Source organism: Solanum lycopersicum, chromosome 2, assembly GCF_036512215.1.
Source record: "Solanum lycopersicum chromosome 2, SLM_r2.1".
In the NCBI taxonomy this organism is placed as follows: Eukaryota; Viridiplantae; Streptophyta; class Magnoliopsida; order Solanales; family Solanaceae; genus Solanum; species Solanum lycopersicum.
In genome coordinates, this window is record NC_090801.1 from 30056496 (window position 1) to 30200674 (window position 144179).

The 144179-nt window shown below is 34.5% G+C and overlaps 1 long non-coding RNA gene across 1 annotated transcript; it reads left to right on the forward strand.

Moving 5' to 3' along the window:
• Positions 1-458: 458 nt before the first annotated feature.
• Positions 459-48646, forward strand: LOC109119512 (uncharacterized). The gene is made up of 4 exons (XR_011215130.1): positions 459-490; positions 1229-1331; positions 38812-38878; positions 47668-48646. It is a non-coding gene; the product is annotated as an uncharacterized lncRNA (long non-coding RNA).
• The last annotated feature ends 95533 nt before the right edge of the window (positions 48647-144179 follow it).

Consider the following 144179-nt stretch of genomic DNA (forward strand, 5'->3'; position numbering starts at 1 on the left):
CATGTGAGATTTATGTGGTTGATATCTTGATCACTAGCATAATCACTCAGCCCTTGAGGATGCAGCTTCTACGGATTGAGGTTATTCCCCGCTAGAATGGGCCAGGCGGGATGGGGGAGCGGTCGAGCGTGCAAAGTGCATACTTTGTTATTTCTGTACTCCCAATTAATTTGATATTAAACATGGATACAATTGTTTATTTATTTTTTGTTATTTCCATATTTCTCTCAACTTATTCTCCAACGCATATGATAGTTGGATTTTAAAAATATTTTGTACTTCAAATGTAGACTAAATGGAATGTTATTGTCCCATTGCAAATGCATTTTCCATATTTGATATGATCCATTTTAAATCTAGTGCTGCATTGTTTTTTTTTTCCAGAAAGAGTCTCAATATTACTTACTCACATCAAAAACATCTGGTTTCTCCATGTCAAATAATGATTTTTCTGATTTAAATAGTTTGGACTTCATCAATCGCAAGCATGGTAAAATTTAACTTTATTTATCAATGTTGGTAAAATTCATAACAAAATAATTATTGAATGGGTGTTCATTCTCCCAAACTAATAATTTTTTAGGATATAACATGGTGTATCAACATTTTGCACAGTTAAGATATAGATTATCCTCTTCTAATTTATCTTTTATACATAATATGCTGAATTGATATATTGCGTTTCCTTATGGTGTTAAGATTATTTCTTTACACATTCCCCCCTTCACGGTCTCTCAAAAAGAAGAATAATGGAATGTTTTGTTGTTCGTGGTTGTGCGGGAACTCGACCACATAGATGCTTGACCATGAGATGTGGAATTTATTTCGTTGATGTAATATTTTTTAACTTCAGCAAAATTTATAATCTTTAAATAACTTGCTTTGTTAGTAGATTTGTTTCTTCATATAAGAAAAAATAGAATACTAAATATTTTGTCTTTTGTGTGCTTTAGTTTATTTTAATGGGTATCTGTTAAATCAATCTTTTTCGTTTTGAAAAATTAATGTAATCTAAAAGGTTGGGAAAACATTATTTTTGAAATATTATTTTGAAGTCTATTTATTATTTAGTGAAAGATTTTATCAAGTTAAATGGAGTCAAACTAGCCATTGTAGAAACACCTATATGAACACCACTTCAGAGAACACAAAATAGACAACTCTATCTATCTACTCTTTCCTTCAATCTAGGATTTCTTTTGTTGAAGTTTATTATTTCTTATTTCAGATAATCATTGACAAAAGTCCATGAATCATGTGGGATACACCTAATTACCTCTTTCAGAACAGTTTCCGTAACATTCCTCAAGGCAATTTCTATTCTTTATAAGGTACTATTTCTCTACCACTTGTAGCTATAAATTCTAACGGTGTTTTATTCTGTTGAATTGTTGAGCATTATAATATACATCTATGATGAATCTCTTCTTTTGGCGAAATCCTTCTCGAATAATATGTCTTCTAAATCTAGAAGGAGCTGCTGCATATCCAATTTGGTCTATCTTGAAGAGATGATGTTTGACTGAATTCTAAGAAGAGGTACTTTGGAACCTACAAATTCTCCTTATGTGGAACTCGTAACTAAACTTGTGGTTCAGTTACTTTTATGTTCGTTATCTCTTATATACATATATTTGCCTTTCTTTCATTAATTTCTATGTTAAACTTGACATCTTGAAATGTCTTATGTGCTCGTTCTGTTTAAGTGTGAGACTTACCTATTCCACAAATCTGTAGTTCATTACTACACCTGATCTACATTTGTTACAAAACATAGATATCTGACTACTAAAAATAAAATGATCCTATGCCTCAAAACACATGAACGTATTCATACACAACAGTATTTACATCTTCAACCAATCCTTTTTAATGATGTATAATCACTTTGTATATTTAAACTCGATATTATTTTTATATTTTAAATTGGTTCATTATAGTGATTACAATGTACCTTATCAAACTTCTGGTTAGAAAGATATATATATATATATATATATATATATATATATATATATATATATAATATTATTTTAAATGTATCACAGAATTACTAATTCATATATCTACGTAAGAAATGGAGTCTCTCACTTTCAAAAATGAAAAAGGAAAAGCATTATTTTTAAGCAAATGACTACAAATGTCTTTTATAAAAAAATTTTACAACTATCTTAATTTGCATCTACTTAAAATTTGTAATGAAACTATATTTTATTTTATTTTTCATAACCTAAAAATTAGTGACACTTATCAACTAGAATAATAATGTCACTAACTTCATTCAATGTAAGTATTAGTAGAATAATACACCGGGAGACATATAAACACAACTGAGATAATATCAATTTTATTCTTTATTTTATTAAATCCGTTATTGTTTGTTAATAATCTTACAATGGACATAAATTATGTATTTGTAACACTCGATGAAACTAATAAGACTAAACTAGAGCCTAACGTAAAACTAGTACCCTATATAGGTTTAGGATAATGAATAGAGTCGTAAACTAACCACTCTATAGTACTACAAGTGATGTTGGATTTAAACCTCAAGGGACGACTTTCAATAACAACCATAAGTCAAAAAACACCTACAGATTGGGCACGTACGAACCGTGGGTGGATCCATGCCTTGTAGGTGGGCTGTCATAGGTCGAGGCTGAGCCTCCCTATTTTTTCAGCATCTATGATTCAAAGCATATATGACCTGTATGTGCCATTACCCCAAACACGGTTCGTGGGTTGGGGTTTTGTGAGTCACCACTTAATTAGGTCCTTAGTTGTGAAGTTCAGGTTTAGATGGAGGGCTTATGATTAATTATCTAACTAATTAAGATCTTTTAGTACTAATTAAGAACTCTTTAAATAGTTAATAAGACCCCTAAACTAAACAAAGTAACTCATTCTCAAAAGTCCCAAATCAAAAGCTCTCTCCTTCAAAATTTCTCTCTCTAGAGACCACAATTGAAGAAGAAAAAGAACTAGGAGACGAGGCTCAAGAACTCAACCTTCCTCTTCAATTTAGTGGAGGATTCCCACAAAAGGTATGGTAGTGTTGATTTATCGATAGCTTCCTTCCATAAACCCCTTCAAAACTCTATTTTTCAAAGTTCAACTTCTCCAAAAACCTATGTTTTTTAATCTATGACATGGATTCACTTCCAAAACGATTTCAATCTGTTTATTGTCTTATATTATGATCAATTTTATGAATTACTATTGTTTCTTAAAGAATTTATCTAAGAATCCTTGAATATCTAGGTTTCTCTAAATTCAATCTTGAAGCATCAATATGTGTATTTGTTTGTCAATTGTGTTTGAATATGCATGTGATTAATTTCTTACTTGAATTAGGTTATTATACATGTTCAATAAAGTAATTTTTTTGATGTTGATGCATAATTAACTATAACTCCTGAAAGGACAAAGTATGAAAACTAGCTATATGTATGAGACTTGTGTGTGTTGAATTAGATTGCTTTTAAAGTAAAGTAATTTTATTATGATCTAATTATGATATTTTTTGGTTTATTATAAAGATACACACACATTGGTGTGAAGAGAATTTAATGTGGAAGGTTTGTCAAATAAGTTTGTTCTAAGGGTTGAAAACTAGTCTCCCTAATGGATCCAGGGGTTTAGAATGAGTTGTTGGGTTCATTGTCACGACATTCTTCCTTAATAATAATGTTAAATTAAGGACTTAGCATAAAATCAATAAAAGTGATTCTTATGCCCTAATGGATAGTGATATGAGATGGAAGTCCTCATGATAGTAGAGGCCGGGCTTCTAGGTAAAATCTATTGGGATGGAAGCCCTCATGCTAGTAAAGGTTGCATTTATAGTAACAATACCATTATTCCATAACTACGTGCCTACATAGATATTTAAGAAGTGGATCCACTTTAGCTAAGAGTTTTAGTTCTACCTTAGGCAAGTTGTATTGTCACGACCAAAGAGCACCTCCTAGTTGTAACCAGTGTCGTTGACCTCGAATGGTCTTAGACAATCTCTTGTAATTCATCATTGCATATTTGATAGAATAATAATGGAAATATAAAACTTTTTATTTGAATTTCAACTTTACTTCATAGATAAAAATGGAAACTAATTTGGTTCACATTGCCATCTAGACAGAGTAGTATGAAAATTAGGACATAGTCCTTAGATCAAATACAAGTCTTATAATACGAACACGACATAGTCTCTACATAAGGAAAGTGGAACTAGAATAATTATAAACATCTGCATCCTTGGACTTGAGGAGTCACCAAATTTGGAATACAATCCACGTTTCTTCAAGAAAGGACCAGAATCACCTCAACGACCCGAACATACACTAGTGTAGAAAGTAAGATACATCTGGTTAATACAAACCACATGTATTAAGTATGGAAACATACACAAGTAAAACATTTGAAAACATGCACAACGATAAATTTTGATTATAAGCATGCTATATTTACTTTAAAAGCCTTTGAGCACATTCCAAGAACAATATACAAGGTTATACCATAAGTGACATCATGATAAAACCTTAGTCAACATTTCATAGTTAAAGTTAATTTTATAAATTCATCACAAGACCTTACTCCAAACTCCAATCGAAGTATACTAGTACAATGTGAATGTGAAACCCCATAAGCCCAGACACACCAAGAAAACTAGCAATGAGAACACCAGAATTTTTATTTATCTCATACATCATCATAACATGTATAGTCAACAACCTACATACCAAGTGAGACCAACATTATTTATATCAACTAAATCCATCATTATGCATATCATATGAGAGCATCATCATGCAAAACATTATAACATATATACATAACTCCTGTCAAGATCTACTTGTGTAATGTATTTGTAAAGTCTCATACCCTTATCTACACTAAGTAACACCTATTATATAGTTAGTTAGTGTTCATATTCTTACATTCAATCATTAACATTAACATTCTGAAACTTTTCCATAATTGACATAGGCCATGTGAGCTACATGAAATCCGTGTTAACCCCTCACACCGAAAGGATGTGTCCTACTTTCCAAGGTAAGACAGAAACATACATATAGCATCTAAGTGGATTCACTAGCGAAGGTTCCTATGAGGGCACATAGTTGAGGAACTAGGAGGTTGTTTATATAATCTCTCTTTATTCTAATTAGCGTTGTAGTTTCCACCTCATGATACATGGGGTGAACCTTTCTTCCTTCGTGAAAGAACACCTCTTATTGTAAAGTTCATTTGGTGCTAAGATAAATTCCCCTTTTGAAGAGTCTTTTAAGTCTTGATTAAAATTCAATTCCTTGTATAGGTCTTAGGATTTTAACCCCTCATATAACATGTACATATCTCATAGGTTCAAGGATGAGAAAGTATTTAATCATAAACCCAACATCATTTGAGAACACTACTTCATAACATGACATATAATGTGTATAGAAACTACCTTCCATTCCCCATAGTAAGACACCCACATTCATCTCACAATAATCACATTCATATCATGATGTAGCATTCATAAATTCATCCTTCATACTTCAAGTAATCCACACTACCAAATATAAACCCCAATACTACATAGAATATTCATAGCCTTGAAGGTCTTACCAATGGCCTTCAAGATACCCCTTCAAGACTTCGTCCCAAATCCATGATATTCATCCATAAAATAGATTATCATTATCATACAATAGTCAATTATACAAGAACATACTTAATTACATCACCTAAAATCATTAATCAACATAATTCAAGAACTAGAATTAAAAGAAGAGGAACATTCATGGGTCTTTAGGATATAAGGTAAAAAAACCTAATATGATGCATAAACTCATCCATAAAACATTCATAATCAATCATTATGAATGAATTCAAGAACAAATAATTCAAGTTTAAAGGTGACCCACGAAATTGAGTGAAATCTAGAAAATTGGAAGAACATTGAAATAGATTATAAAGGAAACTGTTGGGGAAAGAAGTACCAAGAGTGAAGAGTCTAACATTGAAATAGATTTTAAAGGAACCTGTTGGGGAAAGGAGTACCAAGAGTAAAGAGTCCCCATACCTTGTCAATGCTTATGGATTAATGGAGAAAAGTCTTGTTCGTGAGACTTGAAGCTTTGACCTTCTTCTTCAATGGAGTCTTTGTGTAGTAAGAGAATTTAGTGAGAAGTGAGAGCCTTTGGGTTTTGAAGTTATAAAGTGGACGAATTTTTTATTACTTTTAATACATTAATATATCTAAATTTACTAATTATAACCATTTTTAATAGCTATCTAATTAATTATATAAGTACCCAACTACCTTTTATCTAGCCGTGTGGAGACAGTGAGTCCATGAGCTATCTATGAGTCCCCGTCCATGGGGCGTGGAATGATCCATGGACCGTGTTGTTCACTCGTCAATTGGGACTGAGGGGTTTATCAAAGGGTCTTCACGAGGAGACTAAGTTTCAACTCATGTGACCCTTCCAGGGGAGAGTGTGTTGGTCCACAAACCGTACTGCACGTTTGTGGTTTGTGGCTGATGGTCCATTTTAGGGTGTTTTTGGGTGAGTCTAAGTATTAAATAACTTATCCCATTTACGGGGCGTGAGTTATTGTACGACTTATGGCTTGATCCTCGTAGAGTATGCTTTTTTTTATATCTTCTAGAACCGAAGGTTTGGTCCTCCTCAAAGACCCTTAGGGTGGTGCTTGGGGATATGTACCTGGAGGTTTTGACCCTAAACACTCCTCATACGACTCTTCAAACCCTATACAAGACATAAGGTCACAATAGATCACTTTCACTAGTTTCTGTACGTCATGGTCATTTCTTGACGCTTATCCACTAACAGTTCAAAACTAAGTTAATTATGTTAGGATAGGTCTTGAAATATCATTTTAACCTTTTATTGTAAGTCATTAAACTTCATTAAGATTCCCATATTATGTCTTTCGATTTCTAAGGTGTAATAATATTCCCATTTGGGGAACATTCATCATCGAATGACACTTTAAACATCATAGTAGAATTACGACTCAAGACTAGCAGTCCAACAAACACATGATATATAATGATGATTCAATAGCAAAGGAGAAAACATCAACTCCTTTCTTAAGCACAACAATGGATCACAATGAGGTAGAAACTATATCAACCACCAAATAGACACGTATTTGGTCACTTCACATTATGCAAGGACAAATTTCCTTCTCCTTCTCATATAACTCAATATGTTCAACAAGGAGCCTATACATCATTTTATCAACTCGCACTTGAGAATTTTATTTTAAAATATCACACTAGATAAAAAATAGCAATCAACATATAAGTGTGTTCAAACATGAAGACCATATAATCCATGTAAATTCAAGACACATATGAAACATGATTTCTCACAAGAACATGCATACTTAAGGAAAATCATGAAAGTGCATATAAACTTATGACCCTATATAGACCAAGACTAGGATGGATTACTAACCTATACATTTACAAGAAAATGAATGAAAAAGGTGAGGATATTGGGATATCATATCGGCCTTCGCCTCCCAAGTAGCACTTTCCGCTAGTGGTTCTTCCAAAGAACCATTGCGGAGGCTACATACTTATTCCATATTTAGTTCTTTCCCAACATTAATCTCAATCGGGAACTCTTCATAAGAATGGGTAGAATCAACTCCTCAGCCATCTAGAGAAGGGATTGACACTGGATCGCGTATGCACTTTTTGAGCATTGATACATGGAACACTGGATGCACCCGAGCAAAGCAATTGGCAATTTTAACTCATAGGAAACACTAACAACATGTTTCAACATATCATATGGCTCCACATATCGGGGACTAAGTTTCCCAATTTCCCAAACCTTATAACCCATTTCATGAGCGATATCTTCAAATATAACAAGTGACCTACCAAGGTCCCTCCTTGTATTGTCTTCATAAGATATTTGCCAACTTCAGTCAATCTTAATCTATATCTTATGAGTCATACTTTCTCCATGACCTCCTACACTTCTTTGGAACCTATTAGAGAAAACTCACTTACTTCAAACCACCTGATTGGAGATGGATCCATAGAAATACTTGAGTGATAGCTATTATTGTAGTCAAAATTAATCAATAATACATAGTCATCCCAATTACCCTTGAAGTCATTGACACATGACCTCATCATAGAGTCTAGGGTTTGGATGGTTCTCCCCACCAAACCATTCATTTGAGGATGAAATGTTGTACTAAGTTACATCTTGGTACAAAGTCCGCTTTTCAATGCCTTCTAAAAAAGAGAAGTAAATTGAGTACCCCCATACGAAATGATAGTAAAGGGGACTTCATGCATTCTCATAATCTTTATGAGATATAATCTAGCATAATACTCCGCCTAATATGTTGTAGCCTTGACAGGAATAAAATAGGATGATTTGGTCATCCTATAAACAATAACCCAAATCGAATCATGTTGCCTTCGTTTATGGGGCAAACCTACAATGAAATTCATATTGGCATCTTTCCACTTGAAGATGGTTATTGATATATCCTAAGACAACCCTCCTGCTCTCTGATGTTCGGCCTTGACTTGTTGAAAATTAAAGATTTAGTCCATAAAATCCGCTATATCCCTCTTCAAATTATTCCACCAAGAGGTCCCCTGCAAGTGGCAATATATCTTGGTGGCTCCTGGATAAATGGAATATCGTGAACCATAGGCTTGTTTTAAAATTTGTCCTCTCAAGTTATCTACACCCATAACACACAACCTACATTCATATTTAATTATCACCCCTACCCCTTGGAAGAAAGCTTCAATGGATTTGCCAGTACATAATCTTTCATCTCCATCAAGGTAGGATCTAGGTGTTGCTTGGATTTCACATCAACAACTGAGAAGGAATCAGAGCTATATTGGATCATTAGAACACCCATAGGATAATCTATCTGAACTCCCAACCGGTCAAATCTATGCACATCGCGGACTGACTATTATTTCCCATATTCTATATGACCAACACTACCCATGGACATACGACTCAAGGCATCCACAACGACATTGGCCTTACCAGGATCGTAGAGTACACTCATATCATAGTGTCTGAAATGAAGAATGGTATTTGTGAAGTATGCTAGTGTGTGGAATATGATGAACGAATAATGTTTATATGTGAATCATGTTATTGTGTGAACCATGATGAATAAAGGTGTAAGAATGTTAGAAGTCAATGTTAAGAAAATTGTGATCATGTGAAATTTGTGCTCACATGTACTCACACACACACACTTTAAATGAATCTAAATTAAATTAATGAATGTGAATGGAGGATTTTAGGGTGGACACTTGTAATTACCCTTAAAATGACAATGATAAGTAATGTCTATCTTATCTTGAATGCCTAGATTAGACCGGGTTCACTTGGATTAATGCGCGTAGAACAAGACCTCTAAACCTCTGCAAAAGCTAAGACAACTAACTTGTTGAGTTAGTTGATCTAGGAAAGGTTGGGTCTAGCCATGTAGGGCACCCGAATATGAAGATTTATCTATATTAGTCTTTACCATACTTAAGAAGGGGAAATCTTAAGTTTGGAGGGTCTAGGGTTAAAATGGTCTTCTTCCAGGATAAGGGCAGTATCGTAGTTATCTTAAAAATTTGATTAATTTTTTTATTAATATGGTGGAGGGGCATTTTGGGGAGAACGGGCCGAAATTGGCATTTGAGTGAAATCTTGCTCCACCTGGGTTCGAACCTAGGTGGGGGAAATGATGTAATTATTTTATTATATGTAGTGAATTAATTAAATTAATTATTATTTAAATGGCTGATTTAATAAAGTGAAAAACGGAATTTTAATAAAAAAGAAGAAGATAATAATTGCAATAATATTAATATTAATATTAATAAATAATGAGGAGTTCTAGTTTGACTAAGTCTACACCTAAATAACCTAATCCCAATCCACTAAAACTCACGTTTCACTCTACTCTCATCTCACTTGAACGTTTTATTTTTCTCTAAAATAACAGAAAAACAAAATATAAAGTTCACCAAGAACTTGAACGCAAAAAAAAAACTCAAAAGAAAATTTAGTCTAAAAGCATAAAGCAAAACAATGTTCTTGACATGATTGTGCTTAATGTTTCAGTGGTGAGGCTTGGTTTCATGGTAAATTGGTAGCATTTAAACATGTTTTGAAGGATATTAAGGTATGAATTTTGTTCCCTCTTGGTCCCTTTACCAAAACATCCTTAAGGCTAAGATGAATCTACTCGAAAACTAGGGTTTTTCCCCGTTTCATGTCCCTGGCCCTAGATCCCTACGATCTTAGATTGGAATAACTTCTGCTTGATGATTTTAGAGCTGTTTGAGAATACATGTTTGAATGTTTACTCGGAACTGTGACTTGGTCTCGGCTAAGAGCATGAAATTTCGCATGATTAAATTTTTGTATTTTAAGTGTATGAATATGTTGAAAATGTGATGTACATATAAGTTCAAGGTTTCTGAAATAAATGAAAATTCTTGATTGAAAGTAATCTTGAAAATGTACCTCAAGATCTCTTTAAAAACTACTCAAAATGTCTTGATGTTTAACATGAAAGAGGGTGAGAAAATGGACTGCAAAAAGGTGATTAAATTGTCAAAAATAACCATGACAACGCACCTAAAGCTTCACTATATGTCATTCTAAAATTTATCCTAAATCTAACATATAAAAGTTGAGAAAATGGAATGCAAAGAGGTTCCAACATTCTGGATATTTGTGCTTGGGCAGCTTAATGTAAAAAAAATAATCAATCACGTTCTAAAATGATTTTTTTAAGTGCTTGAGGTCAGTGGGGATTGAACCCAAGACCTCACCAAATATATTTCATAATAAAATTAAATAATAAAATGTGGTAAGGGGGATTCGAAATGGCTTAAGTGAAAAGTCAGGGGGGAAATGAAGAAAATCACTACACCATATTAGGCCTACGGCCACCCCACTAAAGTGTAGCCTAAACTAGCAAAAAGTGGTGCCTTTGATAAAAGGCCAAACTTTTGGACTTTAGGCAACACTTTTTAGGGGGTGGCCAAAAGAAGCGTAACCTTTGACATTAGGCAACACTTATTAAATGTCACAACTTTTGGCTACACTTATGAAGCGTAGCCAAAGAAGTATAAGGCCAAACTTTGTTGTGATGCATTAGCAACACCTATTTTTTATTATACTACACTTAAAAGTGTTGACCTTGCGGTTTTATTGGTCACACTTTAAAAGTGTTGCCTTTTATAGGTCATCTAGCGCAACACTTCAAAAGTGTTGCCTTTTATATCTCATATATAGCAACACTTATAAAGTGTAATTTTATATCTCATCTAGAGCAACACTTCTAAAGTGTAATTTTATATCTCATCTTGAGCAGCAGTAATAAAGTGAAACTTTATATCTCATCTTGCGCATCACTTATAAAGTGTAATTTTATTTCTAATCTAGAGCAACACTTATAAAGTTTAACTTTATATCTCATATAGAACACTTAAAAAGTGTAACTTTATATCTCATCTAGAGCAACACTATTGAATTGAAAATATTCAATATATGATCACAGAATTAAATCAAGGCTATATATTTCAAATAAACTTCAAGAATGATGTTCAAAAACTCCGAAACTTAGAAAGTAATTGCTTAAAGATCTCTAATATCAATAAATTCCAAAATACCAAATGCATACTAACCTATATGAGAATAGTACAAAAACTCTTTATCGTTCACTACAAAAAAAGATCGAGTTTACTTCTTCCACAATTTAAATTCAATTACCGACATTTTCCTGCACATTGAAAATAAATTTATAAGTAAGTGAAATAAAGGTGAAAGTGCATAATTAGAGAGTATTCATTGTAAGCCAACCAATCCAAATCAATATATATATATACGCAAATCATATAGAACATTTATAATCACGTGAATTATGGATTACTGCATGAATTGTAAACACAAAGATATAACAGATACACATCATCTCAAATTCCATTCAGAGCATTTGTAATATTTCCCTTTCTCTTCCCACGATTGTACGAAAAGCTGGGAAAAAGCCTGCTGAGAAAAGGCCAGCAGCTGAAAAAACTCGCATAGCCGAGAAATCTCATGCAGAACATAATGCACAGGACGAAAAGAAGCTAAAAAAGAACAACACTGCAGCTGTCGGAGACAGAAAGAAGAAGAGATTGAAGAAGTTCAAACTGTTGTTTGTCTTGTTAATCCTGGTTAATTAACTAAGCATGTACATAAAGAATCTGCATGTTTAATGAAATTTTCCAATTTTGTACATAAAAAAAAGACCTCAAGAGACTAGCGCTCCCAGTTCCTGCCTAAGTAGTAACTGGGAGCTGACATTCACAATTTGATATTGAGCAAAGACATGGAGGCTTATAGGAAGAATAAAAACAAAGGGGAACAAGGCAAATATTATTTTACAAACCTGCAAATGCTGTAGACAAACAAGTTTTAGTACAAACCAAAAAGCCTTTACAAGTTTAACAAGTTAGGCATTTTTCCAACAATTTCAGAAACCTGCAAATGCAATACAGATTTTTTACATGTTTAACAAGTTGGGCATTATCACAACAATTGAATTGTTAGACATAAAAGCTTAACAAGTTTTGCAAGATTGGCAAATACACTCAAATTAAGATGAGTAACTCAATCCAAGTTATCAAGAACATCTCTTGCAACATTACCACACTCAAAGATGACAGAATGTAACTATTTTTTCTAATAAAGGTTACAATAAGAGTGCATCCAAAAGATGAGAAGTACTATAAGGTTGATGTCATGAACCTATATGAAAAAACTACATTTTAAATACTGTTAAAGCAAAAAACAGATAGCTTTAGTAGTAAATTAGCTGGAAAGTTCACAAACCCAAACTTAGACCATCAAGAATCACAAGAAACTCCCCGTGAAAGAACAAAAATTCTGGTTGGAGAATTCTCTATGCCACATTAATAAAGGATACCCTGGATAGAAGATATATCAAGGTAAGTTCCCTTCCTGTATTTAAATTTACAACTGAATTTAGGCAAATGAATGTCAAACATAATACCATTAAAAATTTATAGATGTTACAAAAGGATAACGGTGACATAAGAATCTATCTCTACATTTCCTTTACAAGAAGAGCAATTGAGTATCACCAATGATAGAAATCAAGATAACTAAAGCCACAGACATATAATCATCAAAGCTACAATGACAACAATTAACGTATAGCTCTAGATATTTCACATGGTATAAGCCCGATCGGTACTTGGATAAAAGTGGAACTGCTGTGCAAGCATGCAAGCCTTTATGACAAACTAAGGCTATATAATACAAGCAAACAACATAGCTCTCAAGAATTTCATCATAAGAACTACGAGCACACTAAGCTTGTGTTTGAAATGCTGCAAAATGAAGTTTATCGTTTCAAACAAGACCATTTATGACCCAAGCTTATATGACAGTTCAACATAGCACGGACATACAAAAACTCTAAATTATAAGCTTACAGGATTTTTATTCACTGACAGCTGCTAAGACTCCTTCCAGCAACAAATCAAAAGGTAAACAAGGCAAAAAATTGAGAGAAGCAATTTAAAGAAGACAATAAGAACCAGCAACAACAAGCACCAGCATCAACAAGATGAAACTGAAACCACAGAACAACAGAGCTTAACTAGCACAAGTGACAACAAATTCATTCACGATAATACAACAAAACTATCTCAAAATTAAAACCATATCTCGCAACAACCATTACAGTTCAAAACAGTAAACAACAGTGGAAAAAGTACAAAACTACAATCCAAAATTAGGTATATAATCTAAAAGGACACAATAAGTGACAAAAACAAAATATAGACTCAACTTTCAAAGATTCAATATAGTAAAATAACTTCAGATTATTAACAGAAAATGTGAAATACAAAATTTCTTTTGAAGAACCGAATCATGAGCTGATCGTGAAGAATGTGAATGATTTTTTGCTCTTACAGCTCGGGCATCACCTCTTTTAATTACTCTAAAAGAGAAGTGAATGATTCATTGCTCCATCTATACAAACACTTCAACAAATATAAACGAAGTGTGAATGATAATGTAGAGAATCCAGTACAACCAGGATATAATTCTTGATTTGCCTCTTCAACCAATTTATAGAATTTTTTGGCATCTTCATTAGGACCATCATACACTCCTTCAGCCTGTGCAACATCTCTAAATTGATCATTCGACAACCCATCAATATCATCATCCGAGTAATCCATATTATCTTAAACATTCAACTTGATATCCCATTCCCCGTGATTTATCAATCTAGTATAGCCTTTAACAAATCCATAGCATATAAGATGATCATACACTACATTCATTCGAGTCCAACGAATATTACAACATTTTACATATGGACACTGAATTTCCTTTGCTTGAGGATCTCTATAAGAGTAAGCAAAATTTAGAAATGATTCAACGTCATCAATATACTCTTTCCTACACCTTGGTAAATCCATCCAATCCTTGGATGTGATATGTTAATTCCTAGAAGAAGATACCAATATTTAATCTTTGAATAACAATCGTTAAATACTTCACAAATAATATGTTATAAACGAATTTAATTAGTTATTTAAATGTAAAATTGTATCATTTTAATAAAACATAGATGACATTCGCATTTCCTTAAATTAATTCTTAATCAAAATATCGATGATTTGATGCCAATTGCACAATCCCTTTTTATTTATTTTTGTTGATACATGAAATATAATTGGTAAAATTAATATTTCTGATTTAAAATTTTTCCATTTGATAGCAAAATTTTAAATTATGTAAAAATAGTAAAAAATAAACGTGTAATGCACGTTGTCAGAAACTAGTAAGCTTTAAAAGTCACGCGTAAGTTATAGAGTTATGTGTTATAAGATTATAAAAGTTTCTTACCTAGTCATGACACTTTAGCTATGCCAAATCAATCCTTGAATCCTCCACAAATGTTTTTAAATACTGATGATACTTCTAAGGAAAAATAAGAAAAATTAATAGGATAGACACAATTAAGAAAGAAAGTAAATAAATAAAATTCAAAGAAAACATACATGGTAAGCTTACTGTAAATCAATAGTAACAAGAGAAAAAAGATTCAGAATAGTCATTGGAATCACAGAAGATATGAATTACCAACAAATTGAATGTCGAAGGCCTGTTAATCATAGCGATGTCAAATCATCAAACAATCTTCTCAAAGATGGTTACGCGCCACATGTGTGTTTTTTAATCTAACAGATAAATTTATGATTATCTTATGATTAATTTGATTATATACATATATTTTATCTTATCAGTAGGTAATTAGTACATCAGAAGTATCTTTAATGAATTTGGTGAGAAACAGGGAACATAGTTGCTACCTTCAAAAAAACTATAAGAAGACCTTAACAAATCAATGTCCATGGAAATTAATCTTGAGAACTAAGTTGACACCTAAATTTTTTTGTTTCAGTTGGATTATTCTAAAATACTCTTGCTCGACACAGAAAAATTTGTTTCAGTTTGATTACCATTAAAGTAGGATGTTTGATTGCTCTTTTTGTTCTGTTTATCTCTCTCCCGTATTTAGTGTGGATTCTTACCTAGAATTTATCATCACTGTTGTTAAATGTTTGCTTGACACAGAAAAATCATTCTTTTGTAATCTGTGCATCTGCTTGATGCTTTATTAATGATATCCTTCTTACTTCACAAAAAAATATGTCTATGCAGATATGTTGTGTTATGAGGATATCTGTCATATAAAGTGGGAAGAAACACAAACTCTTATGAGCATATCTGGAATGTACAATAGGGAAGAAACATAGACCAGAACAATCTACACAATAATTCTGAAAATTATAGACACCAACAAAATGGTCTCAAACTATTGTAATTTGCTCTGAGATGAGTAGTTAAGCAATCAAAAAGTTTAAGTCTGTTATCAAAAGTAAAATCAAGTCTTCAAACCATAATGTGCATTGGCAACCTAACTAATATTATTGATATAATCATATTATAGTATTATAAACCACATAAGAAGTACGAATAATTATATAACATTAGCATATATAAGATAACACAAAGATATAACTATGAAACCAAAATTATATGGTCATCGCCTAGTACACATATAATCACTCCATACTTAAAGTATTCATCTTTTTAAAAAGACAGAGCTTTGTCAAAATCTCAAGATCTAATAATTTCAAACAAAATCAAACTTTGATACTTAAAGATCCTATAAATAAAAGAAGAAAAATCAAAGCATCTCGACTCAGCAATAACAACTCTGACCTTGTAATAAACCTAACAAGCGGAAGACCCCATAATGAGACTACAAAGTTAATCTATAGGAATCTTAATGTTCAAAAATGATCCCAATATATATATCTTTCTATCTTCAATTACTATCCTAGTCTTCGTCGCATTTTCTATAGCAAATTTTGTCACTATGCCATTGACTGTATAAAGGAAATGGATATCATATCCAACATATATCGTGACAAAGCAGAAACTTTCACATAATTTGATAAAGGAAATGGATAATATTAAATGTTGTATCTATCACTTATTTTCATTCTGTATTCTTTTACATACTTGATGAGTTACTTCATGTCCTAAAAGTGAGAGATGCTAGTTTTAACACCTTATTTCTACTATGTGTCCTATAAATTAAAGACATTCAAGAAGTTATATATTCATGTTTACATAAAAAGTCATGGAGAATAAACTGACCTCACTATATCAAAATGAGATGATTATCTCATTAGCACATGCTACACTTGTCAAGTCATATTTCATTATATTTTTTCAATCAATTCATCTGATCCATGGGAGTGGTACAAGTCGCAAGTAAGATTTGCGTGGATCAACCTTCAAACTATAAAACAGATATCCAATAAGAACTAGGTAAGTAACATAGCATGAATCATCTAATTAGAGCTTTTGAATTCACTATTCAACAAGAAAATCGTAAGGAGCAAAAGTGTAAAGAACAACCCCAAATTTCTCATAAAAAAGTGGAACAAAACAACAGGAGATAGCAGAATATGCAGTCTTAAAAGATGATTTTTAGTTCACTTTTTCGGACAACGTAGACTTAGCTAGTGAAACTCAAATTTGGAGAGTCTGATATCTAGTTCACTTTTCAGAATATACATGGGTGTGATAACATATTTGGAGAGTTCGATAAACATAGTTAAAAAGTGAGAAGATTCTCTATGATTAGGAATATAAAGAAGAGTACAATATTATTTTCTGATGTATATTCTTATATGTTAAAACTATTTTTTATTTAGTTTCATCCCGAAGATGAATAGACTCTAGTCTTACAGATATGATCACAGATTTCAAACTTTAATGCGTACAAATTACAACATATTTATTCTTCAAAAATTAAAAAATAATAAATGTATTTTAAGCTGTTCAGTAGGCTTATTCGTGTTCACTACGAACTGGAATATCCACAGTTTGTCATAGACTAAAAAGAAAGGCATCCGATCAACTGAAGTCACACAGAAAAAGTGTTGGTGTATACCACCATAGGTCTCTTCCCCCTGAAGCTCAAAAGAAAGACCACTTTATGGAGCATGACAAAACCATTGAAGTCGATAGGAAGGAGAAACATAAATTCAGTGAGGAAAAAATCACTTAACCATAGACTGTCTTTACAATTCTATTTACTACTATAATATATGGAAGAACTTGACATGTAATGAAATTTGAAAGTTACAAGCTATTTTCTCATCTGTTGCATCTAATTCATTAAATAGGATAGACTTTAGCATCATACAAAACTTTCTTTCCATTTTGTTTGCACTAACTTCTCCTAATTCTTCTAAAACTAAGATAAAGAAAGCCTCACTTTCAACAATATACAAAACTCAACAAGTTGTCCATACTACAAAAACAAATCTTCTACTTCTATTCTGTTATTGGTAGTAACAGTTAGCAGAAAAGACTCTCACAAGTTACTGCTCCCTCTCCACCCGTTCTAGACTTGAAAAATATATCTTATATCTACTATATATAAGGCATATGATTTATTTTCTATATAGTGCAACTCATATTACAAAGCAAGTTCAACAAATTCATACTACGAGGTGATCCCAAAACAACTAAGCAATATTGAGAAAAAAGGGAAGGAGAAAGTTCAGCCAAATGGTCCAAGTGAAGAGGCTCCAAGGAGGTAATTTATTATTTGCACTCAAGTATAGGGGTGTACGGTAAGACACCTCTGGTGATGTTTCGTCTATGTAGCCTAAATTAGTTTTTCATGTGTATGATTTTATGCACTAGAATGAAGTTAATATGTTTGAGTCATCATGTTGGTTGCTAACCTAGGTGACTTATGTGTTTGTTTATGTTGTATACTTTGATGAGACTAATTTAGGAAGGAGTTCCTTAGTCTATTAATGCGAAGCTGCTAGCAGGTTTCAAAGATCCGCACCAACCTACTAATATATAAATCATACATTCACCAATAAAAAGCAATGGATAACTTAGGTATGAATTTTCTCCATAAGTGTTATGATACCATAGACTATCAACCCAGGGTAGTGAGGTTTCAATTGCAAAATGAGATAGGGTATAAATGGGCAGGGCGTGGATAAATCCAACAAAGCCATATAATTTCAAATGTTAAGGACAACAAGTTGTTATATAAGGGGTTAGATATGTTCTTGCTAAGGCTGGATTTGTTTAAGAAACTCTTAATTTTAGTGCAATAGTCGACTTGGTGTTGTAAGTCCATAATCGTATGAGTAATAATTGCACTATGTGAGTTAAAATGAATTGATGTTTGCATGTCATGTTACTGTTTTTCTATAGCGTGGACATGATTTTTGTGTTGCATGAGTTGTGAGGTGCATCAAGTTAAGTACAATTAAGAAAGAAGTTCGTAAATCTCAAATATGAAGCTTTAGATAAGCTTGAGTAATATGCACTATCAAGAGTAACTGTGAAACTGAAATTCATAAAGAGTAAAGTCTCAAGTATGTTAATATATTTTTTTAAGTCACCCTCTTTATTTTAAAAGGAGGTGTAGTATCATTCGGGGATGAGTGTTCCTAAGGAGGGGGGGGGGGATGTTGTAACAACCCTGAAAATGACTATCCTAAGTAATATATAACGTATCTAGAATGCCTAGATTAGATCGGGTTCACACAGATTGATGCGCGTAGAACCAGACCTCTGAACCGCTGCAAAAGCCAAGCGAATTAACTTGGTGAGTTAGTTGAGCTAGGAAAGGTTGGGTTCAGCCATGTAGAGCACCTGAAGATAAAGATTTATTCGGATAAGTCTTTATCGGGGCTTAAAACAGGAAAATCTTATGTTTGGAGGGTATAGGGGTAAAATGGCCTTTTTACAAGCTAAGAGTAGTATCATAATTACCCTAAATATTTAATTAATATGGTAAAGGTGCATTTTTGGGAGAAAGGGCCGAAATTGGTCTTTTAGTGAAATATTGCTCAACCCGGGTTCGAACCTATGTGGGAGCAATGATTTAATTAATTTATTTTATTTTGTGAATTAATTAATTTAAGTAATATTTAAATATAAGTTTTAATAGAAGGAAAATCAGATTTTTAAATAAAGAAGATAATAATAATAATAATAATATTAATGAATAATGAGGAGTTCTAGTTTGACTAAGTCTCCACCTAAGTCTCCTAATCACAATGAACTCAAATTCATGTTTCTCTGTACTCTCATCTCACTTGAACTTTGATTTTTCTCTAAAATAACAGAACAACAAAATATAAAGTTCATCAAGAAATTAAATGGTTGATTGTGAATGTTTATGAAAGTACAATGTCTTAAATGAATTTTAAGTAACAAAAAGTTCAAAGTTTCCGCTAAAATTAACCAAGATAATGTAACGATGACGTATGTAGTCATGTCTGCAACCTCTAAGAGGTCAACAACGTCGTTCTCTTCTTGGTCTAGAATCTTATCGTGACAACACTCGTTGTGAGAAGAGATGAAGTGTCTAGACCTTCCTTACAATTCTATGGTAAGAAGAAGGGTAGTTTTGGAGTGGACACTCTTCGTGAGTTGAGGTGAAGTGTTCCGTATCAACCTCATTATTCCCAAAGAGCTTTATAAGATAGGTTAGTGGATGGACACTCTTCGTGAGTTGAGATATGGTGTCCATTAGTTATCCCTTAACCATTAGTTATGAATGTTTAAGAGTCTGTGGGGGAGAGATCTTAGCACCGAGAGGATTTGAAGAAGGAATGGTTACACATCGTGAGTTGAGATGTTGTACTCAATGTACCTCTTGAGATGAGTACTCCTCGTTAGTAGAGAATGAGTTACTTAGAAACAATCTACTTATCCCTTAACTATGCGTTCACATAGGAGTAGCTTTTGGAGAATCCTTGTAAAATCTCAAGAATGACCCTACCCTAGGCAAGTGGGGAACCCTCATCTCGTAGGGGTTAATACTGGGATTCCAGGTCTATATCTCATGGTCTATGTCGGTTAAATCTAGCCACGACTAAAGTATGTAATGAACTAAGTCTTCTAAAGGGTATATTACTTTGGGTAGGTGGTATGAGATACTATCTATCCATTTCACAAGTAGGCATTTCAAGGGACTCTTGGTGTATCTTTATATGAATGAATAAATGGGTAATTATGCAATGTAAATGAAGTTATGTGACTTAATGTCTAATTATAAGAAAGAATGTTAAGGTTATGTCTTGTGTGATGAAGTTTATGAATGATGAATGTGGTGTGCCTATCTATGGGAATATTCAAGGACAACTTTGTTGGAGTAGTAGTATGAGATGCTACTCTGACATTGCACTATGTGTAACTTGGGAGTTTCCTTGGAGAAGGGTTCTTATGTTATGTCCTTAAAATTAAGTATGTTCCTTAGTGTCTTGAAGTTCAGTGTGGGATTTTTACACATGTGAAGTAAGCTTATGGTCGTTAGTCTCGAGGATCAATTAGGTGTGTATTGAAGGAATTGTATGGGCCGTTTCTTCATGTCTTACTCTAGTGAGTCTTAGGGTAACATTGGTTAGGAAAACATCAAGGGAAATGAGTTCACTGTAAGTTGAAATGAAATGGGTTCAATCTAAAGATTCTTGAGTTTACTGTAAAGTGTAGTTCTGTGCTAAAATTAAGGAAGTTTTAACTTATGTGCTAAATGATGATCTATATGTTGTTTTACTAAAATATTCTTGAAGATTTTTCTTAAATAGCATGAAAGTCTTATTTCAACTAAAATGTCCCTTTTCATGTGCTTTTGCATGATGCTATACTTAGTACAGTGTTTGCACTAACCCCATACTTTTTGATACTCTATAAATATATGTTGGAAGCAAGTGGATGTCTAGAAGGCCAGCTTGGGAAGTTGAATTTGTCAAGACTCAGTATGTGCTCATATATTAGAGGACACTCTTTGTTTCTTTAGTTTTTCACTAAGACTTGTATAAGACTTATTATATATTTTCTTACAAATTAAAGGGAACGTACCTTAAGATATTTAAGTTGTGTATTTATGTTTGGTTGTGAAAATGAGATGTAATTGATACGCTCAAACTTAATTCTCAAATATGAAGTAAAGCAGTCGTATCAAGTAAAGAATCCAATTAAGGAGGTTAGGATCGATACAACGAGGAAAATAGTTCAGACTTAAATTTATTCTATTATTACTATTATTTAGTAATATTGCCTTAGAAAAAAAGACAAAAAGGGGGTTTTATTTATAAATTAATGAAAATAATTAACTAAATTAAAGTAAACAACTAACAGATTCAAATCTCTGAGCTTAATCGATTAATAAATGTAACTAGCCTTAAGTGTTCCCCACGTGTTCCTAACTTGATAATTCTAACAATAACAATTCTTTCCTAGTATCTTGCATGTAAAGTGATAAGTTATGTACCTCTAAATCCTTAGTCCGGCATCTAGAAAATTTCACTCCGCACCTTGGTCCGGCGATGTGTGTTGCTATACTAACCCTTACCTTTACCTCATATTAAGCATTTTATTCTATATTTGACTATGTTACTACCTCGTACCAACCGACACAAGCCTATTAGATAGTGTACACTAAATATATGATAATTTTTTCCTATTTTCAACCTCCTTTGTCCGGAAAGTAGCATTAAGGCGAGTTCTAACGTTGTCCATCTGTCAAAAAGACTTCTAAATGAAAGAATTATCAATACATTCAAGACAGTATTCTAGTATTGCTATTTTAGTTAGATGTTACCTCATTATACACCCATGGTTTCCACAACCCTAGTTATAGAGTTCAGTTACCCATGGTCATAAATCACACAATTCATATATTAAATATAAGAATTCATGCATTTACTTTTATGAGAAAGAATAAAATCATGAAATTCTGTTGATTAATCAACAAAACACAAACAATCAATTCCTGAAAAAGAGTATCAATTACTGAAAATTAATTCTTCAATACTTGAACAAGAGAACTAAAAATTATCCAAAAGTCTAACAGTCTAACCGTCTAACCCAAAAAATAAGGTTTTTGGAACAATTTATAATAAAAACAAAAACCTAATAAAAGAAGGATTCTAATTACTAAAAATCTATCCAAACACGTCTGAGTCGACGGACCTCGAGACGGAGCATAGTGGTCACGACGGGCAGTCATGGCCTCCGTCGTCCTATACTTCACAAATTCTTCTTTTGCTTTCTTCATTACGTTCAACGAACAGGTATGACGGACCATTCCAAGAACAACGGTCCGTAGAGGGTTTCCGTTCCATAATACTTTAACTTCTTTGAATTTGGGTACTAGGTTTACCCTTTGATCATTACAACGAACCATCACGATAGATCGTCGTGGCTATGACTGTCCGTTATGGACTTTTGTAATCCCACACTAGGTCAGACTTCCCCATCTTTCTTCAGCAGCTTCTCCCCTCACTACGATGCCACCTACGGACCGTCACAGAATCGACGGACCGTCATAAGCTCCGTAGGTGGTCTCTTATGTATTTCTCGCTCAAAAACATCCCTGTTCATCTTTGGACAGATTAATGAGAATAAGGAGAAAATTACATAATAATCAATACAAAAAGGCTTCTATACACACACTAAACTTAAGGAAAAAGCAGTAAAAATACCATGAAACCACGATACATCAACACCCTCATCTTAAATTTGTGGTTTGTCCTCAAGAGATGCACTATGACTCACTACAAAATCTTTGTGCAAGAGTATCCATATTTTAGCTTTCGCAATCATTTGGCTCTCAATCCAAATCATTCTTATCATGATTATGCATGCTATTACTATTAGGCTTGAATTTTGTCGAACAAGACCATGACACAGACTCACCATGCACTGACACCTATCCTATTCAATTTCTCACCAAGGTGGTAATATTTGCGGTATTGCAACTAGTGTCTTCACTTCAGAACAACATCCTCATTTTTGACACAATGATTTCAGTTTGAGTATAAGGATTACTTTTCAAAACTCACTCTCAGAACAAATCACAACTCATTACTACATATTGCCATAAGCTTGCCCTTATTTTCACTACTTTAACTTCGCCATACAATTCTAAGGATCACGATAGGACTTTTTTAGCTTGTAACAGCGGCTCAGTGTCTGGTAGGGTATATTTACGTAAACTTTAGTGACTTGTTGCCCTCCTTGATATATCGGCTAAACGTGCCACCTTTTTATCATTTCATTTTGCCCAATTTCTCAATTTTCTTTTTGTCTTGCTGTTATCCCTTTATTAGTCTTATATGTAAGTGACTTTTATTTTCATTTTTTTAATCACTTATGTTTGGATATTTCTTTCTCTTTATTATTTCAACCCCACTTTCCGGAGTATTCCTTATAACAGCCACCCTCAACTCGTGACTTTTTCATGAGTCAAGGTTCACAAAACCCAAGTTGGGTCAGAGACACAACAAGGTTGTTTTCTGTATTAGCCACCCTCAACTTATGCTTTTGACATAAACTGACGTGCACATGTCCAAGGAGGGACAAGGGCCAACACATTGTTCTCAGAGAAGATCAGTTGGGGTGAAAAAGAAAGATCTGTTTTTAGTCTCAAATCATTTGGATTAATACGGGATTAACTTCATTTGGTTTTATATATATTATCAGGATTGACTATTTTGAACAAAGGCCTATGATCCTTTCCTGATTGTTAATTTTGGCTTACATTTAGCAAGACTAACCAGGCAAGTTGTAGCTCATTCTCAATGGTGGATCCTTCGAATTTTCCTCACACTAACTTGAAATTCATTATATTCCCAGATTATTAGACACCTAGTTTGTGTCTTAGATTCAAGGTCATGCAGTAGTGTATCTCTATTTCATCTTTAGATCCACACAATTGTCAATTACTATGCCTAGTCATGCATCATTTTCATATCGGGATATCATATTTGTTTTAGCCATCATCCATCAAAGTTATAAAATGTATGCAAGATATAACATGCCGGTTCAACAATAAAAATAATCTGTCTTTTAGGGAAAAATGAACACAGGCAAGAAAACCCCAAAAGAGGATCGTGATTTGGCCTACTCAGACTTCACCCTAGCACTAACTTTCCATTTACCCCACCCCCAAAAAAAGATATGCAACTGTCCCCAATGCATAAAAAAATACAAGAGTGGTAGGTGAAGCAAACCTGAGGCGCAAAGCGCCGACGATCAGCAAGCTGGTGGGTAAAGTTCCCCGGAACTCACATTCCCTTTGTAGTCTGGACACCCTCAGTAGTGTCCTCATCAACAACAACACTATTAGTCGTGCCTCCCGCTTTCTTCACATTTCTGGAGCTAGATGCCCCGACAGATCACCCTACAACCCTAATGTTATGTTCTTCCTCATCAGCAATCGAGGCTCTCCTCGCAGCCTCCATCTCATAGTGCTCCTTCTTCTTTGCTCTAGTCTCATCCAAGTCTCGACCCCTGCGCCTGTTGTCATGATCTCAAGGGGGAGGTGGTGGAATCTCAGAAGTGGTGAATAAAGAAGCCAACACTGTGTCCTCAGTAGGCTCTGCAGGAGGGGCTTCAGACTGAGGCATTTTAGCTTCTAGGATCATATCAAGATCTGCTCGCAAACTCTCAACTGCAGCCTGAAAAGTCCACACATCCACAAGAGGGGCTGGGTGGGCTATCACCTGCAATTTAAAACCGTCTAAGCGCCGAAGAACCTCCACAATCTTCCTTTTTGTATGTTGTTCCATCTTACGCTCCAAGCATTCCTCTGCCTCAGCAATAGACATCTCCATCCAAGGCTGGATGTGATTCAGCAATGATGGCCGGGTTTGGTGCAGTGCTACTACCCGAGATAGACTCGACCTGGGTAGTGTCAGTGGGTGCTGAAGTAGCCTACATAGCCGTTTGAGCATTCGCTACAGTATCAGCCACATTCTCACCAAGTGGAGGCACCTCTGCACGTGGCAATCTACGTAGAGTGCACTCATTGACCTCAACTCATTAGCCTCCTCCTTGATGAGGCCGATATCAACATTGACCTCTGGAGTCTTGAGCTGATGAATGTGCCAGATCGTCACACTTGCGGACCTGCATAATTATAATACCATGCATGGAAAAGGGTAAGTAATGGTTACCTAGAAATCCCTCTCGTGCATGACCGCCTGAAGAAGCCAAGTGAGGTAAACCTCAAACCCGGCCATCATTGCTGCCATTAGAACTGCGCGATCCCATGTAACTATATTATCTACATCTGTGGGGGAGAGGCAGTGGCAGAGAATTAACCATAGAAACTTAGCCGTGAAGGTCAAGTTAGCCTTCTTGATGAATCCCTTCGGCTCTATTGCCAAGTCGGCAGCTTTTCCATCAATTGATAAGTTTTGGGCCATCCACCTCTTGGTGGTCTCTCTCAGCGGGGGCTCACGCAAGATTTGACCCTTTAGCAATTTTCCACTGGTATTCGAACTCGGCGGTGAGAGAGGTCCTAGTGGTATCAATGTCCTCGTCGTACAGATACCGACTGATGGCTGGCAGGGAGATTTCGACCTGTATTCCGCATACACTTACGTGCTCAAGTGGGGGATATTTTGCGGGGGTAGACATCTATTGATCTGTGATCGGAGAGTACCCTAAAAGAGGCGTAAAACTCTCAGACAAACTCCTCATTGTCAAGGCCAAAAGAATGAGCCGTCCACTCTAGCCGGTGTCTGGTGAAGAGAGTGTAGATATCTTGTATGGTGAGGAGACTTCCCATAAGGACCCACCTCTCATGTGTAAGGGTCCGTAACATAACGCCTCTATCATTTAGAAACTTGGCGTCTGAATACACTTGGTATTGCTCGTTGACGCACCACCGGTTGGGCTGGTCGGCAATCGAGGCGGTAACTTAGGTCGGTGAGCCTGGAGTGTAATCATGACTTTCAGCCTCATCAAGCGAGGAATATTGTGCAGCCGTGGAGGGTGAAGAGACATCTGCGGACCCGAAGGCTTCCTCCGACAACAAAACTCCTAAGGAACTAGACGCCCCTTCTTCTTGGGTAGCTGACCCAGAAGGTGTGCTGGTTAGTTTGCGCTTCTTATAAGACTAGGTGGCAAAGACTACGCCGGACGCCACCTTTTTGGGCGTAGCTCTTGTTGCATGTGCAGCTCATTTTGGAGTGGCAGTTTCTGGGCACTCGGGATCATGCTCATCATCTGAGCCTATAAAAAGTTAGACAGACGGGGCGACAAACTTTGAATGCCAACGTGTGTAGATTCGATCTTGTTTAAGTTCCATGAGAGATAGTACCTATAAAGAATAATTATTAGTACTAGAAGTTACAAATAAGACAAGCAAAAAAGAGACAAAATACACATAAGAGCAAATCTATAGGGACATCTCTCTAGTAGTAGTGAAACACGATGGACCAGGTGATGACCCATCGTGAGTATGACGGACCGTCATGGGGTCCGTCATGTCTTAATTTAACAATATTTATTTTGAGACCCTTAGAAGGAATGTATGTGAAAGGTATGACAGATAAGCAGGACGGACCATCGTGATAATCACATTCCCTCGTTGATGTCCATTGTGGGGCGTTTAGAAAAAGTACGGAAACCCATATGTGAGGGGTTGTTGACAACCATAACGGTTGTGCAGAACGTACCGTAGTGGGAACGTCGGTCCGTCGCATATGTCTGTTGGTGGACACTAAGAGAAAACAAATATGGGGTGTTGGGACAGACCCTATGACAGTCCGTCATTATGGTCTCGTTCTGTCATTCTGTGACAGAACTCTGAATGCCACAATCATCCTCTATGACTAAAAAGAATACTTGATATCAACCTAAGTTTCTCTAATCCAATCACCTAGCAAACATCCAATGCTAAAGCACCAATTTCTTGAGTTTTAACAAGGCAATTCGATGTAGTCTTAACCAAGGTCAGACCAAAATTGGATCAAAGAGAAAAGACCCACAAAAATGAAATAGGCCAATAGTAATTGAAAAACAAAAATGCATTGTAAATGGATAGAGATCAAAGACACATACCTGAGAAGAGGAGAAAAACAAGCAAGTGAGGCACTCAGCTATTAAGAGCAGAAACACAGCAGCTGACTCTGACCAGCAGAAAGGATATTTAGGGAAGTCATGTGGATTAGTTGTTAGAGAAGAGGATGAGAAAGGCAAGAAGTTGGAAACGGAGGAAATGGGAGAAAGAAGAAAAGAAGCGGTTTAAATGAAGGGGTGGGGAGTTTAAAAGGTTGAAAAAATTTTAAATTCCCCAACCGAGTTGGGTCTGGTTTCTAGGTAATGACGCAACGAGTCCCCGACGACGGTCCATTGCATATGCGACGGTCCGTCATGGGTTCCGTCGCGGATGCCCTAATTTTGAAAATAAATGAAAAATGTACCTGGCACGACAGATTCATGCGACGGTCCATCGCAAGTGTGACGGTCCATCGATGTATCCGTCAGTGAATGTTGCGGAGTGATTTTCTGCAAAATTTCTTGGTTATGTGCTATATGCAAATTTAAAACCCATTAGTAGAAAATGCTACCATTACTATAAAGAAAACTATAATTGTGTTAGAGGATACATATTGGGTTACCTCCTAACCAGCGTCTGATTTAATATTGCGGCACGACTGAAGACAATTGATTACTTAGACTTCATCAAGAAAACAGTACCACCCTTTTCCGACGTATCTATCAAATATCTGATCCATGAAGGGCATAGGAAAATGGTCTTTTTTGCTCCAAGCATTTAATTTACAGTAATCCATACATACTCTCCATCCATGAACCGGTCTCATTGGAACATGTTAGTTTTTTTCATTGGGGCCAACAATCATTTTCTATTTCCTAGGTACATACGGAACAAGGCATACCCAACTACTATCGACAATTGGATATATTACTCCGGCATCCAACCATTTAATGATTTTCTTATTCACGACCTCTTCTATATGTGGATTTAAGCATCTCTAGTGCTCAATACTTGGCTTATGATCGGGAATAAGTTGGATTTTATGAGAACAAATATCTGGAAGGATCCCAATAATGTCCGCAATAGTCCACTCAGTAGCTCTTTTAAACCTTTTTAGCACTTTCACCAAACTCTCTACTTGTTGTTCATTCAGGTCTGATGCAATGATTACCGACAAAGTGTCACCATTTCCTAAGAATTCATACCTGAGATGAGGTGAGAGAGCTTTTAGTTCTATGTTTTGAGCCTCCTCTATAGATGGTTTCGAGGGTGGAGACTCGCGATTCTTCATGCCTAAATTTTTTGTTTTCGGTTTAAACCGAACATCAAAAAAATCAAGAGCCACGACTAATGACCCATGATCTTCAATGCAATCGTTTTCAAAATTCATTATCACTGCCGCTAATGCTTTTACACCTAGACGTTTTTCTATTTGTATCTCGGATGACTTACAAACTTTGTAGGATATAGTTGATACCGATTGGAGCTCACCAATCTAGCTTTTGGACCTACAAATGTTGAATATCACTTCTTCATTGTTTAATCATAATTTTATCTACCCATTTTCCATATAAATTAAGGATCTACCCGTAGCAAGGTATGGCCTCCCAAGATTGATAGGCACTTCAAAATTGTCTTCACAATCAAGAATAACAAAATCTGTTGGAAATATGAACGACTCCACTTTTACTAGCACATCGTGGAGTATCCATATAGGCCTTTTTACTGTTCGATCGGCCATCAATAGCCGAATCGCAGTGGGCTTTGGATCACCCAAACCCAACTTCTTGTAAATTGGGAGGGGCATAAGATTTATGCTTGCCCTACATCACATAATGCTTCCATAAAATGTAATAACCCGATTGTACAACGATTAGTGAACGCACCTAGATCTTCTTTCTTTTGAACTAGAGATCCTGTAGCAATAGCACTACAATGCTGCAATCTATCATCATACTTAAAAGTTATAGATATTCTCTTTGTAACCTGATCTTCATAAACATGGCATAAATGGGCAATTGGTCTAGACCTTCTATCAAAAGGACATTAATAGAAAGCTTCTTAAACATTGTTATAAAATGCCGATATTTACCATCCTCGGTCTTTTTCACTAATCTTTGAGGAAAGGGGTGGTGGTGGTGTAGGTATGGTAGTTACCTTTTTAGGCACTTCAGCATCTTTTCCTGTGTTATCTTCTACTTCACCACTAACCTCTACCACTTTATCATTATCTTTTATAACCTTTTCCTTATTAGACGGCATAGGTCGGTCAATGGTTTGCATACCACCCCGAGTAGTGATTGCCATACAATGTCCATCATTTTTTAGATTTTGGATAATGTTTCTAGAAATAGTGCTCGGTTGCCGTTTGTTCACAGTCTGAGATAATTGGGCCAGTTGCTACTCAAGCTGCTTAATTGATATTGCATGTGTATTGACTTTCTTCCCAATACCCGCTTAATCAGTCCTTAACTCTTTAATGTGCTGGTCGCTAGCATCAAACCTCCACATCATTTTTTGAAACATATCCTTAAGTTGCGCCATAATACCTCCACTATCCTTAGGAGCAACTTCACGATTTTGAGGAGAAACATAGGGCCTATTCCTATCATTTCTGTTACATAGTTACCCCTATTGAAGTTGTTGTCGCGGTTGTAATTTCCATCTCAGACATAATTATCCTCACGGTTATAGTTACCATAGTACCGACATTCGTTTCCTTGAACATGGTGCAAATTCTCCTTATTTGAGACTTCGGAATTCAGTAGAAAACCCCGCGTATGCTTATTTACCACATATGAATCCTCCTCATGATAATATTCATCATTTGGTGGTGGTGGTTATCTTTTCTGCACCCCTAGTGACATGTTTTAATACCAACACAAGCTCAGTTCTCATATGAGCCATCTCTTCAAGAATCTTATCTGTAGCTGGGTTGTGCGTGAATTGCACTGGGAAGGTATTTCTTCCAGTATCTGGCTTCCTAGTACTTCATGCTTTATTATTCCGGGAGATTTTCTCTAACTTTTTGCCAATCTCGGCATAAGGACACTCCCCATAAGAACCACCTATTATAGTATCTAATACCGCTTTATTATTATCATTTTGTCCCCGATAGAAGTATTCCTTCAGTGACTCATCATCTATGCGGTGATTGGGGACACTTCTCAAAAATGAAGTGAATCTATCCCAAGAACTGCTAACTAACTCTCCTGGTAGTGCCACAAAGTTTTTCACTCTGTCTTTGTGATTTCATTTTTTGTAGACCGAGTAGTAACGTGCTAAGAAAACATACCTTAGTAGGTTTTAAGTGAAAATTAAGTTATAAATGAGCTCAGTTAACCAAATAGCAGCCTCTCCCGTCAGTGAGAGTGGAAATACTCTTAGACCAATTACATCCAAATTCAAATAAAGCGTCCATACACAACTTTCACACACTGCCCATACCTTAGCTATATGGGTATGTGGGTCCTCAGAAGGTAGCCCTGCAAACAAACCTCTAGCAGTGATCATTTACATCAGACTACTAGTTACCACAAAGGTGTGGCCTTGTGGTAGTGGGGGCAAGAGAAGTTGCACATTAGAGTCTGCAATATTATCATAACCTCTTTAGTATTTTTGAGGACGTAGAGCGGAATTTTGTCCCCTTTGCTGATTTTCACCAGGATCATCGGGTAATAACTGACCATGATAATCATCTGGAGCTGGTATGTTCTGATTTGGATCATCATCGTTAATACCAAAGATTCTATTCAAATTTCGTTGTGTACGCTCTAATTTTTGGTCGTAGGGAAACAATAGTTCTCTTCCTCTCTGTGTATTTGGCATACAATGAAGTTAGTTGTACAAGAGTACAACAAATGGAAAAGTAAAATTAAGAAAATATTGACTTAACATTAGTAATAAGTTTTAAGTTAATCTTTAAGCTACTTTCCCCGGCAGCGGCATCAAAATTTGATACACTCAAACTTACTTCTCAAATTAGAAGTAAAGCGGTCGTATCAAGAAAAGAACCCAACTAATGAGGTTGGGATCGATCTAACGAGGAAAATAGTTGAGACTTAACTTTATTCTAATATTACTATTATTTAGTCAACTATTTCCTTAGAGTACAAATGACAAAAAGGGGTTTTTTATTTCTAAATTAGTGAAAATAATTAACAAAATTAAAGTAAACAACTAACAGATTCAAATCTCCGAGCTTAATAAATTAAGAAAAGTAATTAGGGCTTAAGTATTCCCCACAGGTTACTAACTTTATAATCCTAACTATAACAATTCTTTCCTAGTATCTTCCATGTAAAGTGATAAGTTATGTATATCTAAATCCTTGGTACGACATTTAGAAAATTTCACTCTGCACATTGGTCAAGCTTTGTGTGTTGCTATACTAACCCTTACCTTTACCTCATATTAAGCATATTATTCAATATTTGACTAAGTTATTACCTCGTACCAACCGACACTAGCCTATTAAATAGTGTACACTAAATCTATGTTAATAATTCTTTTCCTATTATCTACCTGCTTTGTCCGGCAAGTAGCATTAAGACGAGTTCTAACGTTGGCCATCCCTTTAAAAGACTTCTAAATGAAAGAATTATCAATACATGCAAGACACTATTCTAGAATTGCTATTTTTGTTAGATGTTACCTCATTATTCACCCATTGTTCCCACAACCCTAGTTATGGAGTTTAGTTACCCATGGTCATAATCACACTATTCATATATTTAATATAAGAATTCATGAACTTACTTTTATGAGAAAGAATAAAATCATGAAATTTACTTGATTAATTAACAAAACACCAACAATCAATTCCTATAAAAGTGTATCAATTATTGAAATTAATTCTTTAATACTTGAAATAGAGAACTAAAAATTATCCAAAAGTTTAACAGCCTTACCGTCTAACCCCAAAAATGAGTTTTTTTGAACTAATTATAAAAAAAACCTAATAAAAGAAGGATTATAATTAATGAAAATCTATCCAAACACGTCTGAGTCAACGGACCTCGTGACGGATCATTGAGGTCACAACATGCCGTCATGGACTCCGTCGTCCCATACTCCACAAATTCTTCTGTTGCTTTCTTCATTACCCTTAACGAACAGGTATGACGGACCGGTCCAAGCACGATGGTCCGTAAAGGGCCTCTTTTCCATAATACTTTAACTTCTTGGAATTCGTGTACTAGGACTATTCTCTGATCATTACAACGAACCATCAGGATGGACCGTCATGTCTATGAAAGTCCGTCATGGACTTTCGTAATCCCGTACGAGGTCCGACTTCCCCATCTTCCTTCAGCAACTTTTCTCCTCACTACGATTCCACCTACAGACCATTGTAGACTCGACGGACCGTCATAAGCTCTGTAGGTGGTCTCTTATGCATTTCTCGCTCAAAAACATCCAGGTTCATCTTCGGACATATTTCCTTCAAATAAGGAGAAACTTACATAAAAATCAATACAAAAAGGCTTTTGGACACACACTAAACTTAAGAAAAAACCATTAAAAATACCGTGAAACCATGGTACATCAGAAATCTTAATATTGATAGAAGAGTTTCTTCTTATTATTCTTGTGAAAAGTTTAAATTCCACACTTCTTTACATATCTTATGTAATGAACGATAGATAAGAGGCTTGTACATGACCGTGAAAGGTCACGTACGCCTTGTGACGACTCAATAGTTTTCCCTTATTCTAGGGTGTACATGCGGGACGTGACATGCCCCCTGAAGATATTCTTGGTTGAATAAAACTCTTTTTAGAAAAATTTTTGAGTTGCGCTTTCAATTGTTTCAACTTGGATGGATCCATCCAATAACATTGAAGTGATATGGGTTGAGTATCTAACAACAAATTGACATCAAAATATATTTCCCGTTCAGGAGAAACTCTGAGCAAATAATTGAGAAAGAGTTCAAAAAAATTTTCACTATGGAACCGACATTAAAGGAAGAGCCTCGAGCCGAAGGCTCTTGACCCTCACAATTTGATTGAGACATCCCTTATAAATCATGTTATAAGATTTTAGACATGAAATAATTTCACCTCTAGGAATTGAGTTTCCTCACCCCTCCTTTCATTCTAACACGGACTGATTAAGAAAATGGAATTTAAATACCCTTGTTTTACAATAAGCTGTAGAAAAACAAACAAGTAACCAATTCATCCCCAATATGACATCAAATTCCAACATATCAAGTTCTACAAAATCAACTGATGTGACTTTATTGGACAATGATATAGGACGACTCTTATAGACTCTTTTAGCACATTCAAAGTCAGCCACGGGGATAGAAACCAAAAGAGGTTAATCTAAGACATCGGGAGCACATCAAACTTCATAGACACTAAAAGAGTTACAAGAGATAATGTGGCACCCTGTTCTAGCAATGCATAAACATTAATTCAATATACTTGTAACATACCAGTAACAACATCGGGAGAATCCTCTTGATCACCCCATCATTTGAGAGAATAGAAGTGGTTCTTCTTAGGATCATCGGAATTAAAAGCACTTGCTTGTGCTTAGTTACTCTTTTTTCAATGATCGTGGCCAGGGGAAAATATTTCACCACGTGGCCACTATTTCCACAACAAAAAAAATTAACCGCAGCCACTATACAATTACCCATATGCCTCTTCCCATATTTGGAACAATTGGATTTCTCACATTTTGAAACGCTACCTTTTTACCCTTTGAGGCTCAGGGTTAAGTACCCTATCCTTGTTAGCCATTGTGAAATTAGAACGAACATGGTTGAAGCATCTCTTATTAAACTTTGGTTTATCTTGGAATTCAAACTTCCCCTTAGAAGTACCTTCATCATAGGGTCTTTCCCTTTTTGCAGCCCTATTTATCTTCTTAAGACTACTCTTATCACTTGTTGAGAATGCAGTATCAAACGAGATAGGTCCATGTCATTATGAATCATTCTTGCACGACACTGTTCCACAAGATCATCAGACACCCATCACAAAATGAATCATTTCATCTCTAGGATTAGTCACAAAAGATGAGGCATATTTACACAACTTCAAGAATTTCAAAGAGTATTCTTTAACACTCATACCTCCTTGACGAAGATTGATGAAATCTTCAACTTTTGCCATTATTTTTTCCATCGGGAAGAACCTATCATGAAATGCCCTTCTTAAGACTTCCCAACTTATGAGACCTTCTCTGAAAGCCTTATTGTTTTTCTATTGAGTGTACTATGTTTGATCCATATCGTTGAGTTGATAAGAAACTAGTTGTCCTTCTCATTTGAATTAACACCCATAACATACAAGATCATATAAACCTCATCTATAAAGTCTTGAGGATCTTCATTTACCTTATACTTAAAGAACGTTGGAGGATTCATCCTAGTGAAGTGCCTCAAATGTGATCATCCTAGTGAAGTGCCTCAAATGTGAGGTACTATAATTTTGATTCACATGGGGTGCAACTTCCCAATTTACTTGTGCCCTTATAGCTTGAGCTTGAGTAGTTAAGGATTGACCTTGAGCACCCATGATTTGAGTTAAGTTTAGGAACGCCTCCCTTTTCTGTCCATCCATAATGACTGGAGGATTGACCAGAGCTTGTTTAGCTAGAAGGAACTTTCTCTTAAGAAGGATCTTGGTTGCCTTGGGGAGGAACTCCCACATTTGCAATCTCCTCTTCAACACTTCTTGCGGCTGCCCTTATAGTAGTTATAGTCTATATCAACAAGAAAAGGATTAGAATGAAAGGAGACATAGAGTTAAGACACTTAGGCACGACTTATAATTACCAAAAGAAGTAAAAAATTTCTAGGTGTCTTATAGCCTCTCATACATAAGTGTGCGCTTCAAAATATGTAACTAGACTCTACATAGACATAGTTTTTTAACAAATCATTCCTATTATAAACCAACCTCATGCTCTTATATCAAGTTAGTCATGACTTGAGAGCACCTCCTACTCGTAACAGGCGTCGTCGACCTTGAAAAAGTCTTAGATAAGCCCTTAGAATTCATCATTGCTTATTAGATAGAATAAAAGCATAAAATTTTAACTTTTCATCTGAAGTTCAAATTCACTTCATATATAAAAATAGAAACCAACTTGTCAAGCATTGACATCTAGACAAAATAGTATGAAAATTCGGATATAACCCTTACATCTATAACAAGTCTTATAATACGAATACAACATAATTTATACATAAGGAAAGTTGAATTAAAGTTAGAATAAAAAATCTCCCTCCCCGGACTTTAGGACTCTCCAAATTGGGAATAACAATCCATGTTTCTTCAAGAAAGGAATAGAATCTCCTCAATGACCCGAACCTATACTTGTGTAGAAAATAGAAGAAATATAGGTTATATAAACCACATGTACTAAGTATGGAAACATATCCAAGTAAAATATTTCAAAATAAGCATAAAGGGACATTTTGGTTATAAATATGCTATATTTACTTTAAAAGCCTTTATGCACATTCCAAAAAAAATAATACAAGTCCATACCCTAAATAACATCATGATAAAGCCATAGTCAATATTTCATATTTATAATTCATTTCGTAAATATATCACAAGACCTTACTCATAACCCCAACCAAAGTCTATTAGTGCAATATGTATGTGAAACCCCATAACCTCACACACACCAAGCAAACTAACAAGAAGATCCAAAGAATTGTAATATACCTCATACATCATTATAACAAGTATAGTAAACAACATGCTTACCAAGTAAAACAAACATCATGCATATTCAAGTTAAACCATCATCATGCATATCATATGAGACGAACATCATGCATATTATTTATAACATATATACATAAAGAACCCACCCTAGAACTCCTCTCAAGGTATAATTGTGCAATATATCGGTAATGTCCCAAAACCTTACTACACTAAGTAAAACCTCTTAAGTAGTCCTAGTTAGTGTTCATCTTCTTACATTCATTCATTCATTTTAAAATTTAGGATACTTTTCCATAACCAATATAGACCATGTGAGCAACATGGAATGCCGTGTCAACCCTTTACACCGAAAGTAGTGTGTCGTACTTGCCAAGGTAAACATAAATATATTTTTCGCATCTAAATGGATCCAATAGCTAATGTTCCTATAAGGCAACATAATTAAGAAACTAAGATATTGTTGCTATAAAGCCTCTTTATTCTAATTAGCATAGTAGTTTCCATCTCACGAGATCATTAGTTAAACCTTTGTTCATTTATAAAGGAACACCTCACATTGTCAAGTTCACTAAATGCTAAACTAAATTATCTTTTTGAAGTGTCTTTACGTTTTTCATGAATATCAATTCATATTTTAGGTCCTAGGAGTTTAACTCCTCATATAACATGTTCATATCTCACAGGTTCTACAGTGAGAGAGCTATTTAATAACAAACCCAACATACTCTAAGAACACTATTTCATAACATAGTCATAGGATGTGTATAGAAATAACCTTTATTTCCAAATAGAAAAACACCCACCATTAACTCACAACCATCATATTCATACTATGATGACAAATTCATAAATTTATCATGCATACTTCAAGTAATCCACATTACAAAAGATAAACCATAGTACTACAATAGAATATTCATTGCCTTGAAGGTCTTATCAAGGCCTTAAGTATACCGTTTAAAGATTTCATCCCAAAACCACGATATTCATACACTAGGTAGGTTATCATCATCATAAAATAGTCAATTATTCAAGAACATACTCAATTACATCACCTCTAATCATTAATCATATAATTCAAGAGTTAGGGTTAAGAGCAGGGGAATATTCATGGGTATTTAGGGGATTAGGTCAAAAACCTAACATAATACATCAATTAATTCATAATTATTCATCATAAATCATTATTAATCAATTCTACGCTAAATAAGTGGAGTTTAAATATGAACCATGAAATTGATTGAAATATAGATATGTGGAAGATCATTGAAATAGATTTTGAAAAAAACTCTTGGGGAAAGGATTCCCAAGATTTAAGAGTACCCATACATTGTAAATAATTAACGATTAATTTATTAAAGTCTTGTTCTTAATCCCTATTTGAAACTTTAACCTTCTTCTTCAATGGAGTGTGTGTAGTGAGAGAATCTGGAAAGAAGTACAAACAATAGGGTTTTGGAATTATAAGGTAAAAGACTTGTTTTATGACACTACATACCTTAATATATTTAAAATTATTAATTATATCCATTTTTAAGCGGCATTAACTAATTCATTATCTAATTGCCCAACTACCTTTCCGCTAACTGTGTGGATATAGTATGTCCATGAACCATCCACACGTCCCAATCCACACAAGGCGTGAAATAATTCACGAACCGTGATGGTCACTCGTCGATTTTTACTGAGGGGTGAAGCTAAGGGTCTTGGTGAAGAGAATAATTTTAAACTCATGAGACCCTTCCACAGAGTTTGAGTCGATCCACAGACAAAACTGCAAGTTCGTGGTTTGTGGCTGAAGGTTCATTTTTGGGAATTGCTGGATGAGGATAAGTCCTGACTCACAAATTCGATTGATGGGGCACGAGTCACTTGACTTCTCTTGTCTTGATCATCGTAGAGTATGATGTTTTTTATAGCTTTAGAACCAATGATTGGGTCCTCTTTAAGGACCCCTAGGTGGTTTTTGAGGAGTTGTACCCAAACATTGTGACTCTAAACACACATTAATATGTATACAAAGTATTTTAAAAATATTCTACCCTCATAAGACTATTCACGCCCCATACAAGACCGAAGGACATACTAAATCACATTAACTAGTTTCCAAACGTATGGTCATTTATTGACGCTTATGCAGTAACACTTCCAAACTAAATTTATTATGTTAGGTAAGGTCATAAAATATCATTTAAAATTTTTTAAGTCATTAAACTTTATTACTGTCTTATCTTAATACATAAGATTTCCAAGGTGTAACAGGTTCACCCCTTTTCGGTGTGTGGTAGACACCGAATTCCATGATTAACCTCTCATGGTCTATGCTAGTTAAATATAATACCATAATGATAGAATGAACTAGAATTAAAGTTATGAACTATAATCACTGTATGTGTATTCCTTAGTGTGGATGCGGGTATGGGACCTTGTTCATACATTGCACAAGGTTACTTTTATGGTTCTTTTGGTTTCTTTCCCGTAGTGTGGATGGGGACATACTTTTGCAATTGTTTATATGATAGATCACAAAATTTATCAAATGCATTACTTTAAACTAAATGTGCTTTTTAGAATCTTAATGTTTTTCATGCATAACTACCATACTTAGTGCATTAATTAAACTAACCCACATTTCTTCTATTTTCGTACTTAGGTAGGTTCAAACATATAAGGCGATTTATTATAGTTCAAGATTAGGTTGACTACTCTTCAAGACGTTGGTATGTCTTCATGTATCCGAGGACAAGATCTACTATTGTTGTTTTATTTCATTAGTTGTGCTAGACATCTTCATATTCTCTATTGCAAGCGTTGTGACCCTAGTATATTAAAACTCCAATTCTAGTAGATGGCCTAAGGAGACTACGTCTAGACTTTTGCTTTACTTTTATAAAGGATTTATTAAAGACTTGAAATTGTGTTTTATTCTTTATTATTCTATTCTTATGTGATGATGATAAGCTAAGTGACTTGCTTGGATCCTTCAGGATTACATGTGTCATGTAATGTCTAGCGGGTACCTTTGGTTCATGACAAACATGGTAAAAACATCAAAGGGTTTAGAATGATTCTTGGATTTGATATCATAACCTTGTTTAGTAGTTTTCTCATAGCATGAAGTGTCCCTCATATAGGAGTGAGAGACTATTAGATGTTAGGAAGCTAGACTTCTTTCATTACTCTTAAATCATTCCATAGAGTTTAATTCTATATAGTCTTCCTTCTAATACTTCTCTTGTGTCTTCCAAAAATGATACACAAACGAAAAATGAGAGAATGGCGGAAGAGGAGAATGTGATTCAGGAGTTTTCCAAGGAAGTCAAGTTCCACAATATGAATAATCTCTGTTTTACACTGTAATGGAGAACGTGACCCATGCAGACTATATGTCTACAGTTAAATTGTTGGCTCAAGTTGTGAGAACTCAAGAAAATATAGAGGTTATTGCTCCTATGAACACTAATGTGATTACCAGAACTTCTAGGTTGAGACATTTCACAAGTATTAACCCTCATATGTTCTTTTTTTCCTAAGTGGGAGAAGATATTTAAGAGTTCATAGGAGTGGTCTACAAGATATAGGATACTCCATGGAAAAATAATAGGCTATAAAGAGTAGGTCACACAGATTGGGAAGTTTTCAAGAAAGAATTCCTTGATAGGTTCTTTCCTAGGGAAAAGAGTGAAGCCAAAGTGGAGGAACTCATCAACCTTCGTCAAAAAGGTATGAGCGTTGAAGAATACTCTCTTAAGTTTAGATCTCTCACGTCTTATGTTGTAGTCTAAACAAATGGAATGTGAGAAATGCAAAGGAAACAATAAGGAGGTGAAAACACCTATAACCGAAGAGGGTAATTTTTCAAATGTTAAGTTTGATGGATAAGGTCGGCAAGGGTTCAAGCATTGTCCTTGAAGTGGTGAGGACCTACCCAACATCGAGAATGCGAATGTAAGTCTTCCTTCAAAAAGCGTCACAAACTCTTAAATAATGGGAACGTAAATTGTTGTGGAAAAAGGGAGAAATGGTGTTATCTTGTCACTTGTACTAAGCATGGAATCATATGCACAAACAATATTGAAATCATGCTAAAAAGGGACATGTCATTGAAGTATGCTAATTTACATTGAAAAGCATTATGCACATTCATGAACCAATACAAGTTAACAACACATATTCATTACGGCAAGACCATGTACATCACAAGACCAACAATACTAAGTCTAGTCAAGTCAACATCGATATCAATATAATTGTGCACATAATCAAGACAACTTTATCATCAAGTAATAATATCAACAAACTTGTATAAGAGTTCATAAACATCATATCCAAACCAAGACTATCACTCACGTACCCCCATTAAGTCCACTAGCGCAATGACTATGAAAGTCCTGATAACCTCACTCAATGAAGTAAAGCCAATAAGAAACATAAGCAATGCCCAACTTCACATACTATATCATTAAGTGTAACCATCATCATACTTTAGCAACAAAAACCAACCACATGCTCATAAGTTAAACCAAAATCACAAAATGTCATTAACATGTAAGATCATCATATACATATTATTTACATTTATAAACATATAAGAACATAAGAACATCCTTCCAAGACTTTTTCGTTAAGGCTAACTAGAGAAATGTCTAGGTAGAGTCCCAAACCCTTACCTAGACTAAGCTAAACCCCTTAAGTCACCCTAGTAAGAGTTCACGTTATAACTTCATTACTTTATTTTGCCTATGGGAACATCTAGCCTTGACAAACATAGACCACATGAACTAATGTTGAATCGGGTGTCATAGAACCTTACGCAGAATGAAGGTGGACTAATTACCAAGGTAGTACCAAAACACGAACATAACATCTATGTGAAATCACTTGCTAGTATTCATATGGGGGTAACCTAGTTAAACAACTACGAGATGTAATTGGGAACCTCTTTATCCTACAAGTATTTTAGCCTCCAACCTCATGAGTACATTAGTGATCCTACCTTCCCTATGTGGGAAGGGAAATTCCTCACTCTAGTTCACTAGGTTCTAAGCTAGAGTCCTTTTTGAAATGTCATTGAGTCTCTATTAAGCATCATAACTTATTTTAGGTCATAAGGTCTATCCGTTATATAATCACCATCATCATAGATCAATAACAATTTCATGAGTATTTTGCTTTCATTACGATTCATATATCTGAAATTAACACACTTGCACAATCATAACATAATAAGGCACATTGATATGTTATCACCATCCATATAAAATTATATCATAGACAATATCTCACAAGAAATAATTCACGAAATTCGAATTCAACATCATACCAACCCTGATAAATCTTAACATGAGGTATACTTCAGTACAACTTCATCACTAAACACAAGTAATCAACATTGAAATAAGGAATTGAGATCACAAGACTTACCCCAATCTCCTTCACAAGCAATCATCAAGGTTTTACCATCAACCATCCTATTCAACCAAAAAAATGAGTGCAGTATTATCACACAATAGTACTTAACATAATTATGATGTCAATCGAATCACTACACAATAATTCATCACTAGTTCATAGCTTACGATAAGGGACTTAGGTCAAATTCATGATCTACTTCACAACCGTGGTCAAGGAATCAAGAACTAGCTTACTTGAATTACCATACATCATATATACGCATTATTATCTAAACAAATCATAAATAAATCAATATAGAAAGTAAAATTCGTAAAAGAAGAAAACCCACTTGAAACAATTCTTTTCGAAATCAATTTGGAGGAACCCTTTGGGGAAACAGATCCCAAAGGTGAAAGGAACTCCATATCTTACTAATTTAATGCATTTTGACATAGTAAATTAGTGTTATTTCTTCCCTATAACCCTCCTTTACTTGGTCTTCTATGGGGTTTCTTTGAAAGCGAAAAAAAAGATAGAAGGAAGAGCAATTGAGTTTTCATAATCTTAAGAGTTAGGTTTAGTTTAATTAGGCTAGGTATTTAAATAGATGTTCTTATTTAAATTAATTTAACCTAAACTAGAAATTAATTAACTAACTTAACACTTAACTTATTGAATGAAATAATTCAAACAAAACAGCAAAATAGTGGCAGGACCTACAAGACATTGATCGACGGTACGTAGGTCAACCTAAACCCTTGCCCCCTCTATCATACACATCCTTCGTTGGTGTCGGAAATTAGTCCAAATGTATGTGTACCCAAAATTTCTATGTGTTGTTTGATGGAGGAATCGAAGCCTCGCCGATCCATGTGGTCGTAGGTTCACTTTGTCCAATTGACAACTTTTTGGAAAAATGCAAGGGTTCTTCTCAAGGATCCTTTAGTTGGTCTTCGGGAAGTCGTACCCATATTTTGAATATAAACCAACTCTAGTACGTGTTAGACACCTTATCACATAATTTCATTGTATTCCGACTCCTAGAACATAGGTAAATAGACTAAGGCACACTAGCACCTGTTAAAGTAGTTTCCGCATGTCATGGACGTTCCCTGACGTTTTGATTCTAACACTCCCTAATTACTTATAAACATCATACTTGACCATAAAAAAGTGTTACAACTCTTTGACTCTTAAATTAGGCTGTAGATTAGGTTTTAGTCTTTCAGATTATTACATTATCACTCCCCCCCATAAGAACATTCGTCCCCTAATGACACGAAAATCATTTAACAGGAAGGTATAGAGTCAACACTAGCAACCCAACCAACAAAAACATATCAAAGCATGAGTTACAATCAAAATTGACATAACCGTATAAACCTTTTACACCATGCAACTCAAAGCATCAATTTAAACTCATAAGAGTTCAACATTCAATTCATATTTATTCATTATGGCAAAGCCTTCTTCAATACATATCTACATGCTCAATACATTTCATGAAAGAAAAATATACTAATATACAATACCTAAATTCAAATAAAGTAAAGAAAATTTTCTTGAAAACTTTCATGTCAATAGGCATAATTAACTGCAACATACTCTCACAAAGCACATAGTTCAACGATTTACCAAAAATCAAGGCAACTGGAAATAAACTCATTATTTTAACTATAAATAGGAACAAATAAAATTACTTGTCAAATAGATGAGGGTAACGGGACTTCATGTCAGCCTCGGCCTCCCATGTTGCACCCTCAACTAGGTGGTTCTTCCATAACACCTTTATGGAAGCCAACTCTTTGTTCCTTCAATTCCTTAGTTGTATATCAAGGATTTGAACTTGAGCGTCCTCATAGTAGAGGTTGTCTTGAACACGTAGACCTTAAATATGAAGAATGGACTCGATATCACCGATACACTACTTAAGCATGGATACATGGAACACTAGATGAAGCGAAGACAATTCACTAGGTAGTCTCAACTACTATGCAACCTTACCAACCATTTGTGAGATTTCATAAGGACCCGCATAACAAGGACTCAACTTAACTTTCTTGCCAAATCTCCCCACCCCTCCATAGCTGAAACTTTTAGATATACTTAATCATTTTCTTCGGAATCTAAGTCTCTTCTCCTATGGTTGGCATAAGACTTTTGTTGGCTATCGGATGTTTTCAAGCAATTCCTTCTGATATGAACTTTCACCAAAGTCTTATAAATCAATTTGGGACCCAAAAGTGAAGTCTCACCCAGTTCAAACCATGTAATTGGAGATCTACATTTCCTACCATACAAGGCTTCAAAAGGAGCGATAGATATAGGTGGATGATAAATATTGTTGTAAAAGAACTCGACCAAAAGAAAATGTTTATCCCAATATACCTTGAAGTTGATTATCCAAGATCTAAGCAAATACTGAATGGTTTTAATACGCGCCACTTTGCCATCCATTTGGGGATGAAAAGCAGGTCTTAGCTTCAATTGGTACCCAACCCTTTTTATAGTGACCTCCAAAACCTAGATGTGAATTGTGCACCCCTATCCGATATTTTGGACAACTTAATAAAATGGCGATACAAAATCTCATATATGAATATCCTTGCATAATCCTCCACCGAATAAGTGGACTTAACGGGGACAAAATGAGCGGATTTGGTGAAACTATCCACAACCACCCATATGGAGTCATGTTGCTTTTGTGTCCGAGGTAATCCTACCACGAGATCCATATTAATGTCTTCCCATTTCTAAGTAGGAACTTGCATTTCTTTAAGTAAGCTACCCGACTTTTAGTGTTCGACTTTCACTTGTTGGCAATTTGGATATTTTGGAACCAATTCTGCTATGTCCCCTTTTAAGCCTTCCCACCAAAATACTTCTCTAAGGTCATGATACATCTTCATAGAACCCAGATGAATGGAATAACTGGACCAATGAGCTTCCTCAAGATTTTGTTTCTAAAATCATCGACATTTGCAATACACAACCTTCCTTGATACCTCAATACACCATCCCCTTATGGAGAATGACTCATTAATCTTATGAATAGCCGACTCATTCAACTCCATCAATGGTTTTCCAAGGTGTTGCTTAGAATTCACCTCACCCACAAAAGATGATTCAGAGTTAGAATGGACGATAAAACCACCATTCGGAGAAACTTCTAACCTAACACCCAAACGAGCTAACTTATGAACATCTTTGTATAGTTCTTTCCTAGCTTCAACAACATCAGACACACTACAAATGGTCATACGACTTAGAGCATCCACAACCACAATGTCCTTGTCAGGGTGGTAGAGAACACTCATGTCGTAATCTTTCAATAATTCTAACCGCCTTCGTTGTCAAAGATTAAACTCCTTTTGAGTAAAAAAATTTTGAAGACTCTGGTGGTCGTTATACATATAAATATGAGCACCATACAAAAAATGTTTCTATATTTTCAAGACAAGAACACACCCTAATCCCACTCGGGATGCATCAGAATATACAATGAAACCCTTGGTACCTTCTGTTAAGGTAAATATCAAAGTGGAGTTAAGACTCTCTTTAAAGATTTGTAAGACTATCCCACAAGTCTCTGGCCACTCGAAATTTCGTATTCTTTTGGGTCCACGTAGTCAAGGGAGACGCAATGGATGCAAAACCCTCCACAAACCTCCTATAATAACCCGCTAGACCAAACAAGCTCATAGTGTCAGTTGGAGTCAATGATCGTGGCCAATTTATGACAGCTTCGATTTTCATTGGATCAACTTCAGCTCTCTTACTAGCGATGATATGTCAAAGAAACGCCATTGACCTCAACCAAAACTCACATTTTCTATACTTAGTTCGTGTTCGTTAAAGAATTGTAACCCCACCCTCATATTGTCCATGTGTTTACCCCTATTTTTTGGATATAACAAGATATCGTAAATGAAGACAATGTCAAATGAATTTAGGTATCTTTAAAACAACCTATTCATGAGATCCATAAACTCCATTGTGGCATAAGTGAGATCAAAGGACATTAATAAGAACTTATAGTGACCAATTCTAGTTCAGAATGCCCTTTTGGTTATATCTTTACCTCTCACCCTAAGTTGGTGATACCCTTATCTCAAATCAATCTTTGAAAAAGTAGCTTACCCCTTGGAGTTGATCAAAAAAGTCATCAATCCAAAGAATAGGATACTTATTCTTAATAGATACTTTTTTGAGTTGGAAATAATTGATGCATATTCTATGGGACCCATCCTTGTTCTTCACTAACAAAACTGGAGCACCCTTGGAGAAATACTAGGTGTAACGAATCCTTTTTCTAGTAAATCCATGGGTTAAGTCATCAACTCCTTTAATGAAGTCGTATCCATATGATAATGATAAATTTAAATGGGTTTGGTATCCAGTAGCAATTCAATACAAAAATCTATTTTTCATTTGGGAGGGATTCCAGGAAGATATTTAGGAAAGACCTCTGGAAATTCTCTTACTGCGGGAACTTACTCAATGGGAGGATTTTCGGAGTCTAAATCATTGACTTTTACAATGTGATATACACATCCTCTTGAGATCATTTTAAAATATTTTAGACAAGAGATTCTATGACCTCTAGGAATAGAATTTCCCCCCTTCTACTCTAAGATAGGTTCATTGGGAAAATTGAACTTGACAATTCTTGTTCTACAATCAATGAAAGCAAAACAACTATGAAACCAATCCATACCCAAAATGACATCTAAATCGACCATATCAAGTTCTACTAATTCAACATGAGTAATTCTATTAGGCAACATTATAAGAGAATTTTTATATAACCTCTTTGCAACAACAGACTCACCTATCGGGATAGTTACCATGAAAAATTCATTTAAAATATCAGGCAAAATATCAAACATTCTAGGTATCAAGGGGGTAACAAAATATAATGTAGCACCGGGATCAAGTAAAGAATATACATCAATAGAGAAGACTTGGAAAAAACCGATCACAACATCAGAAGAACTCTTCTATTCACCCCTAGAGCGAGGTGCATAAAATCAATTCTTCCTTTGAGGATCCACATTAGAACCACTTGCTTGAGCTTTCCCTCTACCTTTGTATTTCCCCTTAAAATAATGGGAAATCCTTTACCTTGTGGACACTCTTGCCACAGCAAAAGAAAATGTCCGTTCCAACAAGCCAATCACCATAATGCTTCCTTACAAACTTTCCACAAGTTGGATTCTTACATGGTAAGCTAGTACCTCTTACTTTTTGAGACATAGGGTTATAAACCCTATCATCATGATCCTTGGGATATTTTACAGGAACTTGATTAGAAAACCTCTTCTTGAACCAAGGCTTATGTTGAATTAAAAGCCTACCCTTAGAGGAACCACCTTCATAAGACTTGGCCTTCTTCGCCTCCATACTCTTTTTGAAAAAACAACTTTCTTCCACTTTTTGAACATGAACCATGAGACTAGATATACTCATATTATCATGAAGCACAGGTGAACGAAAATCTTCACCTAGTCATCGGAAACATCCATAATAAAACGGCTCATCTCATCGCTTAGGTTTGAAACAAAGGATGGAGAATACATGGAAAATTTAGTGAAAATTAATAGTCAAGTACACTTATACCTCCTTGATGAAGGTTGATAAATTCCTCCACCTTAGCTTCCCTCATGTCTCTAGGAAAGATCCTATAAGACCCCCAAAATGAGTTAGGGTATCTAGGGCCTCGTATGTTCCTATAACCATGTAAATATATAATTTAAGTGTTTTAAAGTAAGATTATACATTTGAAGTCATTCGGAATTCAAATGTCAAGGGACGACCAAGACGTTCGATGACTAGTCCCCAAGAGGACTTAAATAATTTTATGTGCATATATGTGTGTCATTGGATTATGAAATCCTTGTATGAGTAATAATTATGTTTATAGTTTTATGTTGAGTTTTATTAAGTATAGAGGTCAAATGTGCAAGAACGTCCAAGACGTTCGAAAGTTAGCCCTTGAGATGTACATGTGTGTGTCGTGAGTGTGTCTTGCATGTTTGGATGTATTGTTTTGCGTGAAACTGATTTTGATGGTACTTCACTTCGTAAAATTTATATTTATGTCAGAAATGTCCAGGTATGACTCCACAAGGTCCCCACAAGAGACCCTGAAGAAGGAACCAAACAGTGTTGAGACACTCCCTTGGAAGAGTCAATCAACGAGCTCAAATGACGTGTTGTGCTTCAATCGATTACCGATTGATAGGAGGAGTCGCTCAACACTTATACGTGTGAGTTTAGCCTCCAAAGAAGTATTTGGTGTTTCCAATGACGAATCAAATGGATTACTAATCGATCTGACGACGCCCCATCGATTGTGCCAGTCGATGCAACCTGCAACCTTACTGCTTTCACAGTTCTTCATTAGAGGATGAATTTGAAATTCACCCCATATTATAAAATGACCCTAGTTGGTTTATGTGGTTATTTTTGGGTGTATTTATGTGATAAATAAACGTGACAAACCCATTCCCAGTTCAATTTACAAAAGCTAGACTTCCCTCCCAAACATAACTCTCTCTAGAGCCTCCTTTGAAAGTGAAGCTCAAGTACAACATGGAGCTAATGTTCAATGGTTTATTCATCAATTCTTAGAGGTTTTGTTCTACATTATGGTATGGTGATCTTCAGCTCTAGATAACCTTTCACCTAGAGAGTTCCTTTCGATGTATTCAATGCAGGTTCATAATCAAATTTCTTCTCCTTCAATCTAGCCATGAGTTCTTTCTCAAAATGTTTTCAAAGTCTTAATCATGATAAATTGATTATAATGTATTGAATCTAAAGTTCATTTCAATATAATTTAATGATAAACCCAGGTCCCGTTAAACTCTTAAATTAGCCTATGTATGGGCATTGTAATCGTGACTTTGTATTGACTGAACTGTGATTCTAGCAGTTTAAGTTACTTATATCTAATGTTTATATTGTATATTAATGGTGAATTTTTGATGATAGATCCATGTGTATCAAGTATTGATGCCTTGAATAAGACTAGCATATGTCTTTCTACAAGCTCAATGTAATTTCAATTTCTTGGACATTGTTGTAGGATTTCGTTTCGGTTATAGTATCATTTTGATACTGCCTTATATGAATATTGTTGATGAACTGTAAGTATTGATAATTAATGATAAAATCAAGAAATATTGTTAATTGATCTTTTCTTCTTTATTTGCTAGTAAATTGATGATGTAGTTTAGATTTTAGTGGCACGATCTTATAGTGGCTTATTCATGACTTCGTCTATGATTTGTAACAATCCGAAAATGCCATGAACTAAACTAGAGATTAATCCATAAAATAGTATTTAAAATTATGTTTCAAGACCAATATTAATCTAATAAACTCATTTGTAAAAGTTTAGATCCAAAACGACTAAGAAAGACCTTGACTTCCAAAAACTAGCTAATTTGAACTAGTTGACGTCCCAATGTTTGGTGAAGTTTTCCAAGTGTAAAATGAGGTCCAAAACATGCAACATTAACTTTTATAGTTAGTATATAGTACAAAGGGTCCAAATATCCGGTAATTACACCACAAGAACCACCTGAAGGGTCCTTAGGGGGACATAAACATGGGTGGGCAGGCTGCCTGGCAGACTGTGAGCAGGGAGATTTTGAGGCATGGTGTGCGACGCGGGGCTGTCACTCAATGTTGTGACTCAAGATTTAAGGGTCAGCCTCGCAACACGAGGCTAACAAACACCTCTCTTCCTCAACTCATAATTTAATAAAAGTGACGGGGTTTGGCTCCGTGACGCGCAACTACTTCTCAGAATAGTTAAAATCGTATTTTTTGTAATTTAATTTATTAAGAAGACCCATTTAAGTGTAGGTTCTTTTGGATAATTCATAAAACGACTATATATTGATATTGGGTCAGTTTTATACCACTTTTACACGTCCCAAATCAGATGAAACAAGTTTTCTCTCATCTTTCTCAAGAACGCTCATTTTCCAAACTCCATTGAAGAACTAGAAATGCTTAAGGAATAAGACGAAGACTTCAAGTTTTTTATCAAATTTTCGTGGATTCTTCATATATAAGTTATAGGTTTTTAACTCTTCGTATTCCTTTCCCCCATAGGTACTTTCAAATATCGTTTTCAAGAACTTCACTTCTAGGGTTTTTACTCTACAAAACGTATTTTCTTCCCAACCTTAGATTAATGATTTTCAACAAAAAGTAGTTTTCCATGGTATATTTCACATAAATTAGTGAGTATGTGGTTAGTTATGTTTGAATTTCGTGTGAAGCATGTCCTTATATAGATGATGATTTCATGTGATTGTTTCTACTACTTGATTATATGAAAACGTAGGGATTGGAACTAAGACTATAATGAACTTGTAAATGACCCTTTCCTCTACCCTACATTATGCGTTGATCATGTATATGATTTTAAGAGTTGTTGTTTATTATGATATTGAGTATTTCACTATGTTATGATTATGAATGTTGTAAGATGAACGTAAGTTCTTAAATAAGGTTCTTGGAAACTAAAGGTAAGTCTTCTAAATTTGTGATTACTCTACAATGTTTATGTTAGACTATAGATCATGATGCTATATTATAAAAGCATGTATGATGTGGTTGCGTGTATATGCTGGGATATGAATATGTTATTTGTAAGATCATGAAAAGAATACGAAAAATGCAAGTAATGATATGTTCTTGTATGCTTTACACAACATGACTATGTTACGTTAATCTCACAAACGAAGGGTTAGAAAAAAAGGAAATCCTCGTCTAATCCCGAAGAGCTCATGATCATGTTTATACAAGGAGTTAATATCCTATGACCTATGATAAATTATGATAAAAAAGAAATCTGAAAAGTTATTCAAGAAAGGGACTTAAGCTAAGCACCGATGAACTAGATATGAGAGGTGTCCCTTCACTTGTTGGAAGGTAGGTCCACAATGATTCTCATGAGATTGAGGCTACGATGTAATGTGGAACTATGGGTCTCCAATACATCTCCTAGATCTTGAACTATGTTTCCACCATAGGATACTAGCTAAAGGATACACCTAGAAAGCTATGTCATGTTTGGTTCTACTTTGGCCGATAGATCACCTTCTTTCGGTGTGGAGTTTTATGATACCGGATTCCATTTTGAGCTCATATGGTCTATGCTGGTTAAGGAAAATTTTCCCTCATGTAAAGGGAAAGACAAGTAAATGAACGTTGATTAGGGTTACTTGAGGAGTCTACTTAGCAGAGGTAAGGGTATGAGACTGTACCTCGACATTGCAGAAGTTGACTCTAAGGGAAGTCCTAGGAGATTGTTTTTATGTAATATAATAACATAAAAGTATATCTTTATGATACATTATATTACTCTTATGTGATTTTGGTCATTATGATGAATATGTTATTGGGTTATATTGTTAAATGAAGTGATGACTACTTATGCTACATGTTATATGAAGCAAAGCTTTACTCATGGTCTCCTATCTTATCTACTTGGTTGTGTGGGGTTATGGGGCTTCACATGACCATTGCACTTGTAGGTTGCGGATGGGATCATAGCTAAGTGTTTTGTATGCTATATTACGTGATCTATTGAATATAAAAAGCTAATGTGAGTATATTATAATATGTCGTTGCTTATGATCATGCTTAATGTGGATGGAATCCTTACTTGTATATGTTATATAGTATGTTCATTGAAGACTTTCATATGACTTAGCATGTTTTCAAAAAGATATTACAAATGATCCTTTTTTCATGTATGTCCTTATCTGTTATCATCATATAGTGATACCTAGTAAATGTGGCGTACGTTACCCCATTTCTTTATATTATTACTACTTTAGGTTATGGACATTGAAGTGAAGGAGGTTTACTTGATGAAGCTTGGAACTCTTTCTCTAAGTCATGGTAGGTCCTCATTGTTCGGGGTTGCTATCTTTTCAACATTCTAGCTTTGGCCGATTTTAGTAATTTTAAGATGCACTATTTCCTCTATGTTCTTTGGAGTCTTTTGTATTAAGGCCTGTATGGCATATGGATTATTTATTGGCTAAGTCCAAATTTGCACTCTTTAAATGGTTTTATATATGTGAGATAATTTCTTAGAATATCGTATGGTTTATGGATATTAAGAATGAAGTTTAAGTATACTTCAAGTAGAATGTAAAAGTTTTAATTTTCCAAAATTTTTTACTTATACGACTTCGAAAATGTGCAAATTCGGTGCAGTTGGAAATATCTTAGTTGGATGTTATGCACGTTTGAAAATGACCAAAAAACACAGTTTTATCAAATGATTGTGCCTTATTTCCTAGCTTATTCTTAGTTATTTAAAGTTACGAAATTTTATAATATATCCTCCTTGGGAATATTTGTCTTCGAATGATAAATCTTTCACTAAGCTAAGGGTAGTAACATAATTTATGCATTTACTATACAAGCAAGTAATAAGATTCTTAAACATAGTCTTATAAGATGCTATGTAGAGAATCTATTACGTTGATCTTCGTTGTCTCCGGATTCAAAGAGATGTGGATATCTCTTCTTCATATCCTCCTCAACTTCGCAAGTCTCTTCTTTAACATATAAACATGGAATTCTTGATGAACGTTCGCTAATTCATGGGGTAGCTCAAACTCATATGCCACATCTGCCACTCTCTTGGATTCTATAAGGTCCAATATATTGGGGAATTAGGATGATTAGATGCCTGTCATTCAGTTTGCTTACAAAAATTACTTTTGAGCATCCAAATGTCTCCATATGAATGTCCTTATGGGAGAAGATGAACATAACTTATTGGGTGGTTCCATGTTGTCAAAGTTGTGTTTACAAGACCAGATCTGATTTTCAAAGCAATTGAGAAGTTGAAAGTAATTCAAGAGAGACTAAAAACAAGACAGAGTTGCCAAAAGTCCTACATAGATTTTAGGAGAAGGTCGTTACAGATTGAGGTGAAAGAATGGTTGTATGTGAAAGTTTCACCCGTGAAGGGTGTTATGAATATTTGTAAGAAGGGGAAACTTACTCCCCGGTAATAGAGTTTGCAATGTATCTTATGTGTTGGAGCTACCCAAAGAGTTAGCAGGGGTCCCTCTGGTATTCCATATTTCTATATTGAAGGAGGATATGAAGAAGAGATATATATATATGTTCGAGTTTAGAGAGAATATAGATCAAGGTACTAAATTCTCTTCTTAGCACATTATAAAACGTTGTGAAAGCATGTTATTACTTGGTTTTGTTGGTTGAATACTGAAATGATGTTAATATCCTTGGATTAGCGAAAATATATCATTCGAGATCGAATGTTATCAAGAGGGATTTATTTTAGCATCTCCTAAAATTAAATAGCTAGGATAATATAAAGAAATAAAGAATAGTTATTTTTGGAAAGAAAAGGGAAAATATGGAAAAGTTCGCAAGTTTAAAATGTGAGTTTTGGTCATTTACAAACAGTCATAACTTCTAGCTCAAGAGTAGTGAGGGACAGTTCTTTATATGGATGGAATTCCGTGGGAAGATCTTCCCAAAGGTGCCAAGTTTTCTCATTTTCAAAGTCGTTTGAGTGAGATATCTTTTGTAAGTTAGCTTATTGGACTTTTAAAAGTCCAATCCGTATTTTAGTAAGGGTAAAGTAGTCTTTTACCCTCATATTTCCTAAGTTGTTTTAAGGGTTTATTAGGAATAAAAGTACGCCTTATTAAGTTTTTAGTGGATTCCAATACTATAAGGTACATCTAAAGATCATGAAATCATCCATATATATGAATCATGAACTTTGAATCTATAATCCAATTCAAAGGGAAGTTAGGATCAAAGAAAAGAAAGATAAGGAGTTAAATATAAAGAAATGAAGTAAGTTAAATTAAACTTTAATTAAGTTTCCAATAGTATTATTTAAAGATTTGAAGTTTTTTTTATGGCTCAAGTTTCGAGTTAAACAAAGAGTAAAGAGTTAAGTTATGTTCTAAAAAGCAATAAGGGAACTAAGAATTTCCTAAGAGTTAAGTTTAAAGTTAAGCAAAGAGTAAGAGCTGAATTTATTTCTCAACAGCTATAAGACAACTAAATACTCCCTAAAAGTTTATAAATGTTTTTACATTTAACATAAGAGGAAACTAAGACTTCCCAACATAGTATTTAACAAGAAAATGGAACAATTATCCCAAGATAGCTTTTACAGATAAAAAGGGGTGAGCAAATTATTGCAACACAGAGGAAAGAGATTATTTTAAAGCATAAGCGAATGTTTATTTTGGGAGTAGTATTGATCACAAATGTGGGGATGAGTGTTCATATAAACTTAAGTATTCATAAAAACCATTTAACCATCATGGGTAATAATGGGTTTAAGATGATAACATAGGTTTAGCCCGTAGATCCACTAGCTTGAGGATGTTCTATGCGACGGAAAATATAGGCCAGTTCTGGCAGCGTGGATGAGACACTATATCACCGCTTAGGCTCATAGTGATAGTTGTCGGTGAGAAAAACTCCCAAAGAACTTTTTTAATTTTATATATAAGTAAAGTTGAGTTTTCTATTTCATTTTCCTTGATCAACTAAGTTTCTTTGCTATTTTACAAACTTTATATGTATCACATATGTTTTAAATTGCTTTTTATACATACATTTAGTAGAGTGTTTTTTTAGTTAAGTAGAGCCAATGTAAATTCATCTCATTCCCATCATGCTTAAGTCGTTCTTTAGCATTCAAATTTGCATACTCGTACATTCAATGTACTGATGTAAGTTGTCTTTCATTGTTTCATGTTGTAGACATAGGTAACAAGGATCAGCATCCACCGCATGTTTATCAAGTTTGAGCACCCACAGTTAGTCGAGAGCCTCCTTGTTTTCTAGAGGATGATTTTTATATGCTTTTTAATCTTTAAATTTAATAATGTTGTGCGGTCTGTCCCTATATTCACCATTGTATTGTTAGAGGCTTTATATGCAGATAGTCGGTTAGTTAAGTTGAGTTACTTTTATTTCAGATATTATGTTTAGACTAAAGTGCCACTGTTAAATAAAGACCTTCATTATGTTAATTATGAGGATATTCTTTTTTTTTCAATTGAGTTAAGTCTCCTACTGATAAAAGTAATCTAGACCAAGGGTTCGCTCAAGGCCAGCAATGATCATTGGGTGTCGGCCATGTTCAGCGGGTTGGCTCCGCGCGTGACATTAAAGGAAAAAGATTTATGTTTTTCATCCCATTTATATAATCTAATGTTTCTCTTGTTATAAATGTACATGATTTACATTTTTAAAATTGTAGTTCATCACTTCATATTGAATTAGGACGCTAAATCTTACAATTATTACTAAAATTTTCCATATAATTCAATAATTGAAAAATTATGATTGTGCCTACTCAAAATAAAATAAAGATTTAAGAATATAATTACCTATCTTGGAAGAAGAATAGTATATTAAAATTAAATTATAGTCTACTTGAATGGAAAAAAATGTAACTTGTGTATCTTTTAACTTTAAAAAAAAGAAAGTGGAAGATGAATGGATAAAGCGAAACTCATGTACATTAAAATTGAATTCAAAATATATTTTATAGATTGTAAATCTAGAAAAAAAACGTAATAAGCAATTCATTTATACACTTAACAACGGAATAAAAACCAATATCGTCGCCAAAATAGTGCGCAAATATCTTGACAAAGCTTCTCAAATTCAAATTATGCACTGACAAACGACTCTAGTGAAGGTGATAATATCAAAATCAAAACACTTTGTAGCTTTCAAAAAGCTATTGTCAAGTGTTGTTACGGAAGTAAACAAACTTTATATTAGAATAGGACACATGTTGCTATTGTTGATTAATCCTAGCGGGGCATACAAAATAATTATAATTCCTCCAGCAACTTTGACACCATAAATAAGTTCCTCAATGATGCAAAGGCTTTTGCGGTCAAATGGGGTCATTTATTTGATTGCCTTTGAACAAAAATATTTCTATTTGTTTTATCTTATTTAGTATTTGTTAAGAGAAATGATCACTGATAATCTAGTTGACCATTTCTCTTAATTAATACTAAATAAGATAAAAATAAATAGATAAATCCTTTCCTAAAGGCAATCAAATAAATTCCCCCCTTTAAATAAAAAAGTCTACACATAATTGAGGAACTCTTTTATCGACTTAAAGATGTTGGAGGAATCATAAATAAATGGTGTGGCACTCGGGGAATAAGCCACAATATCAATATGTGATGCAGTTTTAGTAGAATGTTTTGGTGCTTCATTGATAAAACTTGCTAATATCCTTTTGAAAGCTACAAAAAATTTTATTCTTTCGATATCATCACCTTTTTTGAGTCTTCTATCGGTGGACAATATCAATATGTGTCATTAAAAAATTGTTTAGTGAGTGAAGATAGCTTCACACAACAGGTTTGAAAAACTTTGTGAAGAAATTTGCTGACTTTATAAGTGATGATATTTGTTTTTATTATATGGTAATGTTAAGTATTAAAATGAATTTCCTATTATGTATTTTTCTTAGAGATTCATAATCCTTTAAATATATTTTGACTCAATTTTAAAGTTAAATGAGTTATATTTTTTTGCCATATAACTTGCATTTCCTTCTAGTTTTTTTCCTATTATAAAGGTACATGAGTTATATTTTTTTCATTAACGTATCTTCTAATTTTTCTTTAATAGATTATTACGGTTTAAAGATAAGACATTTTAAGTTTTATTCTTAATAATTTAATTCTATTTGGAGTAGGCACACATTCATTATTTTTCCATTTTTGGATTATATTGACAATTTTAGTACTAATTTGTATGAATTTATGTCCTTATTTCAATGAGAAGAGATGTGCTAGAATTAAAAAATATTTTAATCATGTACATTTAGATATAGTGTAAAAATAGATTATATAGTTTGCATGGACAAAACGTAAATCATTTACCTTTAACATACATTGGGGTTGTTCAGAAATCAACTATTGTCATATAAAGCATATGCAAGTAGAAGCTCAATATACATTATTTTGTTTATTTCGAATTATACGTTATAAATGAAGTTAACAGAGTTAATTAAATTTCTACGTAGATTTTAAATATTTTGAGTTGTTAAGTATACTAATTTATATGACTATTGACATAATGTTGAAGAATTTATATGTTACTCTCTATGTATTAATTTGTGTGACATCTGCTAAATTTCTAAAGTCACTTAATTTTAATATGTTTTTAATAATCATTTTGATTTATATAACTCATGATTTTGATATAACATATATGTTATTTTTAATTCACAAATATTGAATTTCGTTATTTATTCTTCCTCAAAGTGTGGTTAAGGAGGTGGATAGAAAATTTAGAGATTTCTTTTGGATTAGTCTAAAAGAGAAAAGAAAAGTAGCATTGGTAGAATGGGATAATCTGTCAAGCAAACAAAGAGGGAAGGGGGTGGGGGGTGGGGGGCAGTCTGAATGTATAACGTGTTACAAGATATGGAACTATGTCGTAGTGGGAACTAATTTAGGTACTCATAACTTAGAAAGAATCTCTTTGGGTTAAGAGTGTAGATGGAACATATCTAAAATAATGATGAATATTTTTGTGCACATAAACAACCAAATGATAGTACCGGGTATTGAAAAGCTCTAATTATACTAAAACTAGGTACAGAAAATTGGCGTCAACAAGATAGATACACTTCTACATTTGATTGAGGATATTCGATGACTCAGAACTTAAATAAATGTTGTTTGTGTAGTTGCTGGTAATATATGTTCGTAGTTTATTGAAAAGAAAAAGAAATTTGATATATTCCTTTTTAGGCTTTGTTTGATCTTCAAAATATAGAATTTTTCGTCTCATGACAAACCCACACCCTTAATACGGTCGTGACAGACTCCAATAAACAATTTTTCTCTAACCATGTAAGCATCATTAATAACCCAGAAGACTTAAACAAAATTAAAATGATAAATTTAGTATGTCACATTCTTGGCATCATTTTGACTTGAAATACATATTTTTTAGACACTGAACCAAGAGAAATCATTAATATGTTTGTCACGGTAACCAACAAAAAAGTTTGGACAGGGAAATAGTTTGACCAAATTCATTATGTTTTTTCAGATTTTTTTTGGGTAGCCCAAGGCGCCAGATTATTGTGCCAATTTTCTCGCACTGAACCCACACCGTGGGCGGGAGTGACACTCGGTTATCATTGTTGGCCTCTAATGAACCCTTGTCCTGGCTTACTTATCTAAGTGGATGACTCTACTTAACTAAGTTATAGAATTGGAGAAATTCTCATTAAAAATAACTATAAATACTGTCTTGGCCAAAATGACACTCATGTCTCAAATATAGAATCTTTAATAAAGAGATAAAACTGAACTACTAACTATCCGTCTATGAAGCCACTAAACTGACTATGATCAATGTTTGGACAAACCCCACAACATTATATTAAACTTACTAGAAAGCAATAAAACAATTCTCCGGAATACAAGGAGACTAACCACTGACTATGGATCTCACAATATATCAACGAAGCGGTGCATGCTGATCAAGGTTACCTGCTTCTGAATCATATGACAATGCAGACCAATTGACAACAGTACTTTGAATGTACGAGTATACAAGTTTGAATACTAAGCACAACAGTAAGCCTTCCAAGTAGTATGAATGAATTTACATTGGCTCTACTCAACTGATGAAATAATAACTCAATATAAAACAGTATGGACACATGTAATATAAAGAAATCTTGTAAAACAGTGTAATGTTCGTTAAATATAAAATAATAATACACTCAACTTTACATATATATGAAAGTAATATAATTTTTGTCGAAGATGCTCTAAACGGCAACAATCACTATGAGCCTAAGTTATGGTACAAAGTATTACCTTACGTTGCAAAAGGACAACTCTATACATTGTCATCGGTATAGAATCTGAACTACTAATTGGATTAATTAGTCTATGCTAAAAGCACTATGGAATCATCTAAAAATTATGATCCTTTATTTTTCAATGTTTGCTACATGGTTTATGGAGACATAAGTTAATACTAACTTGCCTCACCATATCAGTGCTAAATAATACTCCCAGTATACATAGCTCATATGATTTAAAATCAAATTCTTCTCTAATTTGAGATAATTGCTCATAGTTAACTTCCAAAACATTCGTGGAAATCATAGTTTCCATTTCATTTTACAAAAAGTAGTCGTAGGCTCAATGGAAGCCTAGCTTCCTTCCTTTCTCAACAGTTTGAAAACATTTTGTTTAAGTCTTAGGGACTCGTTAGTTCCCTTATATCTAATTAGAAGTGAACTCAAGTTGTTACTCTTTGTTTAACTTAATATTTAACTCTTAGGGAATAATTTGTTCCCTTATAGCTATTAAAAATTTAATCCAACTATTTGCTCTTTACTCAACTCGTTGCTTTAAACATGAAACAAAGTTAAAATGTTTGTCTATTACTCTTGGATGTTCTAGCAACTTACTTTGACTTGTTTCTTATCTTTTAAACTTGACTCTTAACTATTATTGAATTAGATTATGGACTTAAGAATCATGATATCATGTTTATGGATAATTTAATGACATTTAGATGTACTTTATAGTGTTGGAATTAAGTCAGAATAAGAGATATATAAATTAGGAACTAATACGAAAAGATGGGGGAGAAATGGGATCTCTAGGTTACTCTGGTGATATGAGAGGGGCGGGGCGCTAGATCTTGACGGACATATACTGCCATAAGGTGCTTTGGCTACCGCAGTATGCCAGAACCTGATGCATAGAGTCTGCATTTGGGGCTATAGTAGGCGCTGCACACCACGGCCTTTCAGATGGGTTTTTGAACTTTTCTTCTCCAGTTTTAAATTTTGAACCTCCCAAACATACATGGATCTTCTCCCAAACATTTAGAATCACTAATATACTCAATACAAAATATTTTAGACTCGTAAAACAACTCAAAAACATAAATCAAAACCAATAAAGGTACACTACCACTCTACGAGCAAGGATTCAACAATTGCTCATTAAGAAGCTCAAGATTCATTATTCAATCAATAATGAACTTTCTACATTGATTATGTTGATGTGTGGGTGAACGAACCCAACACATAAAGATGTCATCTACCTTAAAGGGATCACCCACGATAATATTTACGCAACGATTCTTGGCATTCTGGAAGAAATATTGATCTTCTTATTCTCTCCTTTTTTCTCCAAAGACTTTAGTGTTCTCACCTTTTCTAAAACTGAATTAGGACTTTGTTGTTAGACTAATAAATCCCTAAAATGAATTACTCAATACTAGGGTGAAAAGACTACTTTACCGTAACTAAAAGAAAGATTAGACTTTCCTCAGTCCAACAACCCAACATTTGAAATGCATATCTCCCTCATATGACATAAAAAACGTGCAAACTCGGCGCCGTTTAAAATAAAATCTACCAAGGGCTTTCCAATTTTATAAAGAACTCGCCCTTAATCCACATGAATTGAGAGTTGTAGCCCTTTGAAAATGACCAAAAACTCACTTATAAAAAATTATTGTCCTTTATTTCCTAGCTTATTCTTAGTTATTTCAAGATACGAGATGTTACAATATATCCCCCTTTGGAACATTCATTCTCGAATGAGAACTATTTTACTAAAATGAGGGTAGAAACATCATTTTAGCAGTGAAAAATACAAGAAAGTAATAACATTCTTACGCATAGTCTTATAACATGATAAGTAGAGAACTTATTACCTTCATCTTCATTCTCTCCTGATTCAAAGATATGTGGATATCTCTTCTTCATATCCTCCTCAACTTGTAAAGTCTCTTCTTCAACATAGAAATATGGAATACCGAATGAACCGCCGCTTATTTAAGACGTAGATCTAATTCATAAGACACATTGACCACTCTCTTAGAGATTCTATATGATCAAATATATCTAGGAATTAGGATGAATACATACCTATCATTGAGTTCTCTTACAACAGTTACCATTTGAGCATCCAAATGGCTCCATATGAAGCTCATTATGGGAGAAGATTCAAATATCTTATTGGGTGATTGGAATTTGGCGAAGCAGGGTTGATAAGACCAGATCTAGTTCACTAAGATTTGGATAAGGTGAAAGTGATTTAATAGATATTGAAAACAACATATAGTCACCAAAAGTCCTACGCAGATTTTAGGAGAAGGTGTTAGAGTTTGAGGGGGATGATTGAGTGTATCTATAAGTTTCACCCATGAAATGTGTTTTGAGGTTTGGTACGAATGGGATGCATAGTCCTTGGTATATTATTCCTAACATATTCTTCAAAAGAGTTGGAAATATAGCTTATGATTTAGAGTTACCCCAAGAGTTAGCATCGGTTCATTTGGTATTTCATATTTCTGCATTGAAGAAGTGCCTGTGTGATACTTCATTGATTGTACCTACTAAGAATATTGAAATTAAGGATTTGTTATCCTATGAAGAGACTCTGTTCTAGATTTTAGATCTCAAGTTCCCAAGTTGAGAACTAAGGAAGTTTCATTAGTCAAGAACCTTTGGAAGAACCAAATTGTTTCCAAACCAACTTGGGAATCTGAGGAGGATATGAAAAAGAGATATCCACACCCCTTTTAGTCCGGACAGGATATTTATCAAGGTACTAAATTATTTTCTTCACACTTTATAAAACTATTTGTAATCGTGTTATTACTAGATTTTGTTGGTTGAGTGCTAATATGATGTTACTATCCTTAGCATACCAAAATAATCTCATTCGAGGATGAATGTACCCGAAATAAAGATATTGAAACATCTAGTAAATCAAAATATCTAGGATTAGACAAAGATACTAAGAATAGTTATTTTTTGAAATAATAGGAAAATATGGAAAAGTTACTAAGTATAAAAAGTGAGTTTTGGTCATTTTCAAACGGCCATAACTTCTAGCTCAAGAGGAGTTAGGGGCAGTTGTTTATATGGATGGAAATCCCTTGGGAAGATATTTCTACGGGCGCCAATTTTGCTCATTTTCATTGTCGTATGAGGGGCATATGTTTTTTTGAAGTTGGGTTGTTGGACTGAGAAAAGTCCAATCAATATTTTAGTAAGGGTAAAGTAGTCTTTTCACCCTATTATTTCCTAATTTGTTTCAACAGTTTATTAGGGGTAAAAGTATGCCTTAAGTCAGTTTTAAGTTGATTCCAATACGCTAAGGTACATCTAAATGTCATGAAATAAATATGAATCATGACCCTTGAATTCATAATTAAATTTAAAGGAAAGTTAGGATCAAAGCCAAGAAAGTTAAGGATTTAAATATAAAGCTATGAAGTAAGTTAAACAAAGTTTATTAAAGCTTCCAATAGTACTATTTAAATATTTTATATTAATTTTAAGGCTCAAGTTTTGAGTTAAAGAAAGAGTAAAGAGTTGAGTTATGTTCTAACAAGATATAAGGGTAATAAGAATTTCCTAAGAGTGAAGTTTCAAGTTAAGCAAAGAGTAAGAGTTGAGTTCGTTTCTCAAAATTTATAAGGGAACTAATTACTCCCTAAAAGTTTATAAATTTTTTACGTTTATGTTAAGAGGAAACTAAGATTTCCCAAAAGAGTTTTGAACAAGAAAACATAAAATTGATTCCAAGAGAAGTTTTGAAAGATAAAAAGGGGAGAGCAAAATTGTCTCAACCCAAAGGAAAGAAATTATTTTACAAGCATAAGATAAAGTATATTTTGGCAGTAGTATTGAGCACAAATGTGGGGATGATTGTTCATATAAACGCAAGTCTCCATGTAAACCATAGAGCCATCATGGGTAATAACGGGTCATACTTTTTAGATGAACAATTAGGTTTAGCCCGAGGATCCACTAGGTTGAGGATGTTCCATAACACAATTCTGGCAGCATGAGTGAGACACTGTATCACCACTTAGGCTCATAGTGGTGGTTGCCGGATAGAGAAACTCCCACATAACTATATTACTTTTATATATAGGTAAAGTTGAGTTTTCTGTTACAAATTCCTTGTTGAACTAAGTTGCTTTAGTGTTTTACAACTTATATATAGATCTCATGTGTTTATAATATTTTATATACATACATTGAGTAGAGTATTTCTTGACTTGCGCAGAGTCAAGGTAACATTCTATTAGAATTGGACAGATGTTTCTATTATTGCTTAATCCCAGGGTGGCATACCGAATGCTTATAATTCCTCCATCCTCTTTGACACTATAAATAAGTTCCTCAATAATTCGAAGGTTTCTGCGGTCAAAAGGAATAATTAATTTGATTACCTTTAAATAATGATTTATCTATTTTTTTTATCTTATTAGTATTAGTTACTAGAAATGTTCACTCATAAACTAGGTTATGATTTCTCTTAACTAGTACTAAATAAGATAAAAAGAAATGTATAAATTATTTTCTAAAAGAAATCAAATCAATGACCCCCTTTGACTACAAAAGCCTTCACATAATTCAGGAACTGATTTATTGAGTTAAAGATGATGGAGGAATCGTAACTGAATGGTGTGACACCCGGGGAATAAGACACAATATTAATATGTGCTCCAGTTTTAATAGAAAGATTGGGTTTTTCATTAATACTTACTCATATCTTTTTGAAAGCTACATAGTGTTAATCTTTAGATATCATCACCTTCTGCTGAGTCTTTTGTCGGTGCACAATATTAATTTGTGTTACAAAAAATTTGTTCGGTTAATGAATATAGCTTGACACAATAGATTTAAGAAACTTTGTGAAGAAATTTGCTTACTTTATTGGTGATGATATTGGTTTTAATTTTGTGTATCTGTTAAGTATATAAATGAATTTCCTATTATGTATTTTTCTTATAGATTTACAGTCCAATAAATATATTTTTACTCGATTTTAAAGGTACATTAGTGAAATTTTTCCCAATAACATGAATTATTTTTTTCCTAATTATAAAGGTACATGACTTATTTTTTTTCCATTAACGTATCTTCTAATTTTTCTTTAATAGATTATTGCGGTTTAAAGATAAGACATTTTTATAACTTTCTTTTATTTGGAGTAGGCACATTCATAATTTTTCCTTTTTTTTATTATATGGACAATTTTAGTAATATTTATAGGATTTTATGTCCTTTACTTCAATTACAAGTGATGTATTAAAATTTAAAAACTTTAAATAATGTACATTTTGATATGGTGTAAGAATGGATGATATAGTTTGGATGGGGAAGATGTAAATTATTTATCTTTAAAATACAATGGACATGTTCATAAATCAACTATTTTCATATTATGCATATGCAAGTAGATACTCAGTTTACATTATTTTATTTATTTCGATTTATATGTTACAAATGAAATTAAGAGAGTTCATTAAATTTCTACATAGCTTTTATATATTGGGTTGTTAATTATAATAATTTATAGGACTACATACATAATTTAATGAAATTATATTTTACTCTCTCTGTATTAATTTGTGTGACATACGCTAAATTTCGAAAGTCGCTTAATTTTAGTATGTTTTTTAATTTTTAATTATTTTTATTTATATAACTCATGATTTTGAAATAGCATATATGTTATTTTTAATTCACAAATATTTGGTTACAGTATTTATCCTTTCTCATTTTGTGGTTAAGGAGGTAGATATAGAATATGGAGGGGGGGGGGGTTTGAATGTAAAAAGTAGCAAGATATAAAACTATGTTGTAGTGGAGAAACTAATTTGGGTACTCATAACATAGAAGAAAGTTCTTTGGGTAAGTCGTATGATGGAACCTATCTCGTATAAGGATGAATATTTCTTTGTGCATACACAACCAAATGGTAGTAGTTGGTACTGAAAGTCCCTAAATAAATGGAAACTAGGTAAGGAGTATTAGTATTAACAATATAAATACATTTTTATATTTGATTGAGGATATTCAATAAGTTAGACCCTAAATAAATGTAGTTGCTTTTGTTGCTAGTAATATATCATAGTTTATTGACAAAAATAAGGAATTTGATATTTTCCTTTTAGGCTTTGTTTATACTTGATTATATAGAAGTTTCTCCTCATGACAAACCCACACAATTAATATGGTCGTTGCGGACGCCAATAAAAAAATTTTCTCTAACCACGTCAGAATCACTACCAAATATCAATGGACTTTTAACAAAGGTAAAATGAAAAATTTAGTATATCTTTGTCTGGGCCTCAGTTGGACTTGAAATACAAACGTTTTCCACTCCGAACAAAGTCACATCTTTAATAAGGTGGTCAACATAATGATCACACTCATTAAGTTTGTTTAGAATTTTTTTTGGGTGGTACAAGATTGTAGATACATGTGCGAATTGTCACGTGGACTTTAAATGTTGTTTTGGCCAAAATGGTACTTAAGTCTCAAATATAGAATCTGAAATAAAGAGACACAACTGAACAACTATCTATTTGTCTATGAACCCTATAAACTAACTGACATAAATGTTGGAACAAATACCAAAACATTCTATTTAACTAACTGAAAAGCAAAAAAAGGATCCTCCGGAATTCAAGGAGACTCATCATTGACTCTAGAGCTCATAATAGATCAACGAAGAGCTGCTTGTTGATCGAGATTACCTGCATCTGCAACATAAGATGATGCAGGCCAATTGACATCAGTATATTGAATTTACGGGTATGCGAGTTTGAATGCTAGTCAAAACCATAAGACTTGAAAGGAGTAAAAATTAAATTTTCTTGGCTCTGCTCAACTCATTAAATAACAACTCAATATAAAGAAATCTTGTAAAACGTTGCAAGCACTTAGTTCATTAAATATAAAACAATAACAAACTAAGGTTTGCTTATTTACGAATATAATATAATTTCTGTGAGAGATTCTTTAGCCTAAAACCATCACTACGATCCTAAGTGATGGTACAACATATTACCTCACGTTGCAAGAGGACTGATGTATACATTGTCGTTGATACAGAAGCTAAAATAATAAGTGGATCCATTAGTCTATGCTAAAAGACCTATGTAATAATCTAAAACGTATGACCTTTATCTTTCCATGATGGCTACATGGTTTATGGAAACATGAGTTAATATGAATTCATGTCACCATATCGGTGCTCACCAATACTCCCAAAATGCTAAGCTCATATGTTTTTAGATCAAATTCTTCTCTAGTTTTAAAAAATTGCTCAAAAATAGCTGCAAAGGCTTTCTTGGAAATTATAGTTTCCTTTTTCCTTTTACTAAAACTAGCCATTGTTTTTGTGGAAGCCTAGTTTCCTTTCTTTCTCAAATGTTTGAAATTTTTGTTTAAACTCTTAGGGACTACTTTGTTCCGTAATAACTATTGAGAAGTGAACTCAACTTGTTACTCTTTGCTTAACTTGCAACTTACCTCTTATCTAATACTTAGTTCTGCTATAGCTTTTGAAAATTAAATCCGACTCTTTAGTCCTTGCTCAACTAATTGCTTGAACATTGAAACAAAGTTAAATGTTTGTTTAATACTATTGAATGCTTTAGGAATTTGCTTTGACTTGTTTCTCATCTTTTAAATGAATTTTAGAGTGTTCGAATTAACTTGGAATAAAAGGTATATCACTTAGGAACTAGCATGAAAAGAGAGGGAAAATGGATCTCCAGCTGGCCCTGGAACTTTGAGAGGGGCGGGGAGCCCGAGCCTGACATACATACACTGTAATCAGGTGCTCTTGATGACGTAGTATATCACATACTGACGCACAGATTCTACCTGAACGACTCTCCTCGCCGCGGCGCCCTAAGTCCAGTGAGATGTTTTTTTTTTTGCTTTTCTTCTCCGATTTGCAAGTCTAAATATAATAAACATCCACGCATCTTCCCCCGAAAAGTTAGTTTCACTAATATACTCAATACTAATAGTTTAGACTCGTAAAAAAACCTATTAACATGAATCGAAACCACTAAAGGTACACTACAACTCTACCAACAAGAATTCAACAATTGTTCATTATGATATTAAAGATTCATTATTGAATCAATACAAAACTTTCTGAATTAAACATGTTGGTGTGTGGGCGAACAAACCCAACACAGAAAGATATAACATACCTTAAAGGGATCACCCACGATGAAATTGACGCAACGATTCTTGGCATTTCTTGAAGAATTCTTGATCTTACTCTTCTCGCCTCTTTTCTGCAAAGCCTTTAGCGTTCACAACTTTTCTAAAACTGAATTGAGACTTTGTTTTACTCCTAATAAACCTCTAAAACGAATAAGGCAATACTAGGGTGAAAAGTCTACTTTACCGTTTTTAAAATTCCGGATTGGACATTCCTCAGTCGAACAACCCAACTTCCGAAATGCATATCTCCTTCTTACAAAATAAAAAATGAGCAAACTCGGGGCCGTTGGAAAGATATTTCTAAGGGATTTCCAAATATATAAAGGACATTCCCGAAATCTTCCTTAGTTAGGAACTAGGACTGTTTTAAAAATACCAAAACATACTTTAAAAAATGATTGTTCTTAGTTTCCTAACTTATTCTTAGTTATTTAATGTTACAAGATGTTACAATACCTCCCCCTTGGGAATATTTTTCCTCGAATGTGAACTCTTTCACTAAGATAAGGATATTAATATCATTTCAACATTAAGCAACACAAGCAAGTATTAATATGCTTACACGTAGTCTTATAAAATGCTCAATAGATAATTTATTAGCTTGGGCTTCATTCTCTCTTGATTAAAAGAGACGTGGATATCTCTTCTACATATCATTCTCAATTTCCCAAGTCTCTTTTTCAATATAGAAATATGGAATACCGGATGAACCGCCACTAATTTCTCTGGTAGCTCCAACTCATAAGCCACATTGCCCATTTTCGAGATTCTATAAGGTAGAATATATCGGGAATAAGTTTACGCTTCTTACCAAATCTCATAAAACCTTTCATAGTAGAAACTTTCATATATATCCATCTTCAATCTTTTATGAATCACTTTCTCCTTCTCCATAGATTGGTGAACTAGATCTGGTCCTATCAACCCTTCTTCACGAAAGTCAGACCACCTAATAGGAGATATACATCTTCTCATGTAAAGAGCTTCAAATGGAGACATTTGGATGCTCGAATGGCATTTGTTGTTGTAAGCGAACTCGATGAGAGTTATGTGAGAATTCCAACACCTTTTTGAATTAATCACACAATCTCTCAACTTATACTCCAAAGTTTGGATAGTATGTTCAGTTTGTCCATCTTTTTGAGGATGAAAAGCAATGCTTAAGTTCACCATTGAACCCTAAATTTTCGAGAAAGATTTCTAGAATTCTGCAGTACATTGTACACCTCTATCTTAAATAATGTAGATCAGAACTCTAAGAATTTTAACCACTTCTAGAAGTTATAACATAGCATAATCCTCAGCCGAATAAATAGTCATTACTGGCAAGAAATGGGTTGAGTTTTTAAATCTCTCGACAATCATCCAAATAGAATCATGTTATTTTGTAGATCTTTGCAAGCTTGTGATGAAGTCCATATTAATTATCTATCACTTCCATTCTTGAAGTTCTATAGTCTTAGCAAAACTTCCAGTCCTATTGTGCACTATTTTCACTTGCTGACAATTTGAGCACTTGGCAAAAACTCAGCAATATATTTCTTCATGCATTCCCACAAATATACTTCTCTCAAATCGCAGTACATCTTGGTGGAACCCGAATGAATGGAATATCTGGAGCTATGAACCTCCTCCAGGATCCTCTCTTGGATTCCATCCACCCTATCTCCACAAAGTATACCTTGGTAATTTAGCACACCATCTCCCACTTGTTCAAAAGCCAATACTCTTTGGTTGTGGACACTCGCCTTCAAATCAAGTAAAATGGTATCTTGAACTTGCTTCTTTTTCACACCTGACTCTAATAATAACTCTACCCCATTGATCACAACTATACCTCCTTCTATGATATTCATATGTCTGACTCTCAACCATGTAGTGTTTGCACATCTTTAGCTTACTCCCTATTTTCTTCTTCAAAATGGGAGGTACTATCCATGGATAACCTGCTTATGTCACCGACAATCATATTAAACTTAGCTGGGTGGTAAAGAATACTCATCTATAGTCCTTGAGTTATTCAAAGCACTTCCTCTTTCTGAGATTTAGCTCCTTTTGAATGAACACATATTGGAGGCTCTTGTGATTGATGAATATATCAACATGAACACCACACAAGTAGTGACACAATATTTTTAAAGAAAAAACTATTGTATCCAATTCCAAGTCATAAGTTTGATAGTTCATCTCATGAATCTTCAGCTGTCTGGAGGCATACGCTATAACTTTGCAGTGTAATCCAACTTTTGATGCATCACAATACACCACAAAACCATGAGTACCCTCTAGTAAGATCAAAACCAGAGCGGTAGTCAATCTCTTTTTCAACCCTTGAAAGATTTTTTCATAGCCTTCAGACCATTGAAATTTGACTGTCTTTCGAGTTAGCTTTGTCAAATGAGATTAGATAGATGAAAACCCTTCAAGAAATCTCCTATAATACCCATCCAAACCAAAGAAAATCCTTATGTTAGTTGGAGATATGGGTGTAGGCAAACTCTGTACAATATTTATCTTCTGGGTATCAATTTTTATCCCATCACAAGAGATAATGTGACCCAAGAATGCCATAGACTTAAGCCAAAACTCAAACTTGGAGAGCTTGGCATATAGATCTTTATCTATCAATGTCTGAAGAATTATCCTGAGGTGACTAACATGATATTCCTCACACCATAAATAATCCAATAAGTCATCAATGAAGATGATAACAAACGTATCTAAATAAGATTGGAAGGCATTGTTCATAAGATCCATGAATATTGCAGATGCATTTGTCAAAGCAAAGGACATAACAATAAACTCATAGTTCCTATATCTAGTTGTAGAAGTTATGTTTGGAATATCAAATTCCCTAACTTTCAACTAATGGTAGGTTGATTTGAGATTGATTTTCCAGAAGCATGAAGAACCTTAATATAAACCCCCTCAAATGACTTAGGTGAAGCTAAAGAGTAAAATCGTTTCCTTGATTCTCTAAGGTATTAAAATGGTCTATTATGATGCGTATAGGAAGTTTGTCAACTTTAGCGAAATGTGGAGGCTAAACGTCCAAGAACATCCATGACGTTTGAAAGGTTTGCTTTAAAACGACCTTGTGTATCTATGCATGTTTCGTCCGGTTTTATGTGTTAGTTTTGGATGAAATTCATGTGAAAGCTCCTAAGCTCGTATACAAACATATTTTGGTTAAAAAAGTTTGGGCAAACATCCCGAATGACTAAACAAGGGTCCTTGAGGGAAGACCCATGATGCTGGCAAAAACTGCCTAAGGCAGTTCGATCTACGGATGGCAAAAATGACTGCCAGTGGCCTGGTTGACGCCTCATAGGTTGTGGCATCGATGGTTACTTAACCTAGGGATATTAATCTCCTATTTTCAAGGATCATTACAAAATGAGATGAACAACATAGATCCTCAATTGAAAGTCATAATGAATTATTCTAGTTGGCATTGAAAGGTAGCCATAGTGGACCTTTTTGGTATGGTGAATACAATAGTGTTATGAACTAGATATTGAAACGTCTTCATCTGTTCCTTTAGTGTAAATTTATATATGATAAAAAAGGATGGGACTGAGTGATTATGTTATGGGTAGTAGCTCTACTTGAGATGGAGATTAGAGTTCATTGTAGGTCTACTTGATATTGATACTGGAGTTCATAAAAGCCCTTCATATTCCTTAACCACGTGCCTACATGGGATGTGCCCTAGTTATACCTTGGCAAGTAGAACACCCTCATTGGAGTAGGTTAGAACTCCGGATTCCATGTCTAGCTATCATGGTCTATGTCGGTTATTATCTATTCTCATCATATGGATACCAACTATCATTAGAGAAGCAATTTGAAGTTTAGGTGGTGGTATGTGACACTATCTAGACATTGGACAATAAGCTTTTAAGGTATTAGTTAGAGTCCCTAGGTCTTGTCCAAGACCATTTTCTGAATGTCCTTTATGTGATGAATGATTCTTAAATAAACTAATGAATGTAATGAATTATAGTGAAGAGAGATTTTTTAAATGAATAAGTACATATCTCAAGTAGTTAAGGGTTTTCTCGTTAAGGTGTGAAAGGGACATGGAAATGGTCACTTCGTATCTTACCTAGATAAGTCTTAAGATTGACTCTAATTAGAGATATTGTAGTACTATGTGGACAGGATCTAAGCATTAGGTAGTCATAAGAAATATTTTGGTAATCTTGAGGTTGTCAATCATGGACATTATTTTCTTGTTACATAAGTATGTCTTTTGATTCCCTTAGAAAGGAGAACGTCATATTATCTATGTTTGATGTATTTCTAAGTGTGTGGATCTCGTTATATGTGGTCTGAAGGATCATTTAGGTGTGCCTAGTGAGGTTGTATGAGAGGTCTCTCTCTGTCTTACTTAAGTGAGTTTTAGTATAACTTTTAGTGAGAGAACTACATTCTAGGAAGTTTGTAAATTGAAGATAAGGCACTTCATTGTACAGAGAAGGGATTTCACTCTAGCAGTGAAATAGGTTCACTGTATGTTTTCTTAAAAATTGTATTTAAATGAAAAGAGCATGTTTCATATGAAATGTCCATTTTCATGATTTTATACATAAGGTCATACTTAATACAAATGTTTGTACAATGTCAATGACATTTTTTATCTCTAAAGGTGTAGGTGAAAGGTAAGAATGATCGTGAAGGAAAGCTTGGATTCTAGAGTTTTTCAACCTAAGAGAAGTATGTCCTCAATTGACTCGGGGGCGTACTTATATGTATTTTATTTTAATGTATTATAATATACTACGTATTTCTTATATTCATATTCTATGGACCGTGTCCCAAGTGTTCTTGAGTTTAAGCATGACATATGTTGACACTAAGAATTTCTATGGTTTTATATGAAGAGCTGTTTTAAGAAATTCACGCCAAAAGTTTTAATTCCGTACTACATTTTATATTTGTATATGCGATGAACGATACGGAAGGGCTTCAACAAGACCTCCGAGAGGGCAAGTATGCTGGTGGCACTCCAAGAATTCCATATCTTCTAGAGTGAGGTTTCGGGGTGGAACAAGCCTTCTATCAGAGCATAGGTTTATGAAAGTAGTTTTAGGAATTAAAAAGTCTCATAAGGCCACGTCTAGTAGAGTTTTGACCATCTTTGTGCGTCGCGACACATCTATCGTTGAGAGGCAATAGGATGATAGAGTTTCCCTTCTTTTCTACTCCTATGTCGTGTCGTGGAGTAAATGTTTTGAGTACTCCTTTCTTATTGTTGTCCTTATGTTTCATGGAAGATGAATACGAGGAGGAAACCGGCTGGGAGAGTTAAGGAGAATGATGTTCATGAGGAGATTCCTCCTCAAGTTGAAAAAGTTGAGCAAGTTGATCAAGGTGCTCAAGGATCCCAAGGTGATCAAATCCCTAATGTGGAAGGAGGAAATGAGTTTCTAGTGTTTCCCCTTGAGTTGAGTAATAAAGATATTAGAGAGATTTTGCTTTCTTTTGCTCAAGCCGTGACTACTCAAGCGAATTTGAGGATTGTGCCTAGGATAAATGTTGTGAAGAGCAATATGCTGTCTAGGTTGAGAGATTTTGTGAGGATGAATCCTCCTATCTTTCTTTGTATAAGGTAGGGAAGGATCCCGAAGAGTTTATTGATGAGGTGTATAAGATAGTGCATTCTATGTGTATTACTTCTATGGAAAATTCGAGGTCGCTTCATGTAAATTGGAAGATGATTCTCAACTGTGGTATACACAATGGAAAGTCAATAGGTCGGTTAACGTGGGTCCTACTGGGTGGAAATAGTTTTAAGAAGCTTTCCTTGGAAAGTACTTCCCCCGTGAGAGGGTGGAGGTTATGGTAGAGGAGTTTATCAATCTCAAGTTGGGCAATATATGTTTTGAGAAATATCTTTGAAGTTCTCTACGTTTCCATAAATTCCCCATCCCTTGTTTCTAATCCGGGGAATGAGATGAATGAATTTGTGACCAGGATCAATAATCCAGTGACAGAGGAATGTCGTACATTGATACTACATGATGATATGACCCTAGCTAGACTGATGGTGTATGCCCAATCAGCTGAAGACTCCAAACTTAAGAGGATGTCTAAAAACATGAAAAGAAGTTGTTCTCGTGACCAAGATCAAACTAGGTTCAAAAAGAGGTCTCAAACATAAGAACAACCTAGAAGTTCTAAGGTGAGATTTTAGAGAGGAGGTGGTTCTCAAAATGAAAAGCCGACATTTGTCACTTGTGGAAAAAGGTAATATGGTAAGTGTTTAGCCAGTATTAGTGCTTTATTTGGGTCTGGGAAGGATGATCATAAGTTGAGTGATTGACCTAACATTGCGACTAGAGGAAACTAAGGTATGGAAATTCCTCCAAATGTTCCAAAGGAAAATTCACATTTCTATGCACTCCAGGCAGGAGGATCAAAGCTGGATGACGATGATGTTGGTAAGTAATAGTTCATTCTTTTAGTGTTAGGAGTTCCGTCTAAGTGGCGGAGTATGGTGATGTAAAGTATTTTTTATTTATTATCCTATCTCTTTTATTCAACTAAAGCTTGAGAGTAAAAAGTCATAGAAGTATGTTGCATGTTACATTTTGTTTCGGAGTCTTGTTGAAATTGAATTTCATGATTCCTTGCATTGTGCATTTTATGAAGTTATGATTATGTTTTGAGATGTGTTTATGTTGTTTTATATTGCATAGTATCATGTTTCCATCATGAATTTCCTAAAAGTTGCATTTTTTGAAAAATGTTGAAAAATTCATTATAGCATTGCCTTCTCACTGTAAATTTTATGAGAAATTGACTAATTCAGCCTTTGGTCTAATTTTTTAAAAAAGTTTTAGAATTAATATTATGAGCATGATATTGAATAAAAAATGAGTTTTTACAATTTGGAATAAAGTATGTGAGATTTGTAGCATAATTAGTTGTAGAATTTATTCTAGTTTCTTGTTATGTTGATATGCTAATTATTATGTGAAATTGATTTTTCCTTAGATGTTTTTATTGTATAATTTGTTATATGGTGTGTTCATTAGATTTTAATTTGAAACTCTGTTCTTACAAATGTTCGGAGAGTGGCAAAGTGTCATTCGAGGATGAGTGTTGTCCAAGTGGGGAAAATTATAACACCCCTTAAATGACATAGGTGAATTTAGAACCTAACATGGTTGACATGATGGTCTAAGACCCTAAAATGGTCTATTATGGTGTATATAGGAAGTGTTTCATGTTTCCTGAAGGTTGGAGTTCAAACGTCCAAGAACGTCCATGACGTTCAAAAAGTTTTCCTTGAAATGACCTTTTGTGTCTATGCATGTTTCGTCATGTTTTAGGTGTTGATTTTTGATTAAATTCATGTGAATGGTCCTTAACTCGTATACAAACATATTTGGGTTTGAAAAGTCGGTTAAACATCCCCAAGGACCAACCTAGGGTCCTTGAGGAATGAACCATGTTAGTTGCCAAATTTGCCTAAGAAAGTCCCACATATGGATGGCAAATGAAGGCCAGTTTCTTGGATGACGCCCCGTAGGTGGTGGCGTCGATCGGTACTTAGACTAGGGATATTAATATCCCATTGTTAAGGCTCATTCGCAAATGACGATGAACAACACAGGCTATTATATGTTGATGCATGATTAATATTTCTACTTTATTATATAATTTTTTATGTTTACATTGAAAATGATATAGTCATGTATAGTATTACATAAAGATGATAAGGGTCATTTATAGGTTCTTAAAAGTATGAGATGCTATATGTGATAAAGTCAAGAATGTTGTGTCTTGTTTTTGCAGACTTCTGTCCCTTATTTGATACATATATGGATGATATATTTCGATATGAGATATGTTGACTAGATAGGCATATTGCACCCTTCTCATGCATGAATGAATGAAATGTGAGACTTTAAATAATGTTAAGAAGGTCATGTACGTGGAAAAGATTATGTTATGAGTTTAAGTGGAAGAGTCGTATTGGTATCCTTCATGTAAAGGATCATGGACATCGGGTTGATTAGATAGAATGGCAACATATAATCCTTTCGAAAGTCATAATCAGCTATGTTAGTCTCCATTTAAAGGTAGACCTAGTGGACCTCTTTGGTAGGGTGAATATGATTGGGATATAAACTACATAACGAAACCTCTTCATGTGATCCTTTAGTATAAATTACTCTATGAAAATAAAGGCTAGCACCGAGTGATTATGTTATGGAAATTATCTCTACTTGAGATGGAGACTAGAGTACAATGTATCTCTACTTGATATTGAGATTAAAGTGTATAGAAGCCCTTCATATTCCTTAACTATGTGCTTACATGGGATGTGTCCTAGTTGTACCCTTGGCTAGTAGAACACCCTCAGCGGAGTAGGTCAAAACTCCAGATTCCATGTCTAGCTATCATGGTCTATGTCGTTTATTGACTATTCTCATCATATGGGATATGTACTAGCATTACAGAAGTTGTATGAAGTTTCGGTGGTTGTATGTGACGTTATCTAGACATTGCAAAATAGGATTTGGAGGTGTTAGTTAGAGTCCTTAGGTCCTGTCCAAGACCATTACTTGAATGTCCTTTATGCGATAAATGAGTCTTATATGAACTAATTTATGCAATGACTTAATGTTAAGAGAGTATTTTAAATGAATAAGTACCTATATATAGTAGTTAAGGGTTATCTAGTTAAGGAGTGAAGGGGGCATGAGAATGGTCGTTATGTAGTGTAATGACGACCTTCCAGCGTTGTATGATGCCAACATTCTATGATATGGTGGAGCACACTACTAAGGTGTTCATGGATGATTTTTGTGTAGTAGGAGACTCATTTGATTGGTGTTTCAGTAATTTTCATGAAGTGTTCAAGAGGTGTGAGGGCTGTAAGTTGGCGCTAAATTTGATAAAATGTCATTTTATGGTGAAAAAAGCATCGTGTTGGGCAATCGCATCTCTTAAAAGGGGTTAGGGGTTGATCGAGCTAAAGTGGAAGTGATAGAGAAGCTTTATCCACCCATCTCTCTCAAGGGTGTGAGAATGATTCTTGGGCACATAAGTTTGTATGGGAGGCTTATTAAAGATTGTTAGGAAATTGCATATCTTTGTGCAAACTACTCTAGAAGGAATGTATGTTCTATTTCGATGAATCCTGTTTGACGGCATTTGGTGAGTTTAAAAAGAAGTTGGTATCTGCGCCCATTATTATTTCCCATGATTTGAGTTACCCATTTTAGATTATGTTTGATGCGATTGGGGTTGGAATAAGTGTAGTATTGGGATAGAGAAGGGATAAAATCCCTCACCCCATCTACTATGCAAGTAATGCCCGGAATGATAATTAAAAGAACTACATGGTACTTGAACCGAAAATTGTTGTTGTGGTATTTTCAATAGAGAAAACTTTCCCCCATATTTTAGGAATTAGGGTTATAGTGCATACCGACCATTCTACTTTGAGGTATAGGATGGCGAAAAAGGATGTTAATTCAAGGTTGAACAGACAGGTATAGTTGTTGAATGATTTTGACTTTGAGGTTAAAGTTAGAAAGTGGACTGAGAATCAAGGTATAGACCAGTTGTCCAGATTAGAGGGTGAAGCTATGCTTGAATTAGAAAAAAGGCTGAAAATAATGATGCATTTCCATATGAAGATATATTGTCCGCTTCTCAAGATTTGATCCCATAATTCGTAGACTTTGTAAACTATCTGTCAAGTGATATAGTTCCATCAGATATGACCTTCCACAAAATAAAAAATTTCATGCATGACGTGAAAAAGTTCCTTTTGGATGAGCCTTATTTATATAAGAGTTGTGTCGATGGGATAATTATCTATTGTGTACCTGAGATGTAGATGTTTAGTGTTTTGGAGGCATGTCACTCCTCGCCTGTTTGATAGGCACCATAGTGGTATCGGGACTGTGCAGAAAAAAGGTAAGATGCTCACAATTTCTCCAAATTATGTGATCGACAAAAAGGTAAGAACTTCCACTGAATCCTATTACGGTGATAGAGCTATTTGTAATATGGGGCATTGACTTTATGGGTCCGTTTGTGAATTCTCATGGGATGAGGTATATTCTTGTGGAGGATGACTATGTGTAAAATCGGGAGGAAGTAATTGTGCTTCCTAACAATGAAGAAAAGAGTGTCACCATATTCTTTAAAAAGAATATCTTCTCCAGATTTGGTACACTTAGGGCCATTAATACTAATTATGGATCTCATTTCTTTAACGAATCGTTCAAAAGGATATTGGAGAAATATGGTTTTCTCCATAATGTTTCTACTCCTTACGATCTATAGACTAGCAGGCAGTTGAGGTGTCAATCCTGAGATCAAACAATTTTAGGAAAAAGATTACGAATGCTAATAAAATGGATTTTTCAATAAGGCTTGATTATACTCTTTGGTCTGACTGTACTGCATACAAGAATCCCAAAGGTATGTCTCTGTACAAAATTGTATATGGGAAGGCTTGTCACTTACAAATCGGGCTAGAGTACAAGGCGATGTGGGAAATGAAGAGACTGAAGTTCGATTGGACTGAAGGAGTAGAAATATGACTTAATGGGTTGAATGATCTTGATGAGTTTCATATAAAGGCCTATGAAAGTTCATTCATCTATAAGGAGAAGATGAAGAAGTACCACGACCAAAGAATCAAAAAGCGAGAATTTTCAGTTGGTTATTTGGTGCTTCCATTCAACTCTAGGTTTCACTTGTTTTCTGGCAAACTCAAGTCCAAGTAGACTGGGCCAATCCTCATTCCAAAAGTGTTCATGCATAGAGCGGTTGAGCTAGAATACAAAGAAGGCGCAAGATTCATATTCATTAGATAAAGCATAAAGATCTATCTAGGGCATGCAGGGAGTGTTCATGAAGTGGTTGACGCATATCATCTTGATGAATTCTGAGTAATCAAGGGGGCTTCGTCGTGTTGCGTCGTAAAATCAAGTGGTTATTACGAGGATATATAAGGTGTATCCTCTAGCCTATGATAGATTTTATTTTCCTAGTAGAAATAATCATAGTTTTATTTTATTTTTCTCATTATTTAATTTTTTGCCTAAGTGCTAGTGTTGGCTAGATATTCGTATAGGGTCCGTGTATCAAATGTATCAATAAATTCTCAAAAGGAATGGTCAGACGGGTGTTACATGTGCAGGGAGCAAAAGCAAAAAAATCTGCAAAAGATGGTCTAGTGCAGAGTACTATGGACCCCATTGATGGACAGTGGTTCTATGAACGAATCGTCAATGGTGTCTATAGATCCGAGGTATGTTTTCAATTTTTCTATGTCTCGAAGTTACAAATAGTCCTAATCAATGGACCGTCGATTAACCTACGAACTGTCGACGGAGTTTCTAGGTCCAAATCTGCTAGTGATCCGACCCAACCCAACCGTTAATATAAAAAAACATAAAGTTTGAAATTAATTCCCCCTTCAAATTTATTTTAAAATTCCTTACATGAACCATTTCATTCAATTATTTCCTTCCCTTTTCTATCAAATTCAACCTCCCAAAATGCCTAAATACTCACCCATCAAAATTATTACTTCCCAAACTTTCTATCTCTTCCAAATTCTTTGTTTTTATTCTCAAGAGGACAATGATTGAGGTTCGATACCTAGGCTACTTCTTCAAAGTCCCACACAACCACAACACTACTAAGATAGGTACTTCAATTTCTGTTAATTATTGAATTCTCGTTCATATTTAAAAATAGGAATATGAAAGTAGGTCTTGACCTTGGGGATGAGCCAAGTAAATTTTGCATTATTATACTCATATGATGGCTCCCATGGGGATTATAGATAGGGGTTGTGTTGCAACTTAACAATCTAAAATGTTGTCTCTCTCAATTTTTTTGAAAGTTTCAACTCAAGGATCCATGTGTTTTCGTAATTTTGTTAATAATTGTATGAAATTGGTACCTTAGGAATGATGAACTAGTATTGGGTGTGTTAAAATGATTTTTAAAACATTATTATGTAAAAAGGAAGCACTGAAAAAACTAAAAATTGGACTTGCACTAGCCTGTATTCTATCTCAGGCAATAGTATCAGACCCCATCTACGGATTGTCGATTGATCGATGGGACGTCGATGCGATCCATCCATTGAAAAACCCTTAAAGTTCAAAGTTTAAAATGATGAAAATGGACTATGGTCCATTGATTTATCGATGATCCATTCCTCACGTATTTCGTTCCATTTAGATAACCTTATTTCACCTCTTTCCTAAAATAAATCAAAGTGTAAGACAACGGAAGTAGACTACGATTCATGTATTCATCGACATGCAATTCTTCACGTCTTTTTTTCCCTTCAAAAACGATGTTTTGAAATAATCATAAAAAATAGTTTTAAGTCTCATACTATCTATGTCATCGACGGACAATCGATCGATCGATGGTCCATCGATAATATCAATCGATCTGACATTGAAAAAATGACATGCACTTTTGATCTTAAAGTTTTTGTTCTATCCATTACCTATCGAGTGTTTTGTAAGGTTGATTTTATATGAATAATTGTTTCACAGGTACCCATAACGAGAAGGACCCAACCTATGTCCCTCTCATTGGTTGAACGATGAAGACACCGATAATGAGTAGGACCCCTGCCTATGCACCTATAGTTTCCAAAAAACAGAAAGAAGAAGCAAGGGTCACTAGGGGAACCCCTATAATAAGACTCTCGATGTAGTCACAGCATCCCTATCTGCAGTAGAGAGCACAATGACTGGTTAACCAACCATGGCTGCTTCTAGTTCTCAAGTGGGATCAACATTCTGATCCGAGTTTGCCTCTTTTTTAGCGTTCGCCCAATATTTTAGGTCAACAGAAACCACTACTTCCGGTTCCACCTCCTACTTAGCAACTAGATCGGAGGTACAAGACAACCAAGCCTCGACTGATGAGGTTACTACTTCGGAGTCTTCATTCACACACTGAGCAGATGAGTCAATATCAGTTGATGAACGAAACCGGTCGTGTGTAGATGGAAAATACTAGGTGTATAAGGATGCGAAGATGTTAAGTTTAAAGAGAGTCATAACACGACTAGTTACACTGGAGCATAAATTCCTCACGGGGAGTTTGCTCATGGTCTCCGAGGCATACAGACTATTCAATGTGTACGAATTTTAAAGGATGACTCAGGATTTGGAAACTTATAGTGAAGAGATCTTCAGGGATTTCTATGACTCCTACGTCGCTACTCTATGTGGTTCAATAGACAGTTGGGCAAGACGTGTCAAATAGGACCATCTAATTTCTACACTAGTCTGAGGCTGCCGATTTAACATATCCGAGTCTACCATCCATCGTTTCCTATAAAATCTCACCACTTGGTCACACAGGACCCTAAATACTTCATAATTTGACTATAGGTGGGAGATGGTAAAGAGTGGTGAGTTTTAGAGAAATACGGAAAAGCATGAAGTGGTGAAACAATTGGTGGCTCAATATCTAGAGACCGATGGTGAGAGGGCATACTGGGTAATAGATCCCGAGGGCTGATAAAGATGGCTATCCTCACTTTAGTAGCCAAGTGTTTCTGGATGCTGGTCTTTCACCAGTTATTCCCTAGAAATGATAGTAATGTACATACATGGGATATAGTAGTGATGGTAGCGACTTTTGTTGCTAGGCTGGAGGTACATTTAGTGGGGTCTAATTTTAGCATTTATTTGTAAGAGGGCCTTCAAGTCCTCCACGTTTTATCCCTTTCCATGTCTTTATTTTCTAGTTGTGCAGTGATACCAGAGTTCCAATTTGTCACTATGAAACACATTGTAGCCTAGGGGGAGTTTGGGTATAAGTCACATCAAGGATGAGGATAATGTAGCACAACCTCGTAGAGGGCCGTGGATTAAAGTTCCTCCATTGAGCATGAACTTGGTGGACACAATTGATCTATCCCAAGGGGCTGACCCGAATGCAACAAATAATACTGACCCCACTCCGGCTTTTTCCTTCCATATAGCAAGGAGGGACCCCACTTTGTCCCAGTTCATACCACCATCTGTAGCGTTAGTCCCTCTTTGTCAATTTCAGATGTTAGAGTCCCCGATGGCCACTCTGATCCACCACATTCATCCTTGGATGCAAAAATCCATTGGTGAGGCAGAGATTATCATAGAGAAGTGGGATGTTATGCTCGCCAAGCATCAGATTCAGTAGGTCCACAAACGCCTCATTGCCTTTGAGCTACGGGTACCATCACGCTAAGCCTTGGTTGACCTCACATTTATCGAAAATGAGTTGTCCAGCCTTCAAGCGAACATCAACACCATCTTTGAGATGAGGCGGACTGAGCCAAAGAGTTATCCCACTAAAGTAGCACAGAACATGGTTTAAGAGGCTTTTTTTCAAAAGTCCATGGTGAGCATCAACTTAATAAGCGTGTGTGTAATAATAGGCATTACTTTAGCCATACCACAAAGGCAGGTGATGAGTCTCGTGCAAAAAAGAGAGAGAGGATAGAGTTGGAGCGGGCTAGGAGGCTTTCTTTGTAGATGAGGAGATACGTCAGAGCAGAGTAGTGATGGAACACCCATTTTTGTACCCGTGATTGATGATAGGGGCACTACTGATAATGCAGAGGATGATTCCCACTATTGAGGCTAACCAAAGTGATGATCTTGTGGTTCCAAGAAACTGGACCCACCCGCATGTTGAGGGTTCTTCAGTGCTATGTGTTACAGATTTGCTTCAGATACCACTTTGTATCTATGATTTCTTATGCATTATGGACAATTGCATGTTTTTTGTTGGGAGTGAGGTAAATGGAAAAGTGTGAGGGCAATGTCTAAGTAGCCCTACTCGCAATCCTCTCTTGGAGTTTTCTTTTTCCCCAAGACACTTGTTAATTTTCCATTGAACCGTCATGTTGTAGTTTGTATAAGTATAGAAGCATGAAAAATGAATCATGATTGCTAATAAAAATGATACCTCGTCCTAAATAGTGCTTGCATGTATAGGTAAATATAAGTTTAATGTGATGACTCTAAGTGTGACATAAATAAGCACCTAATATATGACTTTAAATTAAAACCTGAACTGGGAAATCTTATAATCTGATAGTGTACCTATGTGTTAAGATAGTGTAAGGATATTCTAGTGTTCAATAGTTGGTACCTAACTAGATCTTGCCCGGTTAGTTCTTGGAAGGGAATGTCTGTCAGATGCTAGGATGTGATCATAGACCCTTGTTCGAAATGACTAGTATCTACCATAATAGATTTTAACCAAATGAAATAATTATCCCTTTTTAACCAAATACGTTGAGAATGTAATAGACCAAACTTTGTTTTGATCACAAACTCTCCTTCCCAGTGTCTAATGTTTTGGCCCAGTCCCTCATTGGACATATGAACTTTGACTTAAAGCCAAAAGCCTAAGTTAATGGTGGCTAATGGTTAAAAGTGACCTCGTCTTTTCCCTAACATTACCTCGAGTACTCTGTACCTCAATTCATGGAAAAGTCATGAGTTAAGGGTGGCTATTATAAGTGAGGATCCAAAAATACATATGAAAAGATTAGAAGTGGAAAACAAAAGCTTAATTTAATGAAATATAGTTGAAATTATCTATTGATTGAAAAAGGAAACAAAAATAAAAGAAGAGATAATAGTTTTAAAAAAATATGCAGAAGAAGTAAGTCACATCTATAAATGGAACAAGGCAAAGTAGAGAAGAGAAGGGATAGGGTGTCAAACACGGTGAAAAGAGGTAGGAAGCTTAGCGGTAGTGTTATGGAGGGAAAAAAAGTCACTAAAAATTTACTCAGATGTACCACACCTGACCCTGAGCCTACATTACAAGCGAAGAAGTTCCTACAATGATCCTACAGTGAACATAAGGAATGAATATAAGGGAAAACCTATGGCAAAGAGTAGTAACTCTATATGAACGTGTTCTTTAGCACGAGTGTTGACCAAATATCCTTGTACCCAAATTCATAATGAAGCAGTGAAAAATGAGTATTTCTTCTTATATAAGGGCACTATATGCGGTATCGGAATGTTAATACCTTATTGAGAGGAAAGACAGTAGAGGTGTCTATCACATGGTGAGTTTGTGTCATGATGTGATCTGTATGAGTTAGCTTGTCAAGACTGCGAGTTTAAGCCTACACAAAATGAAAAAAAAGAGTTGGGATTGATACTCATATGATCTCTAGATCTTAAAAGTGTATACTTTTGTAAAAATGTTATTTTGCGTCATAGTGCGTCGCTTGAGGAAAAACAATGCAGTTAAGTTAAGGTTGTTGGTGTACCGTGATTTCACGATATTTTCAATGCATTTTACTTAAGAGTTTTTTATGTCTAGAGCCTTGTTGTAGTAGTTTTAACAAGTGTTGTGTTTTTTTTGCAGGAAAGATGTACAGGTTGAAAGCACTGAAAGCAGTTGGAATTGCAGAAAATGACCGACGAAGGCCATCGACAGTCCGTTGTCTGATCCACGGTCCGTCCTCTGATCGAAGGGCCTTAGTTGGTAACCGTCGATGTGAAGCTAAAACTATGGGAGTAGAATATCGAAATATTACAAAGTGTGGAATCACCACACCCAAACAACGAATCATCGGTTGATCAACGAACCATATTGGTGAACCATCGATAGGTGCAGATAACGTTCCAGTACTTTACATCTCAAGATTCTAAGTATGGAGCTACAGAGGCGGATCGAAGGACAGTATATAGATTGACAAACCATATTGCTTGTCTATCATTTGATTCAAAAAGAATGTTATCTGGTGGAGCAAAATTATTTACAATTCTTGATCGACGGAGGGAGTCGACGAACTGTCGATTGATGTACAGTCTATTAGTGAGGTCGTCGATTGAAGTCGTGTACCTAGACATAACTTTCCAGATTTCAAATCCTTTTTGTTTAGGACTATGTTTTCTATATATAGGGTATTAAAACCTCATTTTTGGGGTTAGCTACTATTGTTATTTTTCTATTTCGTGTTTTGGAGATTGGGTTTTGCAAACTTGGGCAATTAATCAATTTATGAATTTGTTTTGAAGATTTTTGTTGCAATTCAACTAGAATTATGCGCTTCTTGTTGTTTTTGAGTAAGTTCATGATTTATTCATTCAAAACAATGAATTCTTATCTTGCTTGAATTGATGACTAAACGCACAACTAGTTTGGGAACCATGCTTAATTAATAAGGAATAACTAGAAAGTAAGTAATTCTAAACTAATGTTTTTTGCATGTATTGATAATTTTCTCTTAGAATTCTTTTTAACGAGCACATACGTTATAAATCGCCTTGTTTCTACTTGCCGGACCAAGGATGTAGGAATATAAAAAGATTTATCAACACACATTTAGTGTGATACTATCTAATAGGCTAGTGTCGATTGGTGAAAATTCATAGCTAAATTATACATCGATCATGAGTTTATAAGAGGTAAAGGTAGGTTAATAAACTATACACACATAGACGGATCGATGTACTGTGTGAAATTCTCTAGATACTGGACCAAGAATTTAGAGATACCTAACTTGCCATTTTGCATGCAAAACACTATAAAAGAATTGGTATTGCTAGGAATACGACATTTATGAACGTCTGGGGAACACATATACCCTAGTTATTCTCACAACTTGATAAAAACTCAACATATACTCTCGTTTACTTGTAAACTTAGATTGTTTGAGGAACTTGTTTCTTCCACACACACCCCCTCATTATTTACTTGTTTACGGAATGACATTGCCTAAAAGTACATAAGTATTAATAAAAATTAATTCTAAACCATTTTCCTCGTGGGATCGACCACAACTGACTAGTTGGGTTCTCTACTTGATTACGACCGCTAATACTTCTTTAGGGACGCATAATTTAATAGTATAAAAACTCGAGATATTTCTTGGAAGACATGATAATTCACAATTGGAAGTGAGAAGAGGTTGATATGGATTTTATAGTGGGATCTTCCCTTACTCAAAGGAAATATGATTCTACTTGGGTCATTGTTGTCACATCCGGAATACCCCCTAGACGTAACCGACGTCGTCATCCTCTTTCAGGATTAAAACTAGCCTCTTAACTTACATCATTACATTCATAGGTAATTATCACTAATTTAATAACTTTTCATAAAATCTTCTTGGAGGTTTACATAGACCTCTACATACACATAGTATATATATATATATATCGAGTATACATATACCCTTTGTAAAGGAAGATTACTTAATGTTCTACTTTTACTTCACATTGATATATAGAATATAAGATAATGTCACATCCATGGAGCACCCCCGAGAAGTAACAAGGAGTACTTGACCTCTCGGAGGCAATATACAAGCCTATAGTTATCATTTATCACATTTTGATAGTAAATTTAGCCAACAATTTAAAAGTTTTCATAGAACATCATATGCTAGAAACATCATTCGTATACATGCAAAATATCATATTACATTCTTAGAATCTAAGTATCTTTACCATATTTGACTCAAAAACATTAGAATACATTAGGGAAACAACCCTTAAAACATAAGACATAAGTATTAAATTTGTAAAACTTTACAGTAAACATAATCCGGATATCCTTTAACTTAAGGATTCCTTTCATTGAGCTTCGGAATCATCTATCAATCTCCTCACCCTTCAAGACATCCTTTAAGCATCCATAACTTACACTTGTGTAAAAATTAGAGAAGGATTGTATTAGTACAAGAATGCATTATGTATGGCAACCATACAAAAATATGCATTTGAAAGGGACATTTTCTTGAAATTATACTTCATGCTCTTTTGAGTAAATCTTTGTTAAGCCTTTAGATAATTGCATTCATATCATTCAGATACTTAATATTGACATATTCAAAGGTCAAACATCACATGATATCACATATATAATTTAAGTAATTTCAAAGTCACATCAGAGTAAGCACTTTTCTAGACAGTAAGTATTTTACTTTCACAGTGAAGTTCTTCCCTTTTACTCATTACCCTCCATAATAACCTTCTAGGGATACTTAGTGAAATGCATCACATTAAGGTCACAAGAAGGCATACATACAACCTACATTAGCCAACATATATTATCATACAAGCATAGCATATCAAATACCAATTTAAGTCAAGACTCGAATGACTTTACAGTAAGTTACATAAATTTGCACCTATAATGACTTAATTTAACATACATCATTATTAGACCTTGTTCATGACCACAATCATAGTCTACTAGTGTAATGTACATGTGAATCCCTATAACCCTACACATACTTAGTTAACCCTTCTTGTGACCACAAACCTTATTATTCAATTCATAAATCAACATATTAAGTAAAGACAACCTCATTCATGTCAACAATCTTCATCATATAGTCCTTAGGACTGACATAGTGCATATAAGAATAAGATCACATCACTATGAATAATATCATGAACATCTTCATGACAAATAGAAAAATACTACCTTGTCATGCATAAATACATATCATAATCTTACACGTTAGAACATCTTCCTCGAACTTCCTAAAGAGCTACTTCTGCAATGTCTAAATGGGTTCATTACTTCAACCTATCTTAAGCAATCTCCATTATGTAATCCTTGTTAGAGTCCTAGTCATTTATTTTTAAATTTTACTTTAGCGAAACTATAGCCTTAACCGACACTAATACCATGGTTTCTAAACATGAAATTTGGTATTTTTGAGCCTTACAACAGTGGAAGGTGTTCTTACCTAGCCAAGGTAGAACATTAACACATACTAGCATTTTCATTAATTTCACATTTTTAGATGCTATGTGGGAAGCATAGTTTATTGAACTTGGGGCATCATGGAAACATCACTCTAACACCCTTTTGGGTCATGAGGCTATCCACCCTCTAAGGACTATGGTGACCTATCTTCTTACAATAGGAAGGGACACCCATTATCTTCAAGTTCACTTGGTTCTAAGCTAAGTTCCCTTTATTTAATGTCATCATTACATTATTTATAAAATTAGTCTTAGGATAGTCAACCCTTCATATACTTTGTTTATAGGTCATAGATGAGAGTTCATCAACCTAAATCATGTTAGTAACCCTTTCACATGGACATAGCATATTTCATTAGGACTATGTAGTTTAGTATACACTTGAGCACACCTTTAAAGGCTCCTCTATGGACTAGATCATTGCTCATGTGTGTGTGTGTGTATATGTATGTGTGTGTGTGTATATATATATATATATATATAAATATATATATATATGTATATATATATGTGTCTGTGTGTGTGTGTGTCTGAGAGAGAGAGAGAGAGAGAGAGAGAGAGTGAGAAACATTTCACATAACACATTAAGGTCACACATGTTCATGCATTCAATATTCATGCTTATAGAAACAAAAACTAGAAATTATCCTTACAAGGCACTCGTGTACAATGCATAAGCAAGATCCCATACCCCCCACACTAGTACACCTATCAAGTTGTCCTAGTTAAGGAAACACATATCATACTTTAATAGACATCATATTAACATGCATAGTAGAAGAGACTAGTGAATATGAGGACTACCATTCATTTAGACACCATGACATATACTATTTTTAAGCATGCATAATGTGTGAGTGTGTGTGTATATTAGTTAACATGATCACATAATGTCTATCCATAATATATTGAGGCAGCCACCCTCTAAAGACCATGAGGCACAACAAATCATAGACCACACAACACCATTTAGAATAGGAGGTAAGACAATCTACACATTATATTCAAGACTCAGAGCCTTAGCTATTCACACATTCACATAAGTGTCACGACCCAAACCGGGTTGCGATTGGCACCCACATTTACCCTCCTATGTGAGAGAACCAACCAATCTAAACCTTAACATTTCAAGGTAATATCAACATAAATTAATGCGGAAGACTTAAACTCATTAATAAAATCAATAACTATTATTCTCCCCAAAATCTGGAAGTCATCATCACAAGAACATCTACGATCAAATGAATAAACTAAGAGTATTCTAAAAGCTAAAAATACATAAGAAGCTAGTCCATGCCGGAGGTTCAAGGCATCAAGACTTGAAGAAGAAGATCCAGTCCAAGCTAGAAGCATTAGCTCACCCTGAATTTCCGATGTAGTAAGACTGCCTTGAATTACTGTTAAGTTGAAGACGATGGCACGTTTGCTGCACTCCACAAATAAACAAGAAGAAAACATAAAAGTAAGGGTCAGTACAAAACACGGGTACTGAGTAGATATCATCGGCCAACTAAAAATAGGGAACAGTATATATCAAATATTATCGTAAATCAACTATAAAACTGAACATGTAGCAACAACAAGTACTATAATCATCAATAAGTACCATCAAGTTCATCCATGAGGGCTCAAGCCTCAACACCATACTCATTTGGGAATTAAGTTTATTAAGTTGAGTATATTATCATCTTTCAAGATTCATTATCTTTCTTCCTCTTGCGTTGGTACGTGACACTCCGATCCCCTACTGCTATGTGTCGGTACGTGACACTCCGATCCCCTAATTATACGTGTCGGTTCGTGACACCCGATCCCCTATATATGTCGGTACGTGACACTCCGATTCCCTATATGTGTCGGAACGTGACACTCCGATCCCCTATATGTGTCGGTACGTGACACTCCAATCCCCTATATGTGTCAGTACGTGACACTCCGATCCCCTAATTCTACGTGTCGGAATGTGACACTCCGATCCACTAATACTATGTGTCGGAACGTGACACTCCGATCCACTAATACTATGTGTCGGAACGTGACACTCCGATCCACTAATATCATTCTGTAAATCTTCAAGCCTTATCTATGCCAAGGCATCATCAATCCCATTACTTTAATTCATCAAGCCTTCTTCTATACCAAGGCATCATCATTAATAATGTATATTAAAGTTTCTTTTCAAGATTTGGGATTCAATACTTTCATCATGCTTATTTTATCACAATCACATAATCATATTCATGCAAACATACCATTAAGCATATAGTAGGGTTTACAATACTACCAATACATATCATTCACTATTAAGAGTTTACTTAGGAAAGCATGAAACCATAACCTACCTCCACCGAAGAATTTAAATCAAGCAAGTTAATCCTCAAAGCCTGGTGTTTTCCTCTTCTTCTCGATCGTTTCTCTCTCTCCCTTCTTGTTCTTTCTATTTTCTTATTCAAACCCTCTTTCTTTTACCCTAATTAGTATATAATTAAGAATAAAAGATGCCAATAATACCCCACTAATTAACTTAGGGTTACCTCTTTTAACCCCCAAGAATTTGAGTTAATAATATAAACCCACGAACTTTATAATTAAGGCAAGAATAGTCAAAAACGTCCCTTAAAACTTAACCAGATATCCGACTCCAACTGGGATTACGCAAGCTGTGACGGGCCGTTGCGCCTGCGACGGTCCGTCCTGCTGTCCGTCGCATAGTTCAGAAACTGGATTTTGGGTGAATGGCCTGTGACGGTTCGTCACACCTGTGACGGTCCGTCACACCTGTGACGGTCCGTCCTGCCTCTCCGTTACGAAGTTCAGAGAGTCAATTTTCAGTACCCAATTTCAGATTTTCTACGTGTTTTGAAATGAGACCCTGCGACGGTCCGTCGTGCCCTTGACGGTCCGTCGTGGGGTCCGTCGCTTCTGCCAGTTTTTCCAGAATTGAAGTTTGTTGCTCAAAACGACTAAACAGGTCGTTACAATAAGGGTACATGGGTAGGGGTTATGAACCTTAATAATTCATTAATGGTTAACCTATACACGATCATAACATAAACATTCGCATGCTCATAACAATAGTGACATAACGTAGATTCATAACTGAAGTAGAAGATCTGGCACAAGTTACACATAAGGTGATCATCATAACCACTCGTTCATATATTCATAAATTTGACTTTAAGGTCATGGTAAACACATATATAATGACAATAAAGTGAACACCGCCACCATAAGCGGAACATACCACACAATGCCATACAAGGCCACATCAACTACAGCAGCATAAGAAAAGTAGAGAGAATGAACCATTCATACCACTTCATTTTCCTTCGATCATCGTTGATCAATATATATTTTCCATCCTTAATACATATATAGGGTATTAGATATATGTGTATTTAATCATGAAGAAATAATGTACAAGTTTCTACAAAATCATGCCACCGTCTAACACGCTATATCACATATATGGTAGATGGTAGGGAGTTATATATCATCAAGTAACTTCCCTAGTTTTGATCATCAATCATCATGTATAAATAAAATAAATTTAGGGAAGTAACAAAAAATATAGAAACCAAGTCTTAATCATGCTTTATTCGTCTTAGGGTATAGATCACAACATATACACTTCTTTATAAATGTCTATAGGCCAGAAGGAATAAATCAATCTTTACCAATTCAATTATTATCTATTCATATTGAATCAATTGTAGTTAATTATCATAATCTTAAGAGTATAGGCATTAGCTAAGGTAAATTACCATAATTGAATCTCATAACAACCACCATGACGTCTAGATCACAAGTTACTATTGATAGCTTAGAAGATCTTAGATCGATTTATACCAAGTCTTCTTTATTTTTATGATACCATATTTATATTCAAAATTAAACCAACTTATTAGACTAAGACATTAGCTACAAGAACTACAACATAATCGAATTCCACTATTATTCATTAAAAAGGTTCGTATTACAATGATTCCCTGGAATTCTAAACTAGGCATGTTCAATTCATCATAAAATGATTCACATGGATCCTTATTCATAAATTCATCATCTTTTCATGTAAATAACCGTATATATAGGCAATTCAATGTAAGAGAATCTCAATTCAACCATTAAAAAGTCATGATTACAATGTCCATGCAAGGGCAAAATCGATTATTGGAAAGGACATGGGTTCATAATGCAATTGGATTAAAATTCACATTAAAACCAATACATTAACATAAATTCATCACGATTTATCCATTAAAAACGTTTTTAGAAATAACTAATGGATAGATTGAAGAAGAACTTTGATCATGAAATTTCTTTGAAAAACATTGAGATTAACTCTCCAAGTGAAAAGTTATGGAGAGATAAAGGATCACCATACCTTTATATTGATAAAAAAAATTTAAAACTTGACGAAGATATCATAGGAATCCAAGCTCCAAGCTGTTCTTGAACTTCACCAACAATGGAGGTTTCTAGGGAGAATTAGTTTTGGAGGGCAAGTCTATTTTTTGTGTATGGGATTGGTAATGGGTTTATCACGTTTTTTATCACTTATACACAACCAAAAATACCTAATTAAAACTATTAGGGTCAGGATAATACTTGGGGTGAATTTTCATTCACCTTTTTAATGAGGCAGTCGCATGGCATCAGTTGCAGGCCACCATTGATTGGCACCATCGACAGTCGGTAGATCCACCGATGGGCCGTCTGTGGCTTCATTAGATTGGAACTTGGCATGTTATTAGGTTGATTCTTGACCAGGATAAATATTTTTCGACGATACCCTACTAAAGGTCCGTTGGTCAACCAACTGGGCATCGTTTCGCTCGTTAATTGACACTGCGAAGGCAGTGTCTTGACAGCCCTTCTTGTTGGCCCTTTTGCGGAGATATTGAGAAGTCTTTCTTAGACGTTTCCAACATAAATAAAAACCCTAACAAGTATTAGACCTACAACATCAGTTTCACACAAAACAAGTACTCGCAACTTGTCCAAACATGCAAGGCCCCATGAAGACACACATTGGTGTCTCAAAGGCTAACTTTCGAATGTCTTGGACGTTCTTGGATGTTTGAGCTCCAAACTATACGAAACTCAAAATAATGCCGATAAAAATCATTATAAATAATTTTCCGACTTCACAAGATAATGACATACAATATATAAGCACGTATAGACACATGAGACACATAGGTGACTAGTCGTCGAACGTCTTCATCGTCACTTGACGTTTGACTTCCATAAAACATCAAACATTACAAACTTTCTTAATACCATATTATAAGTCATTTTAGAACATTTAAACTTATGATGAACATTTTAGGATCTAGAAACTCTAACACATTTTAGGTGTCTTAAAATATCCTCACTTGGGAACATTCATCCTCGAATGACACTTAGAATACTTTAATTACAACAAGGACATCAATGCATCATAAATAGGCTCATAACATTCATAAAATTATCACAAAAAATTCAATTCACCAAATTTTCAAGGAACACATCTTCAAATCATTTTATCACTCAATGCACAAAAGCAAGCAAAAATTCCGTTAACTCACTATTTAATGCATCAAACACAAAAGGCTCTTATCATGTTCATAGGAGGAACATCCTTATATTAATAATAACATGGTCAATACACATCAATTCATTAAGAGCTCATTTTTAAACTATTGTTTATGTCATACTTAAGAAGATTTCAACAATACTCAAATAACAATTAGGCACTCAAACTTCGACGCACATAGACTTGAGTTAATTGAATCAACAAAGATCTTTATTAGTTAGATCTAGCGTCATGAAGGTCATCCTTAACCATTTCATGCTTAGTGGTGTCCATGAAGGAATGTCCTTCTCATCAACACACTTACATGTATCATGATTTCACAGCTAGGCAAAGTACAAGTTCAATTTCCTTCTTAAAATGAGAAATTCTCAATTTTTAAACCAAGTCATGCTCATGTTCCCTTCCTAGTGAAGTCTAAATTGTAGGTCACACCAAGTATATCAAGACAAATAGAAAGTCATCTCACAAAATTTCAATTTCTAACATCACAATAGCCTTGACAATAAGCATCATCTGAGACAAATAACAAAAACCATAGGCACACACAAGATAACTTACCTAAACATGCTTTTCCTTTTCAAGAGTGAGTGTAATCATGCTTTCCAAATCATAAACGTCACATAGTTTTCAAGAGACTCTACACTTTTCATTTAAAAGAGACTCAACCTTCCATTATATGGCTAATAATTACACCTCACAAGTTACTATTACCATGTTTCTTATCTTATCTCATGAAGTGAGATGCACAACTAGCATATCAAGATGCAAATCAACATGAGAAAACATGGATTGTATCAAAATTTTTCTTTCATGAATTTTGTAATCTTCACAATATGTATAAGGTAATGTCAATCAATATATACCAAATTTATAATGGTCATACAATTAATTCTTTTATGAAAACTCTAGTCATGAACAAGCTTACTAAGTATTTATTAGGTTCAAGCTCAAGTAAAAATAGAAGGACAAGGTACAAAAAATCTACAACCATACTACTCCATCAAAATCCCCCACTTAGAGTAGACCTAATTTAAGAGCAACTTAACCCAACCTTAAGAGGATCTTAACTTCACAACCTTCATTTTCATCACTTAAAAATAATTACCATTTTAAAAGGATTTACAGTAAGTTAACACAGAAACACCAAGGTATTCTAAACCTTATCATTTTAGGCAATCAATCCTCCAATTATAAATTTAGGTCATACTATTTATCTACATAAGTTCTTCAATAATACAATAGACACCAAGGTTATACATAATTAGGGGAAACAATAGAGGAGACTTAGTCTTAAGGACTCTTTCTTTTCTTTCAACATTAAAGTAAGGTAACTTCTAGCTCAATCAAACCCACATCATCACCCTACAAATATAATAATACTATCCTCAATTAGGGAAAACATCAATTCCACAACATCAAGAGATTCACAACATAATAAGAAGTTAGAAATAAATCTACGACTAATCATCCAATAAGACTCACATTCTGTATTACAAATAGAAATTCTTCTTTTTACATTCTTTATCATTATCATTGCATAAATTCTATACACATTTCAACAGCTTCCAATGAATGAACAATTTAGTTGGTTTCCTAAAAACCCTACCGTAAGCTGTCAAGTATTATAGTGAACATGCTCCAAAATTCCAAAAATGCAAAATTCATGCAATTGATAAGAAAAGCATGACAATATGAGATTCCGAAATTTACCAAGACAAACATACTATCATCACACCTTGGATCAAGTTTATACAAAGAACTCCAATCAATACTAAGCAACTTATCAAAGACCGTATATATACGAAGGGAAACATTGAACACTTGTAATCACATATTATTAGGATAGCATGCTTCCATGTGTAGTCACTAAGTATTTCAAGTAAAAATCATAGCCTTAGTCTACCATCATGTAAAACCATATAGGAATACATCATTCCAAAAGAACTCATTTTAACCATTATAACTTCTAACATGCTTTAACTATATCATGACACACATTTCTCAATATGACATGCTATTTCACATAAATTTCATATATAGCCATAATAGCATCACATCATCAAAATATGTCAAAATTCACCTTTACACTTACTCATTCAACCATAAAACCAAGACAAACATTTAAACTCACTTTTTCTCCCGCAAGAATAAGTAATAATTGCATTCAAGCAATCACATCTAAAAGACCACCGGACAAGAAAACATAAGAGAGAGATCTTATAGTGTTATGTTTTATGGAACGATATGATAATGATGAATAAGGGAATCTCTATTGTACTATAGACTCTCGTACAATTTGATGTGTTGCAGTTCACAACCAATTAACCAAGACTCTACTAGACGTGGCAATGTGAGACATCTTGGACCCTAAACCACTTTTAAAAACCTCATGCCTTGATAGCACGACTGTCACATCTGTGGTGCACCCCAAGAAGTAACATGGTGTACTTGACCTCTCAGAGGTCTTATACAAAACCATAGATATCATTTGTCATAGTAAATTTAGAGTAAAATTTGAAACTTTTGATCGCACATCATATGCTAGAAACATCATTCATATATACTCAAAATGTCATATTACATATGTACAATATAAGTATCTTTGTCATCGTAGATTCCACAACATAAGAATACATTAGGGACACGACCCTTAAAACATAAGACATAAGTACACAACTTGTAATACTTTGGAATAGACATAACTAGGAGATCCTCGAACATAAGGATTCATTTCATTGAGATTGGGGATCATATAAAATCTCCTCACCATTTAAGAAATCCTTAAAGTATCCATAACCTACAGTTTGTGTAAAAAGAATATAAGGATGGGATTACTATAAGAATGAACTAAGTATGACAACCATCGAAAAACATGAATTTCAAAGGGATATTTGCTTGAAATCATACTTCATTCCCTTTTGAATAAATTTTTATAAAACCTTTAGAAAATTGTATTAATATCATTCACATACTTCATATTCATATATTCAATTCCAAACATCATATAATATAAAAGATAGAATGCAAGACATTTCAAAGTCACATTACAGTAAGCCCTTTTCTTTATAGTGAGTATTTTCCTTTCACAGTGAACTTCTTTTTTTTCACTCATTAACCTCCCAGGTAACCCTCTAGTTGTACTTGGTGCGATGCATCATCTTAAGGTCAAGAAAAAGCATACATAAAACCTACATAAGCCAACATATATCATCATATAAGCATAACATATCAAAGACACATGTAAGTCAAGAATCTATTGGCTGTACAGTTAGCCACATCAATTTGCACTTGTAATGACTTCACCTCACATACATCATTATTAGACCTTGTTCATGACCCTAATCTTTTCCTACTAGTGCAATGTACATGTGAATCCCCATAACTCCACATATACTTAGTAAAACCTTCATTACACCACAAACCTTATCATTCAATTCATACATTAACTTACTATGTGAAGACAGTCTCATTCATGTGAACTTTCATGTCCTGGGAGCACCCCCTAGAAGCAAAATTGAGTACTTGATCATCAAAAATTCACACCAACAATCCATTAATATCATCAATATAGGGCAGTAGATAAAAACAATATAATCTAAAGAAAATCCTACTACCATTGCTATAATCTTTAGATTATAGTGAACATGATATTGAAGACATCAATGGAAAGTAGAAGAATCATAGGCTAACCAACATTTATCAACATGAATCACTTATTTACAATTCATCCATAATACCCAATCAAGACAGTATATATAACCATCCATAAACAATCAAATTCCCCATTAAATCATCAAAAGACCAACGTTACAGTGAATCAAGGAACACTTGGTTAAATATGTTCAAATATTCATACGTTGATCCACACGGATTCTTCAACATCAATTCACGTAAATAACGGTAGATATGAACACTTCAACATAATACAATCAGAATTCGATCGATAACAAGTCAAGATCACAAAGCCAATGCAAGGACTAAATAAATTTAGGGAGGAAACATGAATTCATAATGCAATTAGAGTAAAATAACGTTCAAACAAATACATTAACATTAATTTACAATGATTTAATCCGTAAAAATGTTTTGAGAAGGAACCCATGGCTAGGTTGAAAAATGGAAAGATTGATCATAATTTCTTTTAAAACTTTGAGAAGAACTCTCCAAGTGAAAGGTTACTTGGAGATGAAGGATCACCATAAATATATCTACATGAAGACCTATAACAATTGATAATCATCCATGGAAATCCAAGATTCAAGTTGTTCTTGAGCTTCACCAACAATGGTTGTTTCTAGGGAGAATATTTTTGTAGGGAAGAGTTCAATTCGTGGGAAAGGATTTTGAATGGGTTATTCACGTGTTAGAAGAATTATATACACCCAATATTAGCTAAATAAACCTATTAGAGTCAGGTTATGACGTGGGGTGCATTTCCCATTCACCACTTAATAAAACAGTCCTCTAGACAATAGCTACAGGCCACCATCGACGGACCCATCGACTAGCTGTAGGTTAGTCTACTGGACGTCCATTGGCTTTCGTCGACTGGTCCTTGGAAAATTTTTATGTTTATAATTTCCCAAGGTAAGTAACAATGATTAGACCTCACTTACGGGCCGTTGGTTTAAAAACTGGCCATCGTTTGTTCGTCGACTAACAATCCCAAGGCAGTGTATCTACCAGCCTTAGATCCTTTTTGTGGGTCATTTTGCGGGCCCCTTTAGAGGTTATAACAGGATGTTTCCAACGTAAATACAACCCTTAATAAGTTTTATACCTTCCACATAAGTTTCACCCAAATCAAACACCTGAAAGTCACATCAAGTTAAAATCATAGCATTAGGCTACCATCATGTAAAACCATATAGGAATAAATCATTCCAAAAGAACTCATTTTAACCATTATAACATCAAAGATGCTTTAACTATATCATGAAATACATTTCTCAATATGACATGCTATTTCACATAAATTTCATATATAGCCATAATTGCATCACAACATCAAAATATGTCAAAATTCACCTTTACACATACTCATTCAACCATAAAACCAAGATAAGCATTTAAACTCATTTTTTCTCCCGCAAGCATGAGTAATAATTTTATTCAAGCAATCACATCTAAAATACCACATGACAAGAAAACATAAGAGAGAGATGTTATAGAGTTAAGTTTTATGGAACGATATGATAATGATGAATAAGAGAATCTCTATTGTCCTATAGACTCTTGTACAATTTGATGTGTCGCAATTCACCACCAATTAACCAAGACTCTACTAGATGTGGCTATATGAGACTTCTAGGACCCTAAAATACTTATAAAAACCTCATGCGTTGATAGCACGACTGTCACATCTATGGTGCACCTCAAGAAGTAACATGGTGTAGTTGACCTTTCAGAGGTCTTATACAAAACCATAGATATCATTTGTCATAGTAAATTTAGCGGAAAATTTAAAACTTTTCATCGTATATCATATGCTAGAAACATCATTCATATATACTCAAAATGTCATATTACATATGTAGAATATAAGTATTTTTGTCATCTTAAACTCAACAACATAAGAATACATTAGGGACACGACCCTTAAAACATAAGACATAAGTACATAACTTGTAAAACTTTAGAGTATACATAACTAGGAGATCCTCGAACATAAGGATTCCTTTCATTGAGATTGGGGATCATCTAAAATTTCCTCACCATTTAGGAAATCCTTAAAGTATCCATAATCTACACTTTGTGTAAAAAGTATATAAGGATGGGATTACAATATGAATGAACTAAGTATTACAACCAAGGAAAAACATGAATTTAAAAGGGATATTTTCTTGAAATCATACTTCATTCCCTTTTAAATAAATCTTTATAAAACCTTTAGAAAATTGTATAATATCATTCACATACTTCATATACACATATTCAAGTCCAAACATCATACAATATCAAATATAGATTTCAAGACATTTCAAAGTATCATTACAGTTAGCACTTTTCTTTATAGTGAGTATTTTCCTTTAGTAGTGAACCTCTTTCCTTTCACTCATTAACCTCCCAGGTAACCCTCTAGTGATATTTGGTGCGATGCATCACCTTAAGGTCAAAAGAAAAGATACATAAAACCTACATAAGCCAACATATATCATCATATAAGCATAACATATCAATGACACATGTAAGTCAAGAATCTATTGGCTTTACAGTAAGCCACATCAATTTGCACTTGTTATGACTTCACCTCATATACATCATTATTAGACTTTGTTCATGACCCCAATATTTTCCTACTAGTTCAATGGACATGTGAATCTCCATAACTCCACATATACTTATTAAAACCTTCATTACACCACAAACCTTATCATTCAATTCATACATTAACATACTATGTGAAGACAGTATCATTCATGTGAACCGTCATATCCTGAGAGCACCCCCTAGAAGCAACATAGAGTACTTGATCATCAATAATTCATACCCACAATCCACTAATATTATCAATATAAGTCAGTAGATAAAAAAAATATAATCTAAACAAAATCCTACTACCATTGCTATAATATTTAGATTACAGTGAACATGCTACTGAAGACATCAATGGAAAGTAGAAGAATCATAGGCTAAAAACCATTGATTAACATGAATGACTTATTTATAATTTATCTGTAATACCCAATAAAAACAGTATATATAAACAGCCTTACACAATCAAATTCCCCATTCAATCATCAAAAGACCAACGTTACAGTGAATCATGGGAAACTTGGTTAAACATATTCAAATATTCATACGATGATCCACACAATTTCTTCAACATTATTTCACGTAAATAACGGCAGATGTAAACACTTCAACATAATACAATCATAATTCGATGGATAACAAGTAAAGATTACAAAGCCAATCAAAGGACTAAATCGATTTAGGGAGGAAACATGAATTCAACATGCAATTAGAGTAAAATAACGTTCAAAAAAATACATTAACATTAATTTACAATGATTTAATCCGTAGAAACGTTTTGAGAAGGAACCCATGTATAGGTTTAAAAATGGAAAGATTGATCATAATTTCTTTTAAAACTTTGAGAAGAAATCTCCAAGTGAAAGGTTACTTGGAGATGAAGGATCACCATAAATTTTTCTACATAAAGTCCTATAACAATTGATGATTCATCCATGTAAATCTAAGATTCAAGGTGTTCTTGAGCTTCACCAACAATGGTGGTTTCTAGGGAGAATATTTTTGTAGGGAAGAGTTTAATTCGTGGGAAAGGATTTGGAATGGGTTATTCACGTGTTAGAAGAATTATATACACCCAACATTAGCTATATAAACCTATTAGAGTCAGGTTATGACGTGGGGTGAATTTCCCATTAACCACTGAATAAAACAGTCCGCTAGACAATAGTTACAGGCCACCATCGACGGACCCATTGACTGGCTATAGGTTAATCTAATGGCCGTCCTTTTGCTTTCGTCGATTGGTCCTTGGAAAATTTTTATGTTTATAATTTTCCAAGGTAAGTAACAATGATTATACGTCACTTACAGGTCGTTGGTTTACAAACTGGCCATCGTTTGTTTGTCAATTTACAATCCCAAGGCAGTGTATCTACCACCCTTAGGTCCTTTTTGTGGTTCATTTTTGCGGGCCACTTTAGAGGTTGTACCAGGATGTTTCCAACGTAAATACAACCCTTAATAAGTTCTAGACCTTCCACATACGTTTCACCTAAATCAAACGCCTGAAAGTCACATAGTTTCCTAAGTAATTTTAGGACCATATAACCTACAAAAAAACATGTTAGGCTCTAGAAACCCTAACTTATTTTGGGGTCTTACATCAACAACCTTCATCATATAGTCCTTAGGACTCACATAGTGCATATATCAATAATACCACATCATATAGATTCATACGATGCACATCTTCATGAAATATAGAAAAATACTACCATCCCATGCATAGAGACATATTCATAATCATACACGTTAGAATACTTTCCTAGAACTTTCTAAGGAGCTACTTGTGCAATGTCTAGATTGGTTCATTACTTCCACCTATCCTAAGTAAACTTCCTTAAGTAATCCTAGTTAGGGTCCTAGTCATTTACTTCCATTGTCCATTTTACTTTAGGTAAAGTATATCCTAAATTGACACTAAGACCATGGGTACTAAAAATGGAGTTTGGTGTTGTATAGCCTTACACCAATGGAAGGTGTTCTTACCTAGCCAAGGTACAATATTATCAAATGATAGAATTTTAGTTCATATTATAATTATAGATATTATGTGGCAAGCATATTTATGGAAGTTGAGGGCATCATGGAAAAATCGGTCTAACACCCTTTTGGGTCATGAAGCTATCCACCCCGTGAAGACAATGGTGACCTACCTTCCTACAATAGAATGGGACAACCCTCATCTTCATGTTCACTCGGTGCTAAGATAAGTTCCATTAATTAAAAGCCATTATTACATTACTTTATAGAATTAGTCTTAGGAGAGTCCTCCTCCCATATGCTTAGCTCAAATATCATAGATAAGTGTTTATAAACCTAAATCACGTGAGAAACCCTTTCACGTGGACATAACATATTTCATTAGAACTATCTAGTTTATGATACGCTTGAGCCCACCTTTGAAGACTCCTCTATTAACTAGATTATCATTGATGTGTATGTGTATACATATATGTAAGCAAACCTTTCACATAACATATTGAAGCCACACATGTTCATACATTCAATATTCATGCACATAGAAACCAAAACTAGAAAATGTCCAATCAAGGCACATATATTCAATGCTTAGGCAAGGTAACATACCCTTGCCCACAATTATACACCTATCAACTCAGCCTAGTTAAGGAAACACATATCATAGTTTCATAAACATCATCTTAACATGCATAGTAGTAGCCATTAGTGAATATGAGAACTAACTTTCCGTTAGACACCTTGACTTATAATACTTGTAAGCATGCATAATGTGTGAGTGTGTGTTTACATCAGTCAACATGATCACATAATGGCTAGACATTCTAAATTATTTTGGGAGTCTTACAGATAACATAGTCATAATAGTTGTCTAATCTTATAATAATCTAATAAGAATGTAAGAACATAGGAATATCCCATATATCAAAGTAAGAACGTCTCACATGGGATATATAATATTTCATACTAAATGGAAAATAAAGAAACATAGAAGTATTAAACTCAAAACAACTCAATTAGGTAGTTAGTGGAATCGCTCTCGGAAAGTGAGGACCTACCATACATGGATGATCAAGAGATCCAAGTATTCAACAAGTCATCCTCAAAAACACTTCAACGATCGGAACCTAAAATTTTGGGGAAAAGGAAGAAATGGCGTTTGTACACCACTTGTACTATGAATTAGACAATACGCACACATATCTTGAAACCATGCTAAGAAAAGGGACATTTCATAAAGTATGCACTTTTCATTAAAAACCTTTATGGACATTCAACTTGACCATACCAACCAATAGTCAAACACATATACATTACAAGAACCACAACATCAAGTCTACTCAAGTCAACATGCATATCATATAATTGAATATATAGTCAAATAAATCTTTAATCAAGTCATATTAGCAACAAGCATGAATAAGAGTACATTTCAACATCACTAAAGAAAGAAAATTACCCATGAACACCTATCATGTCAACAATTGCAATGACCATGCGAATCCCCATAATCTTATTCAATCAATTAACGCAACAAGAATCATGGGAAACATCCTCTTTCACATAACATAGCATCATACTTTAATAATATAGACCAACACATATTCATAAGTTACACCTATCAATATGGAGTATCAATAATGTGTAAATTCACCATAAACATATCATGTAGCATTATAAACATATTCATATGTAATAACATCCTCCTAAGACTCCCTTATAGGATAACTAGTGCAATGATTAGGTAGAGTTTTATACCCCTACCTAATATGAGCTAAACCCCTCAGGTCATCCTAGTTAGAGTCCATTCTGTTAATTCATTTTACCTTTTGGGAACATCTTGCCCTTTTCAACATAGAACACATGAGCTAATAAGAAATTTTGTGTCATGGAACCTTACACCGAAAGAAGGCAGACAACTTGCGAAGGTAGTACCAGTAAATGAACACAACAACTACGTGGATCAACTATCTAGTATTCCTATGGGAGCAACATAGAAAAAAACTAGGAGATATAGTTTGAACCCTTTTTATGCTTCATGCAATATAGTTTCCAATCTCAAGAGTACATTAGTGATCCTACCTTCCTTATGTGGGTAAGGAGAATCCTCACTCTAGTTCACTTGGTGCTAAGCTTCCCTTTTTGAAATGTCTTTAATATCTTTATTAATCATCATAGCTTAATTTAGGTCATTGGTTCTAACCCCTTGTATAGTCATTGTTATTATCTCATTAGGAATTGCATGAGAATATTCTTTGATGGAAACCCTCATATGTTAGATTAGCATAACATCATCATCATGTCATAATAAGGCACCTAGGTACTTCATAACCAACCTTATATCATTTCATATTAATAATGATCTCACAAAAACATAATCAAGACATTTCAATTAATCATCATACCAACACCTACTTAGGCTAATTATAAATCATGCTTCAATATAACTAAATCATTAACCACATGCCATCATAATTGAAGTAAAGGTTAGGATCATGAAGACTAACACAATATCCTTCAATAGCCATCATCATGGTCATACAGTCAACCAACCATTTACATCCCACAATAGGTGTAGTAAGATCAATATATAGTAATTAACACTAGCACTAGGTCTATTGCATCATCACTATCGTAATTAACATTAGTTCAAAGCCTAGGTTTAGGGTATTAGGGTTCATCATGGATTCATAAAGAATTTCATTCAATCTCCATAATAACTTACCCTAGTAAATCCATACCTGAATTAGAATACATAAAACAAGTCTAATGATTAAATTGTCATGAATTCATGACCAAGATCCAAGATTTTGGAAACTTGGGGATAGAGCATGATTAATATGAAATTTCATTAATTAACATCAATTAATCAACAATATATTCTCAATTAGTAATAGGAAATCACAATACATCATTAATTTGAAGTTCAGAAGAAAACCCATTAGAATTGGAAAACCCAATGGAATTGGGTAATTTAGAAATCAACTTTGAGAGGAACTCTTGGGGATAAGGAATACCAAGAGTGATTAAAAAATACCTTAATGAATATAAATTCACATAATTGAAGTGAAATCCTTGAGAAAATGACCTTGTTCCTCAAGCTTTGTTTCTTCTTCAATGGAGGATTTGGGGAGAGAGAAAGTATAGAGAATTGAGAACTTTTGGGTTTCGTTTTGGGAATTTGGGTTTTGGTGAGTGATAAATTACTTGACCCTTAGTATATATTTAATTAACCCCTAAATTACCCAAAACACCACTCACTTTGGTATTTTTTTTGAAGTCTAAATGTAAAATGTATGATTTTACCGAATTAGGGATATGGCTCCGCGTCGTTAGGCCAACACGAATTTTATTTCCCAAAAATAAATTTTGTGATGGTGAGTTCCATGTGGGATGTGCATCGCGCAACATCCCACTGATTCTTGACTTTCGCAAGCTGTTTTGGCAGCCTGCCCACCTATGTTGGGGTCCTCTTCCAAGACCCTTCTGGTGGTTCTTGGGGAGTCGTTATTGGACGTTTAGACAATTTATACTAAACTTTAGCTAACCAAAGTCTTTTTGAAAGTTTTACACTTCATTTTACACTCCGAAACCATCCCCAATAATAGCAACGTCAACTAGTTCAATTATGCTAGTTTTCGGACGTCATGGATGTCCTTTGACGTCTTGACTCTAAAACATGTCGGATGACTTCTAAACATTTTTTACCTCATTAAACAATACATAATTTTAGACACTAATGTTAGGATCTATATTAGGTCATTACTTTCAGGAGTACTACAACTGTTGATAGAATGAACAAACCAACCCAATTTTTTTTCTTTAACGCATCTAACTCGGCGAAAGACTATGAAAAGTTGTATCTAAGGGAAATAGTGATGTGGCAGGGGGTTCCTCTATCCATCATTTCAAATCGGGGTCCTCAATTTAATTTTAAATTTTAGAAATCATTCCAAATGTTTCTTGCCTATAAGGTGAAGTTTAGAACTGCTTTCCACCCTCAAATGGATGGTCAAGCAGAATGTACCATTCAACCTTAAAGGAAATGTGTAACTCCTCCAAAAAAGAAGTAGGTGAAAACTATTTCCTAACATGTGATTCATACTTTTCTAAAGTCCTAAAATTGTTGATTATAGTGTTTATAGTAAGTGTTAAATTTTGCATAAGTTTGAAGGTCATACGTCCAAGAACGTCCACGACGTTCAAAAGTTAGCCTTTGGACGTACTTGTCTGTCCTTGTATGTTGTGCTTGTTTTAAGGTATTGTTTTGTGTACAAAATCATTTGGGACGACCCTAGTACCTAGAGGAACATATGTAGGATAAAAAAGCCCGAGAAGATTCCTCAAGGACCAGCCTAAGGGTCCTCATGAAGGACCCAAACATAGGCCAAGCAAGCTGCTGAGCCATCCGGGAATTGGTGTGGCTACGTGCCGCACAAGCTACACTTAAAGGTCAAAAAATTTTCCCTGCAACGCGGAGTTATCACTAACCATTCTGTATCAAAATTTTTGAGAACAAGGAATTTAAAATTCCTCTGTAACACGCAGTGACCTCCCAGGTTCGGTCACGTCATTTTTATGTCGAACTTGAATTGGTTAAAATGTCCAATGATTGTAAGGGTACTTTCGATACTTTGGGGATAATGTATTCATGTTTATTGAACCTTTTTAAACCCCAAAACTCACCTATCAAATCTAAAACCCTAAACTCTAAACAAAAAGTCTTCATTCCTTCTCTCCAGAGCTCTATTGTTGAAGCTTTAAAGCTCCAAGGAAAAAGGCAGATTTTCCATGTTTTTTCTCCACCAATTTCGTGGACTTTTCTTCAATTTAGTTCTGGTGTTTCATCCTTGAATCCTCTTCTATTCAAGGAGACAATTTCAAATGGTTTCAAAGATTATAAATAACATGAATTCTTCTATTTTGCATTCTAGACATGGGTTCTTGCATTAAAAGGTTTTGAATCAATATTTTATGATTGAATTGAGGTTAATACATTTATTTAAGGCTAAAAATCTCTATGAACCCATTATAATTTTTATTTTCTATTTTGGCTCTAGTATGGGTGATTTGTTCATAACTTAATATTATTAAATTCTTATGTAGATTGTAATGGAATATTGATATATGTAGGAATTATATTAGAATTGTATATAGGTTGCCTTAATTAAATGAGTTTCATATGATATTTTGATATATCAATTTAATAGTTTTATGATTAGGGTTCATTATTGTTGATGGCAATTGGAAAGAGCCTTGTGAATTTAATTTATTCGAATGGATAAAGGATTGTTGATCTTGATAATGGGTTGGAGCAAGTTAAAATAATCACCACATATTATGAAGTATAGATTTGGAATTTTAATGATTAATATGGTCCACTTATGGTGAAAAGACTTATGTGCTATAATTGTGATGAACATGGCCTTGTCTACATTGCTTATGAATAGTGATGGACATGGCCTTTTTAGCATTAAATTTTAAATTGGGATATTATCATGTTATAACTTGTATGTGATCTTGAAAGGATATATATCTTGATAGGTTGACTTGGTTGATCCTACGGGATACTTTAATACTATTGTATATGTGATATGAAGATGATGTGTGTGTCTTAATAGGTAAACTATGTCCCCCTACTTGATACATATTAAGTATGTGAATATGAACATCTTGACTTAGGAAGATTATGCACCTTTCTCTTGTATGAATGCACCTTTCTCTTGTATGTCTGTGAATAAATGTTGAATGAAACTCAAGGATCGGTAGTCCAAACAAGGTGCCCTTCAAAGCATGAGTTGTACGTGAAACCTTCAAGGTAGAAAAAAGGTTTCGAATGAGCTATCCTAATAAACCTTTGAGTGGTAGCCTTAGTGGATCCATTCCTGGAGGGGGTATTATGAGTAGGTAGGACTAAGGAATGGTACCTTCTCATATACCTTTATGTGATTAAACATACTCTATAAGAAACAAGGCTAAGCACTTGGTAAGTATGCTTGTGGTAGTAGCTTCAATTGAGAATGAGACTAGAGTACAAAGCCTTCATGGGATGTGTCTAAGTTATACCCTTGGCAAGTAGAAAACCCTTCATCGGAGTAGGGTAGACTCTGGATCCCATGCATAACTAGTATGGTGTATGTATTTACAGCATATTCTCATCATCTGGTAGACATTCTAGTGTTAAAGAAGTTCTACAATGTTTAGGTAGCAGAAGGGGAAACTCTCTAGACATGGCATGAGTAGGCTTTGAAGATGCTAGTATGTTTATTCCCTAGGTCTTATCTAAGACCATTTTGTGAAGTCCTTAATGAATGAACTTTTACTAATTGACATAATGAATGAGTATGACTTTAGCTAATGTATGGTGAATGGCCTCTATCTAGGGTAGGTTTGAGGGTTACTTAGGTATGCTTGAAAAGAGTGTATGGGCTGTCACTTCATATGTTACTTAGGTGAATCTTGATGTAACCTTAGGTTGAGAGATATTTAATAAAAATGGAATAATATTGTCTTAGGTCGTCTTAAGTATTATTTGGGTGTGCTTGAAAAGGGTGTATGAGTGGTCTCTTCTTGTCTTACTTATGTAAGTCTTTGGATAACCTTATGTGGGAGGTATATATGCTTACATGATTTTAATGTTAATATGATATTGTGTTTACTTGGAATGAGTCATAAATGTGAATCTTATGTTGAAAGTGGTTCTTACACCTATGTTGCGAAGCTTTCTAAAAAAGATCATGTTTCATACAAATGTCCTTTTAGCATGATTTTATTGAACATCACCTACTTAATACAAACAATGTGCTAAATGCATATGTTGTTTACTTCTAAAGGTGTGGGTGACATTTGAGAGGAGTTGTTTGAAGTAAAGTTTGGATCTTAGTATGTATTCAAGCAAGTTGTGGTATGTCCTAAATTGATTTGAGGGCATCGATATGTTTAGCTTTTCTATTTAAAAATTGAATTAGACTTTGTTATTTCTTATTAGCTTGTTATATGGGATGTGACCAAAGATATTCCTGTGTCTAAGAGGAATACTTTGAGATTTAGCCATTTACTATGTTTTTCTTTAAAAGAGATTTTGAGATATGTTTTGAAATGTTTTAATTCTGCACAACTTTTCATATTTTGTAACACTACGAAAATTAAAGACATGTCTTACACAAGATAAGTGCCATGAGGTCTTAACACTATTTTAAGGTCCACTATAATGTTTATAAGTCATTATGGATGTCTACAAACCAAAACGTCCAACAACGTCCTAAACGTCCAGAAACTAGTTCTAGGAGGTACTAGGGTGCCTTAGCCTATTCGACTCGCTTTTATGATTTGAAAATCCATGAGAATTGGTGGAAGAGTATATAAATTTTTTTTAATTTGATTCATGGTTGAAACTTTCGAGTACGACTTCCCAATGACCAACCAAGGATCCTTGAGAAGGACCCTTGCACGTAGGAGTCAACACTATATTGGCAGTGTGCACCGACGAAAGGGCAATCAACGGGGCGTCAATGCCAACTTTTGATCAAAACGTAGCCAATTTTTGGGAGGCCCTCCCTTACACAGTCTCTGACACAAAAATTAGATGTGCAGCACATAGGAGGTCTGTTCGGTTGACTGACCCACGATCCGTCAATCGTGGTGTCGTCTGTTGCACTACAATTTTCCTGCAGGTTTTAAGTTAAGTGTTAAATAATTAATTAAGGGGATTTGTGGTTATTTAGGCTATTATATAATCCTAATTAATTTAATTAACCCTCCCCATATTAATACCCCAACCCCATTAGTCTTATTACAACTCTCAAAACAAAACTCTCTTCTTCCGCTTTTCTTTCTCTCTCTATTGGAAGACATCATTGAATATAACAAAGGGGAGGGATTCTTGGGATTTAAAGGGACGAGTTAACTATAAATTCTTGATCAAACATTGAGGGATTAGATCTAATTTACCTTTGATACCTTTTTCATCAATGCTTTCCCTTAAAGTATTTTTAAAAGTTGGGTTTTCATGTGCGTTCTTCTCAATCTCAGAAGTTATGTTATGAATTGGGTTGTTTATGTTTTCTGTTGGATAATATGAGTAGATTAACATATATTCTTACTCAATTATGATATATCTTGATTATTTGGTCTAGTTTGTAGAAGATGACCCTTAACCCTAAACCCTACGTTTGATCTTGATATGAATTATGTTGTAATTGGTTCAATTAACTAGGTTATTGGTTGAATTACTATTTTATTATGTTTTGAAATTAATTATCAACAAATTAGAGTGATTCGTAGTCTTTTACGCTAGTTCTTGAGAAAATGATCTAGGTTAGAAAGTGAATTGACCTGGGTATCTTATGTTAAGCTATTATCAAGTGTTGAATTGTGACATAGTGATTCTTCTAGTCTTTTTATCATGTTTATTATTGAATTATGATGATGTATACCCAAATTTTATAAAATTGAGAGTTTATGGTAACACATTGATAATCAACTATGAAGTAGACTTGGTAAGTCTTATGATCTCCATCTTCTACTTAATATTGTGGATAATTGTAATTATGTCATAATGTGGTATTGAAGTATGCGTTTTATTAGGATTAATAGGGTAATATGATGTTGAATTGGAATGTCTTTATTATGATTGTGAGGTGTTTTCTTAATATATAAATTTTATAAGGAGGATGAATGTTTTATCAATGTGCCTTATTATGATATGAATATGCTAATGTGCTACCTCACCTATATGAATTGTAATGAAAGGTTTTATACTCATAGAGTTCTTATTGAGCTATTGACGATGATGATAATATAAGGGTAGACCCTATGACCTAAACTAAGCTATGATTGACAATTAAAAGCTTAAAAACATTTCAAAAAGGGACTCTAGATTAGACCGAGCGAACTAGAGTGAGGAGTGTCCCTCCTACATAGGGAAAAAAAGACCACTAAAATACTCTTTAGATTGAAGACTACAATGCATGTAGCATAAAGAGGGTCCCAGCTATATCTCCTAGTTTATAAACTATGTTTCCCGCCATAGGAATACTAGATAGTTGATCCACGTAGTATCTATGTTTTATTTTTTATACTACACTGGCAAGTAGTCCGCCTTAATTTTGTGTAGGATTTTAAGAAACCGGATTCCACATTAGCTCATATGGTTTATGTCAGTTATGTAAAGATGTTCTTAAAAGATAAAATGATTTAAAAGAGTGAACTCTAGCTAGGATAACCTAAAGGGTCTAGCCTAGTCTCTGTAGGGGTATGGAACTCTATCTAAGAATTGCATTAGTTGCCCTTGAGGGGAGTCTTAGGAGGATGTTCTTATGTATGATTATGCTCATAATGCTATATGACATGTATATGATGAACTTGCACATTGTTGATACTATATGTTGATTTAGTCCACTTATGAATATGTGTTGGTTTACATTGTTAAGGCAAAATGATATGTACACCTAAATGCCATGTTAAGTGAAGTAGGGTGTTTACTATTATTTCTTGTTGGGTTACTTTATAGGGAAAGGTTATGGGGATTTACTTGGTTATTACACTTCTAAACTTGATAGGGGTTCATGGGTAATTGACTTGCTTTGGTTTTGTTGAAATGAAATCTTTTCCACGCTTATTGTTTGTATGACTTGATGATAGAGTTACTTGTAAATGTATTTGATTATATGATAAAACATGTTGACTTGACTAGTTTTTTTATGATTATTTGTCTTGTGATGTATATGCCTATGACTTAATGAACATGCATTATGGATTGGTATGGTCTTGTTTGATATGCATAAAGGTTTGAAATGAAAAGTGCATACTTTATGAAATGTCCTTTTTTCTTAGCATGTGTGTTTATCATCTCATACTTTTGTCAAGAAACACCCCTTATCCAAAAAAAGACCACAAATAAGTTTTTCAAAAAATTTGCAGGTGCAATCGATGCTTGCCATCGATGGACCATTGCCTGGACCATGGTCCGTCCTGCACATCCGTCAATGGAGTCAGAAACCCCCAAAATATCAGCCCACAAAAATCTAACTAGGTGTGGAACGATGGACGGACCTACAATCCATATGTCATACTACGATCCGTAGTCTGTGTCCATCAATCGATACCCATTCACACACTCTATTATATGAACCACGGTTGACCAGCACGGACCATCATTTGATCTACGGTCCGTAGGCTGACCGCACGTGGGATTTAGCAGACAGTTACAGGGGAATGTTGTTGTGTTTTGAATTACCAAGTATTTGTGTTCCCAAGGTAGATGAGTTGAGGAACCGGATCCTTGACATAACCCATGGGTCCCACTACTCCATTCATCCGGGTTCGACAAAAATGATCTAATTTATATAGATCCTCACATGTTCCTAAAAAGGTTAATAAAATGTTAATAATGTTTTTTATAGCTTGCATAATTGATTTGAAGTCATTTGGAAGTCAAACGTCCAAGTCGTTTGAAAGTTGGTCTTAAGACGTGATAGGTATGATTGCATTGATTTCATGTGTTTTTTTGTCTTGAGAAGCACTTTAGTTGACCCTAGTACCTTAATAGACATGTTAATGGTCAAAACGTCTAGGAATAACTCCCTGGGGACCACCTGAAGGGCCCCCATGGAGGACCCAAACCTTGGAGTAGAGTCTGCCAAAGTCAGCGTGCAGGAGTAAGAATAAGACCTTGCTCTCACGACACGCTTCTACCATGCACCTCAGTGTCCCAAAATTTATTTGGGGCAGAGCCGCGACGCGTAGACCACACTCATATCTAGTTGCGTCGTTTTTAAGTCAATTTTTTACTATTTTTGTGGGGTTTTTTTGGTAACATAGTGATGCTTTATTAATTAATTTTAGTGCCTTTTAAAACAATTTACCAAGAAAAAACCACAACACCCATTAAGATATCCAATTCCTGAAGTTCTCTTCTATTCCCAAAACCCCAAACCCTCTATTGAAGACCAAGCTAAAGAACAAGATATGGAGTTGGATTCTTGGAGCGTTCTACTCATATATTCATGTACATTTTAATGTTTAAGTTACGGTGTTCCTTTATCCATATGGCCATTTATTAGTCCTTTCAAAGGTATTTAAAATGTAATTCTAAGTCAAAAATTCTATCTTTCAATCTAGCCGTGCGATTAATTCTCAAATTGATTTATAAAGAATTATAATCATGAATATATGTTTACTTACTGTTCTTATGATGAATTTCTATCCTATTTTATGAAGAACCCATGATCCTCTTAATTTCTCAAACAAGCCTATAATGTGGGTCTTGTGATCTTGACTTGATGTTTATTGAATTGTTATTAGATTTTATTGAATTTCTCATTGTTGTTACTTCATATATCAATTGAATATAAATTCTTGAGGAATGATCAAAGATGATTATTAGCTTGGATATTTTGTAAGTTGACCTTTTTCTTTTAATAAGCCTAGAATATACATTTAATTATGCTGATTGTTATGGTCCACTTATGGTGGCGGTGTTTACATTCATGTACATATTTAATGTATCATGATTTTGGTTTTGAAGTCATTAGATGCAAGATGAATTGATATGATGATTTATATGTTAGGAAGATGAAGAATTTAACCATGGTTCCAATATTAGGTTGTTAGTGAATTGATTTTATGTGAAGTACATAAAGAGCCCTCAAAATTAGTTGCATGACCAAGGTTTATGGATGATGTATGCATACGTGTGATGATTATGTTAGGGTTAGGTGTGGTCTATATGGCTAATGATGAAAGATATCCTTATAGCATGACCCTACCCATATGAACCCTATATGAATGTGTAATCAAAGTATGCTAGGAGTCTTATATTCTATTGTTGAATATGTAATTGCCTCCTATGATGTAATGTGAGTGTGTGTATTCTATAGTCTTCAATACTCTATGTGTTTGTATGACTTGAGACTTGAAGAATTTTGTACATGTGTTGTAGTCTTTAGAGGTTGGCTTCCTAAATACTATGTGATAGACATCACGTGATCATGTTAACCAATTTACACACACACTCCATGCATATTTATGAGTACGATAGATTCACGATGACTATGGAAATGATAGTTCTCGTATGCATCATTACCCATTTATATGCATGCAAAGTATATGATTAATGAAGTTATGAACATGTGTAACGAAAGGGGTTTATGTGAAGGTAGATATCACATATATGTACACACACATGTCTGTATGAATGAAGTATTTTAATGCGATTCATGAATAAGTGATTCTTTTGAAAGATATTACTCAATTGTACTTTGAACAAGACTACCACATGAATATTACATGATTATGTTTAATAAAATTCTCACATGAAGTAGGGTCTATTATGAAAGGACATTCTCATCCTAGATACCTTTGAGCTATATGAGATATGAGGGACTTAGACCCTAAAGCCTTCTTTAGGAATGTAAGACCCCAAAATTGAGTTAGGGTGTCTAGAGCCTAACATTTTTATAAACGTTATAAGGTCCTAAAATAACTTGTAATATGGTTTATAGGCAGTGTGTAATGTTTGAGGTGATTCGGAAGTCGAACATGAAAGAACAACCAAAACGTTCGACGACTAGTCACTTATGTGCCTCATGGGTCTATGCATGTTTATATATTGTATGTAATGATATTATGAAGTATTAAAATGAGTTATAATTATTTTTAAATATGTTTTATGGAGTGTCAATAATTTTGGAGATCAAACGACCAAGAACGTCCAAGGCGCTCGGAAGATTGCCCTTAATAGCTTAAGTTTGTCTTAATGGGGCCTAGCCTTTTTGGACGAGTTTCGAGTATTTTTTTTGACTGAAACTGATGTGGGAGGTGTAAAACTTTTTAAGGGTTTCATTTACGTTGGGAACGTTCGGTAATGACTTCTAAAGGGCCCAGTAAAAGGGCCTACAAGAAGAACCTATGGCTGGTCGAGATACTTCCTTGGCAGTGTGAATCGACGGACCAAATGATGACTAATTGGTCAACCAACGACCCGTTGGTGAGGTATAGTCGATAGAAACTTATCTTGGGCAGATATCAACCAAAATATTGTACAAGTACCAATCGACGGAAGCTAAAGGTCGGCCAGTCGATTGACGAATAGCCAGTCGATTGGGTCCGTTGATGGTGGCCGATAACTGCTGCCTTGCATCTGTTTTATTTAAGGTATTAATGGGAAATTCACCCCACGTAGTACCTGACTCCAATAGATTTATTTAGCTACTTTTGGTCGTATATAAGTCATCTAAAATGTGAACAATCTAATTCCCAATCCCTCGACACAAAATTGAACTTTCCCTCCAAAAAATCTTCTCCCTGGAAACCTCCATTGTTGTTGAAGCTCAAGAACAGGTTGGAGCATGGATACCTACAGTTTGTTCACCAAATTTGTGAGTTATTCATGTAGATAAAGTTATGGTGATCCTTCATCTCTAAGTAACCTTTCACTTGGAGAGTTAATCTTAATGTGTTTCAAACAATGTTTCATGATCAAAGTTCTTCTTCTTTAGTCCAGGGGTTCCTTCTCAAAACGTTTTTAGAAATTAAATCATGATGAATTTATGTTAATGTATTGGTTTGACATTGATTTTACTTCAATTGCATGATGAACCAATGTTCCCTCCCTAAATCGATTTAGTCCTTGCATGGGCTTTATGACCTTGACTTATTATCGATTGAATTATGATTCTATTACACTGAATTTATTATAACTACTGTTATTTACATCGATTAATGTTTAATTGATTTTGAAGGATCCATGAGAATCAATGTATGAAGATTTGAACATGCTTAGCCTTGTTTTCCATGATTCGATGAAACATTGGCGTTTTAATGGAAATAGAGGAATTCGATTATATTATTGTTGTTGTAGCTATCGCCTATGTTGTAATGTGATTGCGAATTGTAAATAATTGATTAATTTGAATTAATTTAAAATTGCCTATGATTCTTCTACTTTCCATTGATGTCAAAAATTGTATGTTCACTGTGATCTAGTCTATGGTAATTGTAGTAGGATTTCGTGTAGATTATATTATCCTTAACTACTGCCTTATATTGATGATATTAATGGAATTGTGTGTCTGAATTCTTGATCAATAAAGAAAAGGAATCTTAGGATGAATTATCTAGGTTCTTCTAGCCTACAATTTGAATATTGTAATGGACATTATGTGATCTTAATTGTAGGATAGATGAAGCATGATTTAGATTTGATTATATATATTATATCTACTTCCCTATATGTATATTATTTATACATGATGATTGATGAGAAAAACTAGCTAAGTTACTTGATGATATATAACTCTCTACTTTCTACCATATATTTGATATAGTACACTAGTTTTATCATGCGCTTGTGACGACTTGTACATGGTTTAGTTTATTATTTAAGAACATATACCTACTTCTCCATAATGTATAAATTATGACAATGGTTTATCGATCAATGATTATAAAAGGGCAAGAAAGTTGTAAGAATTCTTATCCCGCTACTTTTCTACATTAATGTAGTTGATGAAGTATTGTATGTCATTGTGTGTTATGGTCAACTTATGGTGGCGGTGTTTAATATATTGTCTTTATATGTGTTGGTTATGTACTTGAAGGAAAATTTATGAATATACGAATATGTGGTTATGATGATTACACTATGTGATGTTTATACCTACTTTCCTATTCTAGTTGTGATCTAGGTTGTATGGCTATTGTATAAGAATGTGTATATCCATGTTAGGGTAAAGCATAGGTTCTTCCAATGATGAGTTAAAATTGCTAATAATCTCTTATTTACGTACCCCTATGTGAATGTATGAATAGCACAAGTTAGAAGTCGTAAGTGGAATATGAAGTTGACTTGTCTCCTATGATATTGTAAGTTGTGTGGTCTATGCTTGAAATATTATTATGGTCGAAGAGGGTGGCTGCCTCAATGTGTTGTTGATAGGCATTATGTGATCATGTTGACCAATATACACACACACTCACTTATAAGCATGTTAAAAGTAGTATAGGTGATGGTGTCTAAATAAAAGGTAGTTCTAATATTCACTAGTGTCTACTACTAAGCATGTTATGGTGATGTTTATTGAAGTATGTTATGTGTTTCCTTATCTAGGATGCCTTGATAGGTGTACTAGTATGGGCAAGCGTAAGGGACTTGCCTATGCATTGCACATGTGTACCTTAATAGGATAGTTCTAATTTTTGTTTCTACATGTATAAATATTAATATATGAACATGTGTGACTTAAGGTGTTATGTGAAAGGTTTTCTTACATATATGTATGCTTGCATACATGAATGATGATCTAGTAAATAGATGAGCCTTTAAAGGTGTGTTAAAGTGTATCTTAAATTAGATAGTGCTAATACCTATGCTATGTCCATGTGAAAGGATCTTATAACTTAATTTAGGTTGATGACATGTCATCTATGACCAATGAGTTAAGCATATGAGGTAATTGCACTCCTAAGACAATATTTTATAAATTAATGTTAATGAAGGTTTATAATAAAGTGAACTTAGCTTAGCACCGAGTGAACTTGAATATGGGTGTATGTCCCTTTCCAATGTGGAAACAAAGGTCTACCTTAAATCTCATGAGGTGTATAACCACAATATCTCGATAGCATAAATAGGGTTTCCATAAGTGAATAACAATAATGCCCCATCTTGACATAAAGAGGGTTTCCACATGTACCTCCAAGTTCCATGACTATTCTTGCCACATAGGATGTAGCAATGTGAATTAACTTAGTATGATAGTATGTGTTTATGATCTACCTTGGCTAGGTAGGAATACATTTCATTAGCGTAAGGCTCTACAACACTAATTTCAATGTTTAGCACCTATGGTCTTAATGTCGGTGAAGGCTATGGTTTCCCTAACGTAAAATTTATAATGGAAGTAAATAAATAGAATCTCAACTAGGAGGACATAAAGGAGGTTACTTAGGATAGGTAGAAGTAATGAACCCATGTAGACATTGCACAAGTACCTCTATAAAGTCTTAAGAAGGTGACCTAAAGTATATGTTTATGACTTATATCCATATGTATGACTTTGTAGTATTTGTCTACTTGTTATGAATATTTACATGGTATAAATCTACAAGATGTTATCTTATCCTTATATGCACTATGTTTGTGTAAATGAGTATGTTATGAAGTTCTTGTATTAACATGAATGAAGTTGCCTTAACTTACTTGTTGATGTATGAATTGAATGTTAAGGTTTGTGGTCTCACAAAGGGTTTACTAAGAATGTATCGGGTTATGGGGCTTCATATGTACATTGCACTAGTAGAACAATATCGGGGTCATGAACAAGGTCTAATAATGATGTATATGAAGAAACGTAGATATATCTACAACTAGAAGTAGCTTACTGTAAAGGTAATGTAGTCTTGACTTAAATGTATATTTGATATATTATTCTTATATGATGATGTGTGTTGTCTTAGGTAGATTATATGTATGTTACCTTGTGTAATTAAGGTGATGCATTGCACCAAGTATCACTATAAGGTTACTTGGGAGGTCAATGAATAAAGGAAAGAAATATTCACTGTTTAGTAGGATTAGCTTACTGCAATGTGGCTACGAAAACGTCATAAATTCTATATGTAATCTTATGTGATGTTTGGCCTTTGAATACATTTATATGAAGTATATGAATGATATAAATACTATATACAAAGGTTTTGTGAAGATTTACTTAAAAAGGCATGAAGTATAATTTATCGACAATGTCCCTTTTAAATGCATGTTTTTGCATGGTTGACATACTTTGTGCATTTGTTATACTAATCACATTCTTCTATACTTCTTAAATAGTGTAGGTTATGAATGCTTAAAGTATGTCTATGATTGAGGAGCTTGATACGTGATTCCCAAGCTCAAGGAAAGTGGTCCTTAAGTTCCAAGTAGTCCCTACTCGTATCTTAATGTAAAGATTATTAAAAATTATATGGTTATGTTTTAAGTTTTATGTCCCGTGGTCCTAATTTATTCTAATTTTTATGAGTCTAAGATGGCAAAGAGACATAGAGTCTGAGTATGTATATGAAATTTTAGATAAATATAAAGTTAATTCTAATTTTGTTGAGTCTATGATAGCAAAGAGACTTAGAGTTTGAGTATGTATATGATATTTTAGATATATATGAAGTTAAGTTTCTAGCATATGATATGTTATGAAAAGTTTTAAATCTTCTGGTAAATTTAATATGTCAATGCGATGAATGATAACTATGGGATTGTATAAGACCTCCTACAAGTCAAGTACGTTGATTTACTTCTAAGGGTGCTCCACGGATGAGACAAATGTTGTATCAGAGCATGAGATTTTTAAAAGTGGTTTAGGGTCCAAGAAGTCTCATAATGCAATGTCTAGTAGAATCTTGTATAATTGGTGGTGAGTTGAGACACATCAAATGATACGAGAGGCTATAGGACGATAAAGTTTCCCTTCTTTATCTTTGTCATGACGGGAATCTATACCCCAGACTAGACCGGCGTCAATGACCTCTCAGAGGTCACAGACAAGCCTACATACCTCATCGTTACTTCATCTAGGTTTATTTTAGCGGAAAATTTGAACTTTAATTTAATTAAAATTTATATGGGAAACCATTTATCTAGCATAATACAATCTATATAAACTCATTATCATTCACAACAACCATCTAAATCAAGATATTCAAATGAAAGATATAATTATAAATATAGAGTTTCCAAAATGGCACCAATACGACGTCTAAAATTAAATATTAAAAAAATACTAGTGGAACATAATCCACTAGCTCATTCCTACGTCTACGCTAGAATAAACTAGTAAGCATCCTCAAAAGCATAAAGGCCAACCAAATCCTGATGAAAGCTTCACTTCTGGATGACATCTGCATCGACTCCTAAGCTCTAACGTCCAGCTCCACTTGTACCTAAAAGTAGATAAATGTATGGAAATAGTTCACACTTGTACTAAGTATGGGCATATTCAAGAACACACCTCATACATGCATGATTTGGAAAATCTCTCGTAATGATATATGTTATGAAAAGTAAAGTTAGTGGACTTTCCGAAATCGAATTAGGAAAGTCATGCCATGAGAGTAACATGCATCATCATACGTATAATATTGCAGACAACATATAACATATTGCATATAGCACATAACATATTGCATATAGCACATATCATATTTAATTTTTTTCGTTCATATGCCATGAGACCTAGGAATCATGGACTTAACATTAGGATTTCCCAAAATGAGGGCTCAACATATGAGACCTCAACTAGGGAGTCTTCTTTAGAAAGTACAGAGTCTGCTTCATTCATTCATATGTACTTCATTTCATTTCATTCATATGCTAGTGTAAACGCCATCCATACCCATGATATATTTTAAGACTCTCATTCAGTTCACTATGCAATGACTAAGAATGACCTAGTGTCATTACATAAGTCTAGTTCACCTTTTTATTATCCTAACCAAACACATTTGGTATTGTTCATTCCATTGTATGCATTACATGAGGTTTGCCTCATTATTTCCTTGGAAACTTCCATTTTAACTAACATAGATCACATGAGCTCCATGAAATCCTGTGTCTACCCCACACCGAAAAGAGGTGGAATTACCTTCCAAAGTGAAACTCAAAACATGATAGCGTATATAGGGGATTGAAACCTGCTAGATCCCAATGTTGGTTGCATAGGTTCTAAGACTAGGAGATATAAAGAAACCCATACCCATATGGACGCGCAGTGTCATCTCATGAGAATTACACGAACCTCTGCCTTCTCGAAATAAGGAATCACCACTCATATCTAGCCTATCGGTTCTCAGTATAAAGTTCCATTCCATTCATCTCATACATCATATAATTTGGCTTCAACCATGAGGTCATCATTGCTCATTAGAAGATTTCTCATCTAATCATTAGTATTAAGTAAGCATTAACTTTAATACTTTCATTAGAGTGTTCATAGAGACTGGTCTCTTCATTAACTTTACACTCTCATAGGTGAGTATGTTTTGGCAACATTTACTTAGGCTCGTTTGAGATTGCGCTCATATTTCACATAAGTCGCTTACCATGTCATCACCATATTAATTTGCTTAGCACACTTACCCTTCATAATTAATTACGCACCCATTTTATACGTGAATATTAATTTCATCATATGCTAATGCACTTGGCCTTTTAGTGTGTTTCACACTCTTACTTAACCCTTCTGGGTCTCATCATTTATCACATAACATATTTGTTTCACATACTTTATAAACTTATGCTGGACTTATTAGTCCACACATAAAATCCATGAGGCTTCATTCATAGTTCATTTAAGTGATTCCTATTGCCCAATATTGTGTGGTATAAGCCTTACGCATCTTGTAAGTATGTCAATGTCTCAATTTGATTCCTATAGGAAGCATTCATTAATTATTTAATCACGTAAAACTTATGTGTTAATACGGAATTGGGTAAGGTAACCTAATTTCGAATCCCTTGAGCAATACTTAATCATATATTAAACTTCATAATGGCATTTTTTAGATTTGGAGAATCCTAGTTCGATCCCCATCGCCCCCATATCATTTCTTTCTTTTCCCTCTTCTCTTTCTCTTTTAAGACAAGGAGATTGTGAACTGAATCCCCTACAAGCTCATTCTTTTTGTCTTAATTTTTCTCTTAACTTTCTCACCTATCCAAGAGGTTGTGGGTTCAATCCCCACTCACCTCATTTTATTTTCTCCTCTATTTTTCTCCTAACTCTCGCATCTATTCAAGAGGTTGCGGGTTCAATCCCCACACACAACATTAAATTTTGTTTCGTTTTTCTCATGTAAGTTTTATGCAATTTGCATTTGGTGAGTTCATGGGTGCAATCCGTAATGACCTCATATTTTATAAAAATTAAAACATAGGTCATTTTCACAATCTTAGGCCGAGACCAACAATTTCCAGTAAGCTAGAAATTCGGTCTCTTTCAATCTATCTTTCTCTCAACTTTTTATGTTTATTCTTAGAGTATTTAGGGTGACATTTAATCAGAAAAATTATCCTTATATGAATAACACACTTTTACAATTTTCATACACTTGAAACTCTACATTTTTAACATAAAAATTTCAGGCAGCAACATTGTTAATTTACAGCACACACATGCTCAAACAGTTAACTTAATACACTTTTCTAGAATTCATGTTTCATTCCTTACAAAATTTACAAATACATATTCAACACATAATCACAACCAGACCTAAAATTATCTACCAGAAGACATACCAACACATGCTTTGTAACTTTCAAAGAATCTAATTACAGGGGCATGCAACAGAGACAACCTTAGTTTATTAATTTCGATTAAAATGAACCTTAAGGGTATCTTGGGAAAAGGACCAATAGAAAAGAAAACCCATACCCGAAGTATTTCAAAAGTGATTAAACGTGGTGCCTATTTCCTGACTTAGCCAACATCTCACCACCGAAACCACGTGCGAAATCCGTCGAGAAATTGATGTTTAACTGTCATTTTAATCTTGTTTTGCTTTTATGTTTTTAGATTTCAAGTACTTATGATTACCCTTAGACCCTCTAAACATAAGATTACTCCTTTTTCATATCCGGGTGCCCTACATGACTGGAACAAACCTTTGCTAGATCAACTAACTCACCTATTTGGTTGCTTGGGTGTTGCAGGTTTCACAGGTATGGTTCTACGCGCATCAATCCGTGTGAACCCGGTATAATGTTAGGAGTTTTAGATTCATTAAGAATTACTTAGCATAGCCATTTTAGGGTTGATAAATTATCCCCCTCCCTAGAAACATTCGTCCCCTAATGATACTTTCAATGATCTAGCACAATTCCAGTCATGTCATATCATATCGTTGGTATTATTTACGATTAAGCAATAACAACCAGGAATAGAGGAGATAAGGAAACTTAGACATAAGAGTAGAAAGTCTAACTTCATGAGCTGAAAAGATGAGGGTAGAGGGATCTCATATCGGCCTCGGACTCCCACGTAGCACCCTAAAAAAGTTTATTCTTCCACAATACATTCACTCTGGAAATCTATGTATTCGTCAGCCGCTTGATTTCTCTGTCTAGAATCTCAACAGGTACCTCCACATAGGCCAAGTCTTAATCAAGCCCCTCACTTTCAATAGGTAGAATCGATGCTGGATCACCAAGGAACTTGTTAATATAGAGACATGAAAGAATGGATGAACAGAAGCTAGATCTGGAGGCATTACCAACTCATAGGCCAACTCACCCACACATTGTAGGATCTCATATGGCCTAATGTAACTCTGACTCAACCTTCCCTTCCTGCAAAATCTCATATACCCATTAATAGGTGATATCTTAAAATAGACCTGGTCACCAACATCAAACTCTAAGGGCCATTTTCTATTGTATTCATAGAACTTTTTCCGACTGTAAGCAATAGTCAACCTTTCCCTAATTACCTTGACTTTCTCTAAGGCATCATGAATGATATTTGGACCAACAATGGATGACTATCCAAACTCTAACCACCCTATAAGAGACCTACAACTTCTACTATACAATGCCTCAAACGGTGCCATCCCAATGCTGGAGTGATACCTATTATTATTTGAGAACTCTATCAAATGAAGATGGTCGTCCCAACTATCTTTGAAGTCAATCACACACGCTCTAAACATGTCCTCCAATGTTTGAATTGTGTGCTCTGCCTGCCCATGTGTTTTAGAATGAAAAGCAATACTAAGCTTTACCTGCGTGCCCAAGCTCTTCTAGAAGGATTTCTAGAAATACGAAGTAAACTGAGCACCTCTATCTAAAATGATAGACAAAGGAACCACATGCCACTTCACATTCTTATCAATGTTGATTCTCGCATAATCCTCGGCTCTGTAGGTAGACTTCACAGGGATAAAGTGGGTAGACTTAGCCATCCTATCCATAATAACCCTATAGAGTCATGTTGTCTCCTAGTTCTTGGAAGACCAACCACGAAGTCCATGTTAATGAACTCCCACTTCCAAGTCGGAACCTCAATCATCTGCCTGAGACCACCACGCTTAAGGTTCTCCGCATTAACCTGCTGACAATTAGGATACTTGGCCACAGACTCAGCAATGTCCTTCTTCATGTCATTCCACCAATAGATGTACTTGAGGTCATGATACATCTTGGTGGAACCTGGATGTATCGATACCAGGATTCATGGGCCTCCGCAATAATATCGGTCCACAAATCATCTATATTTGGTACATGCAACCTATCCTAGTACCTAAGTATGTCGTCACCTCCAATAGCAAAGGACTCATTCATCTTTATCAGCACTGAGTACTTCAACTCCATTAAAACAAGATCAAGATGCTAAATATTCTTCACTTCAACTACCAATGATTATTCAGAACTAGGATGAACTAAAATACCCCCGTTGGTAGAAGCCGACAACCTCACACCTAATCTAGCTAGTGTGTGTACATCCTTCACTAACTCCTTATTCCCATCCTAACTGTGGTCTCTACTTCCCATGCTCAACCTGCTCAAAGCATTAGCTACCGCATTTTCTTTCCCTGGATGGTAGTGGACACTCATGTTATAGTCCTTGAAAAGCTCCAACCACCTCCGTTGACGTAAATTCAACTCCCTCAGTGTGAACACGTACTAGAGACTCTTGTTGACTGTGAACACATCCACATGCACTCCATACAAGTAATGCCTCAACAGCTTCAATGCAAACACCATATCTTCCAAATCCATGTCATGAGTGGGAGAATTCTACTCATGAACCTTAACTTGTTTGGACTCATAGGCTATCACCTTATAGCCCTGAATAAGACCACAACCCAAACCAACCCTAGATATGTCACAATAAACAGTGTAACTCTCACTACATTTAGGTAACGTAAGCAGTGGGGCTGAAGTGAGTTTGTCGTTGAGCTCCTGGAAACTTTTTTCACAAGTCTCTACCCATTAGAACTTGTCTTTATTCTTAGTTAAGCTACGAACATGATAGCAATTGAATAAAAACCCCCCACAAACATGCGATAGTAACCAAATGATCCTTGAAAGCTACAAATATCGTGGGTGTAAGAGGTCATTGAAAGTTTTTAACATCCTCAGTCTTCACGGGGTCAACCTCCACACCCTGATCGGACACAAGATGAAACAGGAAGGTCACTATCTAAGCCAAAATTCACACTTGCTGAATTTGGAATACAGTTGATGTAGTCTGAATATCTTTAAGGTTAGTATCAAATGTTGTTCATGTTCTTCCTTGGTCTTAGAGTAGATGAGGATGTCATCAATGAATACTATCACAAAAGAATCAAGGTATTCACATAAGACTTGGTTCATATGGTACATAAATGCATCTAAAGCACTAGCGAGACCAAATGACAAGACTAAGAACTCATAATAACCATAACGGGTACGAAAGGCTGTCTTTGGGATATCTCCATCCCTAATCCCAAGCTCATGATACACAGAACAAAGATCAATCTTTGAGAAGAAAATATACCCTTAGATCTGATTGAATAAGTCATATATTCTGGGAAGTGGATATTTGTTCTTTATAGTGACTTTATTGAGTTGCCGATAATCGATACACATTCTAAGGGTTCCATCTTTCTTTTTCACAAACAGCACTGGAGTGCCCCAAGGGGATATGATCGGCTGGATGAAGCCCTTATCGATGAGATATTTTAACTGTAGCATCAATTCTTTGAGTTATGCTTGATAAAGTCTATGGGGAGGAATTGAAATCGGTTTGGTATCGCGATCTAAATCGATACCAAAATAAATCTTTCGAGGGGGAGGGACTCCAAGCAAATCATCGGGAAAAACATCTTGGAACTCATTTACTACAGGCACAGAATCTATGGAAGGAATGTCATGATGTAGATCATTGTCACTCACAAGATGACAAAACAATTCCTAGGACATTATTTTAATAGCTTTTAGGTTCGAAATCAAGGGACTTGAATGACTCGAATTGTACCCCTCCTAGACAAACTCTAATTAATTAGGGAAACAGAATCTCAAAAGCCTATTATGACAATAAATGAAGGCATAACATTTATGGAGCCAGTCCATACCTAGTATAACATCAAAGTCATTCATGGATAACTAAACAAGGTCTGCACACATAGTCTTACCACATACTACTATTGGGCAGTCTTTATGAACCCTATCAGCTCTAATAATTTCTCCCAAGGGAGTACTAACTACAATAGCATCATGGAAAACCTCAGGTACGTAGTATATCAAAAGTAAGAACATCCATGGGATTCACAAAAGAAAGCGTAGACCCTGGATCAAGTAAAGCATAAATAGAGGTTGAGTACACTTGTAGCAAATCTGTGACGACATCAAAAGACTTCTCCTACTCCTCCCTACCCTTCAAGGTGTAGAATATGTTCCTCATCGGAGGCTCAACTACAGTAACATTCTGGCGATTAGGCCGGCTGAGAATTACCTTCATCCTGACTCCTATTCTGTGGACAGTCCCTGACTATGTGTCTGCTCTTTCCGCAACCGAAAAAGTCATTTGTACCTAGCCTGCACTCTGCACTGTGAATACGGCCAAACTTAACCCATTCCTTTCTAAGATGCTGCACATCACCTCGATTGCCCTTTTTTGGCTCGGGTCTGCCTGATATGGCTGTTGCACTCCTATGATAGTTAGAATTCCTTGAACTCTGATGCCTTTTCATAAATTTTGGCAGATCACAAACTCCACAAGTGCTCCTTCCACCAACTCTGCTGGAACATGAATGGTCAAAAGGGTTAGGATTTCTAACCTCACTGACTCTCCACTTCATCCTGCTGTCATTGACCTGCTGGACATGCACCATCAGCCTAGACAAGTCCATGCTATTATGAAGCATTGTAGCCCGACACTCCTCCTCAACTTTCTATGAGATCCATGTGAGGAACCTGCTAATCTCATCCTTGTTGTTCGACACAAGAGAAGTGGCATATCTTGAAAATTTAACAAATTTTAGGGAATACTCCCTCACAGTCATCGAGCTCTGCTTAAGGTTGATGAACTCTTCAACCTTAGCGTCTCTCATCTCTCTTGGGAAGAACCTCCCAAGAAAAAGGTGTCTTACACAACACTCATGTGATTTGACCTTCGCGAAAAGGTCTGCTATCGTGATACATCATGTAATAGGACTGTGCAACATCTTTGAGCTAGTAGGAAGCAGTTCAGCCTTCTCAGTATTTGTGGCCCCCATGGTCACCAAAATCTTTTGCATCTCATCCATAAAATCCTGTGGATCCTCCGAAGTATTTAAACTTTTGAAAATCATACGATTCATCCTCGTGAAGTCTCGTAGTGTGTCTGCCATGCTATGTGCTGGTCGGTTCTTCTACTGAACCTCTTGCCTCTTAGCCTGAACCATCATAGCTTTGTCTTGTACAGTGATGGCTTGAGCCATATGTGCAAAAGCTCTCCCCACCTCCTCATCAGTCAACCCAGCTAGGTTAATTTTAGAGGAAAATTTGAACTTTTGTTTCGTTAAACTTTATATTGGAAAACATTGATCTCGCATAATACTATCTACGTAAACTCATAAGCATGTACAACAACCATCTAAATCAAGATAATCAAATGAAAGATATAATAAAAAATATAGAGTTGCCAAAATGGCACCAATACAACGTCTGAAAGTATCTACAAACAAAACGCTAGTGGAACATACTCCAGTAGCTCATGCCTACGTCTACGCTAGAATAAACCAGTAAGTATTCTTGAAAGCATGAGGACGTATCAAATCCAGATTAATGATCCACGTCTGGAACTTCTTTATCAACTTTTTATCTCTAACATCCAGCTGCACCTAATAGTAGATAAATGTATGGAATTAGTACACACTTATACTAAGTATGGGTATATGCAAGCACACACCACAGAGATGCATGATTTAGAAAATCTCTCTCCAAACGGTATGTGTTATGGAAAGTCAAGTCAGTGGACTTGCCACAATTGGATTATGAAAGTCATGCCATGAGAGTAACATGCATTATCATATATATCATATTGCACACGACACATAACGTATTGCATATAAAACATAGCATATTGCATATAACACATATAATATTTCATTTCATTCGTTCGTATGCCATGAGACCTTAGAATCATGAACATAACATTAGCACTCCCCAAAATGAGTGCTCAACATATGGGACCTCAACTTGGGAGCCTTGTTTAGCAAACAAAAAGTCTGCTTCATTCATTCATACGTACTTCATTTCATTTCATTGTTAGGATAGTGTAAGCACTAGCTATACCTAGGATGTAGTTTAAGACTCTAATTCGATTAACTGTGCAATGACAAAGAATGACCTAGTGTCATTACATAGGTCTAGTTCACCTCTTGATTATCCTAATCAAACACCTCTAGTATCGTTCAATTCATTGTGTGCATTACATTAGGCTGGACTCATTCTTTTATTGGGAACTTTAACATTAACTAAAATAGATCATGTCAGCTCCCCGAAATCCTATGTCTACCCCACACCGAAAAGACGTGGAATCACCAGTAAAGTGAAACCAAAAACATGCTAGCGTATATAGAGGATTGAACCCTGCTAGATCCTTATGTTGGCTGCATAGGTTAAAAGACTAAGAGATATAAAGAGACCCATAACCGTCTAGACGGACAGTCTAATATTATTTGAATTACACGAACCTCTTCATTTCCGAAAGAAGGAATCGCCACTCAAATCTAGCCTATCAGTGCTCAGTATAAAGTTCCATTACATTCATCTCATACATCATAGTAACTGACTTCTAGTATGAGGGAATCATTGCTCATTAGATTATTTCTCATCTCATCATTAGTATTAAGTATGGATTAACTTTAATACTTTCATTAGAATGTTCATCGGGACTGGTCTCTCTATTAACTTTAAACTCTCAAAGGTTAGTACATTTTGGTTGCATTTACTTAAGCTCATTTGAGATTGCTCTCATATTTCACATTAGCCTCTTATCATGTTGTCACTACATTCATTTGTATTAGCACACTTGCCCTTCATAATAACTCACCCATTTTTTTACCCGAATGTTCATTTCATCATATGCCAATGCACTTTGTCTTTTCGTGTGTTTCACACTCTTACTTAACCCTTCTAGGGTCTCATCATTTATTACACAATATCTTAGGTTCACTTACTTTATAAACGTATGCTGGACTTATGAGTCAACTCATACAAGCCATGAGACTTCATTCATACTTCATTTAAGTGATTCATATTTCCCAAGAATATGTGCTACAAGACTTATGCATCTTGTAAGTATGGCACGATCTCAATTTGATTCCTATAGGAAGCATACATTAATTATTTTATTATGTTAGACTTATGTGTCAATAAAAAATTGGGCAAGGGAACCCGATTTCAAACTCCTTGAGCAACACTTAATCTTATATAAAACTTAATAATTGCATTTTTAAAATTTTGGGATTCCTGGTTCTATCCCCATCATCCCCATACCATTTTCTTTCTTTTTCCTCTTCTCTTTTTCGTTAAAGACAAGGAGATTATGAACTCAATCGTCCATAAGCTTATTATTTTTCTCTTAATTTTTCTCTTTACTTTCTCACCTATCAAAGAGGCTGTGTGTTCAATCCCCACTCACCTCATTTTATTTTCTCCTTTATTTTCTCCTATCTTTCTCATCTATTCAAAAGGTTATGGGTTCAATCCCACGCAGAACATTAAATTTTGTTTTCGTTTTTCTCATAAAATTTTTATGTAATTTGCATTTTGTGAGGTCTTGGGTTAAATCCCCAATGACCTCATATTTAGTAAAAATTAAAACATAGCTCATTTTTACAATCTTAGGCCGAGACCAACAATTTCCAGCAAGCTGGAAATTTGGTCTCTTTCAATCCATCTTTCTCTCAAGTTTTTATGTTGATCCTTTTAGTATTTCGGGTGACATTTAATCAGAAAAATTAACCTTATATGAATATTACACTTTTAACATTTTCATATACTTGAAAGACTATATTTTTAACTTACAAATTTCAGGCACCAACATAGTTAATTTACAACCCACAAATGCACAAACTGTTTACTTAATACACTTTTCAGGAATACATTTTTCATTCCATACATAATTTCCAAATATATATTCAACACATAATCAAAACCATACCTAAAATTACCTACCAGAAGACATACCAACACATGCTTTGAATCTTTCAAAGGATCTAATGATAGAGGCATCAAACGGGGACAACCTTAGTTTTTCAATTGCCATTAAACTGAACCATAAGGGTCTCTTGGGAAAGGGACCACGAGAAAAGAAAACCCACACCTGAATTTTTTGAGAAGTGATTCAACGTGGTTCTTATTTCCAACTCAGTCAATGTCTCACCACAGAAACCACAAGCAAAATCCGTGGAGAAATTGATTTTTACCTTTCTTTTTAAGCTTGTTTTGCTTTTTAGTTTTTAGCTTTAAAGTTCTTGATGAACTTTTGTATTTTATATTATACGCTTTTTCTCTTGTTGAAGGCAGATCGTGAGTGAGAGAGAAGTGATTAGAAAGGTGTCAGAGTGTTAACTTAGTTTTTTTAGTTTTTCTTAAAAATCAACAATTAAATATTTATTTATTAAATTAATACACTATATAAAATAAATCAAATTAGATCATTGCTCCCACCAAGGCTCGAACACGGGTGGAGCAAGATTTCGCTCAAAGGGTAAATTACGGTCCTTTCTACCCAAATTGCCCCTCCAGCATATTAGTTAATTAATTAATTAAATATTTTGGGTAATTACAATTATAACCTTATCCTGGGAAAATACCATTTTACCCCTAGTCTCTCAAAACTTAAGCTTACCCCTTTTTAAGTCCGATTAAGACTCATCCGGGTAGAACTTCATATTTGGGAGCCCTACATGCCTGGACCAATCTTTTTCCAGCACAACTAACTCCCCATGATTGTTTCCTTGGCTATTGCAAGGGTTCAGAGGTCTGTTTCTACGCGCATCAATCCGTGTGAACCCGATCTAATTGTAGGCGTTCTAGATATATTAAGCATTACTCAGCATTGCAATTTTAGGATTGTTACAATAATTCTCATATCGTATCATAGAACTTAACTGTATATTATGTTTTCTTGTTCGGTGGTCTTTTTAAAGGTGATTGCTTGGATGAGATTTTTCTTTATGCTTGAGGGAAAAAAAGTGAGTAAATGCTTATCTTGGTTTTATGGTTGTATGAGTATCTGTGAAGGCAAATTTTGGTATGTTTTGATGACGTGATTCCAATTTTTTCTATACATGAAACTTATGTGAAATAACATGTTATATGGAGAAATGTATGTCTTGATATAGTTAAAGTATGTTTGAAGTTATTATGGTTAAAATGAGTTCTTTTCGAATGATGTTTTGCTATATGGTTTTACATGATGGTAGCCTTATGATATGATTTGAACATGAAATTCTTTGTGACTACCAATGTAGGTATGCTACCCTAAGATTTTGTACTTAAAAGTTTTCAATGTTTCCCTTTGTATATATGTGGTACTTGATAAGTTGCCTAATATGGATTGGAGTCTTTTGTATAAATTTGATCCTATGTGTTGATAGTATGCTTGTATTGGTAATGTATTGTATCTCATATTTTCATGTTTTTCCTGTTAATGTTCTTAATATTGTATTTTTGGAATTTGAAAGCATGCTAACTGTATTGATAGGCAGGTTACTGTAATATTTTTGGGAAACCAACTAAATTGTTCTTTGATTGGATGTTTTGGAAATGTGTATAGATTGATGCATATGAATATGATAAGGAATGAAAAAAAATGAGATTTGCTATTTGGAATGAAGAATGAGAGTTTTATGGCATGATGAGTCGTGTATTCATTTCTAACTTCCTATTGTGTTGTGAGTCCGTTGATGTTCTGGAATTGTTTTTTCCCTCAAATTGAGGGTAGTAATCTCATCTTTGTTGGGTGAAAATTTGGGTTTGTTTGACCTTGAAGTCATTTTACATTAATGTTGAAAGAAAAGAAGAGTTCTTAAGACTAAGTCTCCTACATTGTTTCCCCTAAGGACGTTTGATTTTTGTGTCTATTATATTGTATCAAAACCCTATGTGGCTTAATGAGATGACCTAAATTGATAATTGGGGATGATTTGACTAGGTGATAAGGGTTTAGAATACCTTGTTGTTCTTATGTTAACTCACTGTAAATCCCTTGTATAGTTGTAATCACTTTTATGTGATGAAAATGAAGGTTGTTAAGTTAAGATCCTCTTAGGTTTTGGATAAGTGAATTTTAATTTTGTTTACCCTAAGTGGGGGACGGTGATGGAGTAGTAAGGTGGTAGATATTTTCTACCATGTCCTTCTATGCTTACTTGAGCTTGAATCTAATAAATTCTTCGTAAGCTTGTTCATGAATAGAGTTTGGCATTAAAATATGAAGGGCATTACCTTTATATGTTTGGTATGTATTGATTTACATTACTTTAAAGATATTGTGAAGATTCCAAAGTGCATGAAGGAATTTTTTTTTTATAAAATCCATATTTTCTCATGTAAAATTGCATCTTGATATGGTAGTTGTGAATTTGACTTCATGAGTTAGGATAAGAAGCATGGTAATAGTCACTTATGAGGTGAAATGTTTCTCCTTATAATGAAAAGTTGATTCTCTTTAAAATGAAATATGTTGAGTCTCTTGAAAACTATGTGAGTTTTATGATTTTGAATGCATAATTGTAGGCTCATTCTTGAATGTGAAAGCATATTTATCTTAGTTCTCATGTGTGTGCCTATGATTTTAGTGATTCTTCCCAAAAGATGCTTACTGTGAAGGTGAGTATTATGTTAGAAATTGAAATTTGGTGAAATTAATTCCTAATTGATGTGATGTACTTGGTGTAACTTACCATTTAGACTTCTCTAGAAGGAAACATGAGCATGTGTTAGTTTAAAAGTTGAGAATTTCTCATTTTAAAAGGAAATTGACTTTGTACTTTTCTTAGGTTTGAACTCATGATACATGTAAGTGTGTTTGGGAAAAGGTCATTCCTTCATGGACACCACTAAGCATGGTATGGTTGAGTATTACCTTCATGGCACTAGGTCTAACTAATAATGATCTTTGTAGATGCAATTACAAGTCTATATGCATTAAAGTATGAGTACCTAATTTCTTCTTAAGTGTTGTTGAAATCTTTCTAAGTGTGACTTACATAATAGTTGAAAGATGAGCTCTTAATGGATTGAGGTGTAATGACCATGTAATGATTAAGAGAAGGATGTTCCTCCTATGAACACGATAGGAGCCTATGTGCTTAATGCATTAAAGAGTGAGTGAGTAATGGTTTTACTTGCTTGTGTCCATTGAGTGCTAAATTTTTTTGATTATGTTATAAATTTTATGAAATGCTCTATGATTCATTGAAATCCATGTTGTGAATGAAGAGCCCTAAGTGTCGTTCGACGACGAATGTTCCCAACTGGGGGATATTGTAAGACCCTAAAATTGAGTTAGGTTGTCTAGAGTCTAACATGTTTGTATTAAGGTTTTAAGGATCTAAAATGACTTATAATATTGTTTATAGGTAGTGTTTAATGTTTCAGGTGATTTGGTAATCGAACGTCAAGGGTCGACAAAAACATTCAATGACTAGTCACCTATGTTCCTCATGTGTCTATGCGTGTTTATATATTGTATTTAATAAGGTTATGAATAATTTAAATGATTTAAAATTATTTTTAAAGATTTTTTATGGAGTTTCAAGATGTTTAGAGGTCAAACGACCAAGAACGTCCATGACGCTTGAAAGATAGCCATTAAGACACTCAAGCGTGTCTTTATAGGGCCTATCAAGTTTGGACAAGTTTCGAGTATTTTTTAGGTGAAACTCATGTTTTATATGTAAAACTTATGAAGGGTTATATTTACGTTGGGAACGTCCGGGTACGACTTCTAAAGGGCCCCACAAAAGGGCGCACAAGAAGGACCCAAGGTTGGTATAGACACTGCCTTGGCAGTGTCAATCGACACACCAAATGACGTCCAGTGTGTCAAAAAACGTCCCATTGGTGAGGTCTTTTCTGTATACACTTATATTTCCAGGTCTCAACTAAAAACCAAGGACCAATCGACGGAAGCCAAAGGACGGCCAGTCGATTGACCAACGGCTTGTCAATTGGGTCCGTCGATCATGGCTTGTAATTGTTGCCTTTGCGTCTGTTTTATTTAAGGGTTGATTTGGAAATTCAACCCACGTACTAACATGAATATAATTTGTTCATTTATATGCTTTTGGGTGTACGTAATTCATCTAAAATTTGAACAACCCATTCCCAATCCCTCTACACAAAATTGAATTTTCGCTCAAAAAAATTTTCTCCCTAGAAACGTCCATTGTTGTTGAAGATCAAGAACAGCTTGGAGAATGTATTTCTACGGTTTATTCACATAGTTTTTGAGTTATTAATGTAGATAAAGTCATGGTGATCCTTCATCTCTAAGTAACTTTTCACTTGGAGAGTTAATCTCAATGTTTTTCAAACAAAGTTTCATGATCGAAAATCTTCTTCTTCAATCTATGCATGGGTTCCTTATAAAAACGTTTTTAATGATTCAAATAATGATGAATTGATATTAATGTATTGGTTTGAATGTGATTTTACTCCAATTGCATGATGTACCCATGTTCCCTCCCTAAATAATTTTAGTCCTTGCATGGTCTTTGTGATCTTGACTTGTTAACGATTAAATTATGATTCTATTAAGTTGAATTGATTAGAACTACTGGTATTTACTTGAATTAATGTTAAATTGACGTTGAAGGAACCATGAAGATAAATGTATGAAGATTTGGACATGCTTAGCCTAGTTTTCCAAGATTCACTGTAATATTGGCGTTTTATAGAATTAGTGGAATTAAATTATGTTGTGGTTCTTGTAGCCACCGCCTATCATGTAATGAGATCATGAATTTGAAATAATATAATAATTTGGATTAATGTCAAATTGCCTATGATTCTTATACTTTCCATTGATGTCAAATAGTATTTTTACTGTGATCTAGTCGTCATGGTAATTGTGGTAGGATTTCGTGTAGATTATATTGTCCTTAACTACAGCATTATATTGATGATATTAATGGATTGTGGGTATTAATTCTTGATGATCAAAGAAAAGGAATCTTTGCATGAATTGATCTTGGTTCTTCTAGCCTACAATTTGAATATTGTAATGATTATTATGTGATCTTAATTTTAAGGTAGATGAGGCATGCTTTAAACTTAACTTATATGTATTATATACTGATCTAAATGTATTTTATTTATAAATGATGATTGATGAATAAAACTAGGTAAGTTACTTGGTTATCTATAACTCTCTACTTTCTACCATATATATGATATAATGCACTAGTTGTATCATGCTCTTGTGACTAGTTGTACATGGTTTTGTTTATGATTTAAGAACATATAGCTACTGATGTATAATGAATAAATGATGATAAAGGTTTATTGATCAATGATGATCAAAGGGAGAGAAAGTTAATAGAAATGCTTATCCCTCTACTTTTCTGTATTAATTTAATTGATGAAGCCTTGTATAGGCTTGTGTGGTATGGTCCACTAATGGTGCCGCTGTTTACTTTATTTCCATTATATATGTTTTAATTATTGCCTTTAAGGAAAATTAATGAATATATTAATATGTGGTTATGATGATTACACTATGTGAAGTTAATGCCTAATTTTCTATTCTAGTTGTGATCTAGATTGTAAGGCTATTGTATAAGAATTTTTATATTTATGTTAGGGTAAAGAATAGGTGCTGCAATTGATGATTTAAAAGGGTTAATAATACCTTACCTATATACCCCTATGTGAATGTATGAATAGCATAAGTTAGTAGTCTTAAGTGTAATATGAAGTAGACATGTCTCCTATGCTATTGTGTGTTGTGTGGTCTCTTCTTGAAAGAGTATTATGGTCTAATAGGGTGACTGCCTCAATGTATTTTGGATAGCCATTATGTGATCATGTTTACCAATGTACACACACACTCACTTGCATGCATGTTACAAGTAGTATAAATCATGGTGTCTAAATGAAAGGTAGTTCTTATATTCACTAGTGTGTACTACTATGCATGTTAAGGTGATGTTTATGAAAGTATTATATGTGTTTAATTAGCTATAATGACTTGATAGGTGTACTAGAATGGGCAAGGGCATGGGTCTTTGCCTATGCATTGCACATGTGTACCTTGATAGGATAGTTCTAGTTTTGGTTTCTATAAGTATGTATATGAATGTATGAACATGTGTAACTTAAGGTGTTATTTGAAAGGTTTACTTAAATATATGTATAAACACACACATGAATGATGATCTAGTCAATGGAGGAGTATTGAAAGGTGTGATCAAGTGTATCCGTAACTAGATAGTGCTAATACATATGCTATCTCAATGTCAAAGGATCTTCTGACATGATTTACGTTGATGACCTTTCATCTATGACCTGTGAGCTAAGCATATTTTTGGATGACTCTCCTAAGCCTATATTTTATAATGTAATGTTAATAAGGGTTTTTTAAAAAGGGAACTTAGCTTAGCATCGAGTGAACCTCAATATGAGTACGTATACCTTTCCAATGTTGAGAGGAAGGTCTACCATAAATCTCATGAGGTGGATAACCACAATGCGTCAATAGGCATAAATAGTGTTTCCATAAGTGAGTAACCATAATGCCCCATCTTGGCATAAAGAGGGTTTTCACATCTACCTCCATGTTCAATAACTATGCTTGCCACATAGGATCTAGCAATGTGAATTCACTTAGTATGCTAGCATGTATTAATGTTCTACCTTGACTAGGTAGGAACACCTTTCATTAGTGTAAGGTTCTACAACACTAAATTCCATATTTAGCAACCATGGTTTTAGTGTCGCTTAAGGCTATAGTTTCCTTAAACTAAAATTTATAAAGGACGTAAATGAATAGAATCTCAACTAGGAGGACTTAAGCGAGTTTACTTAGGATAAGTGGAAGTAATGAACCAGTGTAGACATTAAACAAGTAACTCCTTAGGAAGTCCTAGGAAGGTGAATTAATCTGTATGTTTGTGACTATGTCCATATGCATGACTTTGTAGTATTTGCCTACTTGTTCATAAGATATGCATTGTATGAATCTATAAAATGTGATCTTATCCTTATATACACTATGTTGGTCTAAATGATTATATGATGATGATCTTGTATATAATGAATGAAGTTGTCTCTACTTACTCGTTGATGTATGAATTGAATGTTAAGGTTTGTGGTCTTATGAAGGGTTTACTAAGAATGTAAAGGTTTATGGCGCTTCATTTGTTCGTTGCACTACTAGACAAAGATTGGGGTTATGAACAAGGTCTGATAATGATGTATATGAAGAAAAGTATATATATGTACAACTTGAAGTAGCTTATTGTAAAGCCAATGTAGACTTGATTTAAATGTATATTTGATATATTATGCTTATATGATGATGTGCGTTGTCTTAGGTAGGTTATATATATATATATATTTCTTTGTGGCCTTAAGGTGATGCATTTCACAAAGTATCACTTGAGGGTTACTTCAGAGGTAAATTAATAAAAGAAAAAAAATTCACTATTAAGTTGGAATATCTTACTTTAAAGTGCCTTCAAAAATGTCATAAATTATATATGTGATATTATGTGATACTTGGCCTTTGAATATGTTCATATGAAGTATATGAATGATATAAATGCTATGTTTAAAGGTTTTATAAAAGATTTACTCAAAACACATGATTTCAAGAAAATGTCCCTCTTAAATTCATGGTTGCCATACTTAGTGCATTCATGTACTAATCACATTCTTCTCTAATTTTTACACAAAGCGTAGGTTATGATTACTTAAAGGATGTCTATGATTGAGGAGATTGATATGTGATTCCCAATCTCAAGGAAAGGGTCCTTAAGTTCGAAGGAGTCCTTACTCGTGTCTTAATATAAAGATTATTGAACATTATAATCACATTCTTCTCTAATTTTTACACAAAGCGTAGGTTATGATTACTTAAAGGATGTCTATGATTGAGGAGATTGATATGTGATTCCCAAGCTCAAGGAAAGGGTCCTTAAGTTCGAAGGAGTCCTTACTCATGTCTTAATATAAAGATTATTGAATATTATATAGTTATGTTTTAAGGGTTGTGTCCCTAATGTATTCTAAAGTTGTTGAGTCTAAGATGGCAAAGAGACTGAGAGCCTAAGAATGAAATATTATATTTTAGATATATGAAGTTATGTTTCTAGATTATGATGTTCTATAAATAGTTTTAACTTTTCCGCTAAATTTACTATGCAATGCGATAAATGATTACAATAGGCTTGTATAAGACCTTCAAGAGGTCAAGTACGTCATGCTATTTCTAAGGGGTTCTCCCCGGATGTGATAATGAATCAATAAACTAAAGGCTTAAATATATTTAAAAATGGAGTTAGACCTAGAGCCGAGTGAACATGACAAATAAGAGTGGGATCTTCACATTAGTCAGTCCACCTTCCCACAAAGAGAACCTTCAGGTTAGTAAATCCAGGTTCCCAACCTAGATATTGTCTCATTAGATGGAAACCTCCAGGTTAGAAAGTCAAGGTTTTTGGAAGCAATCTTCATGTTCCATAACTACGTGGCGCCATGGGTTATAGCATATGGTTTCCACTAAGAATAGCTATGTACGAACGATTTCACCTTCGGCTTGTGTTAACCCTCTATTTTCTGTGTGGGAGTAGAATAGCCGATTCCATATTGCTCACATGGTCTATGTCGGTTATTGCTATGTCTTTTGAAAGTTAATATTTAACTAACATAAAAATATGAACGCTAATCTAAATTCCTTGAGAAGTGTACTTGGTATGAGATGACTATGCACCCTACCTATACATTGCATTAGATAACTTCAACAAAGGATAAGATTGGAGACCCTTATGAAGTAAAGACTTATTTTATGTATGGATTGAATGAATGCAAGTTAAATAACCTAGTTATGTTAAGATATTAATTATTACAATGCATCAGAATTACGCTTGTGGCATTTAAATGAGTTTAATTAGTATATGTGGGGTTATGGGACTCTATGTCTACACTGCACAAGTAAGCTTGTCAAGGCGTTATGAGGGTAGTTTACCGATGATATGAACTAAGTGATTTATGACAAAGGTTGTGACAAAGGAAAGAGTCCTTATATGATTATATGAAGTATGTTTCCTTATGTCTAGTTGTAAGTGAATATGTTATGACTTGTTGAATATGTTGTGACATGTTGAATATGTTATGCCTAGTCTGGGGTTTCTTCTTACATACACTTGGTGGAAGTAATATTATGGGATTCTACCTACACATAGCACTAGTGTGACATAAGAGTTGTCTTAGGCGATGGTTCTTATGTAAAATTAATGTCTGTGAGATGTTTATGACTTATGAATATATGCGCTTGTGTTACAAATCATATAATGATAGACTATTGGAAGGTGACCTCGAGGAGATACATTTTACTAAGTACACTTGAGGGTTATTTAAGGACAGTAGTAAGATAAAATAGAGGTAATGTATTATATGTATTAAATATCTCTTGAAGTATGATAAATGGATTTATGTGTTATTATTGGTATTATCCATGTCTATATGATGTATGTGAACTATACTGAGCTTATATATGTCTATTTTTATGAAGTTTACTAAAAAGACATGTTGAATTATATCAAATGGAATGTCCCCTTTAAGGGCATGTTTTTGCACGGTTGCCATACTTAGTTCATTCTTTTAGTGATACCATTCTTCTTCATATTTTTACACAATGTATAGGTGGTGATGGCTAGAGGAAGTCCCCTTAGTGAAGATCTTTGATAGATCTCCCAAGTTAAAGTAAATAGACCCTTATGATCCAAGGGTTGCCTATGTTAAGATGTTCATTAGGTTAATATAATAGCTTACACTTATATTTTATGTTGTTAAGGGTCATTTCCCGATTCTATATTTCTGAGTGGTATCTTAAGATGGCAAAGATACTTAAATTCTTATTATGTATTATGATATTTTATACATATATATGAAGTAATGTCCTAGCATAACTTGTGTTATGAAAAGCTTTAAAATGTCGCTATTTTTATACTATTATGTAATGAAAGATGTCTAAGGGCTTATCTTAGACCTTCAAGAGGTTGACGACGCCGTGTGGCAATCAAACAGTACTATAACTTTTACGACGTACTTTGGAATATTACAACCATGACCTAAGGGAAGTATTTTGGTGGTAAGGTTTTAAGAAGGACATAGCGGAGTCTGTCGCTAAGTGTCCAAATTGCCAACAAGTGAAAGCCAAAAATCAAAAGTTGGGAGGCTTACTACAAGAAATTAAAGTTCCTACTTTTAATTGAGAAGACATTAATATGGATTTTTAGTTTGTTTAGCTCAGACTCACTGACAATACGACTCTTTATGGAAGGTTGTGGGTAGGCTTACCAACTCCGCGCACTTTATTCTCGTCAAGTCTACTTACTTGGCAGAATATTATGGTAGGATCTTCATAGATGAAATTTTGTGTCCCCACATTATTTCTTTATCTATTATATCGGATCGGGGTGCGCAAATCACATCTAGGTTTTGGAGATCATTTCAAGAAGGGTTGAGTACTAAGGTGATGTTAAGTACTATTTTTCATCCCCAAAGGTATGGTCAAGCGGAGCATACTCTTCAAACCCTTGACGATATGCCTAGGTCTTGTATTATTGATTTCAAGGGGAATCGGGATAAGCATTTTCCTTTCGTGGAGTTTGCTTATAATGAAAGTTTTCATTCATCCATCTCCATGGGGCCCTATGAGGACTTCTACGTTCGGAGGTGTAGGTCTCCTATTGGATGGTTTTATGTTGGTGAGCCTTTACTTCTTGGTACCGATTTAATTTATAAGACCTTGGAGAAAATTGATATCATAAAGAACCAGTTGCATCCTCTAGTTGGCAAAAGTTTTATGTCGATCATAGGAGAAGGGATTAGGAGTTTGAAGAATGTAATAAAGTGCATTTGAAAATTTCACCTATGAAACGGGTGGTTAGATTTGGCAAAAAAAGGGAAGTTGAGTCCTTATTATGTGGGTCCCTATGATAACTAAGGTTAGTAGTTCTTACTAATAATGAAAAGAATGAACAAAATTTAATTTACTTTGATATTTGGTAAAGTTTTGCAAAAATGTGCATTTTTTTTGAATAACTTTACAGTGACTTACAATGAAGTTGTGCATTTGAATTTTATATTTTTCTTTTTGTCTTGATTTATGTTATGTTGTGCATTTTGATATGGTTAGTCTTTATGGAATAGTATATGTTATGTTCATAAGTAGAACTTTGACATAATTGACTAATAAATGCTATGTTGAGCTCTTGTTGTTGTGAAAAGGATATTCCACATAATGTAACGTTCAGCCTTATGTGTGGTAATAGAAGTTTTCAATTTCCTTGTGTAAGAGATATGGTTTATTTATTTTCTTATTATTGTTGGTTGGGCAGATACTCTTGAGTCTATTCCTTCCATGTAATGACCTTTAGTGTCATTCGGGGCCTAATGTTCCGAAAGGAGGGGTAGTGTACCACTTCTAAATTCTAAGACGTGTCTTAAAGCCTAACATAAGTGTCATAAGTTCTAAACACTGTATTAAGGTCTATTATAATGTTTATAAATCATTTAGGAAGTCTAGAAACCAAAAAGTACAAGAACGTCCATGAGGCCCGTAAACTAGTTCTAGGAGGTATTAGCGTACCTTAGTCTATTTGAATAGATTTTAGGAGTTGGAAATCCATGAAAATTTATGTAAGGGTATATAACATATGTTTAAGTAGATTCATGGTTGAAACATTCGGGTAGAACTTCCCAAGGACCAAACAAGGTCTTTTAAGTAGGACCCTTGCACGTATGAGTCAACACTGACTGGGCTGTGTGCACCCACGGAAGGGCAATTGACGGGGCGTCGATGCCAACTTTAGACAAAAACTTAGACAATGTTTTGGACGCCCTCACTTGCATAATATCTTACAAGAACGATGGATGTGCACCGTCAACTGACCCACGATCTGTCGATCGTGGTGTCGTCTATGGCACTTCAATTTCCTAGCACATTTTCATTCAAGTTTTAGTTAATTAATTAAGAGATTTGGTTGTTATTTACGGTATTAGGGAATAATAATTAAGTCAATTAACCCCTCATATAAACACCCAAATTCCATTAGTTTAATTATAACTCGCAAAACAAAACTCTCTTCCTTCTCTCTTCTGCCTCTCTCTAGTAGAAAACACCATTAAGAAAAGCTATGGGAGGGATTAGGGGGCTCTGAAAGAAAGATTTCACAATCAATTCTTCATAAAACGTTGTTTTATGGGGTATGAGTCACTTTGTGACCTTTTCCTTCAAAGGGTTTCGTCAGAGTATTTTCAAAAGTTAGATTTTCAAAGGGTCAATCTTGAGAATTATGTTATTAATTGGTTTGTTTATGTTTTGTATTAGATAATACGAGTAGATTAAATTTTATTATAAGTCAATTATTATATATCTTTATGGTTTGGTCTAGTTTGTAGAAGATGACCCTTAACCCTAGGTTTTATCTTGATATGAATTAGGTTATCAATGGTTCAATGAACTTGGTTATTGGTTGAATTACTATTATATGATGTTGTTGCATTAATCATGAACCAATTAGAGTTATTTGTAGTTTTTTATGCTTGTTCTTGAGAAGATGATCTAGGTTAGGTAGTGAATTTACCTAAGTATCTTATCTTAAGCTATGATCTAGTTTTGAACTTTCATATAGTGATTCTTCTAGACTTGTTATCATGTTGATTATTGACTTATAATGATGTTTCCCAAATTCGGTTGAATTGAGAGTTTATGGTAAAACTTTGATAATGAACTATGAAGGAGACTTGGTAAGTCTTATTATCTCAATCCTTTACTTAAAATTGTGGATAAGTGTTATTAATTCATGATTTTGTATTGAAGTATGCCTTGTATTAGGATTGATAGGGTGATATATTTATTAATTGAAATGTCTTGATTATGATAGTGAGGTTTTGGATTAAGATGTAAATGTTATAGAAGGATGAATGATGTACAAATGTTCCTTATCGTGATATAATATGCTGATGTGCTAACCTCACCTATATGAATTGTAATGAAAATAAAAATTCTCATGAAATTCTTATTGAGATATTGATGATGATGATTATATGAGGGGTAGACGCTATGACCTAAACTAAGCTATGATTGATAATTAAAGGTTTAAAGACATTTCAAAAAGGGACTCTAGCTTAGCACAGAGTGAACTGGAATGAAGAGTGTCCCTTCCCACATAGGGAAGGTAGGATCACTAAAATCCTCTTGAGATTTGAGAATAAAAGACATGTAGCATTAAGAGGGTTTCAAGTATATGTCGTAGTTCTTGAACTATGTTTCCCCCATAGGAATACTAGATATTGGATCCACATAGTTTCTATGTTTTATATTTTGGTACTACCTTGGAAAATAGTCCACCTTTTTTCAGTGTAGGGTTTTAGGACACCAGATTCCACATTAACTCATGTGGTCTCAGTCGATTAAGGTAAGATGTTACCAAAATGTAAAATGAATTAAATGAATGAACTCTAACTAGGATAACCTAAGGGGTCTAACTTAGTCTAGGTAGGGGTATGGGACTCTACGTAAGTATTGCACTTGTTAGCCTTGAAGGGGTCTTTTAGGAAGATGTTCTTATGTATGATTATGATTATAATGTTATATGACATATATATGATGAACTTGCACATTGTTGATACTATATGTTGATTAAGTTCATTTATGAATATGTGTAGGTTTACATTGTTAAAGAAAAATCATACGTACATCTAAATGCCATGTTCAGTTAAGGAGGGTGCTATTAACGATTTCTTGTTGGATTACTTGATTGAGTAAGGTTATAGAGCTTTACTTGGTTATTGCACTTGTTAGCTTGATAGGGATCATGGGTAATTGAGTTGCTTTGGTTATGTAAAAATGAACTATTATGCATGTTTGCTGTTAATTTGACTTGATGATAGACTTACTTGGACATGTATTTGACTATATGATAAAGCATGTTGACTTGAATAGTTTTTGAGTATTGTTGGTCTTGTGATGTATATGTTTATGACTTAATGAACATGCATTATTGATAGGTATGGTCTTGTTAGATATTCATATAGGTATTAAATTAAAAGTGCATACTTTATGAAATGTCCTTTTTTCTTACCATGTTTTCATAGTATGTGTACATACTGTCTCATACTTAGTATAAGTGGCGTACTAACCTCATTTGTTACTTTTCCCACTTAGTAAAAGTGATGTACCTCATTTCTTACTTTTCCCCAACACTTTACGATGCGATTGTTGAGGTGTTTCGAAGACGACTTGATGAAGGCTTGGATTTCTTATTCATTCAAGTAGGGTAGGTCCTCAACTTCCGAGGGTGATGCCACTATCTAGATTATGGAGTTTGCTTGTTTTTTTATTAAAAAAAAAGATTTATGTGGTTCTTTCTTTCCATTTAGTATGAAACATTGTATAGCCCGTGTGAGGCATTTTACTTAATGTATGGATTATACCCAAGTTTTTACAATCTTATTAGATAGTTATGAGTTGATACGACTATTATGACTATTATGTTATACTTTATATACTTATGTGCAATAAAAGTAGAAGACTAAGTAATCTAACTATACGAAGGGTCTATATATAAATATACATACATACATATATATATATATATATTTATATATATTATGTGTATGTAGAGGTCTATGTAAACCTCCAATTAGAAGTAATGGATGGTTTTAAATATTTTGCTAAATTTAACCTATGAATTTAATGATGTAAACTTAGAGGCTAGTATTAGTCCTCAAAGAGGAAGACGACCTCGGTTACATCTAGGGGATAAACTAGGTTGTGACATATATATTATGCAATGAATGGTACAGAGGCTTGTATGATAGTTCTTGGGGTTTCACGTGTCCTGTGAATACTTGAGGATGCCATTTTTCCTATGGTATACCCTCGGGTCGTTATAGAATGTTGAGGGCATGTGTCATATATTCTAAGGGTAGTTCGGATGACCACCTAGATCTGATAGAATTTGTCTACAACAAAAGATACCACTAAAGAATTGCCATGGATCCGTTTGAAGTACTATATGGTAGGAGGTGTAGATCTTTAGTTGGTTGGTTAGAAGTAAGTGAAATTGCTCTAATTGTTCCTGAACAAGTTTGTGAGGACATTGAGAAAGTTCATCGAATTAGAGAGAGGTTGGAAAAGACTCTAAGTAGGCTAAAGTCTAATGACAATGTGAGGAGAAGAAATTTCAAATTTGATGTAGGTGATTGGGTTTACTTAAAAATCGTACCCATGAAGGGTGTGATACAGTTTGGCAAAAGGGGTAACTTCATCACTTGTTCGTAGGCCCTTACAAAATATTGGATCATGTTGGGAAAGTTTCTTATCAGTTGGACTTTCCAATTAAGGTGGCCCTGTTTCACCCGGTGTACCATTATACTATGCTTAAGAAGTGTATAGGGGACCTTGTGACCATTATATCGTTAGAAGGGTTAGGTGTTGATGAAAGCCTTTTGTATGAAGAGGTTTGTTTAACATTTTTGATATAAAAGTCAAGAAGTAAAGGAACAAGGAAGTAGCTTTTGCTAAGGTTTTGTGGATAAATCATCTAGTTAAGGGTACTACTTTTGTAGCCGAGGCCGATATAAAGTCCCGATACCCTCATCTCTTCCTTATACTCCTACTCATTGTTGAAGTAAATAGTTTGTTTAGAATTTCTTTGTTCTGGAATTCATGTGT